The 144179-nt window shown below is 34.9% G+C and overlaps 3 pseudogenes; all 3 read right to left on the bottom strand.

Annotated features, from left to right (window-relative positions):
• Nucleotides 1–36024: 36024 nt before the first annotated feature.
• On the bottom strand, nucleotides 36025–36580 carry LOC103550442 (casein kinase II subunit beta pseudogene; annotated as a pseudogene).
• An 11546-nt stretch (nucleotides 36581–48126) lies between these two features.
• Nucleotides 48127–129750, bottom strand: LOC103550443 (T-box transcription factor T pseudogene; annotated as a pseudogene).
• Nucleotides 129751–129807: 57 nt separating this feature from the next.
• LOC103550444 (FUN14 domain-containing protein 1 pseudogene) lies at nucleotides 129808–130258 on the bottom strand (annotated as a pseudogene).
• Nucleotides 130259–144179: the final 13921 nt, after the last annotated feature.

The raw sequence follows: 144179 nt of genomic DNA, 5'->3' as shown, positions 1-144179 counted from the left end.
CGTTATTTACTCAGTGAACAAATGTCACAAGATCACTGCTTTTACAACATACATATTTCAGTGGCTATAAGGCTGAGGGGCATTTTACTTGTAGAATGGAATAGAAACAGTGTTTCTTGAAAGAAATATTCAAACCTTATTTTGTGCCTCCATTTCCACTTTAGCAATAATTTAAGATCTATTGGAACTGAACTTTCAAGAGACTTCTAATTGTCACTGTCTAGTAAGGTTATCAAAGAAGATAAGATTCACCATCTTTTTTTTTCTTGTTGAGGATATTTGAGGTTATAATAATGCACTTATCTGCACAACATCAAAGGAGAGGTGTTCCCAATATTAACGTTTCTTATTAAGCTTTTCAGCTGTCTGGTAACTCAAGTGGTCTATAGTTGAATACACTCTAATGCCAGATGGAATATCAGAAAATGTGTCTGAGGCTTTAATTATCTGAAAACCTGAAATGAACTGCTACTCATGATACCTGGGGATTTTAATGAAGAGCATACATATGTTCTTCTTGCTAATTGAAGATGAACTTCATTTTAACGGATTTAGTCTCCTGAGAATTTCAAACAAAAAAGGGAAGGATTGAAAAGAATTTTAAAAACTCAAAGTAAACTTAGCTAATACTCTGCCCGTATGATAGAAAATTACTGGAGGTTTACATTTTTATATAGTAAATGATTGTGTCAAATAGGTAGAAGATATATGCTGTAGAAGTTCAGGAAAGTATAAGTATTAATTTTTTCACAATTATCAAACAAGTGGTATTCAACTCGAACATTAGTGATACATCTGAATAAAGCATTAGATCTGCAGATTTAAAGCTGAGAATTAAAATACATTTTAAAAAATTGGGCTGCAAGTAGTTCATTAATAATAGCTAGTATTTAGAGTTAGAAGATTCTTAGATGTAGTTTACAAGATTGAAGTTTTATTTCTTAAGTAGAACATGAGAGAACAACAACTTTAAAAGGAAAAGGGAAAACTCCAGTGCTATTTGAAAGTGAAAACAATGCATCATAGCTGAGAAGGCAAAATGAATAAAAATGCACTTTAAATGTAACTAAATACAAATATTATTTTCAAAAGTTGGCATGTTTACTGGGAGATACTAGAAGTTAGCTGGAAACCGTGGAATTTGTTCAATGTTGGGCCTGTGTACGAGTCGTCACAAGAGCATACCAGTGGCTAGTCCAAACATGGCTTTGGGAGTACAAATGGAAAGAATTCCCCAGGAATAGCTGGAAATGTAAATATGAATAATTCTGGAGAAGAAGGTGCAGCAAGGCTTTTGTTGGAGGAAAAAAACAACAGTTAAAATCACTAGAAAGGAATTCAGGGTTCAAACATGAGGGATAGTGGTGAATAGCCAGAGAGAGACTCAAATGTTTGGGTGGAGGATTGGCAGGGTCCACCCTAATACAACCCAAGTAGCGCAGTGCTGGTCTACCTGGCAGGTGGTAGTAACAAAAGCCAGGACAACTTGGTACCATTGTGTCTTTGCTTGAAGTAACTCTCAATATTCTGATTGTCCATTCACCAACCACTGACTATGACAGTCATCAGTAAATGGACAGTGGTGGACACATCTTTTTATTGTCAACTGATTTGTTCTTTCAAAACTTTATAAATTGCTCTCTCTAAATATCATGAGCACACACCCTGAATCTGCTCAGCTCTGGACCCCTGAGGAGGAAAATTTTCTAGGCTGAAGGCTTAGACTAAGGAAACAGTCTTCAGCAGAGGTGATTTTACCAAGAAAATGGCACCTCATTGGTAGCTATGTAAGTGCCTGTATGGCCTTAACCAGATAAGAGACCGAATTACAGACAAATTATCATCTCTGTTTTGAAAGAAGGCCATTGTCGTCAAGCCATTTTGTTTTGAACCTACTTCTTCCAAAGTTTATTTCACTTTTAATATGCAAAGCATAACATTTGTTCAAATTTCCATGTTACTGATGACAGTATGAGAAATCTCTTAGGGTTTGGGACTATATGCATCTTAGAACTAAATTAATGCTTTTCTGGAAAGAAAAAAAATGATTTACTAATTTCAATGTAACTCTAGGATGCAGAGCATATTATTGAAGGATGACACATCTCTCCCGGGCAAAAATTTAGATGACCTATATGTTGAAGTTATTGAAAGCTGCATTGCATCTCTAAGGCTTGCCATCTGCTCACAGTGACATTCAGGAATCAGGCGGAAGGGGCTCTGAACCTGGCATGAGCCACCCACCACGGAAGAAAATGAAGTTTTACCTGTCAAGTGAGACATTGTATTTATATGGCACAATAAATGATGAGCAGTGGGACCTCAAAACAGGAGAGGATTATCTCAGCAGATATGTAGAAGCAGGTAACTAAACAAAGCAGGTAAATAAAGAAGCAGGTAACTAAACATTGTCATGTTTGAGGGTCCAGTAAGTGGGAAAGTAACTTGGGAAACTGCATGAGGGTTTCTTGGTCTCTAGACTCCAAATGGAGATTAAAAGAAACGATCTCATTCTTGGAATGGGATATCAAGCACAACATATGTAAGCCAACAATGCAACTCAATTATTGCATTAAGAAGTGGTACAAAGCAGGGTTTAATTACTAGGACTGTTTATTTCCAAAGTTAGAAATGATCCTGACAGAGTACTAATCTAAGGTAAATACTGCTTAGCTTGAGTTTAGATTAGTTTGTAAAGTGTAATAATTCATGGCTTCTGAGAGGCCCAAGTAAAAGAAATTGGGAAATCAGATGACAAGATAATGAATTAAGGTTGATAAAATGTTGAAATAAATTCTCCAGCTCTTTTAGAGGGCTTATTCCAACTTAGTTTCTAACCATCTGAGAAAATAAACTGGTTTCTCATTCCAATAATATCATATGTCTGGTGCAAATGATAGAAAATTAAAAGTTTTGATTTTTAAGCCTCTTCCTGTTAAGATATGAATCCATGCTCTGTCTTTTTATAATTTTGGTTAATGCACATTTGTTCCCTGATAAAACTGCTTATTTTTCCATCTTATCTGGAAAATATATGGGTTGTTTTTGTTTTTACATAACCAGAATGTCATAATCTCCCATGTCAATATGCTGTCTGTAAGCCTGATGTATGAGCGTATGTTCACATAATTAGTAAATCATTTTAACTTCCAATAAACGATATGTTACAGATCACCTAAACTCCACATAATTTCCTTAAGCATGTGTATGGAATCATTTACTCCTATAAGTTTTTCTGTCAGTTTTATTGGACGCTTTCTACAATCCTAGATTTTCATTAAATTATAATTCCTACCGAATCAACATGAGAACTTTTCAAGCATAGACTATGCCTCCTCGAGTCTCCTTTTGTGGCCCTAGCTCCTCAGTATTCACAATGGTGATATGATTGATTCTGTCTTCTCTCCATGATCTCTAGTGCAATGGTTTTACGTATCATTTATGTGTTAATGATACTCCTGTTCATATCTTAGAGCCAGATATTTCCCCTGTCCTCCAAACTCATATATGCAACTGCTCATCCAACATATCAAGCAACTCTCATATCAATCATTTCCTCTCCTCCAGTTACTCTCTTCTTCCTCTATTTTACCGTGTTCATAGTACATATAACTGTGAAAAATCATCTCAGTTATTTATTTCCACCTGAAATAATTATTTCCATCTCCATGAAAACAGAGACGTTTCTGCTTTATCACTACTACATTACCAGCTTCTAGAAGTGTTGCATATCAACAGCTCTGAAAACTTTGTTAAACAAATAAAAGCATGGATAACCCCTGAGAAGTCCTTTGTTGCCTGGAAAAGCACTTACTTATAGAATACAGCCTTTGAACTCTTAAATACAGGGATACATTCTGAGGAATGCGTCGTTAGATGATTTTGTCATTGTGTGATCATAAAGTGTACCTACACAAACCCAGATAGTATAGCCTACTACACACCTGGGCTATGTGGTGCTAATCTTATGGGACTGCCATAGTATATGTGATCTCTCCTTGACCAAAACGCCATTATGTGTCTCATGATTGTATGTGTATCTTAGCTAACTGAACGAGAATACATGTATGGCTATTTGAGCAAAAATCTGGCCCTTAGAATGGATTGGGGTTGTTGCTCCGTGGGTATAAAGCTTCAGTTATGCAAGATGAACAAGTTCTAGAGATCTATTGTACAACACAGTTCCTATAGTTGAAATATGATATTGTTCACTTAAAATTTTGTTGAGGGTAGATCTCATGTTGTGTTCTTACCACAAATATAAAAAAAATTAATTAAATAAAATAACTATAAAAGGACACAAGGAAACTCTGGGAGGTGTTAGATATGTCTATCACCTTGATTGTGATAATGATATTCCAAGTGTATAGACATGTCCAAACTCATCAAATTGTATACATTAAACGTGCATTTTTTATTAGCGTTCAATTATATCCCAAACAAGCTGTTAAAAAAATAGGAAAAATCCTTTACAGGATTATTTCTTTTCAGGGTGGCTTATTTCTGCATGCTTGGGTACATTTTATAAAATATCAAAAAATATCAAGCATTATAATTGCTAAAGTATGTTTATAAATTTTATTAAAAATACACATTGGAAAATGTCTCCTAAATCTGGCCATTTCCTTTCCTGGAAAGTATGTGCACGAAATTGATAATAGTTGTTAATGTTTATCAAGGATTTATTATTAATGATATAATATTAACTACATTTCATAAGTTATTTCATTGAATATTCACAAAAATATTTTGAGATTTAACTAACATGTAAATGGAGATTGAAGCTTAAAGAGATAAAATCTTCAGACTAAATCATCCAGCCAATAAGTGCTGTGAATTATAGCCTAAGTAAAAGCAGACAACACTTTCCTGAAGATTAGGAATTATTGGAGAATTTCTTTGTTCCATTGGATTATTTATTTAATCCACTATGGAATCCTTTCTCTATAAGAAGTTTTCCAATAACACATGGATCTCTTGTACTATGCTTTGAAGTCATATTGTTTTGCCTTCTTTACATTAAATGCTAAATGCAGTTTGCAAAACTGCTACACATTTTCATTTATTTTATTTTTTTTCTAGAGAAAGAGTGTCCTTAAGCATAAATAATTCTATCTTTAATGTGGCTATTTAAATTCTTCATATATTTAGGTTCCTTCTTGAATCTTTAGCACGTATTTTAGGAAAACATTATGACTAAGCTTCACACTGCATTTTATATCTGGATATAGATGAGTTTTTATTAAAACTTGGAGTTTGATTGTGTTATTTTATTATAGCAATAAAACTTCATTAGCTTTGATCAGATGACTACACAAATAACCTATTTGAAACTCCCAAAGTCTGCAAGAGAAACAAGCTTATAAAGCCAAGATAATAAAACACTTTCAAACAAGAAGAAGTTCAAGCTTGGTAGAAAGGAAAACCATGTGTGAAACAATTTAAATAGTACCAATATTCTTTTTTATTAAAACATCACAGAACTGACAAATTAAAACAAAGAAACAAATAAAAGCTTAATATGTAAACATATGTTGGGGCAAGAAAAGACCCCAGCAACCTGTGATATGAAGATCTTGTTTAATAGAGTTTTGGTTGCTGGTCTAGACAACTTGGATGGATTCTTCAGGACCTTGAAGACGTGACTCCTGGCTTCAAGTCCTGGGGTATTTTCCTAACTCAAAAGTGCCTTCTTTTAAGAAACAAAAGACGCACATTTACATAACAACCACATTAAAAAAACATGTGATGCACACACAAATTGTTTCATTGGTTGGTTTCCATACTTTTATTAAATTTGCAGAGAATGCCAATTTTATGCTTTGTGGACCATGTAGTCTCTGTCACCACCATTGAATTCTACTGCAGCAGTGGGAAGACAGCCATAGACAGTGCCTACATAAATGGGTGTGGCTGTGTGCCAATAATACATTTATGAACACTCAATTTTGAATTTCATATAATTTTAATGCATCAGGAAAATTTAACTGTTTTCAACTATTAAAAAATGTAAAGACCAGGGCTGGCCCAGTGGGGCAACTGTTAAGTTTGCACGTTCCTCTGGCTGCCTGGGGTTTGCCTGTTAGGATCCAGGGCACGGACCTAAGGCATCACTTAGGGAGTCATGCTGTGGCAGACATTCCACATATAAAACAGGAAGATGGGCACGGATGTTAGCTCCGGCCTGATCTTCCTCAGCAAAAAGAAGAGGATTGGTGGTACATGTTAGCTCAGGGCTAATCTTCCTCAAAAAAAAAAAAAAAAGGTAAAAACCATTCGTAGCTTGGAGTCCTTGCAAAATCTGTGGTTGTCCGAATTTGGCCTGTAGGCCATAGATTGTAGGTCATATGAATGAAGCACTACCACTCCCAATCACCTCCCATAACATGGATGGGTTTTTGTTGTTGTTTTCATTAGATGTTTAAACAAATCTCTTATTTAAACAGATCCAGACAGATTATTTAAATGATATTTTAAGACTTGAAAAAGCACACCATGTTCTTAAGCTGGGAAGAAATTTAATTAATTCCAGTAGCTTTTGCATTGCCTTTCTCATCATTGAGATTGTTTTGTATTTAATATATTGGTGACTCTTTTGTTTCAGAGAAATTAGCATGACTAATTATATCTAATTTCCTTCCAGTTTATGAATTTTCAGAAGGTAGACAACAGGTTTTTTAAAATCCAGCAGCATCTCAGTATATTGTATAGTGCTTTACATCTTGCCACTTAAAGTCTGGTCGTCAGAACAGCCTCAGCATCATCCGGTATCTTATTAAAAGTGCAGAATCTCAGCTTCCAACCCAGACATGCTTAATCAGAAACTGCATTTTAACAAGGCGTTCCTGTGCACACCACAACTGAGAAGCTCTATTCTAGCATATGGTGAACACTTCGATATTAATAACAAATTACTAAAAATATATCTTACTAAGGTAATTTCTTTAGATTCTGAGCAGATAAGTTTACCTAAAACATATTGGAACCTTATGCATTATTAAATATGTGCAAATGTCAAGGCCTCTACTCCAGAATCACCTGGGTGATAACACTGGAACTGGAATCCATTCCTTGTGGCCATTTTGTGGGTGAAAGGAAATGTTTAGTCTATATAAATATTGTCATGGGACTTCATGGAAATAATGCTAACATGGGTTTTAAATAATTTAGATGATTAAAAAATTTGAGAGAAATTTTCCTGGATTGCTATGTAGTTGATTTCTTGCAATGCCATATGGATACATATTGCTAAAAGTAACCTTGAGAATTGTGAGAGCTGTAGTTAACAACCCTGGATATTGATAGTTTAATATGTTTTCTCATAAAATATCTTATAGATAATCAAAATTAGGCAAACTTTAATGCAAAATATAAAGTCTTTATGGTCTGCATTTAGATTATCACTTGTATAAATATAAAATATATCTTGCCATTCCATTCATTAAATATTTAAGCAAAATTGAGCATTTTATCACCCAATAGGACACATTTCCTCAGACATAGAGGAAATAATGGCCTTTTTCATGGAATTCTCTAGTGTCCTCTACATCTACCCCCTGAGTACTCTAGCCCCAATATTTCTGCAGAACTTCCAGATCTCTCAACATCTTCAAGTTATTTACAGAAGATTGTAAAATGAAAATATTGCATAATAGGTAATATACAATAAGATATTCTAATGAGAACGTGAGAATAATAGGTAGATGATTAAAGAGTTTGGCTTGGGTGTAGATCGATAAAATGTGCCTGATGTTCCAGGTGGAAAGTGCTGTCTCAGTACTCACAAGGGTACTCAGCTCAAAGATCGTAATAAAGCATGCTAAAGGGTAGCAACAAATACATTTTCTTTACAGTCATTTGGTTTTTTCCCAGGAAGTCTGCCTGTTGGCGAAATCACATGTACATTAATTTTTTTAATGCTTTAGTTGCTAGTTCCATGAAAATAAATATTTGAGAACAAAAAAAGATATTGTACAGCTAAAATAAAATTTTGTTATTTTCCTCTATATTTTACTTGCTTATACAATCAATGAGTACTGATTTAGTATCTATTGTATGCTAGTCATATTCTAGGCATTGGAGTTACATCAGTGAAGAAAAAGGATAAAATTCCAGCCATCATGGAACTTACGTTTTACTGTCTAAACTTAGCTAATATGTACAATATGCCAAGATCCGTTCCCTACAGCCCCACTCTCCTAGAGGGTAACCTATAATTTCCATATTACAGAGGAGATAAATGGGGCAGAGAGCAGTTAAGTAATTGGCCAAGATGATGCGGTAAATCATGGAGAGAACAAGGTTCCAAACTCACCCAATCAGAAATGAAATGTCATTGGTAAATTACTGAAGTATTATCTTTAGAGGACACAACCTAAGAGAGAGAGGTCAATAGTGAGATTAAGCAGCCATGAACAATAGTTGGAAGAACTGATGCAATGTGCTTGGAAGACTTGATGTAACGTGCTCTAGAAAAAACAAATTAGCTGTAGATTTTAATATCTTGGTATTTACAAATTCTGTTCTTGAGGTGACTATTACTCACTTGATAGTTAATATACAATAACAAAAACATTAGTAAAGGACTGTGAACAATGTCTGGGATTCAATGTTTGGGAATAGTCCAGTACACGTATTTGATTGTATTTCATATTGGTTACATATCATATAATCATTAACACCTAGGACCAATGTGTGTATTATTTAATATAATTGACATTTATGAGTATATTCAGATGTTGCTTACAGAAGGAAAATTCCTTCCAAAGCATATTTTTAATCAGTACAAAAAGCTTACAAATTACATACTTTTGCCCATTTTAGGCATAAATTATTTTGGAAAAAATTTATAGTATTAAAATTATTTTATTTTCAGTGTGTTACAGAATTCTCTTTCAGAGTATTACAAGCATGATTTGACAATTAGTCTAATAAGTGACTCTCTAATGGATTATTTTCCACTCGTAATAGCTTTCTGGTTTGTGAATGATCTAGCTTCTTTTCTGAGTGTTCATTTACTAATCATCGCTTATGAAGGTCTAATATTTCTTATTTTCATATTGTCTAGAACAGCCTCCAAGCCCTGGTTTCACAGGTATATACTTGGAGTTACTTTTACATAGTGTCATGAGATCTTTAGGCAAAATAGTAGATAGACCAAACTTCGGAAGGCCGGCCATTTCCAGACTCCTTCTGAGACACTTCTTCCAAGTCAAAGGGGGTCAGAGCTGACTAGCTTCGGGGAAGAGAATCTGACCCCAAGAGAGCCCACCTATAAGGGATAGTGGTCACTTGAAGGAATCACTTGAAGATTTGAGAGCTGGACTATGATTCAGAGAATCAGTGAGGTGATCACACAAGTGGACCCACAGAGCAAAACGGAGGGAGAGAGAGTAGCAGAGTCACACAAGCAGGTGCATGCTAAAGTAAAAGATACAGGGACCCACTTTTGGAGCCTCCCTGAGGCCTAAATAACCTCCAGGGCCCCAATCCATGAGTCTCCATCGCCATGTCACCACAAGGCTCAGCTGTGCGGATTCCCCTGGGTGAGACGGGCCATAGGGTTGACATTCTTGTTTTGCTACTTTCTTCATGTATTTTCACAGTGAACTCTCCTTGAGCAATAATGAGTAGGACTGTTCTTCTCAATGAGAAGAGCCCAGATCACACAGCTGAAAAACACAGGCTAGAGAAGTGGTGACTGCTCTTCCTTCCTACTGCTGCCTTGGTAAAACGCTTCTCCCAGTTGCCCAGGAGGGAAAGCGGATGCCTCCTGATGTCCATATCTCATTTACTGGAAGTACCTCAGGCATTGTTCTAGAGCTTCAGATCTTTGGCCTAAGGATTGCAATAGGTGGATGGGCTGCTTGTCTGTGAATGTCTATGTACATTTTAGGCCAAAGATCAAAAGGAAAGTCTAGGCCTGGTTGATTTTGATCCATGAGATTTTTCTATAGATCAAATATCTTGACTCTCTATATTAAGTTATTAAGATTTCTTGTAATTTCTCTGATTTCATTCTGTGAAACAATTTTATTTTCCTTGATCTCTCCCAGCGTAACATTACTACTTTCATTTTAAAAGAAACAGAAAAGTGTCTCTGTGTGATGCATAAATACGTAGTGCTGAAAAAAATGTAAAAAACCAACAAACCAAAACAAAAGGCAATAGTCTAAAATTCCTATTGTACCTACACTGTTCCTTAGAAGATTCTGTATAATCTTATCAGAGTTAGTCTTGTCTACTTAGGATGACGCTAGGAATGCAGTATAGGTGTGAAGTGTTGCGGGACTCATCAACAAAAAGGGGATATGTTCCATCCTTTCAATAAATGTGCATTTTTCAGACTAGTGAGACATATTTTTGCTTGAGAAAATATATTTGCCTTCTGTAGCTATGAGTTCATTCACGCTACAACTTAGATGTCTAAAAGAATATATAAGTTCTTTATTTTTGTAAGCGGTGTAATAATCAAATTTTTTCAAGGCCCCAATCCTGCCAAAAGCAGAGAAAATAAGTAAACATTCATGTGGGCATACAAAAATAACTTTAAATTACTAGTTAAAAATAACACAATCATCTCAGGTTTAAATTCTTTCCATTTTTAAGCATGCATGGTACAGTAATTAGTCACTGCAAAGTCACTCAGAGGGTGGTAGTCATATCTGTCTTTTTTTGCACCATGGACTGCAATGGCAGTGTGATGAATCTTACGGATCCCTTCTCAGAATAAATTAGTAAATAAATAGGTAAATAAATAAATGAAACAAAAATATAAAAGATTATGGAATAAAATTATTACACTGAAATATGGTTCTCAAAATATTAAAAGGTCGTAAAGTAAAAGCTGTGTTTAATGAAGTAAAAAACAGGAGCTAGCAGAAGGTGTAATAATTAATCTACCTTTGAAAGTAGTCTTGACTGTGAAAGATAATTTGAGATATGTGCAATAATGGTAACGTGATATAAAAATATCTATGGTTTCTATTGTAGAAAGAGTCACAAGTATAACTATAATACTGTGTTTTATTGCTTATGTTACAAATTGATGGAAATGCTACATTTTGGTTAAAAGTGATTGAAAATACTTAATTTTGGGGGGCTGGCCCCGTGGCCGAGTGGTTAAGTTCGCGTGCTCCGCTGCAGGCGGCCCAGTGTTTCGTTGGTTCGAATCCTGGGCGCAGACATGGCACTGCTCGTCAGACCACGCTGAGGCAGCGTCCCACATGCCACAACTAGAAGAACCCACAACGAAGAATACACAACTATGTACCAGGGGGCTTTGGGGAGAAAAAGGAAAAAATAAAATGTTTAAAAAAAAAAAAAAACTTAATTTTTTCCCTATCCAAGTTAGTCCATCTTAACATTCTCAGATTACAATCTCCTGTGTATGTTTTATTTGCCATGTTTTTATTCTCATTCCAATGATGGTCTTTTAGAAGGCAGTATTTCATAGCCTAGGAACGTGGCAGATGAAGGTGTTAGGCTGGTCTCCTTGGCCATCTTTGCTCCAGAGTAGCAATTTTGGAGCTAGTTGGGAGCTGCTGTTAATTTCTGCCATGGAGTTGGTTTGGCTTTCTCCTGTCATCTGCAAGTGAATACAATGACAGGGGAAGTCATGGTCTCCCCACTTTTGACAATTCCAGGACTCTCTATACTGCTCTTAGTGACCTGACCCCTCTTTGGATCTCTAGAGTTACATGTTTTGTTTATGACTCTCATTTGGTTCCCATCCAGACAAAATCCCCAGAATTTCTTATCTAACAGAGTCACTTAACCTCACTGTATGATCACATTTAGCATACTCCAAACCAGACATTTAGCTTGTTTGTCCACACCCTGGTCTCAGGGCACGTGAAAACTGGGTTTCTTCCACACTGAGAACAGTTCGCGGAACGGCAGAAGTGCTGCTCAGAAGCTCCATCTCATTGTTGCATCCTTTGCTACTACATGATGCCTCAGGACCATCCGACGTGGTGTGGCAGTATTCTAGGGTTCCAAATGGAACATGGCAAAGCCCCTCTGCCTTTGGAGCCACATCTACCTAGCACCTTACCTTACCTCTTACAAAATTTTGGTCTGGAATGGGGCATCCATGTCACACAGAACTCAAACATCGGCAAAAAGTCATTAGCAATTTCTTCCTCCCTATGATTCTCTGAACTGGAAGGGACAAGTTTTCCATTTCTTCCTCTTCTTTGACAAAATATGATGACAGCTACATCCCACCCTAAGTTTTTCCTGGCTTATAAAATATTATCTAATATTTTAAAAAATATTATCTAATAAAATATTATCTAATAAAATATTATCATATGATCAATTCTCCAAGGCCTGTCTTCCAAAACCTAAGAGCTACAATTATTCAAAAATCTCTCTTTTTCCCTTTTTTACCAAATCAAATTCTCAAAAGGATGGTTTCACTACGGAATTAACAGGATATTGACTATTTGATTTTAAACAGTACATATTTTCTCTATAAAGTGATAGATGTCACTGATTAAATATCAGGAAGCCAAGGCAACAGGATGTTGAAGAAATGAAAAATACAACAGAAAATGTCAGTGCCTATGTCACGGCATGTTAGATGATTCAAAAAGTTAAACTAAAATGAAGATTTAAATAAGACAATTAAGTTTTCAGAACTTTGATTTTCAGTTGCTTAGTTTATAATAAAAGTTGAACTTTTGAAATCGAAGCAGATGGAAGTGTGTTTGATAGACTCTTCTTATCCCACCATTTCACAGTCATTTGTGCAGATTTTGATGGGTTTGCAGAGCTGTATGAAGCAACATATATTATGATGTAAATGCCATCATTATGACATATGCTTAAACTTCTGCTGAGAAATAAATAAAATATCCTGAAATGCCTGCTGTTTATCCCAGCTGTTTATTTCTCACAGCCCATAAATGGAAAAGTCACACAGTTTAGCATTTATATGCTAGAGAGGCATTTGGAAATAATTAAAACTCTTCCAGAGTTTGCTTTCTTTTTGTTCTGAATTAGAATTAACTCATAATTTTAAGAAAAGAGGGCAAGGGCATTAACTGAGAGTAAATAATGAAAGTGAAGAAACTATCAAGAATTGCTTTTTTCTCCCAGATTTCCAATAGTGGAGTAAATAACTGAGAAAACATATCTGGAAACAAGTATAGGCCACCCAATCTGTATGCCTGGCTGCAGTTTCAGTGGAGAAACAGTTACCAGTGGGAACCTGCTACTGTGGGTAAATTGGGTTGATTGCAATGATTCTGGCTTATGCTGACACTAACACACACAAATAAGGGAGAACCAAGAGTTACATTTCCCTTATAAAAACATGGTCCAATATCTTATGAAATTAAAAAACAAGTTGAAATGTTCTATAATTATAAGCTAATAAATATATTTTTACATAAATATTTTAATAATTACTGTTTATTTTTTATAAATGTGCTACAGCCACAAGTCCATTATATAAATATCCCATTTTGTTTAACATAAAATTTAAGTTGCCTATTTTTTCAGGGACAATGTGGCAGTATATTTTGAATTTGTTGTTATGACAATGGTTAAATGGGCCAATAGATTTTCTCCATTTTCTCATTCTAATTAAGTATTTATCACTAGATTAGATAAAATTCTATCATAATGACAGTACATGCCATTTTAGAGAAGATTCACATTTTAAAACATGGTATGATATCAGATTTTTTAACATTGCTTGAAACAAAAATGATATGAAGAACATCTCAAACTTTTCATTCATAATTGATTAATATAACCTAGCAATCAAAACATATCCTTATTTTACAAAACAATTGGAGAGAAAATAATGTTTGAATTATTTTTGCTGTCAAATTAATCCCTTAATTGTATCCCAAGGTTTTTATTTAACACACGTTTGATCAACCAAATTTTATGCATATGATCTTTTAAGACACAATATGTTTAATAACTTGCATGACTCAATTCATAAGTACATATTTCATCATGAGTAAGCAGGTTAAATTAAAGTCTGATTTTTTAATGTGAAAAGCAAATCTTTTACCTAAAAGTAAGCTTATTTTGTGCATGTGCGTATGTGTTGAAGTAGTTGTGTCTATGTGAAAAAGTAAAATGGTTAGTTTTTAGTATAAACAGGTACAATTTTTTTTTTTTAAAGATTTTATTTTTTCCTTTTTCTCCCCAAAGCCCCCCAGTACATAGTTGTATATTCTTCGTTGTGGGTCCTTCTAGCTGTGGCATGTGGGACGCTGCCTCAGCGTGGCCTGACGAGCAGTGCCGTGTCCGTGCCCAGGATTCGAACCAACGAAACACTGGGCCGCTTGCAGCGGAGCGCGTGAACTTAACCCCTCGGCCACGGGGCCAGCCCCAAAACAGGTACAATTTTTTAATATGGAGACAGCAGAAACTGAACCTTGCCTAAATCTTGGCCTCATTCCTCATGTGATAAATTTTGGCACTATTTGTTCATTCACATGAGATTCACACAAAGTGTGCTGGGAAAATAAGTTGAGGGGAAACTGTACTTAAAGTTGAATAATTATGTGGGCTTGGAGATTAAAACTTTAAAAAAGAGCCTGGACTACTAGGTTTTGTAAAGCTTCTCAATTTTTAACAATAAAATGTTCAGTCACACATTTTCGCCGGTAATTTGTTCCATTCTCTTCCATGTAGATGGTCTAAAATAACAATATGAAGGCAGAACTTAACCTCTAGGGACATATATTTTACGTGACAATTCTATGTGGGCATCACTCCACTCAGTCATTTTGAAAAATTTAAAAATTTTTGAAATGTGTGGCATTTAAGCTTGACATTCTAGCAACTGGATAAAAGGGTAATTTATACACAAAATTTATAAAGGTTTAAATTTGTAAACATTGTCATATATAGTGTCTCTGTGTTTTTAATAATTTTGTCCTTAGAAGACCTAGGAGACTAAATTTACATCCTCTCTAAAGTAAGAGAAAATTGAGACTGAATCACTTGTTATCATAAATATGCTTAAAATATCACCAGAATTTATAGTGTAATCATGAATGTATTCATTTTTCACTCATGTTAAGATAGGCAGTAAATTTTCCAAAATTTTAGTTATTTAAAATTTGTTCTGATCACTGGTGGAATAACATTATATTGGTCAAATTCAAGAATATTTTCAGTTTAATAAATCATATATTTCTATTTACCTCTGATCTAAATATTTAATTTTAATGCATATTTTTAAATCATATTATTTCTGTTTTTATGAATTTAAATTTTAGTTGAGATTGAAATCACCTCTCCACAAGGGAAATTTTAAAATACAAATTAATCGTTATAATATGGAAGCCATTTTAAGAAATCTATGAAAAGTTGCACTTTATGGTTGAAAATATGTCTGTGAGTTTATTAGGGCTAGAATAATCAAAAAGAAAGAAGAAGGTAGGTGACTTCTCAAAGAAACAATTTTACTTGTAATTCAAATTTTCAAAATTCATGTGTGTATCCTTCTAAGTCAGTAAAATAAACAAGCTGAATTCTCCTGTTTCAACTGGTGAATCTCTTCCGCAGACTGTTGACATAATGAATGGATGAATTAAATTCATTTTCAAGGCAATTTGAAGGTTTTCATTGTAAATTCCTTTAAGTAGAACTCAATGTATGCCTTTAAGAGCTGACTAAGTTAAAAGAAGAATTCAAATCATAAGTTGTGGCAACATATTCTATTTTAGTAAAGAGGGATTAATTTTGTCAGGATACTAAGTGTACCAACTGAAAGAAATATTCTTATGATTTTAATCTTCCTCAAACTCTAGTGAAATGATATGGATAAGAGTGTTCTCTCTTAAGATTTAAATATTTCTAGAATCTGGACTTCTCTGTATCCAACACCTTAGTCTAAACTGCCATCAGCTTTCACCTAATCTAATAAAAAGAACTTTTTTAAACCCTTTGACTTTGGTTTGTTTTAAACATTATTTTCACCAAAATAAAAAACATCATTCCATAAAACAAATCTTATTCTGTGCTTCACCTTTAATTTAAAACCCTTGCACAGTTTCCATTACTCTTAGACTTAAAAAAACTTCTTAACATGTCCTCCAACTGTCACTGTGTCGGGGCCCTACATATTTCTGTCTCATTCTGTACCGTGTTATCCCTTGTTTTCTTACTTCTAGCTGCAGGAGTCCTCTTTGAGATTTTTGGATCCATTTACTCTCTGGCCTTTCTCCATAATGCATCCTTTTTAGATAATCCTTTTCTCTCATCTCTACCAAGACAAATTTGCATCATTAACCTAAGGGTCACATTCTCAACAACAACAAAAACTTCCTGATCCCCATAACCAGGTTCAATCTCTTCACTGTATCATTTTGTAACATCAGGCGCCTTCTTTCACTTACTACATTTGTCATTTCACAGTGTGTGCATGTGTGTGTGTGATCATTCACTTACATCTCCCTAACTCAACTGAAAATTCAACACTTTTATTTTCCTTAATTTGGTTTTCCCAATAAAGAAGTTGAATAGGAAAGACAGTAACAATTCTTAAACATCACAAAATTGGGTAACAAAGAATAGAACCATTTTAGAGGAGATCAGCATTATTTTATTTATTTACTTTTTTTGGTAAGGAAGATTGGTCCTAAGCTAACATCTATGCCCATCTTCCTCTATTTTTTTACATGTGGGACTCCTGCCACAGCATGGCTTGATAGGCAGTGTGTAGGTCCTTGCCCAGGAACGGAACCTCTGAATACTGGGCCACCAAAGTGGAGCACAGGAACCCAACCACTATGCCACCGGGCCAGCCCCAAGACCAGCAATTCTAATGACAATGTTACAGTTCAAGAGAAAATGTACCTCAGTTCTAGAGTGGATGAGTGGCAAAGAATTTGAGGCCATCTTTATTTCAGAATGTCCTCTGGCTATATTTACCTAATTTCCATATGCAAATTATAACCTAGACCTGAAAACTCTCATCCAATCGCACCACAGGTTCAGGCTCTAGGCACAAAATCAATCATCTAAATCAAGGCTTTGTGGGTGAGTCTTTTGATACAGATCTTCAATGGCAGAGATCTGTAACCTAAAAGACTAGTTATCTGAACCCAACGCCACCCACACAATATATAATGGAAGATAGTAAGTTAGTTTCCCGTGACTGCTGCAACAAATTCCACAAACTTGGTGGCTTAAAACAACAGAAATTTATTCTTTCACGGTTGTGGAGCCTGGAAGTCTCGATTATGGCAGGGCCGTGCTCCCTCCAAGGTCTCTTGGGGAGAATTTGTTTCTTGTCTCTTCCAGCTTTTGGTGGCTGCTGACATTCCCTGATTTGGTCTACATCACTTTCTGCCTGACTTTTCATCACTTTCCCCTCCATGGGTCTCCCTCGCATCTCTCTCTGAATACATGTGGTAGCATTTACAGCATAGCCAGAGAACTCAGGATAAGTTCCTCCTCCCAAGACTCTTAACTTAATAAAAATCTTTGGCCGTAAAAGGCAAACGTTACCTTTTGCCGTATAAGATAAAATTCACAGTCTGGGGATTAGGACGTGGAGCTATCTTTTGCGGGGCCACCATTCAGACCACTGCAGATAGGGAAGGCAAATGTGCAGTAGACACTCTTATTTGGAAAAACGCAACTCAAAAGGCACTTTGTATCATAGTAATTTTGAAACTGAGCCAGGCCCTGTTACCATTTTCCCCTGCTCTGGAGGAAGATAATGAACACTGATCAAGGCGCTGTTCTGATCCTTGGGAATAGCTGTTTTAGGTACTTTGCTCCAACCTCTCAGGTCTTAGTTCTATCTTATTGTCCCTTCTTTTCTGGGTTTTGTTTTATTTTGTTTTGTTTTCCACAAAGAAAAGTCGTAGGCTGCGTAGTTTTCTCATCTTTTGGAGGCCCTGAGGCTCCTTTTCATTTTAAAGTGTTTCTGTCTCATTTCGTACAAACTGTTGGTACTTCTGTCTATAGGATTCTCCCAAAAACTCTGTGGACTTATAAATCTTATTGGCATTCTGTCCATTAAACAAAACCCATACCAACAAATCTTTTTGAGAGGGGCCGCTGTCCAGTTTGGGCTGTGGGCCAAGGTGCTGTGTTACATGACTTTTATAATATTTGAAGTCCTTTTTGAATAGCTAAGTGAGTCTATAATGCAATATTCCAATTTTATTTTTTAATAAAATGCTTAATAAAAGCATTCTATTACTCAATCTACTCCATTGAGTTTACCCTGCTGTTTGGCTGGCAACGCCCCGGTTTTAGTCTTTTTTTCCCGGAAACATTCCTTTACTTTGAAAATTTTGTTCCTGCTCCTGCTAAGAGAGCTGAGTGTGAAAAATTGCTTTATTTTCCTATATCGCAAGTACTGGGTTAGATATATTTTTGATCATCCACACAAGGTTTCAAATATTTCTCCATACATAACATATCCACCTTATTTTCAACCTTCAAAAAAAAATTCTTATTATCTTTCCAATAACCTTTAGTTGTTTCTTCAGAGCCCATGTAATGTAAAATATCTTAGATTTTTTTACAGCAATGGCACACCTCTAGTAATAGCACCTGTATCCGATAGGATTCATTCAGGAAAGCAGAACCAGTATGAGTATTATAGAATAAGGAATTTACTATATAAACCCTTATATAACTGTGTCAGAAGCTGGAAAGTTTGAAGAGTCAGGGGAAAAAATCAGTAACAAGACTCTTGAAACACCAGTATAGGTAGACAAGTCAGAAATTAATCAGAAATTAAAGAGAAATCTTGGAGCCCATGTACATCCTGCTGTTGGAGTGGGGGCGTGAAAGGGAAGTTATGGAAAAGCCTATAGACATATGTTGCATCTGTATAGATATCACATTTCTAGGACCACAGTAAAGTGTCCAGTAGTGAGCCTTGGGCTACTACGGTCAGTATATTTGGTTTTCATCAGGCTAAATGTGTGATTTCTGGTAGACATCAAGCTAGTGAGATCCATCAGGCAGTTGGCAATAAGAGATGGAACAAAACTGGGATTAATGGTATTGATGAGGGAGTCAATATCACAAAATACGTAATTGAGAGCACTGTCTGTTTCAAATAAAAACAGTGGAAGATTAAAGTCAGAAGCGGGAGAGAGCACTATTTAAGAAGAGGAAAGAAGGGAAGGAAGCTAAGGGGATCAATGAATTAAAAGAATTAGAGGATGACACCCAAATTGGAGAGGAAGGCATAAAATTATCTCTGTTCACAGATGACTTAATCTTATTTGTAGAAAATATTAAAGATTCCACAAAAATCTGTTAGAACTAATAAATTAATTCTCCAAATTTTCAAGATACAAAGTCAGTTGTGTTTCTATAAATTAACAATGAACAATCTAAAAAAGAAAATAATTCCATTTATAATAGCATTAGAAGGAGTAATATACTTAGGAATAGGCTTATCCAAGGACGCGAAAGAATTATACAAAGAAAATTATAGAATCTTCCTGAGAGAAGTTAAAGAAGATACAGGTGAATAGAAAGATGCTCCATGTTGACAGATTGAAAGACTTACTGTTGTTAAGATGTTGGTATTACCCAAAGTGATCAATCTACAGATTCAATACAATCTATTTCAAAATCCAAATGGCATTTTTTTGCAGAAACAAGAAAAAAAATTCTAAAATTCATATAAAATCTCAAGGGACTCCAACTGTATGTCCACATGCAAAAAAAAAAAAAAATGAAGTTGAAACTTTACTTTAAACCATATACAAAAAATCAGTTCAAAATGAATCAAATGCCTAAACATGAGAGCTAAAACTACAAAACTCTTAGAAGAAAACATAGAGAAAAACTTCTAGACGTTGGAGTTGGCAATGATTTCTGCATCTGACACCAAAAACACAGGCAACAAAAGTAAGAATGGACAAATTCAACTACATCAAAATTCAAAACTTGTGTGTATAAAAGGACATAATCAATAGAGTAAAAACGTTACCTACAGAATGAGAGAAAATATTTGCAAATCGTATATCTAACAAGAGGTTAATATATATAAACTCAACACAAAAACACAGACAAAAAGAACAATCTAACTAAAAAATGAGCAAAGGACTTGAATAGATATTTCTCCCAAGAAGACGTACAAATGGCCAACAAGCACACGAAAAGATGTTGCATAGCATTAATCATTACAAAAATGCAAACTAAAAACAATAAGTTGTCACCTCACACTCATTAGGATCGCTACTATCATAAAAACAGAAAATAGCAAGTGTTGCTGAGGATGTATAGAAATTGGAACCCTTTTGCGCTGTTGACAGGAATGTAAAATGGAGTAGCTGCTATGGAAAATAATACAGTGGTTCCTCAAAAAGTTGAAAATAGCATTACCATGTAATCTGGCAATCCCACTCTGATATATATCCAAAATAATTCAAAGCAGGAACTCAAATAGATATTTGTATACCCATGTTCATAACAGCATTTTTCACAAGAGCTAAAAGATGGAAACAACCCAATTCTCCCTCAGTGGATGAATGGATTAAAAAAATGTTGTATATACATGCAATGGAATATTATTCAGCTTTTAAAAGGAAGGAAATTCTGACCCATGCTACAGCATTGATGATCGTGGAGGACATTATGCTAACTGAAATAAGCCAGTCAGAAAAATACAAACACTGTATGATTCCACTTATATGAGATACCTGGACCAGTCAAGTTCATATAGACAGGAAGTAAAATGGTAGATGCCAGGGGCTGGGGAGAGTAGAGTAAGGGGAGTTGATATTTAATTGTTACACAGTTTCAGTTTTGTAAATTGAAGAGTTCTGGAGACTGGTTGTACAACAATGTGAATATACATATTACTACTGAATTGGACACTTAAACATGGTAAAGAAGGTAAATTTTATTGTGTGTATTTTACCACAATTAAAAACAAGGAAAACATCAATAAAAATAGAAGAATTAGGAAAGTAATATTGTGGAAATCAATATTAAATATGTTTTCAAGAAGTCAAGAATGATTACACTTCAAAAGTAGTAGGATTCTGGGGTTAATTTTAAATTCTTTTTATTAAAAGATTATATATTTATCTCTAGATTAACAATCTGTGAAAGAATGCATACCTAAAAATACTTCTAAAAACTAACATAGTCAGAGGATTGAAAACATATTATTATGTTTGTCAAAATAGTTTCAGTGGTACACTGGAAAGGGGAAGCAAGCCTGTAATTATTTGGGAAGTGAATGAGGGTTAAAAATGGATGTAGTCTATTATGGATACTCTCAGAATGGAAATATGGAATCAGGAAACCATAGATATAAGAGCAAAGGCAAATGTTTCTCAGGGCTTAGCTAACTGACTAGGGCTGTGTTTTACAACTTGATTTTACAGGCTGCCAATGAATGTTGCTTAGATAGCACTTTCTCTGGGAAGTAGTCATCGACCTTTCCATTGTCCTTGACTTGGCTGGCTCATCCTGATATGCTCTCTCTATTAACCCTTCATAGAACTTATTACAAGACTCTGTAATTTCTTCCTTATTTTTCCCCCAAATGACTTCTGTGGAACGCAGAGTTTATGTCCATCATGTTTAGCATTGTGTCTTCAGTGCCTAGCACAATTCTCAAAACAAAGCACATAAATAATTATGCTTTCTAGTTTAGAGAACAATAGTTTTAAATCAAGAAGACAGAAGGAGATTTCTGGAAATATACTCTCAGTTGTAGATTTTTATGTTGGGGCAAAGGATGAAGGAGAGAGAGAATTGAGAATTCCAATAAAAAGGTCAACAAAATTATGCACCATATACATAAAGTAATTATGGGAAACAAAATTTGCTGTGAGCTGCTCAAAGACTGAGTTCTAACCAGCTCAAAAATAAGTGAGAAGGGCCAACCCCATGGCCAAGTGGTTAAGTTCATGCACTCCACTTCTGCGGCCCAGGGTTTTGCGCAGGTTCAGTTCCTGGATGCGGACGTGGTACCTCTCATCAAGACACGCTGAGGTGGTGTCCCACATAACCTAACCAGAAAGACCTACATGTACTGGAGGGCTTTGGGGAGAAGAAGAAGAAAAGAAAAAGAGAAGATTGGCAACAGATGTTAAATCAGGTGCAAATCTAAAAGAAAATCACAGGAAATATTTGTTACATGGAATATACCACTTATTTTTATGCACATAATTCTTTGTCCAATTTTTCATGGGCCATTTTCTGTTAATAGATTTGTTTCTTTCTTTGTCAAGGCCCAGAAAAGAACATTTTATACATTTTTTAACCACTGCAGTCTATAGTTTTGTGAGAATTTAGGCCAACTACAAAGTTAGAGGAAACACAGTCCTCAACAAAACAAGACAACCCTTCCTTCTGACACCAATTGCAAATCCAGGGGACTTGCCAGAAGGATTCACACAATTTATTATAGGCTGGCGATGGTTTATTACGGGAGATGGACACAGATTAAAAGCAACCAAGGGAAGAAGCACACAGGGTGGAGTCTGGAGAAGTACTAAATGAGGAGCTTCTATTGTCCTCTCCCAGTGGAGTTAGGCAGGGTTACTTTGCTGGTAACAGTGAGCAACAACATCCAGTGTGAAACAAGAGCCTAAGTTTCAGTATTGGCAGCTTGAGCAGCTCAACCCAGTATTCAGCTTCAGGATTCAGTTGTTACTGGGGTTCCACTCACCCCATTGTCCATATCAGTCTCCATTTCAGATGATGCTGTGTGACTCAAAGCCCTACCCTATGTCCTATTTGTTGGTCTTTCTGTCCTGGTCAGCCCTCTCCTTAATCTGCTGTGTTCGAGCCCTTACACAAAGACACCCTTGTCAGGCATGGCATTCCAAAGGAGACCATCTTCCAGAAGCCCAGGGTAAAAGCCAGACCTCTTTCAGGGTAAATTTAAATTCCTTACAGCACAAGTACATTTTCAAAGGTCACATTTATGTTATCGCTTTAAAGATTTCCAATAGTGATTCCTAGGGTTTCAGACAATGTTGTTTGCAAATTCTCTTGTTTTTCTATTTTCCTGAAATATTAACAAGTGCTTACTAGGAATATGGAAAAAGATCCATAAATTCCACTTATATGCCAGCTCTAACATGTGGCTTGCCTGTTCACTCTTCTTGGTTTATCAGAGTTAATTAAATTTTGTGTTTTTCTTATATAATCATTTGTGCACCTTCTATGATTAACCTTCTACAATTACTTTTTCCAGAATAATTAGAAAAGAATTTTGGTATATTTAGCTCATTTTAATTGTATGTGTTCTTTGATTAGAAAAATTTCACTTAATTTGTAGAAATTAAATTGAAATATTTTTATTATCTATAAATCTCAGCTTTATTTAGTAGAGGCCTTGCCATCATGAGATGTTTTTCTATTAGAAACTTTGACAAATGTGTTGTAACCATAGAAATGATTTGTGAGACAGCAGGAGTAGCCAAAATAGATTAAATTAATGTCTTAGGTTCAGTGTTCACACAGCATGCTTTACTTTAATTGATTACTCTATGGCCAAACTTAAATTACTAATATCAGTGCTGATAGAAGAAAATGAATATTTAATAAAACATCCTTTGTATCATAGTAGCAGATTAATCTAAGTGAAAAAGGTATCATTTGTAATAAGCTTTTAAGGCTACTTTGATATCTTGAATAAACGCAAGGTTAGAGAGCTTATAAATAAAAAGAACAGGATACGTTGAAATAATTTAACAAAAAGTCTCTACAATTAACTTTGAATTATGATCCATTTAGATTTTAAAATTAAGTAATATGCTCAAATTGAGAAGAAGTGGCAATAAATTGTTTCTGGCCTCGAAATTGCAAAAGACTCATTTATCAATGGGTTATTTAAAATAAAACTATATCAACAAAAATAACAGAATGAGTAAATGGAATCAGGATTAATTTAGGAACTTTATAACTGAGATTTAGAGCCCATTGATTCTTACATGTAGATAATCTGGATACAAATAATTCATGGATAATGTACATTTAATCCACCATTCATCAATCATCATCATCAACACAGCAGTTTTTGGAACAAAACTCAAATCAATGACATTAAGGAATATCACAACATAATGAAGAATTTAAAAAGTAATAATTATATAACTAAGAAAAAACCTTATATGATAAAATTGAGAGTAAAAGTAGGATAATATTACAGATAAAAAGGGCAAGGCAAATTTTATGCATTCTTAAATAGTTTCTTTAACTCCCAAACACGATTTTGTAATTGTTAACTTCTATAAATTTCTTAATCTGGAGATGTGTTACAAAAAGGAACCTTATATACACTATAAAATCAAAAGCATGTAATACCCTAGTGGCTTATTCTGAATGTTGTACTTCACCTGGGTCTTTGGTTCCGTGGGTTTTATTCCATCATATGCTAAAACTGAAAATCAATGATTGGAAAAAAATAAATTCACATTTTTTTCTTCCTCCATGTTCTTCCCTAAGTAACTCTATTAGGAGATGAAAACACTACCACTGAAAAGGAGAAGGTGCACACAGAGCCAGCTTCATGGGTCAGCACCCAGTGCAGCCACCCAAGATCCCAGAGTTAGAAGGATTACACACTTGGTTTAATGCTCTGGGTCGCCATTTTGAAATTCTGAAGAACTTTTGAACGAGTCGCACTGCATTTTTATTTTGCTCTATGCCTTGCAAATTCTAAATCCAGTCCTGAGTACACATAGCTATAAACAGTGTCAAAGGTGTAGGTGACATCAATGTGGAAATCTGTCCTGTCTGAGTCAAGGAGAGACTGACTGAGCATGCTGCTGGCCATGTGGCTTACATGAGCCATTCATTTCAGGAATACTTGGAGAGAACATGACTGTTCTCTGAAAGTCAGAATAAGCCCATAACCTTGCATTTCATTACTTTGCAATGTAGCCTGGGATCTGCTGAAGATATTCTCAGCAGGAGGTGAAGAGACCCTTCCGGAATTGACAAAAGCAATCAAATAAATAACAACAACAAAAAAAACCAGAAGGAAGCATAATATCAATATTAAATTGGGAAAATTTAAGGAGAAGTTACATTGAGTACAAAGAGGATTATTTTATAATGGTAAATGCACTACCCACAGAGAACATAGAATAGTATGAATAGCAAATACTTTCAGAATCATAAGAACATGATTAACACAGGTCTTACAATGTAAGTGGAAATCTTAACTCCTCTCTCAAAATGATATCAAGCAAGTCCATAGAAAAATCAGAAATGATATAGATTTTGAAGAACATAATTAACAAGTCTGAGTTAATAAGTTTATGCAGAAATTGAAAATTAGACCAAGCAGACATTTAAAGAGTTCCCAGATGTCTGGCAAATGTTCACAATTTATGTTCTCAAAGTAATAAATAAACATTAATCAATTGTTAAGTAGAAAAAGATCACAGTTTCTGGCCTCAGTGCAATAACTTGAAAAATTAATAGGCTTAATACCACAAAAACCAGTAGGAAATTATAATATAGAACTCATCTAAATAGCTCTAATTGCTCTAAGAGGAAATCAAAATTACAGTGACTATTTAGAAATTAAGAACTTGTATTTGTATATTTATATATTTTATATACTTAAAGCTTTACTCAAAATATGAAAAGCTATAAATTCTTTGTCATTATAGAAATAGACACCATTCAATGAAAGTTTATTATATGTCAATTCTGTTCTACAAATATTGCACGAATGATGTATTTTAGTCTTGAATGATATTATTGTTAGCCTCATTTCACCTATGAAGAAGCTCAGGCACAGAGATGTTAAGCAACTTGCTCAAGGTCACACAGCTGTGTCAATGGAAAAGCTGTTCATGAGTTAAATCCGTGTAGATCCATCATCTGGGCTCTTAACCTCTATGCTCTACCCCTGGTACATAATAAAATAGCTCATACTGATCACATGTTTACCACTCACCAAGCCCTGTTCTGAGTGGTTCACATGTTTTAGTGAATGAGGATTGGGAAAAAAAAAACCATGAAATTAAAGCACAGAAGGGACTTTTGTTCTTTTAATTGTAATTTCACTCTTTTAGGGCATACACTATTGTCCAATAAGTTTTAAGCTGTGAAGATCATTTTTGCTGATCTCTCTGACCCTAGCTATGTTTTCTTTTGAGGTGGGTGAGGGAGCAAGGTGCATTGGAAGTAGATGTCAATGAAAGCCTCATAGAATCAAGGGGAGACAGCAATCCTAGAACTGTAATAAGGCACATGTCAATGCATGCTGGAGAGCAGAGGTCACCAGTAAAGGCACACAACAGCTTTCATCTATTCAGGATGTCACCAACATTATCTCTGCCAGGACCATGGTCACAGCTGCCACTGCTAGAGATACCAAGGCAATTACTGCTGTCACCAATGGGATGACTCAACAACCCCAAACTCTCCCAAATCTTTAGCCAAATGTCACCAGTTTGAAAGATCCCATTTCAGAGGGTGAATGTGCTATTCGTTAAGCTTGAGTCATACGTCTGGCCATAGCCACCAATGAAGTAGCTGCCCTCTCCACTTCTATAAAAGGTGTTAAGATGAGAAATATGTAATGGGCATGAGAATTCTCCTGTCAGTACCACATACATGGCAACAGAAGAGTGTTTGGCAAGTAGAATGTCCAGGTAGCCCAAAAGACATGCACAAACAACAAAAGCTCACATTTGAAAATACATGGCTGCTTGTTTGTTTCTTTTCCTGTTCCATGAGATTCACAAGAACAGAAACTATTCTATAGTTTTCATCCTTTGTTATTTAAATGATTTTTTCTTGAATTCATTAGACATTCGATAAAATCTTGCTGACGTAGTTGGTGAATATTTAAATGAATGGATGAATAAATGAATAATGAAAAGAATATTCCTTTCTAGAAGTTTAGAGAACAGCTCCACCAAAGAAGCAAGACACATCAATTAGAGACATCCCAGAGTAACAGCATCTTATATGGCTTAATACATATCTTCTTTTTATACAGCCCATAATTGACCACAACATTTTATAGTTTGCCTTGACTGTCATCAAAATTTTAAAAAGTCTATTCATACTGAAATACAGCAAAAATGTTAATATATTGCTTATGTGTTGTTGACATCATGTACCATTTCCTGAAAAATGAAGAATGACAAATTGCAAATTACATGACCTGTGAAATACACTATCATTTACCACAAGCCTGCCTTCGAGGATTTTATATAGTAGGATGAATAGGCTGTCAAAAAAGGAAAGAAGTGACTTATAAAACTGTCATCTAGTTGAGTGGCATGTTTTTGTATGAACACTTTTTTTGAATAAGAACAGTTGAGTTATATATATATTTTAGTGATCATGGATACTAGCTCCAAATTGTTACAGACAAAAAGGGATGGAGAAAAGAATATCTGTTTTGAAATGTGAAGTTAGTTCCTATCTTGGTTCATGTCGTAAATATAAATGGGCTTGAATTTGTACAGGGAGTGGATTTGAAAGGAAATGTTTAAAATTATTACTCTGTTTCTTAGAATCAAATGAAGAAAGAAAATTTTTTCTTTGTGTAATTAAGAGTGGAGATGCATGAATCGATTCTTTCTAAATTACTTTTTAAATAAATTTTCAATGAAATTTACGTAACATTCAGAATTCCACATTGAGGAAAAAAAAGTAAAACTCTATGGAAAGATAAAATAGCACAAGGGGAGTATAGAAGCCACAATTTCAAATTTCTTTTGTGACCTTGTGTAGAAAGTGCATACAAACAAATAACATGTAACACACTGTACTAGTATATAGCTATAGGCGGGTTTTGACTCGAAAAACTTCCCTGTTTCATAGAGATCCACGGAATTTTTACATTCGAGTTCTGCTTTAAGGAATTTACAATGAAAACCTTCAAGTTGCCTTGAGGGTGAATTAAGCTAATTAATTTATTATGTTAACATTCTGAGGAAGAGATTTCACAAGTTGAAGCAGGAGAGTTCAATTTATTTATTTATTGACTCAGAAGGGCGCTCCCACCAAGTTTGAAAATTTGAATTACAAGTAAAATTGTTTCTTTGAGAACTCACTTGCCCTCCTCTTTGTTTTCAATTGCTCTGAGACCTAATAAACTCATAGACATTATTTCAACCATAAATTCTAGAATGTGATAGAATTCTTAAAATAGCCTCCAGCTTATAATGATTAATTTGTATTTTAAAATTTTACATGTGGACAGGCAATTTGGGTCCCAAACAGGACAGTGGGATTGGTGCTTGGTAGGGATGAGTGCTGGGGAGGAGGGGGCACTGTCTGGTGAGGGCCATGGGGAGCGACGTTCTGGGAACACGTTGGAAGCTGTTGGTTCTCAAGAAAATGCACACGTGGTCTCATCACCAGAGCATCAAGCACACTGGTGATCCGTGACGCATGGCCCTGAAGCTGGCATTGCAAACATTTGATTTATTGATTTATATTGGTTTATTTCTGCTTCTGTTAGTTCCATTCTTATGAAGTTCTGATTTTTTTTTTTATGTAGAACCGATCTATCAATTATGGGACATCGTTTTCAAGACTGCCTTTATGCTTACATTTGCAAATAATTTGTATAATTAGTTTGACAAGAAGATTTTTTACCTTCTTCAGAAGATTACTCGTTAGATCCATAGTCACATTTTTTTTCTCTCTTTTTTCCTCAAATGAGGAAGGTTCTAACTACAAAGAGTATTTCGAAGTTGCTGTGTGTCTCACATTTGACCTAAATATTGCCCTTACATTTTGTTAGTCATATTCTTTCAATCTGTCTTCTCTAAATAATGCTGATTTTTCTGACAGGGTCCAGGCAGGAGATAAACCATGCTATAACTGGGGTTGGAGGGGCAGTTTACCGCAAGAATTAATAGCTGATAACAGGTGAATGGAGTAAAGAATGCAATAATACCAAAGATAGAGACCAGCCACTGCTCCTAGGGCTGATGTACAGTATCAAATTCCTCCCTCATCCTCACCCCTGCTACACATCCCTAAGCTGAGGTTCAGACCTACCTGGATAGGGTGTGGCTGTAGCTCACCAGATGGTGGAGAAGTTCATTTAGCTTTCAAAGGAGGATGCTAGCAAGCAGGAAACTGCCTCCTTGCGCATAGAGGAAACTCATGGGATGCTACATTTCGGGTGGGTAGGGTGGGTGTTGAACTTTCAGGGAAACTGGCTGGAGCTCCCATTGGGATGCTGCTCAACTGAGGTCTCACAGAACTGGCTGAGAAAATGCCTGCAGGATGCACTGAGGGTTACTCCAGCTTCGGTGTCCTGAATGTGGGCTGAGCACCTTGGTTGCAAGAAGAAAAGAAGGCAGAAGGGAACCGAGAAGCCCCTTCCTCTTGCAACAACCTTGTGGTGCCCTTTACTGGCAAACCTTACTATCTTATCAGCTGGCAAAGGAGGAATGCTAACAAAAAGTAACCATTCAGGATTAGTACAAAAAGATCATTCAGGACTGAGTACTTCATCCTACGTAGTTTGAAAGTTTAATTTCAGGTTTTCCCATTGTGGAATTGTGATAAACAGCTGTATGCATAAAGGTAATGTGAACTGGTTTTAGGATTTTTCAGTGTATTGTCTACAAAGTCAACTGTCAGGTCAAAGGGCATGCACTATTAAAGCTCTTGGAAGATTGCTGTCTTGTGTATCATTTAAAAATAGTTTCCATTTTAATCATCAGCATACATGAGTACACCACAGTCTATTAGTAAGTATGTCATATGACTAACTATTTTGTTCCAAACTTCATTTAAGTATTATCTCTCACACTTCAAGGAGGAAACATCTTGCAGTTCTGTGTGTGTGTGTGTGTTTGTGGAGCAAGAGAGACAGAAAGAGAGAGCTACAGAGAGATGCTAAGGATTGTAAAGAGAGCACGACTATATCTCATTTTTGTTTTTTAGTACATAGAATCAAAATACTAATTATTTTCTGAAAAATCTGAGTGATGCTCTAAATGATACATATAAATTTATATACATATAAATATGTATATAAAATGATACATATATAATTTATTATTTTTATTGTTTTAATTAGCTTAGATAATTATAGAGCTAACATGCAAGGTTCTTTTCAGAACTGCATGGACTAGGTTATTCTATAGCACTTAATTATAATACAATAACTCAAGAAGTTTTTCTGAAAGCACAAATTTGAGTAAATTAAAATAATTTCAAATTTTCTTTTCCTTGGATGAAAGCTTCTTTTATAGTGCAAATGTCTTTTAATTAGAAATCTACATTTGAAAATCCTATTAAAGGGAAACTCTTTTTACTGATATATGCCGGGGGGTAAATAATATTAATGCTAAATCCATATTCTTTAAGAAGAGAATAAAATAAAATGACAAGTCTTTGTTTAAGCACAAAGCTCCAATACTCTGCAATGGTCCTTTGAATGAAAATTGAGTCACATTTTCTTTATTCTAGCATCAAATCTGAGCATTTCAAGAGGTAAACAGTGATTCTTTGATGCTTTACTTCAAAGCAGCCAGAGGAAATTAATCAAATTAATCCATCCTTCTTTCTAACTGGCAACAAAAATTATTCACTGCTTTGGACTCAGGGAGTTTCACAAGACCCTAATGAGGACTGGGAAGAAAAAAAGTATTAAATGGGGTCATTAAGGAGGACATTGCAAACCATTCAACTTCTTTTTTTATGCCAGATTGGAAATGTAAATGAGTGAAGTAGGCCTCCGATGGCTTGGAAGCACTGAGAGGCGCACAGCCTGCCTGATGTGGCAGCTGCACCACAGCACCCATGGACCATCGCCACACTGGAATTCGCAGCCAGGTTTGGCAGATATTTTGATGTTTGTGGGAAAGAGTGAATTTCATATTTTAATGTGAACTCTCTCAATTTTTGAATATTGGTGTTAACAAAAAACATCCTTGTGAGCCAGAAAAAATAAAGACGCTCCTCCTTATTAAGTGAACAGAAAAAGTATTTGCTTGACCTTGGAGCTGTCTCCTCCCCAGCTATTGTAATCAAAGTCTGTAAAAGCTTTTTAAAAATATTGAAGAGACAGTTGTTTCTCATGCCAATTTTTCCTTGGGGAGCATCAAAAGAAAAATTTATTTTCTGCCAAAAGGCATTGGTTGAAGGCAAAGAAAACTTTAATCATATAGTTAATGTAAGATTTCTTTATGTTTCCCAATAATCAAATAATCATTTCCTATTTGGTAAGGATGAAGGCTATTTAAAAGATTATTTTAAAAAGTCACCGTAGTAAAGGTATTTTCTGAAACAAAGAGAGATTGCTTTCAATACATGTTTTGCATAAACTATATGGTCTCTTTCCATGTCTCTTCAAGAACTCTAAAGGAAGTCTCCTATTTTTTCAAAACTGTAGCTGTAGGCATGACTAAATTACATCACCTCTGTAGCCAGACTCTTGGATTCTGAATCCAGTTCTGACATTTACTAGCTATTCCACCTCGTGTGTCTTACCCCAGCTCCCTAAGTGCCAGTTTCCTCATTTAGAAAATAATGATCATTATGGAATCTGCCTCGCAGGCTTGTTATGAAAATTTTGTAAGGAAATCTTTAAAGCAGTGAACATAACAACCGGAAAATAGAAAGTGTTCCATACATCTATTATTACGTCCTTTGAAGTCATTCTATTTTTTACTCGTTTACACGGAAATGCTGCTGTAGGTGTCAGAAGATACATTTTCCCCCCAGTTGAAACGTCACACATTTATAGCAATCAACTTCTTGGGGAAAAAAATAGTATTTTTATTCACCGCTGCATGTTTGAGATTACTCTCCCCTTTCTCTGATCTTTTTAAAATTACCGTAAAATTATAAGTGGCTTTGACAATTATCTAGTTATTAGGCACAAATGGATACACAGAAAATCAGAGAGACTAACTGGTTTGCCTAGGACAGAGAAAAAAGAAGAAATGGCATAGCCAGGACTACAGCAAGATTTTTGTTTGTTTTGCCTTCATTATACCTTTCAATCTGAAAGCATTTCAGTTAAAAATATAGATATGAGAAATAAAGTTTGAAGGTCTTAATTCATAAAAATTTTTCCATGAAATTGGATAGAAAGAATACATCAACAAGCAAAAATGATTGTTTTTATAGAGAACCAAATTTGTTGGTTAAGCTATAGGATGCAAAATAGCTGGGTATCTGACAACCAATTCTACATGATTGACAGTTTGCATTCAGATCCAGATGTTTCTGTATTTTGAAATCTAGTTTTATACATTGACAGTTAGTATAAATGATCAATAGAAAATCATATTTCATGGGCATTATGAATAAAGGTCAACAAATTTATTTTGGTTTCCTCTAAATAGATATTTCTTAAATGTCACAGTTGCACAGCATTAAAAGTTTTAAGCAGACACTTGTGAAGAATGCCCCTGTGACATTGATGATTGAATATATTATCTTGCCTCTTTCTAATGAGGAAAGCAGTGTAGTTGTCAGCTTTATTTGAACTAAGGGAAGCTCTGACCACTTGAGATGTCCACAATAGAGTTCATTTTGAAGGATGACATTATGCTGAAATAATCTGAGATTTATCTTTATTGCCCACTAAAGAAATAAGGAAAATACAATGCCATGGAAATTGTTATTTTGATGTGGTATTCAAAAGAATAAAAGTATAGAACTTTGAATTGCCTCTCTTTTCTCCTCAGCTAGAAGTATATGTTAGTATTCTGAAGATTGGGAAATTCAACCTCGCACAATACATCCAGCTAATGAGATTGCAGACACTGTGCTCTCCATCATTTCCTTATCAGTGACAGTCAGTCCATTAAAAGCTCTAACCCCAAGCAGTGAATTTCGGTTTTAAAGTTTTGCATTCTGAAAATGGTCTTCTCAAGACTGTTAATAGATAAGATGGATGCCACATCTGGTGACAGTTCAAGACATTTACCCTCCTAGAACTGTTTTGAAACCAATAACAGACCTATCTTCTTTTACAAAGACATTTTATAGCGGTATTTAGTGAATTGTGAAATTCTGAAGAAAGTTTTACTTTTGTTTACCCGCGTTTTTGTTTCCTTACACAATGCAGTATCATGCTTGTGATATATGTTTGTGGTCTACATTTTAATTGCATCTTTTCAGAAAAATTGAATAGATCTACTAAAAACAATTTTTCTTTCAACAGTGGCACTATTTGTCCTTCTGAGAACAGAAAGGTGATGATTTATTCCTGGATGCTGAATAGTTTTGGTTACAGTAGACATGCTTGCAATTGAACATCAGAATGTAGAATAATCAAAACAGCCTTTCCAAACATAGTGTGGGTGAATTTAAGAGGAGGAATTTAACAAACTCAAGCACAAAGATATGACTTCACCTCCTGCCAAGAAAGGAGGAGGAGATCCCCACCCAGACAAATTCAAAGGAAGCAATCATGATTATAGGACATGGTGTACGGGGGAGTTAGTCTTAACTACTTGAGGTAATTTTACAAATCTGCAGGTTTGTAAGTTTCCTTCTCTGGATGTAGTCAGGACAAGTCAAAAGCAGAATCAAATTCAACTCCAAGATTCAGTCTCAGAGGTTTCAGAAAATAGGAGGGAAAATCGTCTGAAGCAATTGGACTTTTGAGAAGAAAGGCATATAGGCCACTGCTCTAGATGTTCCTCAATGCAGACGGGAGATAAGGGCACAAATCTGGGTTTCTGGAGCTGTTCAATCGATAGCGAGTGTCTTTGAGATACAAAATATCCAAGGAACTAATCGATCTATGCTTGGGATCATTTGGTGACACAGAAAGTACAGAAATAAATATCCCTAGCAATGGTGATGCGGGAACTGATTTATAGTACACAGAAAATAGGATACACTGAGTGATGTTGTGAGTAGAGTGACAAACGCAAGGTGTGCTGAAGAGATGAGCTCTGTTGTCCTGTCAGATAGTAAGATTAAAATCTGTTTACAAAATGCAACAAAAGAGGATGGGCTGCCTTTGGCAAATTCCGTGTACCTCAGAGGATGCTAAATGGAAACAGGATCGAAGATATACTTGAATGAGGTGTGCTCTATGTGAAGCGGAATCATCCCCTACATTTAGCTACAGTAACTCACATAATACCTCAGGAGCCAGGAGCACTGGAGAGAGATTGTAAGAGTGGGATTATCAAATACATTTACTTATGTTAAAATTAGTATCAATGATAGTCAACACATATTGATCATTTATTCTATGTGTAGTAGTGTGCTTTATGTGGTTCATTTTATTTAATCCCTGCAATTAATCTATGAACAGATAATGTATGTATGCCCGCTTCACAGATTAACAAATTGAGTATAACACAGGTTCAGTATGTTTTCCCAGGATCATGAAACTAGAAAGTGTCAGAATGAGGGTTTGAAGCAAGACAATATGATTCGTAACCCAAGAGATTAAGAAATAAATTATTCCTGATTTTAGGTATGTGTTATTTAACAGTAAGAGACTCAATTAATCCCTCTAAGAGTGGAAGCAACAGTAAATACATTTTTTTCAAACAAAATCTTGAGAAAAAAATCTTTTTTTTATAGATTTTATTTTTTCTTCTTCTCCCAAAGCTCCCCAGTACACAGTTGTATATTTTTGTTGTGGTTGCTTCTAGTTGCGGCATGTGGGATGCCACCTTAGCATGGCTTGATGAGTGATACTGTGTCCATGCCCAGGATCCAAACTGGCGAAACCCTGGGCCACCAAAGCAGAGCATGCGAACTCAGCCACTCGGCCACAGGGCCAGCCCTGAGAAAAAATATTTTTAAATGAATCTACTCTAAATATAATTTTAGTTTTACCTTTATAAAATACTAAAAAGATAGTAACACTTATACTATGAGAAAAACTAGAGCAACATGGAGCTTAGCAAACAGTGTCTCTTAACATGCTGTGAAGAATCTGGGCATTACAGCGTCTATGTTTGTTGCCTCTCACATAGAAGTGGTGAATTCACTGGTCATCCAATTGGCCTAGCCAGGTTTTGGTGGCTAAGGACACTCTCCAGATAGGCACCTTGCTTGTTTCCACTGGGGTGGGATTGGGATTTTGGTTCTCCACCTAAGAGATTTCTGGCTTATCAACCCAAGTTGACATAATTAGCCAATTCTCAATTCAAGGTATTATCTAATCTCTCCCCACTGATATTTGCAAATTTCACATACATTCTTATTTAATTAGATTATTCATTATCTTTGAACTTGACTCTCTATTTCAAGGCCAAAACATGTAGTTTTATAGTACCTTATAGTAACTGCTAGGCCAGATACTTCAATTTTAGCTTCTTTTCACATTTACAATATTAAATCTGTTAAATTAATTTCCAGAATATTTTGGAATATATATATATATATTGAGATATGTATTATTAGTCATGTTTATTTATGTCTATTGTTATTTATACTTCCTTTTCAATTTTATTAAACATTTAATTAAATTTTACCAGGTATAAAAATATTTTTTCTTAAGATTTAATTGCTATTTACTAGTGAAATTTGAAATTTGGTTTTTAAAAACGTGCTATTCAATTTGTGGTTTAACATGTGCAGCGCCCATTTCAACCTATATCCCATAACTGGTTAAATACCTTAAGAATTACTTGACTTTAGATAAAAAAAATATTTCTCTATAAAGCCTTATGATTCCTGTACCTTTTCAATATGGTAATTAAAAAAAATTGTCATTATTATTATGCTATTCATATTGTCATTCATTAATCAACTTTGCTAATGTATTTTAATAAAAATAACTTCAATAATTAAGCATATTGGCATGGAATTATCAGTAGTACTCTATCATTTTTCAATATCTCTATCAGGAGACATAAAGCCCTTCCCTTTAAATATATTTCCTAAAGAGATCTAAGATTTTATATAAATTTTGAATAAATAGTTTTATTTTTCCTTTTCCACTTTATTTCATGTCCCCACCACAACAATGATTCCTTTAGTTTAAACTAGAAACCATACAGGATTCCTGAAAAGGTGACAGCAAAGGAGTGGGGGTTTCAAAGACTGAGGGACAGTTGGGGTGAGGAACCAGCGAATCATTTTGACTGGGTTCCTGAAGCTGCAGTCGACTTGGAACTACTGCTAGTAGGCCACTGGATGGATTTCGAAACTGTAAAGCCTGCACACAAACTGGCTGGTGGAACGGTCGGGCCAGGACTCTGGAGGCACCATGAAGAGCACATGAAGGAAATCGGTGCCGACGTAGGCATGGTCTGTGTGTTGGTGCCTCAGGTGTGTACCCATATGTGCACTTGAGCCAGTAGAACTTCACCATGGCCTCACGTGGGATGTCTGGTTCTCAGGGCACACATGGGGTGACAGTAGCCAAAGTCTCCCTGCTGGTACTTTTCCAACATCTGGGCAATGCCATGTTTGGTGAGGATATAACAGGCTTGGGTCAATCCATAGAGCATCTCGGCTGCCTGCTTAATCAGGTCACTTTGGTTGGGGCTGTCTTTCAGCTTTTCCTCAGGCTCCATGTCGAAGACCATTCTAGAGCTTGTCAATAGTGAGGCACCTGCTCACTGAGCCCAGTGAGATTGAATTTGTCCTGGGTGTGGTCTTCATATGCTTCACAGAAGAGTTTATTGCCATGAAGCCCACAGAACCAGTATAAATAACACTATTTTCCTGATGTTCAAATCGTTTATTTTTAACTTATCAATTATTTATTTTTTCATAATGATTCTTTTTTTTTTGGATGAGGAAGATTGGCCCTGAGCTAACATCTGTTGCCAATCTTCCTCTATTTTGTATGTGGGATGACTCCACAGTATGGCCCGATGAGCGGTCTATAAGATTGTGCTCAGGATTCAAACCCGCAAACCCCAGACTGCCAAAGCAGAAGCACAAACTTGACCACTACACCATCAGGCTGGCCCCCTCATACTGATTCTTGATGCTTCTTTGTCTCTACGATTTTGTTTACTTAAGTGATCTTAAAAGTCTTTGAAAGTTATTTTTTTCTTTTCTTTTGTTTTTCAAAGCATGTAATGTTTAAAAATTTTTCCTACTTATTTTTAATGAATTATTTATAAAAAGCAACACATGATAATGACATTTTTAATTTCTAGGTATTTTTAAGTTTTTATTGAGTATAGTATCTGTGGAGAATAGCACCCATATCAAAAGGGTTCAGATGAGTGGATTGACTTCATAATCAAGGCACCTGTTTAGTCAGACTCAGATCAAAAACAGAATGCCATCAACCTAGAACATTCTCTTCCCAATTACTACTCTAGTTAACCACTCTCCTGACTTCTAAAACCAAACATTCGTGTTGCTTCTCTTTTTTTGTGCTTAATATTAAAGAAATTATACATTGTATACATTGTAGATCATTAATTCTCATGAAGTGAATATCTGTCACTTTTTTATGGCTTCTCCAATGACTGGACATTTCAGTAGTTTCCAGTTTGGGCTCACAAATAATGCTGTTATAATTATTCTAGAGCACACCTTTCAGTGAATCTGTGGATGCGCTGGTGTTGGATTCAGGTATGTACAGAAGTGGAATTGATGATTTTTAGAAAAGTGTGTGTTCAGCTTTTGTAGATACTGTAAACAGTTTTCTGAACTAGCCTTATGCTTAAGTTTTGAGGTACATAATTGTGTTGGACATTTTTAAGAAATGTACAAACTCAGCTTTTATTTTCTTATTTAAACAAATATTCAAAAATGTGTACGTTTTAACTTTATAATATTGCATTTATTTTATCAAATTTTGTTGTCTATTACTAGTTTTATAATACTGTGGTAAGAAAATGTGACTTAAATCTTTATTATTTATACAATTTTCAAAATGTATTGTGATTTATTTTAAAATTTCCAAAGTATGCTAGAGAAATAGGACACAGAAAGGTAGCCAGAGAACATAGATACATAGAAAGATTAGTCTACAGCTTGATAATTCATTACGTCTATTTCCTTTTGCTATCACCATCTTATGTTGAAGTTTTTTTTCTTTTTCTCGTATCACTATATTTTCACTAATTTCTCTTTGTACTTCTGATAATATTTTTCTGCTAATCAATGGTTTCAGACTAATTATATCCCTATTTTAGACTAGAATATTTGTCAATATCAATTGGCATTTCCTTTATTATCACTTTTTAAATATACTTCCTTATATATAACCATTCATATTTAGTATTTTTTGGTTAAATATTTGTTTTTTTTGTTTTAACTGTTTCTATATTTGCAGATGGTTTGTCTTTTAAACTCAGACTTTATACTTTGCCTTGTGATTCAGGAATTTAACCAAAAAAGGGGTTATTGCTATAACATTTATAATTATATTAATGTTTCTTTTTGTCTGATGGCCTCTATTTGTGGCTGCAGTTTTTAGGCTGGGTTCTTACTTCCTCAGTAGTGTTTTTTTTAATCTCATTCAAATCTGTTTTTTCATCTTATTATTACCTTTTCATTTAAGCTTGTTCTTCCCATCTGATTAGTTATTGCTGTTTCATAGAGGTTACATATTTTTATGTGATTATGACAGCAAGTTTTCTGAAATTTCTCCTAGATCATTGATTTTTTTATTTGACACATGGGTACTGAGCTCCAACCATGCTCCAAAAAATGATTCTAGGTCCTGAGGATAGACCAATTAACAAGACAAGCAAATATTTCTGCCCTTGAGGAAATTAAATTCTGGCAGTGCAGGGGAGGCAACCAATAAACAATACTGAAAATAAAAGAGTAAATAACAGTAGATTAAAAACTGATAAGTTTTGAAAAAGAGCTAACAGATCAAGGAGTTTTCAGAGTGGATTGGGGTGGTTGATGTGGAATGGTCAGGTATGGCCTCCACGAGAAGTGAAAGTGAAGAAGTAACCCAGAAAATTAGGTGGGAACAGTCATTTCCAGACAAAAGAAGTATCCTGTACAAAAGCCCTAAATCAGAACTAGCACAAAAATACATTTTATCATCTTTGGCAAAATGTTACTTTCACATACATCTGCACCTTAATACTGTCTAAGTAATTTTTTCAGTCTAAGACAGTCATTGTTCGAGTTATCACAAATGAGTGTAGAATGCATTATCTCTTCTTGGGATGAACTTAATCTGGATAAATCATCAGAAATTTTAAGGTATGCCGTGAACTGAGCTTTATTAATATAAAACGTAAAGAGCCAGTTAAAATAATTTGAAGTTGATTTTTTTATCATTAATTTAGAACCACTTTGTATGCTTCCAATTAATTTAGAAATTACCACTCAAAAGAAGGGCATTTAAGAAGCATTTGATCTTCAGAAAACCTTTGCTAAGTCTTCTTAAGCTTTTAAAGTCACTCTCCTTTGAAAAGAAAAGCCTTTGTGTAATCCATGTTAAACTTTAAAGTTTTTCATTCTGTGCAAAAGAAGTTTGCTCAATTTTTCCAAATTAAATATTTCTAGATGCATAGTAAGTTATCAAAAGACTAGAATCTGACAGTATTGAATAGAAAACTAAAAACTTGCTATGGCATTTAATTTCTAGAAGAATGATTAGAGCATTGACGTTCAAAGTATAGGTCTAATGCAATAAAACAAGCTCGAGATGCACATAACGTTACTTAAGTTAAAGAAATGAATGTTTTATTAGCAATATGAAATAGATGTTCACACCTAACAATTCCATGAATGTGTGTCTTTCATTTTTGACATATTTTATCAGTATAAAAAAGTTTGGTTGGAACTTTTAATGCTGAATTTCTGCTGAAATGTCAACCTTAGAATGGTTAAGTAGAGATGTCCACATATGTCCTTCACAAAAGAACAAGAAGTAAAATTGGTTCTAAATATTTCAGATATTGTGTCAGAAAAACATTTTCCTAACTAAGCTACCCTAAATAAGAAACTCTGTGATTCTGCAGGCTGGATACTTTTTGAATACTGTACACTTTCGAGGCTTCACTGGGTAAAAATCAGTGATGATTTTAATGCCTTACAAACAGTAGCTTTGGTTGTAACTCTCTTTATAAACTTTCTAACAAAAAAGTTTTTGCAAAAGACTGGCACTAATAAACAAATGAATATTATTTCCTACCAAGGTTATCATTTCAGAATCCAACCACATATCTTATTCCACATGCTCTTTTCTTTTCTCTGTCCCAAAATAGTTTTCTATTATTCTCTTATGTGTTTCAAACACAACTGTTCTGGAATTTTACTTATCTCTCTATAACATATTCACAATAATAACTTTTGGATTTATTTCCCAAATTCATGCTGATGTGTCAATAGGAATGAACTATGGTTGCCACCCAAAAAATACCTGAATGCCTTGGTGTAATGTGCCTTCTCAGTGTTCCACGAACAAGATTTTCATTTTTACGTTTTTTTTCACTAGAGAAATGGTGAGAATTTTAGCAAAATTCAGAGAAGAAGTTGACCCCATTGAAACATTGTTTAAGCTTTAAAAATTTTCACTGACTGATTCTAAAATGTGATCTAATTTTCTTTAGAAACAAAAGCACTTATTCCTTTAGGTAATCCAACTTCAAGTATGAAAAATCTACCATAAGTTTTAGGATGCTAGGAAAACTTGTTTGCCAAAAATAAAATAAATTAGTTTTAATCACTTACTATAATTTCCCAAGTGAATCATATATAAATGGTGATATAAGATTGCTGTCAAAAGGGATATCACATAATTTCAAGGCAAGACAAATCTTTATCATCCTTCAATTTATATACATGATTAGGCTCATATTGTGCTAATAATCAGTAACTTTGAAGGAAATTGCTAGAGGGCATTTGAAAACACTGTTTTAGACCTCTGCAAGAACAAAACATAAACAAGATAAAAAGTTCACGTTAAGTTTTGCATATATTTTGACTACCCTTAACAGAAGTGGCAGCTATATGCAAAAGTAGACGATTGTTCATTTCAAGCACTACAGAAAATATGGTGCGAGCATTGCAAAGTCTATTTCAAAATTTAAAAAAAGAAGACTCATGTTGACACTAAATGTAAACAGTGCTGACATAAACAACCTAGCTTATTGGTAGCCAATAGCTGAGAAATACTTGTTTTAAAGTGGAGTGATTTGTATCAATAACTTTCTGTTAGTAGAAGTAACGGCACATACGCACACACGAAAAAATGCTCTCATTCTTTACATGCACTTTAAAACATAGTTTAGCTTTCTACAGAAGTGTCAAACTGTCTAAACTGTCTATACTATGAGAAACATGTTTTAAAGACAAAAAAAGTCACTTGGGTGTTTCTAAATACCAAAGTGCTTAATTCAGGACATCTAATGCCCTCCTGATTTTATCCACTCTCAGTGATGGCTACTGGCCTGCTAGGCAAGCCTGGATTCTAGTGGTCCAATAGCTACATCATTCCTCGCTGCATCTGCTCTCCTATCTTTATCAAGACAAGATGCTTGTTGAGATTTTTCCTTCCATATTCAATGATACTCTGGAACATTTTATAGGATTACAGACATACCTCATTTTATTGTGCTTTGCTTTATTGCATTTCATAGATACTACATTTTTAAAAAGACCCTCCACCAGCAAAAGATTAGGACTTGCAGAAGGCTCAGGTAATGGTTAGCATTTTTTAGTAATAAAATATATTTTAATTAAGGTACGTACATTGTTTGTTTAGACATAACTATTGTAGACTTAACAGATATAGTATAGTATAAACATAATTTTATAGGCACTAGGAAGCCAGAAACTTGTGTGGCTCCCTTAATTGCAATATTTGCTTTATTGCGGTGGTCTGGAACAGAAACCGCAATATCTTCAACATATGCCTGTGTAGAGGCAAAAACAATGAATTTATAATAATAGAACCAAGTACATATGTCCCTTATAGTTCCAATCTTTAACATTCTTCAACATTTCTTGCTTAAAAAGTAATGATCCATTTTGATCTACTTTCATTATTTGCAAGGGGTTGTCCAGATTTCCCAACACCGTTTACTGAAGAGAATATCTTTCCTCCATTGTATGTTCTTGGTACCTTTGTCGAAGATTAGCTGTCAGTAGATGTGAGGTTTTATTTCTGGGCTTTCAATTCTGTTCCGTTGATCTGTGTGGCTGTTTTTGTACCAGTACCATGCTGTTTTGATTACTATGGCTTTGTAGTACATTTTGAAGTCAGGGATTGTGATGCCTCCAGCTTTGTTCATTTTTCTCAGTATTGCTTTAGCTATTTGGGGTCTTGGGTTGCCCCATATGAATTTTAGGATTCTTTGTTCTATTTCCATGAAGAATGTCATTGGGATTCTGATAGGGATTGCGTTGAATCTGTAGATTACTTTTGGTAGTATGACATTTTAACTACGTTTATTCTTCCCATCCACGTGCTTGGAATATTTTGCCATTTCTTTATGTCATCATCTATTTCGTTCAATAAAGGACTGAAACCATAAGCCTTCTGGAAGAACATATGGGTAGTGCACTCTTTGACACTGAACTTAAAAGGATCTTTTCGAACATCATGTCTTCTCAGACAAGGGAAACAAAAGAAAGAATAAACAAGTGGGAGCTTATCAGACTAAAGAGCTTCTTCAAGGCAAAGGAAAGTAAACAAAAATCAAAACAAAAAGGATCAAAACAAAAAGAGAAGCTAACAATTAGGAGAAGATATTTGCAAATCATATATCCAACAAGGGGTTGATCTCCATAATGTATAAAGAACTCGCACAACTGAACAACAAAAAAACAAACAGCCAGATGAAAAAATGGGCAGATGGGGGCTGACCCCATGGCCAAATGGTTAAATTTGCTCTGTCCACTTCAGCGGCCCAGGGTTTTACAGGTTCAGATCCTTGACATGGAAATGGCCCTGCTCATCAAGCCATGCTGAGGCAATGCCCCACATAATACAGCCAGAAGAAACTACAGCTAGAATATGTAACTATATCCTGGGGTGCTTTGGGAAGAAGAAGAAGAAAAGGGAAAAAAAAAAAAGATCAGTAACAGATGTTAGCTCCGGTGCCAATCTTTAAAGAAAAAAAAATGAGCAGAGGATATGAGCAGACATTTTTCTAAAGAAGATATACAGATGGCCAATGGGCACATGAAAAGATGTTCAACATCACTAATCATCAGGGAGTTGCAAATCAAAACTACACTAAGATACCACCTTACACCTGTTAAAATGGCTGCAATCACTAAGACCAAAAATAACAAATGTTGGAGAGGGTGGGGAGAAAAGGGAACTCTCATACACTGCTGGTGGGAATGCAAACTGGTGCAGCCACTATGGAAAACAGTATAGAGATTTCTCAAAAAAACTAAAAACAGAAATACCATATGACTCAGCTATCCCACTACTGGATATCTACCCAGACAACTTGAAATCAACAATGCAAAGAGACGTATGAAACCCTATGTTCATTGCAGCATTATTCACAACAGCCAAGACATGGAAGCAATCCATTTGCCCATCAACTGATGATTGCACAAAGAAGATATGATGTATGGTGTACATATACATATGTACATATATATATACATATATGATGTATGGTGTATGTATACACACACACACACACACACACACAATGGAATACTACTAAGCCATAAAAAAGATAAAATTATCCCATTTGCAACAACATGGATGGATCTGGAGGGTATTATGTTAAGTGAAATAAGCCAGACTGACAAAGGCAAACACCATATGATTTCACTCATATGAAGAAGATAAACAAACACAGCGACAAAGAGAACAGTTCAGTGGTTACCAGGGGAAGGGGGCTGGAGGATGGGCTCAGGGGGTGAAGGGGGGCACTTTATGGTGATGGACAAGAAATAATGTAAAACTGAAATTCACAATGATGTAAACTATTATGAACTCAATAAAAAAAGGATCATATATGTCTTCTATGTTATGACTATTCAAAATGTTGGTGTTATAGATGAATTAATACAGTAATATTGTTACAAGAAGCATCAGGTGGACTATTAATTAGTCAAGCTAAATGTTATGCATTTAATGAAAAATTTTATTGACCAAGACAAAGATAATGTGTTTATTGTATTGCTACCTTTCATGTAACAGCTTTGGGACAAAGTTCTCATTATTACATAGCATGTGTTAAGAAATAGGCTTTATTGAGGAAACGAAAACTTGCATAGAAAAGGGAACTGCAAGAGCAAAGGAGGTTGAAGCAAAACCACAATGAGGGGGCTGGCCCTGTGGCCGAGTGGTTAAGTTCATGTACTCTGCTATGCTGGCCAAGGGTTTTGCCAGTTCAGATCCTGGGAATGGACCTAGCACCACTCATCAAACCATGCTGAGGTGCCTGCACACATAGCAGAGCCAGAAGGACCTACAACTAGAATATACAACTATGTACTCGGGGGGCCTCGGGGAGAAGAAAAAAAAAAAGATTGGCCACAAATGTCAGCTCAGGTGCCAATCTTTAAAAAAAAACAAACACAATGAGAATATTTCATACCTATTAGGATGGCTATAATCGAAAACAAAATGGAATAACAAGTGTTGATGAAGATGTGTAGAAATTGGAACACTTATATGTTGCTGGTGGGAATGTAAAATACTGCAATTCCTATGGAAATTGGTATAATTATTCTTCAAAAATTAAAACATATTATTATTGTATGATCCAGCAATTTCATGTTTTGAGCATATGCCCCAAACAATTGAAAGCAGAAATTAAAACACATATCAGTTCATCCGTATTCATTGCAGCATCATTCACAATAGTCAAAAGATGGAATTAACCCAAATGCCCATTGAAAGATAAATGAACAAACAAAATGTGGTATACACATACAATGGAATATGATGCAGCCTTAAAAAACAAGAAAATTGTGACACATGCTACATAGATGAACCTTGAAGACATTATACTAAGTGAAATAAGCCAGTTAAAAAAGGATAAATACTGTACGATTCCACTTATATTAGGTACCTAGAATAGTCAAATTTATAGAGACAGAAAGTAGAACGGTACTTATTAGAGGCTGGGGAGAGTGGGAATGGGGAGTTATTGTCTAATGGTGCCAAGTTTCAGTTTGGGAAGACGAAAAAGTTCTGTCAATGGATGATGGTGATAGTTGCACAAGAATGAGAATGTACTTAATGTCACTGAAGTGTATACTCAAAGGTGGTTAAAATCACAAATTATGTTATGTATATTTTATGATAATAATTTTGAAGAGATGCACAGGTCTTCCTTCCCCCACTACCACACTGAGAGATGTATGGCAACGCCAGTGTGCAGCTGGGCCGATATGGTCAGTCTTGACTTTTACGGGAAAGACTCACCCTTCGTTACTCTTTCTTTTTATAGTTCAAACTTGAAAGCTGCTGGCTTTGGGATGAACAGACTGTGCTTGGTGTCAAGAAGTCTGTATTTGAGGTACCAGCTGCTTATAGGAGTTATGTGGACAAACGAGTTCCTCAGCATCCAGAGATATCTTGGGGCCCAAGGGAAATTTATTTGGCTTTAGCCACACCTCCCATGGGAAGAGCTGAGCAAGCTCCTCTTTCTTGAAGAAGGGTAGACCATGTCCCCAGTGACTCATTGCCTAGTTCTCCCAGAGCGAGTTCCTTGAATTTCTCCAGATAATTCTAATCCTTGTATGGCGTGAGGAGAGGAAAATATTTCCTAAGGGAACATGCTGTGTAGCCTAACCAAATTTTATTTTAAAATTATAACTTTTTGCTGAAATTGTGCATGAAGACACTAACCAACTCAACACTATTTTCCCATTCTTATCTTATTTTACTCTTGCTTCTTTCTCTTGGTTTCTGTGACAGTGCAAATGCCAAATTTTCTGATTGCTCCCTGTTGGTTAATTTTCTCTTAAAACTTGTGCCTAAATATGGAGCTTCCTCACTGATCTATGCTTATATTTTTCTCTTTTTTTATGCTACCATATATAGTTTAGGTATTTAAAAAATTATGTAGATGTGTTTACTCAAAATGATTTTAACAAGCTTATTTTTTCCTTTTCCAGAGATCTCAACAAACTAATATTTAACAATAAAATGATGCAAACCTACAAAAGAAAGGGAACAGAGGAATAAGAAGAATGGAGAAGATAATAAAAGGTATCATAGACATAAAGAGTATAGAAATATACTGACTGAGGAAGCAGAAAAGAAAGTCTCCTTTTAGAAGAGACATAGAAAAAATCAGATTTGGGAGCTAAGTAAATCGTAATTTTATGGTCATTAAATACCAGGACTTTTTTAAAGCAGCAATAGAAAACTAGAATGCTTACAAAAGAAAGAACAGCAGACTTATCATCAGAAGTGCGAAAGTTGTGAGGCAATAGTGCTCACAGTTTTGCTCTGGGACCAGGAGTACCAACCTCACCTGAGAACTTGTCAGCAGTGTACACTCTCAAGACCTCCCAGACCTGCTGTTCAGACCCTGAATCAGCAACCCAGGTGTTGGACAGCTCTCCAGGTGATTCCCGCAGCACGCGAAGGATTGAGAACCATGGCCGCAATGACGTCTTTACCTACCTGGTAGAGTCAGGGATGTTTACTAATGGGTTGATGTATTTCTCAATATTTCAACTCCAGTTTACAACACAGATATGACAGTTGGTGAGATTTTCATTTTTAAGATTGCTTTAATAGTGTTAGCTGTGGATGGATTAAAATGGGAAGTATACTGAGTCAAGGATCTTCAAACTCCAGACAAAAAATGCTAAAAACCTAATACAGGGAGTTTTTGGGAACTCTGTACTTTCTGCTTAATTTTTTCTGATAATCTAAACTACTGTAAACTGCTCTAGAAAGCAACCTGTTAATTTTTAAAATGTACTGCATTTTAATCTGCTAGTGCAATGCATTTGGCAACTTGAACAGATACCTAATAAAGAAAAGTCATTTTGGGGCCAGCCCAGTGGTGTAGTGGTTAAGTTTTCTTTGGTGACCCAAGGTTCGCAGGTTCGGATCCTGGGTGTGGACTTACACACCACTCATCAAGCCATGCTGTGGTGGTGTCGCATATACAAAGTAGAGGAAGACTGGCATGAATGTTACCTCAAGGACTATCTTCATCAAGCAAAAAGAGGAAGACTGGGATCACATGTTAGCTCAGGGCCAATTTTCCTCAAAAAGAAAAGACAAGTCATTTTAATTTTTTATTAATTTAAAAAATATATATACGTAATAGAGTTTTACATCCCTAAAATATATCTTTTTGTTCCAGAATGAGGGCTGAGCTATATAACTTTGGCAAATTTTAGCAGTTATGTTTGAGTTACTAATTTCTAATACTGAATTCTCTCACTAAACTTTTTAGCAATGTATTTGCTGTTTTCGTTATTGTTGATTCATTTTGTTTTTTGCAAATTACCTTTATTTTGCAGAATATATTTTGTTGATTTTTTGGCTATTTTTTCCAAAGACAAATATAACAGTTGTAAGTTTAATAATAAAAGAGACAATAGCATATGCTCAAAATAAACACATTCTAGTGAGCAGAACAGTGAAATTTCCATTTCAGTTAAAATCTGTTGTCCTCATCTATGAATTTGTTCTGTCCTTAACACTCCAACTATAAGTATGATAACTGTCACAAAAGAGACCTGAAAACTACTCCAAAGCAAAAGGAAATAGAATTAAAAATGTGCTTTTTATTTCACTAAATAAGACCTGTTGAATTTATTAATTCTTTCATGTCAAAGTCATCTATATGCTATATGAAACACAAGAAATAAGTTTCTGGACCTTAGCAAAGGAATTTTTATTCTAAACAAGTAACAATTAACTAGGCCAACTGAATTTTTTTCCATATTGAAATTAATTTGTTGCATATAAACACAACTCAGGACTAAATAGGTACTACAGATGATGGGTGGGGTTATCTTTTGATAAATAGCAGAGCATGTATTCCTTTTCATATTTTAAAGTGAAGTTAATGAGGTTTTATGTTTTTTCGCTTGACCCATGAGACTGTCATTCGGTACTTAGTAGATCAAATCAGCACTAGTTGACATAACAGAAAAATTCAGTGCATATTTTAAGCAAAAGCTTTGATTTACATGGAAGGTAGTGGCAGGGGTGCCCATGAGGTTATGAGGCCAATATTGATTGCCAGGAATGTCTGTGACCATGACAAAGTCTTTATACAGTGAAGGTTCTGAGGAGGAGGGACCTGAGATTATCTGAGTAAGATAGTGTTCAGGAGGAAGAACTGGACTCCCATTAGACAGTCCTGTTGTCTGAGACCCTGGTGTGATGGCACCCTACCAGCTAGCCACAGGTTGGGGTACCAATGGAGTCCTGTTGGGAGTCAGGAGTAACATGATGGTATGTACAGACATCCTAAGGCTGGGCCAATTCTCATAGGATTGGAGCATGGCTAACATGCAAATGAATTGTCAAAATAGGTTGGAGAATTATTCCAAAGAGTGTACTGGCTGAGGAAGGGGTTAAACTGTGGTTCCTCAGGACAGGGCATCTTTCACAGTCATGGCTGAAGGAAAATGAAAGAACACCTCCAAACTGAAGATGGAGGTTGGCAGCAGACAGAAAGTACTGGTTCCAGGGATAAGCCACTTCCATTAAGAATACCCGGGTTGCTGTTCCGCTCTGGGTTCTTCCATCTTATCTTTGTGATTCCTGTTTCTCTTTGCATCAAGGCAAGCCTTTACAAATGGATTGTATTTGGTTTTAAGAGCTATAATCTTCTCATTCTGATAAGCTGTCACAGATATATATTAAGTCTTGGGAATGCAATGGCTGGTAAGCATCCTCTGTAGACCCTCAACTATTACTATGTGGACTTGAAGTTTATATTTATGTAAGGAGTTCAATATGATCTGACACCCTCTATTGTGCTTGCTGGTGAGTTTAACTTTGCTGAAGGATACAGGTGCATTCATCCACTGGGCTCCAAGTTCAGAGACTTAGAGTGGATATAGACTCAGCTGGGCACCTGCAGCTCAGACTGACTCCCAGGCACCCACTCTGTGTTCACATATTTCCAACTATGTCTGTCCGCCACTACAGAGTCCAGGAGGAAAGAATACATGGCATTGGAGTCCAGGTCAGACACACTCACCTTCAACATGGGAACATCCTCCTGCCCTTCTGGGTGACTCACCTGGTTGGTGAGCTCTTTGAAGTGTGCCCACATCTAGCTTTTCTAGGCTGATGCTCGGGTTGCCCTTCTCCCTGCCAGCCGGCAGCTCTCATTCGAAGGAGCTCAGCTGGTGGTCCACTTGGTGGTCCACTGCGAGCTCTTCCACAAGCTCTTTGATACTAAAGGAGCTTGTCCTCCTACCTACCCCTCCTCATGCATCCCAGCCCTAACTCGACACCCGAGAGCCCTCTTCAACTCCTTTCAACTGCCCCTCTTCCAAAAAGAGGGACTGCTAAGGCCAGCATTTCCTAGGCATAGACTTAGAGGGTGAAGACTGGGTTTGAAAGGAAGAGGGGGGCAGGGCAGAGTCGTGAAGGTAGAGGTTATTCCCCTTGACCTCCTACAAGGCGTGACTAAAGCAAGTCTTTGTGGTATTGGATTTGCTTTAAACAACTAAAAGTTAGACTATTGACCCACACATAAATCCTAGTAAAATGTACAAATAAAACTATCAATATCTTTGAAGCTCTTTTTTAATTGAAAGGAGCATTTTAAATGTGTCAGGTTATAAATTATACATACATCAGGATTATTACATCATGTAATTTTATACAATATTTTATTAGATTTCTATGCTGTTTGTAAATATGTTAGCCACTGATATTTCAAGTTTGATATGGATCTATAAACTTTCCTTAAAGGATTCTTATGAGAGCTGCAACTTTTGACAAGTTAGAAGTTATAGACGCTTTGGGATGGCAACTTGGGAAAGTGCTACATGCTGTCGGCATTACTTTTTCTGCTTTCCCGTCAACATTGGGATGCCTGTGAACCTGACCTGCACAGAGCAGTTATTTTGGTTTTTAAGCTGCCTGCCAAACTGTTGCAGTAGCTTTTTGATGTGGGCAGATGGCCACTTCAAAACAAATCAAAATACAATATTTGGTTTCTGAACTTACCTGGATTCCTATCTTTGAATATCAATGCTAGCTCAGATGGAATTTCAGGTCTGACTAATTGTTTTGATGTTCCTAGGCAGGTTGCACGAAACACATTTGATCAAACAGCTGACTCAGGCTTCACCTCTTATTAGTTGTTGTGGAGTGTCCCATCTGGTGCTGTGTTAAATGCAATATAAAATTAGAGGATAAAATATTAATCTCTAACTCCTACCCAGCATAAGATGGGCAACATATGCATTAACAAGAGCCATCAATCTATTTCTGAGGCTATATATGTATGGTTTACTGCTGAAATCTAGTAGAATTTTTAAATGTGCAATTTCCAGGCAGTCTAAGACATGTGAGTACAAGCAAAATAGGTAGATTTAGTGGGATGGCACAGACTTCAAACTGTGACGCAGATTTCAAACAAACAAAGGTAGTTTAAGTAGATCTTTCCCATTTATTCATACACTTTATTGTCTTAATTTAGAGCTAGCTCAATGAAACCCCCTCCTTTTTCCTTCCTTCCTTCCTTCTTTCCTTCCTTCCTCCCTCCCTTCCTTCTTTTCTCCTAGCTATCTTTTTAAACTGCAGTAGTTGGTAAAATAGATGGATGGTTTAAGATTAACCTAATCGATTATAATTAACAGCTACGTCATTAATACCAGATACTTCCCTGGGTCACTCATATGCAAAGAATGTAGATTTCATATTTTAGATGAAACAGGGTTGTAAAATATTGTATTTTCCATTGTATTAAAAGCATCTTCATGAGAAAAATGCAAACTAAAACTACAACCATTATTCATCTGTAAGATTGGAAAAATATAAAAAGTTTGATAATACCCTCTGTTGATGAGGCTAAGGAGGAAGGAAAAAGTCTTATGCTTTGTTTCTCAGAATGTAAAATGGGATAAAATCTTTTGAGAGGATTTTGGCAACATCTAACAAAATCACGAATGCATTTAGCCTTTGACCTAGCAATACCTCTTTGGGACAGAAATCTGTTCCAAAGACCCAAAAGTACATTCACATTAATTCGAAATGACATGTGCCAAATGTTCTTCAGTGTAACATTATTGGACCTAGTACAAAATTGGAATCAACCCCAAAATCCAAAAATCCAACTCCAAAATTCAACAGTTGAATAAATTGCAGTGTATCTACACAATGGGGTTCTATGTTCCTGTGAAGATCTCTGTGTAATGGATTATATTTTGTATATTTTGGAGTCTAAAGTGATAAAAGCAAGTTGCAGGAAAATGGGTATAGTATGTTACCTTTGTGTGTAGGAATGGGAGGAGAAAACCTTCCTTTCTTCCCTTCCTCCCTCCCTCATTTCCTCCCTCCCTCCCTCTGGAATCTTATAGATTCTTAATATAACTAAAAAGACAATAAAAAGCAAATTTTAAATATTGTAGGAAATTGAAACAACTGTTTATTGTGCAGGTGACAACCACACAGAGAAGATAATTAATTGAAGTAGAACACAGGATTTTGACAGCACTCACTCAGTGGTTTATAATCTCAAGAACCCAAAAACTGCAAATAATCTTAAACTGTACTCATACTTTGATAGTAATAATATTGTTATTATGAGTTTGAAGCTATTTTAAATATATTATAATTGAAACAATTCATTGTATCACTGTTCTTAATATCCAAGTTTTTTCAACAATAGTTAAAATAAATACAAATAAGAAATTTAAAAATTAGCAAAACTGTAATTTTCAATTTAATGTAAATATATCAAGGTGGATTTATTATTTTTCCCTTTTTAAAATTATATATTTCCTGGCTTTCTCCACTGAAAAACTCTAGAAGTTGTACCAATCCAATAACAATGAACATCCCTTGTAACAAGATATTGCTATCTAAATACCATTCTTTTTAAAAATTTTTAATTTGTTTTATTTTATTGTGCACAAAACACGTAACATGAGATCTCTCCTCTTAATTTTTTAGCTATGTAATACATCATTGTTGACTATAGACACAATGTTGTACAGCAGAACTCTAGAATTTTTCATCTTGCTTAAGTGAAACTTCACGCCTTTTCGTTAGTATCTCCCCATTTTCTCCTCCCCTCAACCCCTGGCAACTGCCGTTCTGCTCTGATTCCATGAATTTGACTATTTTAGATACTTCATATAAGTAGAATCATGCAATATTTGTCTTTCTGTGACTGGCTTATTTTTCTTATAATAATATCCTCAAGATTCATCTATGTTGTCACAAATAGCAAAATTTCTTTCTTTTTTTCAGGCAGAATAAAAACCCATTGTATGTATACGCCAAATTTTCTTTATCAGTTCTTCTGCCAATGGATATTTAGGTTTTTTCATGTCTTGACAATGTGAATAGCAGTGCAATGAACACGGGAGACGTAACATCTCTTCAAGACCCTGATTTCAATTATCTTGTATTAACACCCAGAGTGGGAATACTGGATTATGTAGGAGTTCTATTTTGAAGTTTTTGAGGAAACTCCGTACTATTTTCCATAGTGGGTATACCATTTTGTATTCCCACCAACTGTGTTCAAGGCTTCCAGTTTCTCATTGTGGTTTTCATTTGCATTTCCCTGATGATTAGTGACACTGAGCATTTTTAATGTACTTATTGGTCATTTGGATGTCTTCTTTGGAAAAATATCTATTCAAATCCTTAGGCCATTTTTTACTTGGCTTAGTAGGTTTTTTGTTGTTATTGAAATATAGGAATTCCTTGTTTATTTTTGAGATTATCCCTTTATCAGATATGTGGTTTGCAAATATTTTCTCCCAATCCACAGGTTGCCTTTCACTCCATTGATTATTCCCTTGGCTATGCAGAAAGTTTTTAGTTTGACGTAGTCCCAATTGTTTATTTTTCCTTTTGTTGCCTGTGCTTTTGGCATCATATCAAAAAAAAAAAAAAATCATTGCCAAGACCAATATCATCAAGCTCTCCTCATGATTTCTTCTAAAAGTTTTAGTTTTAAGTCTTATGTTTAAGTCTTTAATCCATTTTGCGTCTACTTTTGTGTGTGGTGTGATAGGAGGTTTCATTTCATTTTTTTGCATGTTTTCCCAACACCATTTGCTGAAGAGACTATCCTTTCCCCATTGTGTATTATTAGCACCCTTATCAAGGTCAGTTGACTGTATATGTGAGTTTATTACTGGGGTTTCTATTCAGCTCCTTGGTCTCTGTCTATTTTTATGCCAGTATGATACTGTTGTGATTACTGTAACTTTGTGATATATTTTGAAATCAGGAAGTAGGATGCATTCAACTTTGTTCTTCTTTCTCAAGATTAATTTCCACATATTTGTGAATTTTCCAGTTTTCTTTTTGCTATTGATTTTTAGTTTCATTCCATTGTGTTTGGAGAAGATACTTGGTATGATTCCAGCCTTCTCGAATTTGTTAAGTCTTGTTTTGTAAACTACCATGTGATCTATCCTGTACAGACGTGCAGTTGAAAAGAATGTATATTCTGCTGCTGTTGGGTAGAATGTTCTGTATATGTCTGTTAGGTACATTTGGTGTGTAGTTTCATTCAAGTGATCTTTTGCTTAGTAATCTTCTGTCTGGATATTCTCTTCATAATTAAAAGTGGGATACCGAAGTCACTTTGTTGTCTATTTTTCTCATCAAGTTTGTCAAAATTTCCATAATATGTTTAGATGCCCTGATGTTGAGTGTATATATATTTATAATTGTTATATTTTCCTGGTGGATTGACCCTTTTATCATTGTATAATGTCCTTCTTTGTCTTGTGATAGTTTTTACTTGAAATTGACAATAAAAGTTAAGTATAATTATCGTTAGCACAAATTTGTGAAATCTATCTTTTACTCTCTCATTTTCTCATTTTTTGAAATCTTATATTTGTAATCATAGCTATTTACATTTGATAAATAGTTTAAGTTATTTATTAAAAATTTTTAAATAAATGGAAATATATCACTCAATTTTTATTTTCTTGCTAATGGAAGAATTTAAGCAAAAGTAACAATATTTTCTTTTTTAAAGATTTTATTTTTTCCTTTTTCTCCCCAAAGCCCCTCTGGTACATAGATGTATATTCTTTGTTGTGGGTCCTTCTAGTTGTGGTATGTGGGACGCTGCTTCAGAGTGGCTTGATGAGCAGTTCCATGTCCGCGCCCAGGATTCGAACCAATGAAACACTGGGCTGCCTGCAGCGGAGCACGTGAACTTAACCACTCGGCCACGGGGCCAGCCCCAAAAGTAACAATATTTTTAATTCTTAATTAGGGTAATGAAATTGAACTTAACCTTAAAGTATTGGATAAATATAATTAAAGAATAAAAGAAACATTATAATAAATGCTTGACTATTATTAATGTTAAATTCTCTTGATTCCTGATTGTAATTGAAAATTTAAAACATACATTATACATCTATTTGCATTATAAATCTATAACTAAGACTTGTGAATATTGAGAGAACTAATTATACGATTGGATGATGGAATATAGTCTTTCATCCAATGATTTAATTTTCATCATCTTTGTGGGATAACAAAGTTAATTAACTATTTAAAAACTTGCTATTCTTTTTGTATGTATTTTATAAAAAGAAAACATTATATTCTGTAATAGCTTAAATTTCTAAATTAAGAAAGGAAAATATTTCAAGACCTTTATTAACTTGATCATTTTGGTCCTTTTTAAGAAAAGAAATTATGTATTATTAACAAAGATGTACTTATCAGGAAATGATGATCTCCTCTGAAAAATTGAAACAAATATCAATGATTGTTTTAACTTATAGTCATTACTGGGAGAAAGAAATAGTAGAAAACTAGTCAGAGAAAAAAATTATATCCTTTAATTTGTAATAAATTTATTTGTAAAGGTGTGTGATGTGATACCTAGCTGTGAAAATAAGTAACACATCATAGGTAAACATTAAACCTGTGGAAATGAAATAAAAAATATCTGGGTAGGTATTTCACACAATACAATTGTGAGTTTCTGGGGTAGGATAGGAGGTACCAGTCATTTTCTATATGGAACAAAGATATAATGACTTACACTCTATTGCCAGAAGAACTGAGGGGTTTAAACATAGAAATAGAATAATCAAATGATTTATTTCACAAGCATACATTTTTAAATATTGATGAAGACTTTTCTTGAAAGTAGAGCCAGGAAGATTTTAAGATTCTTAACTTTAAATATTAGAAATGAGCAGTGTTATACTTTGCATGCTAAAATTATTTAAATCTTACTCTTAAGTGTATGTTCCCAGTGAAAAGTAATTCTTTGTTGTTTTTTTTGTTTTTTCTTTGCTGATGAAGATGCACCCTGAGCTGGCATCTGTGCCAATCTTCCTCTATTTTGTGTGTGGGTCACCACCACAGCATGGCCTCCAGGTCTGTGCCTGGGAACCAGACCTGGGCCACCAAAGCAGAGTGTGCTAAACTTACCCACTAGGCCACAGGGCCAACTCCAAGTAATTCTTATTTTTTATTGTTGCTATCTTCAAGAAATCATATTTTTTATACAAAACAAAATTTTCCTAACTAAAAGGTATAATTAATTAAATTAAGAGCACATTTGAGTTGTGAGTGTGGCTATTTAGACCATGAAGTCATAATCAGGGCACAACAATACACTTGGTAGAAATTTAGTCTAATTGAAGGCCAATTATTTTATTTACTTGCAATTTACATGCTATATGCTTGCAAATAGAAGCAGCTGCTAGCCAAGTAACTAGGAAGAAACAAAACGCCTTGGGTGGTTAATATTTCAAACTCAGCATTATAAAGCAGGGAAAAACAACATTTTCACATAAAAAATGCTAGATAAATATTTATATGCACAATTCCAATTTGGTAACTTGTTTCTGTTCTAAATTTTTTCATATTAATTCAACTATAAGCATCCTTATATCATAAATCACTATCTCTTATAAGTAAATAAGGTTAAAATTTTAAAATATTTGTTTTTATTAAGTAATATATGCACATTAAAAAAATCACTTAAAAGAATGTCTTATAATGAAAATTAACAGTCTCATACCCCTTCTAGATCTACTCTCTAGAAGACTTTTAAAAATTGTTTATATTTTTATTTTCCTTCCAAAATATGATGTTATTTTCTGAATTTATTAATATCAGAAAACATGTATTATTCCCCCAAATCAAATATAAATATTTCACTTGCTGGAGTCCTGTCCTCCTTCTCTATGTTTGACAGTTGTTTTACTGTTTTGGTTTTGTATCAGTTATCTTTAATATAAAAAATGTGATTAAGTCTCAATTCATTTTTCTGTCATATTTTTATTGTTTCCATACTTTATATGACAATATTAATGCCCTTCCTTCTCTACCAAATTTTCCCCACAATCTGCTGTGTATTAATAACACTTTTTACATTTTTAAATCTCTTAGATTTTCATTTCATCCTCTAAGCATAACATCTTCTTTCCTTGTCCTGATGATTGACTCTCAAAATTGGAAGCCAATAAACAATATTTGCATTATCATGATTGTGAACACATTGAGTAATGAAATACAAATTATCTTTCCATCTCCAGGAGTTCAAAGTCACAACCTAAATACCACTTTAAGGAGAATGTTAGGCTAAAAGGATTTCCACAGTTGGTAAAAAATCATTTTAAATCATGCTTAAAAACTAATTTTCATCTTCAGTTTCTGTCATTATTGGAACTTATATTAACCATTTTAAAAACTTCATGTACTGCTTTTATACTCAACATTTTTCAGTTTTAAATCATGCTTCTCGTTGTCAAAAGTACCTGTAACAGTCTACACTGGAATTTCGTTACCCGCTCTGTTGGGTTTTCTCTCTTTCTCTTTTATCTTTTATGATAACATACTTTTGCTTAATTTACATATTATGGTTTTTTTCTTCCCTTAAGCTCACAATGAAGGATCTTTCTAAGCTATGAAATTAACATGTAACATTTCTGAGTCCTAAACTATATACATATATATATTTATATATGTGTAGTTATATATGTACAAATATGTATATTTATAATAAGTATAAAATTAGATAGTATGTTTCCCCTCAGCTGGTTGGTAAGTAGGTCTTTCTCCTGATTAGGTCTGAACTCATGCTGAGTATTGCAGGATGAGAGGACACACAGAGCAATCTTTTCCTTTGACGTGATCCTAGCAGTCTGCCTAGCTGTTGACAACACAAGCACCAAACTGACAAAGCCTTTGTTTTTTGATAACATTCAAACTACTATTCTTATTTAGGATTTAACTGTTATTCCTTTATTTTTTTTAAGAAAATTGTCCTTTTGAGGTAAGTGTAGATGCACTAGCAGTTGTAAGAAATACTCCAGAAGGCTCTCATGTCCTCATCACCCAGTTTCTCTCAGGGATGACTTCTCACAGACCAGAGCTACAGCCAGGATATTGGCGCTGTTATTGTCAAGACAGAGAACAAGTCCGTCACTCCAAGGATCCCTCATGTTTTCCTTTTATAGACACATGTACCTCTTTATTAACCCTTGGGAAACAGTAATCTGTTCTCCTTTTCTGTGATTTCATAGTTTCTATATATAAATGGAATCTGATAGCATGTAGATTTTTTCACTCAGTTTTGTCACTTTGGTTTTATCTCTCAGCATAACTCTCTGGAGACTCATCCAAGTTGTTGTGTTTGTCAATAGTCTCTCGCTACTTATTGCTGTGTAGTATTCCATGAGTTAAGCTTTCACCCACTGAAGAACATCTAGGTCATTTTTTTTTTTTTTTGAGGAAGATTAGCCCTGAGCTAACATCTGCTGCCAATTCTCCTCTTTTTGCTGAGGAAGATTGGCCTTGAGCTAACATCCATGCCCATCTTCCTCTACTTTATGTGTGGGATGCCTACCACAGCATGGCTTGACAAGCGGTGCGTAGGTCCACACCCGGGATCCGAACCAGCGAACCCCGGGCCGCTGAAGTGGAACTTACGATCTTAATAGCTGAGCCACTGGGCTGGCCCCCATCTGGGTCATTTTGAGCCTTGCGTTACAAATAAAACTGCTATAAACATTCATAGATGTGTTTTTGTGTGAACATAAATTTTAATTTCTCTGGGATAAGTGTTCAATAGAGCAATTGCTGGATCATATCATAATTGCATGCTTTTTTCCTAAGAGACTGCCAAATTGATTTCCATAATGGCTGGCCCACTTTGAATTTCCCTCAGTAATATTTGAGAGATTCAGTTTCCCTACATCTTTGCCAGCATCTGATGGTGTCATTATAGTGGCATTATTTGGCCCATTATCATAGGTATATAATCACATCTCATTGTAGTTTTAATTAGCATTTTCTTTACAGCTCATGCTGTTCAATATCCTTTCATATGCTTATTTACCATCTGTATATCCTCTTAGGAGAAATGTCTCCATGTCTTTTGTCAACTTCTATGTGTGCTGCTTGTTATTTATTTATTTATTACCATTGAGTTTTGAGAGTTCTTTATATATTGTACATACTAGTCCCTTGTTGGATATGTGGTTTACAAATATTTCTCCCTCTCTACAGCTTGTCTTATGCTATTAACAGGTCTTTCACAGACCAAAAGCTTTTAATTCCTATGGAGGCCAATTTATCAATTTTTCTTTTTATAAACGGTGTCGTTGGTGTCAAAATCTAAGAACACTCAGCATTCCAAAGACCTTCTCCTAAGTTTTTACTAAAAGTTTTATATTTTATATTTTACATTTAACTTCATAATCCATTTTCAGTTAATTATCAGATAAGGCTCGTGACTTAGGTCAAGGCTTGCTTTCTTTGCCTATCAAACTGTTCTGGTACCATTGGTTGAAAAAGCAACCTTTCTCTATTGAATTGTTTTCCTTTCAGTTTTGTAAAAAATCATTTGGTCATATTTGTGGGTCTCTTTCTGAATTTTGTATTCACTTCCATTGACCTGTGTGTCTATTCCTCCACCAATGCCACACTGTCTTGACTACTATAGATAGTATAAGGCCTAAAATTGGGTAGATTTATTCCTTCTGCTATGTTCTTCATTTTCAAAATTATTTTAGCTCTTCCAGTTTCGTTGCTGTTTTCTATTTATATTTCAAAATAATCTAGTCTATACAAAAATTCTTGCTGGTGTTTTGGTGGGAATTGGTTAAAACTTACATATCAATTTTTGTAGAATTGATGTCCTTACTGTTATGAACTGAATCCTGTCTCCTCAAAATTTGGGTGTTGAAGTCTTACTCCCAGATTTAACAATCTGTGACTATGACTATATATAAAAGCAATTAAATTAAAGTGAGTAATTAGAGTGGTCCCTAATCCAACACAACTGGCAGTTAGGACAGAGACACACACATGGGAAGACCGTGTGACAGCACAGAGAGTAGATGGCCATCTACAAGTCAAGAAAACAGGTCTTAGGCTAAATATAAGCCGGTTGACTCCTTGATCTCAGACTTTTAGTCTCCAGGATGGTGAGAAAATATGTTTCTGTTATTTAAGCTAACCAGTCTATGATACTTTGTTATGATAACCCTTGTAAACTGATACAATTATCAAGTTGAATCTTCCAATCTACAAACACTGCGTCTTTACATTTACAATCATGCACCACATAATGATGTTTTGGATAATGACAGACTGCCTACAGGATGGTAATCCCATATGATTAGTTCCATATAGCCTATGTGTATAGTAGGCTATACCATCTAGGTTTGCATGAGTACTATAGGAGAGGAAAAAATTTTCTTCTACCCTTCTATGTTCTTCTGGCTAGTCTAAGAATTAAATTGGTATGAGACAGAATAAGAGGAGAAAAACAAACAAAAGTTTACTAGCATGTATACATGAGAGAAACCCAGGAAAACTGAGTAGCTCATCAAAATGGCCAAAGCCTACCTAAATACCATTCTCAGCTAAAGATAAAAGAATATGTTGGGGGTGAGGAGAGTCAGGGACTTCAAAGGGAAGGAAGATAACTCACAGGTGAGTGAAAGCAGCAAATGTTTGGAAAACAAGTGTCTGTTTAGTCACAGAGAAATAGAAGCCCAACAAACAGGCTTTTCTAGGTTCCTCCCTGTTTACCACCTAGTTCATGTTATGCTAAGGTGATAGCTCACTTCCTAAGATAGGTCTTTTAAAGATTTTATTTTTCCTTTTTCTCCCCAAAGCCCCCTGGTACATAGTTGTATATTCCTCATTGTGGGTCCTTCTAGTTGTGGCATGTGGGACGCTGCCTCAGCGTGGTTTGATCAGCAGCGCCATGTCTGCATCCAGGATTGGAACCAACGAAACACTGGGCTGCCTGCAGCGGAGCACGTGAACTTAACCACTTGGCCACGGGGCCAGCCCCTAAGATAGGTCTTTTAATCTGAATTATTTTAGCCAGTTAAGGGGGAGGTAACAAGCAAGACTTAAGTCTTTTGTTTCTTAAAAATCATCAGCCTAAAATAACCCTCATGTTAAAGAGACACATTTTGGGGTGGCAAGTTTTGTTCACCCTCAGTATACTCTATAATGTTCGCACAACAATGAAATCATCTTATGACACATTTCTCAGAACATATTCTTGTTGTTGAGTGATGCATGACTGTATTTAGAACTTCTTTGATTTTTTTCCTCAACATTTTATAGTTTTCCGATGACAGGTCTTGTAAATATTTGGTTATTTTAGGTGTATTTCATTTTTCAAAGTGGTTATAAGCGACATTGGATTTTTAATTTCAGTGTCCATTTAATTCCTAGCATATAAAAATACAATATTTTATATTTATCTTCTCTTCTGTAACCTTGTTGGACTTATTAATTCTAGAAGGGTGTTTTTGAGTGTATGTGTGTTACTAGATTTTTCTTTATATGTAATTGTCATCTTGATTATATACAAAAAAAGAAATTTTATTTCTTCCTTTCCCATACATCTTTTAATTACTTTTCTTGTCTTATTGCACTTGCTACAACTTCCCATACTATGTTAAATGAGAGAGGTGAGACTCAGTAGCCTAGCCTTGGTCCTGATCTTAATGTTAAGGGGGGAAATAGTTTAGTCTTTCACCATTAAGTATGAAGTTAACTGTAGGACTTTTGTTTTTGTTTTTGTTTTTGATAGATGCTGTTTATCAAGTGGAATAAGTCCCTTTCTATTTCTACTTTGTTCAGAGTTTTCTGTTTGTTTTTGCTCTTTTACATCATGAGTGGGTTGTGAAATTTGTCAAATCCTTTTTCTGCATTGAATTATATGATCAAGCAATTTTTCTTAAGATGTTAGTTGGGTGCATTACATTGATGTTTTCTGAATATTGAACTGGCCTTGTGTGCTGAAAATAAATATCAATTGAAAATAGTGTATAATTCTTTTTGTATATTGCTATATTCTATTTATTAATAATTTGCTAGGATTTCTGCATTGATTTCATGATGGATATTGGTTGGTAGTTTTCTTTTTGTGTATTGTCTTTTTCTTATTTTGATATTACTGTAATAGAACCTTCATAAAATGAATTGAAAGTGTTTCTTCCTCTTCTATCTTCTGAAAGAGATTCTGAAGGATTCATCTTAATTTTTCTCTAAATATTTGGTAGAAGTCTCCAATGAAACCACATAACAACTGGAGATTTTCTTTTCAGAAGTTTTTTTTTTTTAATTAGAAATTCAATTCCTTTATCGGTTATTGAGCTATGCACATGATCCATTTCATAGTGGGTAAATGTGTTAGATTGCGTTTTTTTAGGAATTGGTCCATTTCATTTAATATATCATATTTATGCATGTAGAGTTATTCATAGTATGCACTTATTATCCTTTTGAAGTCTGCAAAGTCCATATTGATATCCCTTCATCCTACTTTGATATTCACAAATCATCTTTTTACTTTGTCAGACTTGTTAAAAGTTTGCCAATTTTATTAAACTTTTCAAAGAACCAGCTCTTTGTTTCATTGATTTTCTTGATCATTTTTTTGTCTTCAATTTCATTGATTGCTGTTCTTATCTTTATGATTTCCTTTATTCTGCTTACTTCTGGTTTACTTTGCTCTCTGTTTCTTCTTTTCTTAAGTATACCCTTATTGCTATTCATTTCTCTCGATATAGTTTTAACAGTGTTCCATAAGATTTGATATGTTGTATTTCATTTCTATGCAATTCAATTAATTTTTTAGGTTTCCTTCAAACTTTCTCTTTAACCCATGGATCACTTAGAAGTGTGCTGTTTAGTTTCCAAGTATTTAAAGATTTTCCTATTATCTTTCTGTTATTGATTTCCAGTTTGATTCTCCTGCAGCTGGAGAACTTGCTGTGTATGATTTCAGCTCAAATTTTTTGAGCTATATTTCATGGCCCAGGATATGGTCTATCTTGATATATGTTCCATGGGTGATGAAAAGAACATGTATTCTGTTGTTATTGGATGGAATAATCTATAAATGTCAACATTACCCTCTTGGCTTTTGATGATTTCAACTTCTTCGTTATCCTTGAAGATTTCCTGTCTACTTGTTCTATCAATTGTTGAGAGAGGAGTGTTGGCATTACAGCTCTATCTGTGGATCTGTTTATTTCTCCTCTCAGTTTCATCAGTTTTTGCCTCATGTATTTTGTAGTTCTTTTATTTGCATTATGTTATATGCATGCATACACACTTAGGATTATGTCATATTGGTGGTTTGGTCCATTTATTATAATAAAGTTCTCTCTGTCTCTGATACTTTTGTGTTTGCTCTGAAGTCTGCTTTTTCTGATACCAATATAGTGACTCCTGCATTCTTCACATGAAGACGTTTTTCCATCCTATTCATTTCAATATGCTTATGCAGTTATATTTGAAGTGTGCTTCTTGCAGACAGTGTATAGTTGAGTGATTTTTTTAATCCACTCTGGCAATCTCTACTTCTTAAGTAGTGCATTATATTGTTTACATTTTATGTCATTATTGATATATTTAGGCTTAAATCTATCACTTTATTTTTCTTGTTTTCTGTGTGTTCTCTCCATTTTTCCATTTTCTATCCTCCTGTGGGTTATTTGAACACCTTCTATTAGAATTCCATTTTGATTTAATGAGTATTTTTGAATGTATCTCTTAGTATACTTTTGTAGTGGTCCTAGGTGTTGTATTATATATGCATAACTTAGCACAGTCCACTAGTATCATCCGGTTACCAGTTTGAATAAAGCCTAGAAATCTTAAGTCACTTTATACAGCCCAATTTATAATATAATCGTCTTAAATGTTTAGAATCACTTTAAATAATGATTATTATTATAATTACTGCTTCAACCATTAATCATAATTTAGAAGACTCAAGAGAAAAAGGAAAGTTGTACATAGAATTATTTGGTTTTGCTTCCTCTATTCTTTCTTCTTCCGAATTTTCAAGTTTTCTTCTTTTATCATTTCCTTACTATTCAGTAAATTTAAAAAATGTTTTTAGAGTATATCTACTGGCAACAAATCTTTTCATTTTCTTTCATTTGAGAAGACTTTCCTTTCATTCCTGAAGGATATTTTCATTAGATATAGGACTGTGGATTGATAATTCTTTTATTTCAGCCCTTAAAAATTGTGTCACTTTATTCTTGCCTTGACTGTTTATGAGAAAATGGTTACCATTTCTATAGTTTCTCCCTTTTTAGGTACACTGTCATTTTTTTTCCACTACTGTCAAGATTTTTGTTTTTAGTTTTCAGAAGTTTCAATAGGATGTGTCTCAGTGTGAATTTCTATCCTGTTTGGGATTTGCTTAGTTTCTTGAATTTGTATGTTCACGTCTTTTGCCAAGTTTGAGATGCTTTCAGCCATAATTTCTTCAAGTACTTTTTCAGCATGTCCTCTTTCTCTTCTTCTTCAATGTAAGGAGTGTAGCCACCATTGTTTTATAATGTTTTCCTGGAGTGCAACATTTATTGTCTAAAAATTTACTATCTTGCCAGGCTGCTCTCTCCTGGTCTTTTGGCTCAAGAGGGCAGTCTTTTTGCAGAGCTTGTATTTTCTGGGCCTGTTGGCTCTTCCGTGTTTTCAGCTTCTTCAGCTCCATGTCTGAGATATATGAAGCAAAAATCAAACCTCAGAAACTCACCACTGTATCATTCCTCGACACAGAATTCCTTATCAGATCTTATCTTTGTCTCTTTATCTTATCTTAACGAATCTTAAGAATTTCTTATATTTTCTTCATCTTTCAGAATCTTTTGTGTTTGTTTTATATATAATACCTAGAGTTTTTAGTTGTACTTAGTGAGAGGACTAGGGAAAAGTATAATTTCTCCACCTTCCTAGAAGCTAAAATTTAAATGTAAATTAATTTAAATTGATTAAAATGAAATGATATTAAAATTTACATTTAAGTAAAATTAACAATTTAAATCAATACCATATTAGCTATAAAGTAACCACATGTGACCAGTAGTTACCATATTGGACAGAGCAGGTAATAGAACATTTATACCATCTCTAAAACATCAATGTGACAGTGCTGCTTTAAGGGTAAACGTTCTAATGTTTTGCTTTGGGGAAAATGCCTGATGCTTCCATTCTTAGTGCATCAATAGGTTGGTGGGAAGTATACTAGTTACATGATTAGAACAGTTATCTCATAAAAAAGTCATTAATAAATTCTTCTATTTTCATCCATATTTCTTCACTTTCCTCCTGAGTCTGAGCACCGAGTCTCCCTGGATAACAACAGGAAAATGGTCTCCCCTTGCTCTCTGCTTGAAAATTAGGCTGTCATTTTTCCTCTTTGTCTATTAATCACTATTACAAAATTTTCAACCTCTTGATGACTTACTCTTTTTTTAATAATTTTATGTTGTCATCTAAAAGTGCTTTTTAGAAGCACATGAGAAAAACAAAATGCCAATATGGTTTCTTTAATGAGAAGCACCAAGATTTTACTTCTGTTCTAGAAGCTAGGCAGGAGATTCACCTTTATTTTTTAATGCTCACCAATATAAATATACATTGTACATACTGTTTTGCTTATTTTATAAAAATTTAAGGTTTTGTATTCCATTAAAAAGGGAAGCAAAAAAACCTAAAAATCTACAAAATGGGAATTCATTATTTAATAAATGTATGGCGTGCATCATTTCTATACATTTTTTCTTTTATTTGTTGTAATGTATACTAGTTTAATAGAGTTAAAATGAGATGGATGATTTGAAGCAATTTACCCCGCAAATGTGTAATTTTAATAATCTGATATTTAGGTTTTTAGAATAATTATCTGCCTTAGATTAATAACTCCAATTATGAGAGCAAATATAGGATAAAAAAGTGAAAACTGTTCAGTACTAGAATGAAAAATAGGATTATAATGAAACTAAATTATGGTAGATGTAAAGTCTAAATTGAATGTGGAAAAAGTTTGTTTACCATAACAACAATTTCCATGGATGTAATACGTTAAATGCCACATTTAGATTCTTAAATAAAAATTACACTTACTAACCAACTCATGAATATATTTTACAGTTTCCTTCACATTGTTCTTAATTTGTTTTTATTTGTCACACCTTTTGTCTTTCCTACCAATGGAATTATACTGCCTGGAAAACAGTAGTAAAGAGAGATAACATTTGAGCAGTTTCATTGGAATATCACAAACTAAAGCCATATATACAAGCGTAAATTAAAGAAATTATTATCTTGGAGTTTAAATAACATAGCAGTGTATATGTTAGGAATTTTAGACTATTTTTGAAAGTTATTAGTTATCTATCTAAATAGCTACAATTGTGTATCCCTAGTATGAGACATTCAGAACATAATCATGAATAGTCTTATATATGGAGCATTCATTTCTTCATTTAATAAACGTGTATTGAGTGTTTACTATGTTTGGATTCTGTGTGTAGGATAGTGCATATCTATCATGTAGGCATTCTCTAAGAAGTGATTTGTGTGGGAAATGTGACTAGCTAACTCACCCCAATAATCCAACAACAAAGGAAAATATTTTGTCCTTTCATTTCTCTATTTAAGGGGCGATCTGGCTCTCTCTTGTGCTGTTGGATGGAATATCATCATTATCTGGGCCAGGGAGTCTTAAAGTGTGCTTGTAGGTATATTGAAGGCTTATGTCAATTGGACTGTGAGCTTTTGAAGAAATAAATGTCTTTTTTATAGTGTTTTATAGTGAAATCAAGTGCAAACTGATAGACCCTCATTTTTATAAACATCAGGATTTTGTTTCTAAGAACCTAATAATTGAGTTCATTTCAATACTAGAAGCTTTGAGAATATTGACATAAATTTTGGCTACTTCAGCAATTATCTTCTACTGTATATATATATATATATATATATATATATATACATATACATACATATATATATACACATATACATATGTATATATATATGTGGCCTTTTGTGTATATATATATACTATATATATATATACCTTCTACTGTGTATATATATATATACACACACACATATATATATGTATATATATATATATGTGGCCTTTTCAGAAGGGAAATTTTTATTTTTATGTCATTGACAGTGATATCTTAAATTGATTATATTAATTAATTAATGATGCTATTTTTGTTGTTAATTTATAAATTACTCTTGCTTATTGTACTTATTATAATTATTTGATTAGTCTATAGTATGTAGTTATGAAATATGGTTGTTGAACTATAATTTTCCTGTAAGCCCATAAAAATATGTCTGATATATTCAAAATCCATTCAATGAATATATATCCAAATAAATATTGAAGCTAATACTTAAATTTAAATAATTAATATCTTTATAGTAAGTACAGAAGAATAAATCACACCTCCCAAAACACAGTTACCTATCTTTCAACACTTTGTTATTACCGTGACTCTATTTTTCCCCTGACCATTAAGAATGGGTAAGATAGGTGAGTTCGACATATGCTTACCTTGGTGAACACCATCAAAGTTTGTGAGTCCCTGGGCTGGGTAATTTAGTAAGGTCTATTGAAATAGTACTTTACTATTCTCTTTACCATTGAGACATCTTAATTTCTGAAAAGTAGTTTTGCCAAGGTATCTTATTTTATATGATAGTTGGCCAGGGAACATTGATATTTGTATGGGTTATTTTATGTAGGGCACCATATAACTACAACAATAGAAATAAAAATCTCAAAAAGCCTAATATTTTACTTTAAAATTTATGATCCTCATAAACTTGATCTGTGATTTCTATCATTGGAGATGCCGGTGCAGAGAATAAATGCCCATTAAAGGTAGAAAAGTTAGATGTTCATAAGTAATTATGAAAGTGATTATCAGAGAGAGGAGGAGGGAAAGGGAGAAAGAACAAGGACTGTAATATGATCATAGAAGGAATTATAGACAAAAAAGAGTATATCTAATATGTATTATTGATATTTTTAAGAAATACTAAGCAAATGAAACATTTAAAACATAGAAAGGGTCAAAAGTATAATTTTTAAAAACTTTTCTAAAATAAAGACAAATTAAATGTGCAGACTGAAGGAGCTCAAAGATTCCCAAGAAATAATGATATCTAACATTCATACCTAACATTCCAAATCAAAGCGTATTCTGGTAAAGATGTTAAAATTCAAGTACAAAGAAAGAATCCTAGGAATAGGCAGGGGAAAAAGTCATGCTTCCCACTAGTGTGAAATATCAAATGGATTCAAATTCTTCACAGTAATATTCAATACCAGAAGACAGTTTGATCAGTATCTAAAATACACTGAGAGGAAGAAAATGTGATGCAAAAATTTTATAATCAGCCACGTTATCCTTTGATCATAAAGAAAACTTTTGAGTATAAAGGTAAAGTAAGCACAAAGTTACACCATTTATGAGTAACAAGGTCTGAATCTCCTGGAGAAGAAGGCTAGATGGTGATAAAGTAAGAAAAGGGGAGAATGGAGCTCAAATCAGCTGATTAGATAGTGAGAGCTACAATATGTCTTTTGAATTGACAGAAGTAGCCACCCATTTCCACCCACCCTCACTTCTGCCGAAATATGCTAAGGTTAATTTTTATTTAATGAAAGTCATAGAAGGGCAAGTGAGGTAGCCACAATGATCAGAGCAAAAGTAGGAGTTTTCAGTCAGCTTCCTATGGTTTCCAGACTCCCTAACTTTGACTGTGTCTCCATACAGGAGTCTTGTCAATATGCAAAGCTCAATTATTTCTATGCTTACAGCTTTTTCAGACTCAAGTTACTCAGTACCACTCAGAATGAAATTTAAACTGTATCTATGTCCTTCCTGTGAACTACTTATAGACAACTTGGATTCTGCTTTTCTAGTCAAACTCACCAGAATCTACTGCAAATTCTTTTCTAAGGACAAGATGAAGAAAATGGAAATCCTATTTATCCCTAGCCCAGTTCCACCTCTCCCTCTTCTCTATCTAGATACAGTCACACATTACTTAAAACAGATACATTCTAAGAAGTGTGTCCTTAGGTAATTTTGTCGTTGTGCGAACATCATAGAGTGTACTTACACAAACCTAGATGGTATGGCCTACTACACACCTAGGCTATATGGTACTAATTTTACTTTTTTGTCATGTTGTGAAATTTTCCAACTCACTTTCATATTCTTTGGGCATCATATAAAGTCTTCTTTGAACACTTGTTTTTCATTGTTCACGTTTCACTTATTATTTATAAAGTTGATATTATCTATAAATTCTTTGAGAATTTGGAGAATGATTTTCTTCATTTTTACTTTATTTTTCTGTGACCATCTTTTCATCAGAAATGTCCTTTTATTGATTTAAAGAAAAAAGTTTTGTGCATGTAATAAGAGTTCTAGACTCAATTCTGATGTCTGGAGGGAAGAGATTTCCCACATATCCAAAGACAATTCTCTGACACCAGCTAGGTGTTCCACAACTTAACTCAATTCTGACACTGTCCATCCAGCGTTAACATCCGATTTCACAGATTAAGGGTTCAGTCCTACAAGGCTGCCCCTCTCAACTTCAGATGTCAGTTGCAAACCCGAGTTATCACCTGTGCTTCTGACTGACCAGCTAGAGGTTAGAGGTTCCAATGACCTCCTCCAACTCAGGATGCCAGTCCCAGTTCCAGGCTGTTCCTGTACATCTGATGGAGTGGCTGTAAATCAGAGGTTCTCACAACCTCCTCCTTGGGTTGAAATAAGTTGCTAGAGTAGCTCACAGAAGTCAGAGAAACATTTTACTTACTAAATCACCAGTTTATTTTAAAAGGGTATAACTCAGGAACAGTCAGATGGAACGGATGAATAGGGCTAGGTATGAGGAAAGAGCATGAAGCTTCCATGCCCTCTCCAGGTGCACCACTCTCCCCACATCTCCATGTGTTCACCAACCCGGAAGCTATTCAAACTCCATCCTTTTGCTTTTTATGGAGGCTTCATTACATAGGCATGATTGATTAAATCATTAACCGTTGGTGACTGAGCTCAATCTTCAGCCCCTCAGCCCTTTGTGCAGATCAGGTGTGGGACTGAAAATTCCACCCTCTGATCATATAGTTGGCTCCACTGGCAACCAGCCCCCATCCTTAGGTGCTTTCTAAAGGCAATCTCATTAAGATAACAAAAGACTCATTTTCTACTCTCAACACTTAGGAAATTCCAAGATTTTGGGGAGCTGTGAGCTAGGAATGGTGGACAGAGAGCAAATATATATTGTTTTTCCTAAATCACAATATCATAGCATAGAACTTATATCATTTTCTTTGTAATTATGACCCATCTTTGAATTATTTTTGATGCTTATCAGAGAATTTGGCAACTCGTAATAGGGGCTATCTGGGGATTGGATTCAAAGATGCTGTTTCCAAATTCTTCCTCAACAAATTGTTTGGTCAACAGAAAATCTTCTTTAGTATTCAGCATGCATTTGGTAGATATGATTTATCATGCAGCAAAGGCGCTTGCTTGATTTAGCCAATGTCCATTCCAATAAAGGGAAACTGTTCAGTATTTAAGTACAGAGAAATTTATAGCCAACCATTGGTTACAAGAGTGATGGAATGGCTAAACGTGTTAAGGGAAGAGGAAGGTTGTTCTTCATAGATCAAGGAACTGTCACTACCTTTAAGCCGCAACTCATTTTGCCCCAAAGCTGCTGACAGTGTGAGGTGCAAGCTGTCTCTCTGTGCCTGCTACTGCTGGAAATGTATTTCACTCTTAAGCAAAAACCAGGAGCCTACACTCCTACTGCTTCCAAACTATTTTCAAAGCTGCTGACACCCATTGCTGCCTGAAATCACCTTTTCTTTTCTAAACAGCTTTATGAAATATAGGTTACATATTATAAAATTCACCCACTTTAAACACAAACAAATCAGTGAATATTAGTATATTTGCAGAGCTAGTCTGCCTGCCTCTGCCTCCCACCCCTGCATACATACCTGTCTCTTAGGGTGGAGGTGTTATCACACAAAGGGCACGATCTGCCCACCATGAGACAAAAACCAACGTCAAGAGGCAAGATGGCGGCAGAGAAAGGGCATTTTATTACAGCTTGCTAGAAAGAGGGAAGATGGTTGTTGATTAATTTCCAAAAGAACCATCTTAAGGGGGCACAGAATCTTGAAACAGTTATATAGGCCGCAGGTTATAGGGGAGGGGGTTAGGAATGTTGTCTCTCTGGTGTTACAGACTGGGAGTCGGCACACCAGATCTTTCAGTTGTCATTGACGATGGCTATCAGCATAGATGCTCTATTTGGGGGTCATCACATTCCTAAGGAACTCAAAAGAACAAAGTTAGCGTCTTATCGCAGCTGGGAGGTATATGCACAAGCAGGGGCCATAAAATCTACAGAACAGGTGGATCTCCTGGAGGGTGCATATCCAGCTGGGTTAGTTAGTCAGAGGTCATTCAAAGTTACAACATGGTTTCTTTTCTACAATATGGCTTCCCTTAGGTCAACCTTGTATTGAGTCAATAACAGGAGTTCTATGACACGAAGACCAGGGGCAAGATACCTTCTTTTGACCTTATAGTACTGTTACAGTGACAGACCAAGGTGCTGACAGACGCCAAGAAAGGTAGCAAGATAATATCCTTTTCCTTCTTTCTTCCTTCCAAATTCGGTCCAGTACCTTCCACTGACAGAAACCAAGAGAAATCTACCTAGCAAATGTGTCTGAAAAATGTGATTTCTAGGTTTATGACTCAGAGGTATGAAAAGAAGCACTGAAAAAGGAAAGTGTAGTATTGAGAGCCCATAGACAGTATCCATCGCATTCCTCAACTTATAGTCATAGATTGGCTCTCTCTGTTCCTGTCTTAGTCTATTCAAGATGCCATAACAAAATACCATCGATGGGGTGGCATAGAAACAACAGATCCTTATTTATCACAGTTCTGGAGGCTGGGAAGTTCAGGATCAAGGTGCCCACAGATTTGGTGTCTAGGGAAACCTCCCTTTGTAGTTCATAGACACATATATTTTTGCGGTGTCCTCACATGGCAGAGGGAGGAGGGATTTCTCTGGATCTCTTTTATAGGGGCACTAATCCCATTAAGTGCTCCACCCTGTGACTTAATCACCTCCGAAAGACTCCACCACCAGATGTCATCACACTGATTAGGTTTTAACATATGAATTTGGGGGGACACAAACCTTCCACCTATGGCAATACCCCTCCGCTTCTTTAACTTATTTAGCTTCCATTGGAACAACTATCAGATTATAATGGAAAAAGAAGAAATGGTTTATTTTTATTTTCCAGTTATTTGCTTTTCTGCTCCAAATATCTGGGTCCCAACAGGATATATCCCACTGTATCCAAAGCCTTCCTATAATGCTGGATATCTGAGCTCTAATTTGTAGAGATTATGGAGGATGACACAATTTCATGGAAAAAAATATATATCTTGGGGACTGAGGAAGTTTGTGAAAATACACATTGTGTACTCTCGTTTAGCTTAATATTTCACATTTTTGGCTGTATAATTCAGTCTGTATTTTGAAATTGTGAATTTTTCCTATTTCTCAAATTTTCTACTATGCTTTTTTTTGAGGAGGAGTACTTGCTATGGGTTGAAAAAGATGAGATTGAAGTAACAAGCTTATAGTCCACTATTTATTTTACAGAAATCCTGCATTTTCCACTTCTAGCCCTGTCTGAGACCAATTTCTAATTGTCTCTCATGGGAAACATCACTGTTCCATCTTCTAATACTTTTTGTTCTTGCTGTTGTAAAGCTCATATCATGTATCTGGTCACAGAAGCAAACCATAAATCACAAATCATACAATGCTCATCCTTGTAAGAACATGTCAAAGAAACATTTGTCTAATTGAAATATCACTTGCAAATGTGCTACACGTAGTATCTGTATTAGTATCCTAGGGCTACTATAACAAAGTACCACAAATATGTGGCTTAAAGAAACAGAAACTTATTTTCTCACAGTCTGGCGGCAAGCAGTCTGAAGTCAAGGTGTTAGCAAGGTCATGCTCCCCCTGGAGACCGGAGGGAAGAATCCTTCCTGTCTCTTCCTAGCTTCTGATGGTTGCTGGCAAATTCTTGACATTTCTTGACTTGCAGTTGAATCACTCCAATCTCTGTCTCCATCATCACATGGCCCTTTTCTCTGTGTCTCTATCTCTTTGTGTCTCTCTCTCCTAATAGGGACACTAGTCATCGGATTTAGGGCTTACCCTAATCAATAAAACCTCACCTTAACTTGATTAAATCTGCAGAGACCCCATTTCCAAATAAAGTCACATTCATAGATATCAAGGTTTAGGACTTGAATATATCTTGAGGCACACAACTCAGCTCACAAGAGCACCTTATATTACTATTAATACAAAGCTGGTAGATATGGTAGATTTTTAGGCCAATGCTAACCAACATATGGTATATAGATTTTCATGTTGAACTGACTAAAATTACCTCAAACAAAATTTCAAAAAAAATGAATAAATCTTCAATTTCGAAACTACTCACCTGCTTATTCCATTTTCTATTTAAAATAGATGTACAAAGGATGGTGATTTGTGTGTGTGTGTGCACATGTGTATGTGCTGTATGTATCTACATGGATTTTATGTGCAGGACTTTCCCAAACACTGCTTCTTAATTTACTACAGTACAACTGAATTCTGGAGCTTAAACCAGAAGGAAACCAGGTCTAGATATTGAGCTAGTAAGATGACACATGCAACAATTCTGATAACAAACTTAATTCAACCACCTATTTTTTTCTTTTTTTAATTGAGATGTATTTGACATATTACTCTTCGTTTGAATAACTGCCTCTCACACGCCGTTGGGTTCTAATTAAGCATGACTCTGGGACACCAAGTGATCATGAGACCAGAACTTCCCATAATCAACCAGACATTATCAGATCATTAAGCCATAAAGTCAAGTGAGCACAGCTGAAGTTGACTGTGTAATGAAAATGATACAATCAGGATTGTACCAGATAGTTATGGGGGGCACAGGCAAATTGCATGCATAAGTCATTCAGATTCCCCAGTCACCTGCAACAGAGTGAACTGTTGCTATTTCACCAACTCTCCTGATTTGAGTCCATTCAAGGACTGTGGCTGGATACTACCTTTAAGGGTTTTCTATAACAGATGGTACTCATACCTCCCCTCTCTAAGAGAAGTTATGGAAAATTTTTCTCCCAATAATGGAGGACCCATTTTGTAACATGATACCTAGAAATCTCGGAGAGATACAATATCTTATAGTTACAAATTGTAGTCTATTTCTACACACCATTTCAGAAGTCCTGTTTTACTCTCCCTTAGTCCACCACCACTCAAGGGACCTGTTCCTCAGCATAGAAGAATCTTACCGCAAGTCCATATCATATTCCTCTTGCCTCCACCATGTTGCTTCCCTATTGACAGTAAGGCATTGGGCTAGCGTATAACTAAGGTGACCAGACTAACTCATTCCAGTATTCCCAGGCCTTTCCTGTTTTTAGCACCAAAAGTCTCTCAGGAAGCCCCTCAGTCCCAGGAAAACAAAGACAGTTAATCACGTTAAGTACAACCTGGCTGCCTTACATACACAACCCCAAAGTGAAGGGGAATGGGTGTATTATGTAGTAAATCTTTGAAAAATATGGAATGGGAGCTGATGGATCAATACATTCTTCTTTAGCATCCCGGTCCTGAGATACACTTCACATCACTTCTCAGGCAATCTCTTGGCATCATGCAACCGATAGCCCATAGAGGTGGAGATAGTAATAATATCTCTTTGTTTTGGCCCTCCCTCTAGTTCTGATTCCCTCTCACTATTCTTTGCCATTTTTCCCTGAGATCACCTCCCCCATAATGTACTCACATATACCTTTAATTGTGCTTTCTCAGGGAGTTGTTACAAAATGCATGCTATTTTAGTAAAACACACTTACTTGAATTTGAAGTACTTAAAAAAGCTAAAGTACTACTGAAAGTCATGGTGAATTTCAGATACAAATTTATATTATTCACATACAAGATTCTTCTTAAACATCCTTCTAAAGTTAAAAGAAAGTAGATTGTGAAAAAAAATTAAAGTTTGGAGCATTGTCTTTTCTCAAAATTTAAAAAGCTGCATAATTTGAATTGGGATTGAATCCTTCTTTGAAAGATCAGAGAATTAGCTCACTTAAATTTCCTCCCACATCTCCACCTATTATCTCCCAATTTTCATTATTTCTGTTACTTAAATTTTTCTGCTCTAGCTTTAAATTCCATAGTTGTTCAATACAAATTATATCTTAAAATAGATTTAAGTCCTTTCCCCATATAAAGCCAGATTGAGATTGCTTCAGGATCTACATTACTGCGTCCATACCTGGTTTAAAGATTATTCCAACGTTTATAATGAGTGTGAAAAACATGCCAGAATGTTCCAGATATTTCCCATTACTACATCAATAGCAATCGAAATGTATCAAAGTCTTCGCATTTCTTAGTTTTCCTTGGTAGTCTTTACAACAGCTCAGCATAGCCACTAGTCTCTTTGTTAAAGTTTGTCCAGTCTCAAGTTACTTTGTTACAATTATCTCTTAGTTCATTGAATTTAATTGTCTAATTTGTTTGTTGCCTTGCTTTGCTTGTTTTGAATATTGGGGAAAGCAGTTTGCAGATGTCTGTGTTTCCGCATGTTTGTGAATGCTTGAGTGTTGTCTTTCGTCCATTAATAAAAAAAAGGCTGGGTACAAAATTTTTGTTTCACACTTTCCCTTGGGACTTTCAGACATGACCCCTCTGTCTGCTCTGAAGAAATCTCACGTTAGTCCTTTGCTTGCTTCTCTATGAGCCTTTCGTTTCACTGGATTTCGTCTTCAAGAAAGACCAGTAGGTGTTAGTTGTTTTTTTTATTTTAACTTTTTAGGTTCAACAATGTGGATGTTCTGTTTTCATCGTTGAACAACACCTTAGTTAGGCATATTATGGATGGTATTTTATTTACCTGGGAAATGTGTGGATGGCTCCTTTATCTTCTCGCATTGATTGACAGTTGCAAGAGACCTGGGCCCAGCTTGAATTTCACCCCAGGAAAGTGAATGTCCTTTTTCTGTCTGCTTGCTTAAATTCCTTTTTAATTCTTGAAGGTCTGCAACTTCAGATGGATATGTTTCAGTGTCAATTATCTGTATCATTTCTCAGTGTGCTCTTGTACGCTTCAGATTCAGTTATTCCTCCTTTTATCAATTTTCTTTCAGAAAAATACGTTATTTTAAAATCTTTTTTTTCTTACTGTTCAGGTGTCTAGAAATACCAAATATCTTTTCTTTAAATTGGATGAATTTTTTCTGTCCTCATTATCGGTTATCTTCTAATTTCTTCAAGCTATATCATTTTAGAAGTTTTTACTTTTCTTTTTGTCAATGATTCCATTTTTAGCTATGTCTATGCTCTTCCTTGCCATGTCTAATCATTTATTAGTTCTGTGTGAGGTTTGCCTTATTCTCCATGGACATCTATAATTTTCCTTTTCAATTTTGAGTTTCTGTTTATTGGATTTATTTTATTGCTAAATCTCTATGGGAAAATTTCTTCTGTACTTTGAATTAACTTTTCTCTAAAATTTGGTTCTTTTCTGGCTTTTTCAGGCTAGTTTTCTCAAAAAGAAAAATGAATAAGTCTTTGTCTATGGTTGTCAGGCAATTTCTTTTTTCCTGACGATACTTGTGGAGAGGTCTGTCTGCATGTCTATTTATTGTCATATTTCCATTAATTTTCTTTGAGCCCCCCCACTTCTGTCTTAGCTGAGACCTGTTCTTTGCTCTGTTTCTGATTCATTCTCGGGCTTCCTTAGAGAAGCTGAGCATTGCATCTTTTGCGATATTGTTAGTTATTCTACAATTGTGAGTGAATCCATTTTGTGTTTTGTTAAATCTTCTGTTTTGTGGATGCATGCAGCCCCAAAGCTCATGGCTCTGTGAGACAGTTCCTAAGCTCTTGCCTCTGTGAGAGAATTCTCTCTAGTGGCACAGTCAACCTTACCTGCTTCCGGTCACTACAGCCACTTCCATTTGTACTCCCTCTCACCGAGACCTGGGTGACTGAATGGTAAGGAGAACCACGGGTATAGCAAACCTCGTTAATCAAACTCAGAGGAAGGGAGGAATTTTAGTACTCTCATCATGCCTCTATCCCCACACAATTTCCTTTCTGCTCTGATGAGCTCTTACAAATGGTCTGCCCGCCCCCCTTCTTTACTCCCAGGCCAGAAAAATCATGATAGTGTATATTTTGTCAAATTACTATTTTCATTTTCTTTGGATAAATACCCAGACGTGGGATAGCTGGGTCATATGATAGTCCTATTTTGAATTTTTTGAGGAACCTCCATACTGTTTTTCATAGTGTCTGCACCAATTTACATTCCCAACCACAGTGCATGAGGGTTCCCTTTTCTCCATGTCCTCACCAGCAGTTGTTATTGATTGTCTTTTTGATAATAGCCATTCTGAAAGATGTGAAGTGATATTTCACTGTGTTTTGATTTGCATTTCCCTGATGATTTGTGATGTTGAGCACCTTTTCATCTACCTGTTGTCCATCTCTATGTATTCTTTGGAAAAATATCTATTCAGGTTCTCTGTCTATTTGTAAAAATCAGATTATTTGTTATACATATACACTCCTATATTCACTGCAACATTATCTACAATAGTAAAGATAAGAAAGTAACATAAATGTCCATTGGTAAATGAATGGATAAAGAAGATGTGGTGTAGAGTCCACACTGATGGCCTAGTGGTTAAAGTTCGGGGCTCTCACTGCTTCAATGGCCCAGGTTTGTTTCTTGGTTGTGGAACCACATCACCTGTCTGTCAGTTGCCATGCTGTGGTGAGAGCTCACATAGAAGAACCAGAAGGACTTACAACCAGGACACACAACCAAGCATTGGGGCTTTGGGGAGGAAAAAGAAAAAGAGAAGAAGATTGGCAACAGATGTTAGCTCAGGGTGAATCTTTCCTTGCAAAAAATTAGAAAATAATAAAAAAAAGATGTGGTATATAAATACACACACATAAAGAGACACATAGACAATGGAATATTACTCAGCCATGAAAAAGAATGAAATATTCCCATTTGCAACAACATGAATGAATCTATAGGGTATTATGCTAAGTGAAATAAGCCAGACAGAGAAACAATAATACTTTATGATTTCACTTATATGTGAAATCTAAAGAAAACAAATGAACAAACAAAACAATAGAAATGGAGTCTTAAATACAGAGAACAAATTGATGGTTGTCAGAGGGGAGAGAGGTGGGCAGAATGGCAAAACAGATGAAGAAGATAAAAGTTGAATTCATAAAATAAATAAGCCATGAGGATGTAATGTACAGCATAGGGAATATAGTCAACAATATTGGAATAACTTTGTCTGATGACAGATGATAACTAGTCTTATCAGGGTGATCATTTTGCAATGTAAATAAATGTCAAATCACTATGTTATGCACTTGAAACTAATACAATTGTATGTCAACAATACTTCAATTAAAAGAAAATCATGACAGTGTACCCTGGAGAATTTTTTATGCTGATGGCTAAAATTTGTTAATATCCTCTAATTGTCTGTACTTCTCTAAACCTTGAGAAATAGCAAATGTTAAACCTAGCTTCTTAATGAGTTTTATATTGGAATATTTGAGTAACACTGAACACCAAGTGACTAAAAAATAATAAATTGGAAATATTACAATGTAGCAAGTTTCTAACTGTTAAAACAAAGTTTCATTAGACCCAAATATTCTGAGTTGGGAACTCACAAGAGGATGTCTAATTTATCATGATATAGAGAGGTAAACACTAATAATGACAAGGGGCAAAAAAAGGTCACTTGAGTTCCAGCCAAAAAGTACTTCAATATTAATGGAAGCACAGCATGAACAAGCAAACATTAGTTGACTAGCAAAAATATCTTTGAATGATTGGTTTGGGGAACAATAGCACATTATTTTTTTGGTCCAGAGAGGACCAATGCTGACATAGCTCATCTCAGTGAAGCCTGTACCACAGCTCAGGCACATTTTACAGATGAAGAAACTTAGGTAGAGAGAAGTAAGCAATTTGGCTAAGGGCACCCAGGTAATTAAGTGACGTCAAGTTTCCAACTAGGCTGGTTATCTCCAGACTCTGCACCCAGTCTTGCAGCCCCTGGCCCTTCAGGAATGGACGGATTTATCCCCTAGCCTGTAGCTCCATGTCTTACCCAATACATTAACACAACTCTATAGAATCATCACCATATACGCCTTGCCTTGCATACCTGTGGCCTAATTCTTCATATTTTGTTTCAGATATTTATTTATATTAATTTTTACTCATATTCCCTGCACAGTTTCAGTGTACTCTCCTTAAAACTCAAATGGAAGACAAGCACACTCATTTTAAACTCCCAAAGCACAGCTTAGTGCAAATTTATATTGCTACATTTATCTTTTCTTACACAAAACCACTTTTTTCTGTGTAAATATCCATCACTTAACTCTAATTTCTTTGAAGATATAGAAGATTTCTTAATCCTTGTTGTCTTCCTAACCCAGCCCTTTGCTTATCACTTAGGAAGAACCCAGTTAATCTTCACTGAATTTAATTGAATGACCATGAGAAGGTTCTAAGTAACAAATAAATAACATTATGTGACAAATGAACACTTCAGTATAAAAGACGCTAGCATGAAATGAACGTAACCATTGCAGTTAAAGAGGAAAAGAAATGTATTTCCTTAGCGGCACTTTAAAAATTTATTTTCTTTCCACACACTTATTGCCTCCCTTCCTAGTCACCATAAGTCAGGGAGTTTAAATTACTCTCCCTAAAGTTACTTGGTTCTGATTGTGACTCAAGAATACAGATTTGTGCTTCCTCAGCAAAATTTTAAACCAGCTTCACAAGTAGTACAAATATTCCTAGTTGTTGAATGAAGTAGATAAATTAAGAAATGAAGAAGCAAACTCTACTAGAATCGCTATAAAGTTGAGGGATTGGTCCCACATTTGCCTTGAATTTCAGTCACTCTGGAGGACATGGTGAAATAAATCATCATTTTCCAAAAATAGCAGTATGCGTGGAAATAGCATGTGTCCTAAATCCATATTCATCCTAAAACATAGTCAAAAAAGGGGGATAAGCTATCATGTATGTTGATCTTACAAGAGTGCTTCGAATTTGACATCCTATCTTCTAATTCCGTTTTTTTCTATGACCACCTAAGACAGTTTTCTTTCTCATGAGCCCTCCTCAATTGTTTCCTTATAATTCTATTATAGCAGTTTTAATACTAGTTTGGAGGATGGAAATAGCAATAATAATAAACTTATGTAGGGCATTCCAGTGACTCCTGGAGTAGCATGATCTGAAATGTTTTCGTGTGTTCTGGTAAACGCACAGCTACCATAGAGATTCAATGCAGAGTCATTTTAAGGGGTTCAAATTTATAAGCAGCCCACCCTTAACAGACTACATAAGGAAAAACATGAATTTTCTTATGATATCTACTATAGCATATTTAAACTAGCATTAATATCACACTCTTAATATTTGACATTGTAAATCTCTTAGAAGCAAAATTCTCATAAACTTATTAAACCAAAGAAGTTTTTCACAACTTAGAAACAAACAACAAACAAAGACATTCTCACACAGATTTTCTCATTCTGTTTCCACATCTGTAAAACGGGTACATCTATCATATGATGAGAAAAGCAATTAGAATTTACCTGGTGCCTAGAACATGCTTTATAAATATTTATTGTTATTAATAATTATTGGACAGGACATATTCATTTTTCCAACAGACTAATTTTATCCTTCACCAAATAAATTTCATATTTTCCATGAGTATTATTTTTTCTTCAAGCGATTTTTTTCACAAAGTGTCAGTTCTTCTAAGAACATGAGACCTTTGAACACTAATTTTTAGTTCAATTAGTTTACAATGTATTTGTGCAATCACAAAACTTCAAGACATCACTGATTTTTTTTTCCAGAAATCACAAGACTTTTCAGGAAATTGGAAGATCCAACCACATATGAAAATAAAGTAACATAGTTAAAATAATACAATTCAACTGGTATAGATATTGAAATATTTTAAAAGATAGAATTCCTCATTTTTATAATTTAGTGAATTCTAAGCTCTGATTTACTATCTCCACATATAAAATCTCAATGTTAACCCAATTCCTCATGCCAAGTTCAGTAATTTATTATGCATTTTCACTATAAAATTTGTTACTTACCCACTTGTACCTGTGAATGGCTGAATGCAGCAACCTCTGCCAGAAAAAAGGGTGATTACCAAGGTCTCAGCCCATTTGGAAATTTAGTTTGGGCCACATCAGGGCCAGCATTATGGGCATTTGACCTGTGCAATCATGAAAGGCCCCATGTCTAGAAGGACCTCATGCTTGGTTCATTGCTCTGCTGTCACTGTCTTGAAATTCCCTTGCGTTTCATTTTGCACTGGACACTGCAAATTACATAGCTAGTTCTGGGTCACAAAGTCAGGTTAGCTACCAAGTCCTATGGTTATAGTTAAGAGTGTAGAGGAAATTAGTATGGACAGTTTAGGAGGGAGATGATGAGTATAAAAGGTACTCACAACTCAGCTGCCCACTAACCTTCCTTAATTTCCCCTCAGAATCATGGACCCATAAGAACTATGGAGGAGTTGCTTTCCAAACATGCACGGAGAAGACAATCTACATGAAGCGAGGAATGGAGGAAAGGTGTCCTACCTGTATCTCCATTTAAGGGAAATTTCTGCAGGAAAGATAGCTGGTTGACAGTCTCCAGCTGCCCCAAGATTGGTCAATGTGTTCATGCCAGACTGTGCTTCCCCAGAGACTAAGCACTTTGAGGTACTAGAATAGGAAATTCCTCTCCACTGCTGGATTCCCGTAATCCTCGTAATGGTAGACTTTGCTCAGGAGTCTCATCAGCTAGTCAGCTTCCTCTCTCTCTCTCTCAAATATATATATAATTGCTATTGATATCATGGGTAATTTGTTGTTTCTTTCACCCTGCTTTGCTAATGTGTACACTACTTTTTCTATAAATATATGTGCTATTCCAATGACATAATATTATTGGAAATCATCAAGAATAACATATTTTGTGACCTTGTAATAGGAATAAATGATCTGATTCACCCACATTTACTGACTACTCATAAAAATGCAATGCTCTTACCCTTACTTGTACACTATCATCAGGAAAATGATTCCAATTTTGGTGCAAAATGTATACTTTCAGGATCCTTTCTTCAGGATTGTACAAAAGCAATCTCATGTGCATTTCCTGATAACTTTTACATGAATTACTATGTGTGTGTACTGGGTGTACTGCTGCAAATCCGTGGGCAATGTATGTGGAAGACAAATACCCGATTATTTTTTGTTTTCTTAATCTAGTTAGAACGTATTGTTTGCACGTCTACATTTCTTAGATAGTGCCTTTTAGAATTAATTATATCTTTTTAATTTCTTATTTAATATCACAAACTATGCTTTGAAATATTCAAACATATGAGAGAAAGGCTTATTAAAGGAAATATTCTGCAATTAATATTTCTCATGCTCCTTACACCATGATTACAGGAACAGTAAAATTCTTGCTTTTGAGTGCTAGGAAAGAACAGAGAAGGAAGAATAATTTATAGGCAAACTTTATTAGGAAATGTTAAGGCTCATTCTGAAAATCTAAGTGTAAATAAGATCTCTTTCATCCCAGTTCATAGTTTTATACATATGTGATGAGCTAAGTTTTGATAGCCAGGAAGTTGAGATGGTTCTTGAATCTTCCTTTGGCTGTTCCTCCCCTTCATTTCAAATGGATCAGAAACTCTTGCCGACATCACGTCCTCAGTCTTTCTTGAAGCCCCCTCCTCCACCCTATTTCCACTGGCATTGGGCTAATGCTAGTGCTCATTATCTTTTCATTTGCGTGTTCAAATCCTGGCCTCCCCTGTGACCATCCTCCACATAGCTGCAGTGTGATTTTTCTGCTATGGAGATATGATCATGCCTCTGTAATTTGCATCTGTCATTGACTTCCCATAGCCTAGTTTGAAGCAAAATACTTTGGCAATATATTTGAGACCTTTCATGATCTTGCCCCTGCTCGCTTCTCAGACTCATCCCTTGTCATGACTCTCCACACAACCTCTCTGCTCCAGCTCAACTGAACGACTCATCATTGTTCAAAGGGTCCATGAGTTTTCATAGCCCTGTAAGCTGCATCTTCTGTTGCATTGCCTGGAATATATCCCCTCAAAGTCAATGCCAAAAATACAACTCATTACTCTTCTTCCACTTATATTTTTTCTAAAGTTCATAATTAATATGGAGACATTGTCATTTTTAAAAACCTCAACGAAAAAAATATTTAATTTGTTCACCATATAATAATTTAATGTATCTGTACTAAATGTTCTTTCACTTCCCATTTCAGAATAATTAAACAGTCACATGATATCTGTTCTCAGATGACTTCACTGATATTCCCTCATTAAGCAAGCAGATAAAAAACAAATGGCCTAGCTTGAGTTAAGTACTTCCTCCTCTGTCTTTTGCCAGATACTGAATAAATTTCTCAAAAGCATCTTGTATTTGGTAAACGTTCTAATGGGTCCAGGAGATTCTTAAAGTCTGAGACTCTCTTTGTTCATTTCCATATCCTAAATGTCTTGAACAATACTCGCTACATGGCAAGTGCTTGTTTAAAGAATGAAATGTGTCAAATAATTAAGAATAAAACTAAATTTTGATTTTTCAGTGTTATTTTGAAAAATCTCATCAAAATGACAGAACACAATTATTCAGTTATACAATTATCCTTGGTCAGGTTCTTGCTTAAATTTTATAAGTATTAATGTAAAGTTCATTACCACAGCATTTCTATGTGTCTATGTATTAGATACTTTATTAGTTGCTTAGGGAACTTGGATAAATAAAACGTTGACTTTTTATTCAATATATTTTCATACTATGAGTGGGTGATGAAATGATAGTTGGTACTATTAACTATACTCTGTGTGACTTACTATTTAATCACCTAATAAGATATTTGGAGGTAAAATTTTATAATCATGTCTTAGTCTTATTTTGTGTGTGTGTGTGTAAAATACTTTGAATAGATTTAAAATATGCATTGTGTTGTGGCAATGTAGGTAAATTTATGTATAAAAATCATTGGGCATAATGCTTACTCAGTTAATACTTTTGATTGAACATATCACTAATATGAATGAATAATTCATAATACTATAATCCTTTCATTTTCAATTGCATACTACATCTTCCTTTTCTAAAGGGAATGACATTTGAATACAACAACAAAAAGAGTGAATAGATGGGATTACATAGTCTTGATCAACCTTGTTTTTACATGCAAAAAACATAAAAGTACATAATTATAAATTCCCTATATTTCCCAGTAAATCATATTATTATAGCTTAAATCTGACAATTACGACAATAGAAAATGTTAGTAAAATCAATGTTCTGCCAAAATTATATTAATTCACATTTCTCTTGAAAAATTGATGCTAGTGAAAACTATGAAGTAGTCTGATTTTTTGGCATTTATTTTTCATACTTCAGATAGGAAGCCCACTCACCAAGAACCATCCATGGTGCCACACACTGTGTACTCTGAATGCATCTTATGATACTTTCTCTCTCTTCTTCCCCTAAAACACTTAGTTCATAGTAGTAATTTTTCAGGGTTCTGATCTCTGACCTCTGCGTTATAATTTGATGAGAATAATTTTTGAAAGGTTTGGTATGTTAGGGCATTTTTTGTAAATTTCTGAACAGGCTTTCCTATATTACCATGGTTGCTTCATATTGTTGCTATAACAAATTACCACAAATTTAGAGGCTTAAAACAACACAGACATTATCTCACAGTTCAGCAGGTCTGAAGTCTAGCTCATGTGGGACTCAGAAGGCTAAAATCAAGGTGTCAGCAGGGCTGTGTTCCTTTCTGAAGACTTTAGGGGAGAACCCACTTCTAGGCTTATGCAAATTGCTGGTAGGATTCCCTTCCTTGTGATTGTAGGGCAAAAGTCTCTGTTTTCTTGCTGGCTGTTGACCAGGGATCAGGGATCCTTCTCAACTTCTAGAGGCTGTTACCCTTCTTTAGTTCCTGGTTTAGTTCCTCCATCTTCAAACCAGCAAGAGTGGGTCGAGTCCCTTTATTCCCCAAATCTCTCCGGCCTCATATCTCTGACTGACTATTCTGTCTTTCCTTTTGGTTTTTAAGGGCTGGTGTGATTACATTAGGCCCACTCAGATAATGCAGGATAATCTCCCTAATATAAATTACTGGATTAGTAACCTTAATTCCATGTGCAAAATTCCTTCTCAGCAGTACCTACATTAGTGCTTCGTTAGGCTATCATTGGATAACCAGGGAACAGAAAATCTTGGGGAGACATTTTTCTATTTGGTCAACCACACCACATAATGATTTTTTTTTTTCTTATGGAAAGCATATTGAATAACTATAATACTGAGTATTTTTTGGGTACATTATTCTATAATGGTGCTCTATCTCAAAGAAAGTACAAACAAGGGAGGGAAACAAAAGAATATTCTTCATTACAAGTCTCTCTCTGTTCTCCTCCCCCTCTCTTAGGTGTTTTGTTGCTGTTGCTGTTAGTTGCTATTAAAAATGCAGCTCCTGACCAATGCCATCAAAGACCCAGGTGCATTCTGTCTTCCCGCTCTGTCATCTTTGGTGTGGAGATTCCATTCTCCTATTCATAAAATAGTCGATGGACTTCTGACAACCTGCCATTGTTCCAAGCATAAAGAAGGGGAAGTATCTAAGTGCAAAAGCAAAGTACATGCACTCTGAGCCTGGCCATTCTCTAAAATATTCCCCACAGCTTGACTCAGTGACTTGTTTTCATCTCATTGTGGGAACCATGCTACGTTGCTTTCCCTAGATGAAAAGTAACTAGGAAAAGAGTGGGGCTGAATAGATTGGGTTGGTGAACAGCATTGAGCCTGACACATTGTCTTCAGGCAGAAGACAGTACAGTGTATATTTGAATACTTCTTGTCTTACATTTAACAGAAGAAATAAGAGAATTTAACTCATTTATCTTACATTTAATAGAAAAACTAAGGGAAATTGAAAATGTGCTTTTTCATTTCATGGATTGAAGAAATCAATAAGGATGTCTTGGATATCAGATAGCCAGATAGGGAATTCAGTTTTAATTTAGTAAATCTTAGATCATATACAAATATTTTATGTTGGTTTACATTGTTAATCCTTCTAAAAAATTGCTCAAAGTTTTAGTGTTAACTTTATGTGATTAAGCCAAAGATATCGAGAGTGTTAGAAGTTCTAGGCTGTCCATATTATGAAGTGTAGAACAGCGTGATCTGCTTTATCCTTGTTTGTTTGAAATGACAGCTTTCACTTGACTGTCTGTTATGTCTCTGTTATGTTCTGTTCTTTTCTTCACATTAAAATTAAGCCAAATTTGAGCTAATATATTCTAATCCACATAACATTTACACATCTGACTTTTGTGGTATTTTGTGACTCTCATTCAAAAACAATAATTCTATAGCAGAGGCTGTCTAACAAGACCAATACAAATTAAAGCTCGTTATTTTAAACTTTCAGTGATCTCAGTCCTTGAACTTAAAAAAAACCACAACCGCATATTAGCACACGTTAATGGGAGGACTTTGTAATATAACCAGAAAATCAACAATGCTTTTTTACTTCACTATTCTTTTGTCTGGATGGAATAGTAGAGATGATGAGTAATAAAAAAAATGAGATTCAAAGCAATTATTTCCCAAAGTGCTTGGCACTGGAACAATTGTAGTCATTTGGAAATGTTTAGGACCCTGAACCAACTGAACTTACTATTAGATAAAATATGAGAGTCAAAATACATAACAGCAATCCCTGAATTTCAAGGGTAAATCACTTAACTATAATAATTTAAAGTCCTTGAGCATTTATTATAAAGTATGCTTCACAATGTGAATATACAACTGCTATATATCTCCCAATAACACACTGATTTTCAGCTATTTCAGTAATGGAATAGATCTCAGCATAAGACTGTTCTATGATAGAAGCAATCATTCTCAGTGAAGTATGTATTTAAGGCTTTATCAAGTTGTGAGAAACTTACTAAGTACTTCTGTTTAAGAACATCCCTGTTTAATATGTTAAAACTTTGTTTACAGTATTCCAAGGGCATTTTATTCCAAAGGCTTTTCATCATAAAATATTTCCAGTGTAACATTTGCTATCATGTAAAAATTCTAGCAGTTAACACACACTTAAGAATTTAAAATTTGTCAAAGTCAGATGTGAGGTTGTTTTTCTTAGACAGTGACATAAGGGACACAGACTAATGTTCCAAACAATGTACTAGCACTGTTATATACAGATAAAACACATTCTTAAAACAACACAAAACAAAACAAAACTGGTAGACACAGCAGGACACTGGTGAGAAGAGTTTAGCTACTATAGCTAACAAATTGGAGAAAGATGATTGCAGGCTGGCAATACTAGGTGAAATATCTGGGCACTGAAGAAATCTTGGGAATCTGCATGCTCTGGAATGTTCTTTCTTTATGAACCCCTGAGGCCTCTCACAGCAGGTGTTCTGAAAGATCACTCTGTCCCCTGTGATGCAGATTGAGGAAAGGAACACAGCCACATGAGAGGGGCAGGAATCTCCACCAGGATCCTTCCTGTTATCCCCACCACAAAACAAAAGCCTTCATCTGAAAGAACAACAACGCTGTTGCCCTTAGGGCATCTTAAGGCTGGTTTTAAGGTCCTTATATGACAGAAGAATAGTATATCTTTTGAACGTAGAACTTGACTAATCAAAGATATAAACATGTATATTTTAAATCCTGAGGAAATCACTAAAAAAATTACAAAAAAATGTATAAGTAATATCAGTAGAGGAGATAATATTAGGTCAATAGAGGGGTAAAATATTATAATAGATAATATTCATTTTATTTAACACAAAAGACAACAGTGCAAGAATACACAGACAATAGGTGAAATGAGGAGAAAACAGCTAGCAATTTGGTAAAATTTTAATCTAACTACATCCATAATCACATTAAATATGAATGGCTCAAATATAACTTTCTGAAGACTTCAGCTGTCAAATTGGATCAAACAGCAAGATCCAATTCTCTATTGTCTATAAGAAATGCAGTTACTATATAATGATAAAGATAGGTTAAAGGTAAGAAGATAGATAAAGACAGACCATGAAAACAACCCCAAAAAGAGCTGAAAAGCTTTATTAGTGTCAGAAAAAGAAATATAATCAGGAATAAAATGGGATATTACATCATGATTAAGGGTCAATTCCCCAAGAAGACATAATGACCCTAAATGTACATGTTTCTAATAACAAAGCATCAAAATAAATGAGACAAAAATGAATGTTAGTAAAACCAGTAGGCGAATTTAAAATTATAATTGGAAATTTCAACAATCCACTCACAGTAATTGATAGAACAAGTAGACAGAAAATCAGAAAGGAAATAGAAGACTTGGTTACTATCAACCAAATAGTCCTAGTTGACATTTATAGAACAATTCACCCAACCACAGAAGAATACACATTCTTTTCAAAGCCACTGAATATTCATCAAGATAGGCCATTAAAAAAAAAAAAACTCAAGCAATTTAAAAGAGTAGAAATTATAACAACTATATTCTAATAGCATAATGGAATTTATAAATCAATTAACAGAAATAAATCTGAAAAATGATCAAATATTTGAAAATTAAACATTCCACTTCTCAATAACCCAGTGTCAAAGAGGAAGTCTCAAAAGCAGTTGAAAAAAATAGTTTGAGCTTCAGATAAAAATACAGTATCTCAAAATACCTGGGATTGAGCTAAAACAGTGCTTTCAGGGTAATTTATAGTATTAAATGCTTATATTAGAAAATAAGAAATGTCTCAGGTCAATAATCTAATATTCCATCTTAATCAATTTAAAGAAAAGCGAGGCAAAGTAAACCTGAAGCAAGTAGAAAGAGTTAATAAAGACTAGAGAAGAAAGTAATGAAATTGAAAACAGAAAAACTATAGACAAATCAATGCAAGTAAAAGCTTATTCTTTGAAAAGCTCAGTAAAATTGATAAATGTCTAGTTGCAGTCATGAAGAAAAAAAATTTCCCATACACAGAATAAAATATCACCAATATCAAAAATGAAAAATAAAGGGACATTTGACAATACGAGCTCTAAGAGGAATCCCATGTCTTCCGAGAATCTGCTTTAGGGACAGCCTGTGACCTCAGCATCATCACAGAGATGGCTTTCAGAGTGGTGGACTTGGAGCCCTTAGTCAAGTTCGTGTCTGGGATTTAGAGGTAGGTAAAGAAAATTCTCATGGCCACCACAACTTCAAAATCCTCCACGTTATACAAATACAAGGAAGATGGACAGTTCTAGATTAGAGGAGACAAGAGACATGACCAACAGATCCAATATGAGATCTTCTATTAGATCTTGGATCAAAAACCAAACAAATACACACAACTATGAACGATATTCAATGCAATATTTGTATAAAATTGGTATGTTGACTACATGGTATACACATTAAAGAACATTTTTGTATTTCAGTGTTAAATTTCCTGGGTGTGATAATTATATTGCAATTAGGTAGAATGTCGTTTTTGAAAAAGGAAATACATGCTAAAATATTTAAGTGTGAAGTATTCAAAACTCAGTTTCAAATATTTAATAAGCGTGTAATTCAAAATGTGTATTGCTGTGTGTGCATATGTTTAGGTACATAGAGAGTGAGAGAGGATAAACAGCAAATAATAAAATCTGGAGGCTCTAGGTAAAGGACATATGAATGCAAACTTTTAATATCTGAAGGTCACATATTTTTATACTAAAGTTTGGTTAAAAATAATAACTGTATACAGTACATTCTTATAGTCAGCAGCTTTTAGTTTGATTTAGTTTTTACATTTTTTCTGGAGGAAGATGTGCCCTGAGCTAACATCTGTGCCACTCTTCCTCTTTTTTTTTTTTTGTATGTGAGCTGCTGCCACAGCATGGCCGCTGACAGACCCATGGTGTAGGTCTGAGACTGGAGACCAAACCTGGGTGGCCAAGGCAGAGCGCACCAAATTAACCACTAGGCCACTGGGGCTGGCTCAGCAGCATTTTAAAAAAGCTAACCCACTTCACGATCTTTATAATCACATATTTTTTGTTGTTATATTGCTCAAGTGCCTTAGCCATCATATATCTTAGCTTTTCACCTTCCACCTGCTCCTCATCCAAATTATAAGTAAACACTGGGTAACTGTGCCACTGCATGGTGCTCTTATTGCTTTCAGACAGGGTAAAGTGCAGTTCCAAAATTCCGCCCTGAAGATTAGCATTCTAAGTATCAACTGGTAGCTTAAACTTTCCAGAAAGCTGAGCCTTGGGCAGAGGAGTTATGTTTGATCTAGGAAATGGAAGTGAGAGGCAAAGTGGAGGAAGGTGTGGAAGAAGGCAGGGCAATACAAACGTGGACTATTGAATTGCCTGCTAGTGAGTAAGACAAATTTCAGGATACCGTGATTACTCTCAGGAATCCATAGGAACTTTATTTGGGCTTCTTCTTTTGGAAGAGAGAAATAGGAATGAATTTACCCACAAATTACTACATCCTCTTCTTCAAAAGTTACTGCGTGGGGCATTAACTCCCATACACTTTCAAGTTGTGCGAGTGAATCAGCCACATGGGGCCCCCTACCAGCTTCAGACAGGAGAAGTCCTCAGACAGGAGAAAGGAGGGGCATAGCATGGGTGTTTTGCAAGGCACCCTCAGGTTGTGCATATGTGAGGATTTTTGTGGTTCAGTCAGAGCTTGCAGTCACCCTGGAAACAGAAGAGAGAGCAATGCGGGGAATATCCGAATAACTGAGTGTGTTGGGGAGGGCTTGCGGATGGTAGGGGCTGGACTTATGAAGTTGCTTCTAATATATAGAATATAGCAGTGAGAGGGGTTGTCATTACTAAGATTACACTGTAAAGACAGCCTTCCATCTTGAATCCTCTCTGTCACATTTTCTTGGATTTGTTCACTGTGTTATGCCATGTTATGGAGCAGCCAAGCAAGAGGCTCATGTGTCAAGAGACTGAGGCCTGCTAATAACCATATGAATGGACTTTTAAGTAGATTTCTCCCCTCTCCACACCTTGAGTCTTTTTTCTTTTGGTGAGGAAGATTAGCCCTGAGCTAACATCTGTTGCCAATCTTATGCTTTTTTTTGTCTCTCCAAAGCCCTAGTACATAGTTGTGTATCCTAGTTGCAGGTTATTCTAGTTCCTCTGTGTGGGATGCCACCACAGCCTGCCTTGAGGAGCAGTGTGCAGGTTTGTGCCCAGGATCTGAACCGGCGAACCCCAGGTTGCCAAAGCAGAGCACACAAACTTAACCACTTGGCCATGGGCCCACCCACAGCCTTGCATCTTTAGGTGTAACCATAGCCCAAGCTGGTCAATGGCTTGGCTATAATTTCATAATCAACCTTGAGACAGAGGCACTTGACTAAGTCACTCTCTGATTCCAAATTCCCAGAAACTGTTCGAAAATACATTTTTTTGTTTGAAACCATTAAATTTGGAAGTAATTCCTGACACAACAATAGAAAAACACTGTCCTATCTCATCCCCTTTGTGGACTGTGCCCCAGGCACAGGATCTTAGGTTCTCCAAAGTGCTGTGGTTTCCCTCATATCTGGAGCTTCCCTAAAACTTAATTTGTTGATCACATGTCCTTGCACTATCTTGTCATAACTTCCTATGTATTTTCTTAAGGAAATCTATCAGTTTGGAATTACATTTTTGTAATTTGACAGATGCCTGAGACTCCTATTAAATTTTAAGCTTCCTGAGAACAAATTTTATTTTATTCACTCCAGCCTTAGACATAGTGGCTTGGTTCGTATGTGTTTATTCAACAAAGACATGATTATATGAGAGGCATAACAATTAGATCTAAGTGGTGCAAAATCTTTACAATTTACAGGTGATTTACCTGAAAAATTCTATTAATGTAACAAAAAAATTAAAAATAAAAATTTGTTGAATTGTCTGGAGATCTAATTACATATTAGAAATAATACTTTTCCTAATGAAAGTTAATAATCTGATGGGAAATATAATGGAAGAAAAAAATCTCTGTTGCAATAGAATATCAAATACTTAGAAATAATCTGATCAAGAAATTTGTACAAATTCAATGGATGAAACAGTAAACATCATTGAAAGCCTTAAAAGAAGACTTGAATAAATGAAAATGAATACCTTGTTCTCCAATGGGAAGATTCAATATTATAGCGATATCTCCATTAGTGACGTGAAACACTAACATGATACATCAAAATTATATGAAACATTTGTTTTTAATTTTCATTATTGAAATTAATTATGATTTTGAAAAGAACTGTCTAGCATGGAAGATTATGAGAAAGGTCTCCGGTGTCACAAAACACTGCCACTTGCTACTTACAGGATATCAGACAAAGAGCTTCCTATTTTATAGACTAAATTCTTTGTCAGAAGGGTGAATTTAATGAGCAGAAGCTCTTTAAGGTTTTTAAATAAGGATTAGGAGAAATCATTAATGTTAAGTTCATAGCAGATCACCTGACAACCATAAAGCAATTAATTTGTGTTTGCTCTTGTGATTGTTATTATTACTATTGCTCCTCTTGTTATAGTTAGTACTGCTTCAGCATTATCAAATCTTCTTATCTATTTCTGTGGAGCCCTTAATTTGAGCGGTAAAATGAGTACACACTGTCTCTGAGCAGTGTCTCTCATGAGAATGGCCTGGGAAATCTTATGAGAAATTTAGTTTTTGGTGCATCACGTTAGCATATTGGGGAATGCAGATCTGGAATGCACATTAGAAAAAGAAACCCAAGTGCTTTCTGCATTCAGATCCAAGTTATAAATTGTAAAAATCACCATATTAGCTGGTGAACTAAAGCTATATTCTTGATGGGATTTCTATTCTACACTCAATTTAAATTCTAGAAATATCTAGTTCTAATTTTTTTGAAACCAAGTGACTTTCCTTATTTACTAATAAAATTGATATTTGCTTTACTAGCGTATTTTTTCTCACTTAATTTTTTAAAAACACTTTTAATGTGGATGCATTAATCATACCTTTGATTTTAATAAATGGAAAATCAGATTCCAGAAAACCAGTATGTAATTTTATTAAAATTAATCATAATAAAGTTAAAATAATCACATTTAAGAATGTGCAATTCCTTCTAGTAGGGATTAAATTTCAACTGCTATTTACATAAATTCACATTACTACATTCAGAGAACAGTAGTAATGTATTAAGACTGGACTCCTTGGCTGCTGTTAACTGTTTCTTCTGTTCCCTCACTGAGATACTACGTAAAAGAATGCAAGATTTGTGGGTTCAAAATGTCTGACTAAGAAGACGTGTTAACTCTTCCTTCTAAAATCACGTTGAAATTACAAAATAACCACAAAATAATGTAAACCAACAGTAAAGTAAATTCAAGACTGGGAGGTCCTGAAAAACCAAGAGGATTCCCTTGGAAGAATAAATTATTGAGGATTGCTGGAAGATATAAAGCCAACAAAATCAGATTGCCTTTGAGTACAAACCTAATCTGAAATTTCCACAACCCAATGCTGACAAAATTAATAAATTTCAAAATTGTAAGATTTCAAATCTCCCCAAGTGCATCAGATCAGGAAACGTGATCCGGGAAAGTAAAGGAGGATGTCTCATAGTCAAGTGTGAATTCATTAATATTGTGTCAGTTACCTCTTATCGTTTTCCATATCTATAGTATTTGCCCAGAATAAATTAGCGAGATACAAAGAGATCGATCGAGTAAGTAGGTTCTCAGAGAGGACATTGTTGCTGGAGAGAGAAGGTGGGAGGTGCTCCAGATAATTGAATGTCTCTTCTTTCCTATTCAACAGAAAAGCTGGACCAGACTCAAATGCATAATTACAGCCACAGCTAGAAATCAGTAAACTAAAATTGCATCCACTGTTTGAAAGGGAAAAACATTTAATGTTTTGCTGAGGCATTAAAAAGATTCCAGTTAAACCATTAGTATTGATCGATGTTACCTACTATCATACATTTACACAGAAAATTCATAATCACCACATACTTGAAGGGAACACAGAAGAAAAGCATCAGCTGGAACAAAGAGAAAGAACTATCCATTAGAGAAAGAAAATATATGCAGATATAAATAGCCATTAGCTTAACAAATATCTTGAGTAAAGTTTGGGAACATAGCATTCCTACAAAATATGAATATAAAACTTAATTATCAGGGAGTTTTGGATTTAAAATAAATGCAAGCAACATAGACCCTAGAGAGGAATATAGAAAGAATAAAAGTGAAAAAAGATTCAGATAAATAGTAGAACATTTCTCTGAATTGAAAAGAAAACGCTTTAGATTGATGATGGCTTCATTTGAAACATTCAGATGAAATTAATGAACACTCAAAACAATAATAAAATCCTACAAACTGCTAGAAAGAAGGAATATTTACACTTTAAAAAAATCACATATTTCTTAATATCTGATGAGATGATAAAAAATATATTGATGGATGACTCCAACCTCCAAAAAAATACAGCAATTTGTGTAAGTGTTGCAAGAACAAGGTATTGGAAAAATATTCTACATCTAATTTTAATTATAGAAACCCAAAATACTAATATTGAAGAAATAAAACAATTAAAAAATGAACTACATACCCATTTTTTTCTGGAAAAGAAAATTAATCATATAAATACTCCCAGTAAAACTGAAAATGAATTCATATGAGAAAAAGAAGACATATAGAATGAATTTTTTAAAATGATAACAAGACACAACTAATGCTAAATTGTGACAGTTAACTTTATGTGTCAACTTGACTGGACTAAGGAGTGCCCAGATAGTTGGTAAAACATTATTTCTGGGGGACCCTGTGGCCTAGTGGTTAAGTTCAGCACACTGCTTTGGTGGCCTGGGTTCAGTTCCCAGGCATGGACCTATGCCACTTGTTGGCAGCCATGCTGTGGTAGTGTCCCACATACAAAATAGAGCAAGATTGTTACAGATGTTAGCTCAGGGACAATCTTCCTCAAGCAAAAGGAAGAAGATTGAAAGTGGATGTTAGCTCAGGGCAAATCTACCTTAGCAAAAAAAAAAAAAGAAAAAGAAGAAGAAGAAAGAAAAAATAATTATTTCTGGGTGTGTCCATGAGGGTGTTAAAGAGATTAGCATTTGAATAAGTAGACTGAGTAAAGAAGATTGCCCTCATCAATTTGGGTGGACATTATCCAATCCACTGAGGGCTTAAATAGAACAAAATGAGAGAGGAAGGGTGAATTTACTCTCTGTTTTAGCTGAGATGTCTGTCTTCTCCTGCCCTTGGAGGTCAGTGCTCCTAGTTCTCAGACTTTCAGATAAACCCTGAGACTTACACAATTGGCTCCCCTGATTTCAGGCCTTCCAGTGTGGAGTGGATCTACAACACTGGCTTTCCTGGGCCTCTAGCATGCAGATGGCAGATCATGAGACTTCTCAATCTCCATAATCGCTTGAGCTGATCCTTCACAAAAATTCTCTGTCTGCATATCTATGTATATCCTATTGGCTCTGTTTCTCTGGAGAACCCTGACTAAAACATAAATACTTTGTGACAACACTGCTTAAGAATGTAATGCAATTTAAATACTCAATATTTGTATCACAAAATAATACATGCTTAATTCAATGGCAGAAATAAAATATTTTCCTGCTTCTTTAAGCAATGAATATTGTCTATTATATGACTTTTATAACTATGCCTTTACTCCTGAATTTAAAAGGATACTATGCACCCATACAAAAACATACACACACATATGTAGATGTGTTTGTCGTTTATTTCTCTAAAAGTTGGAATGAAACTACACACAGTTCTCTGCAACTTGCTTTTATCCCTGAAACAACAAGCATGGGTAGCAGGCCAAGAAGAACATATAAATAATATCTAAAACCTGTGTAATAGGTATTTATTTATATCTATTATAATTTAGTCAACATTTTTACCATTTAAGAACTTACAGGCTGTTTGCAGGTTTTGTTTGTATGTATATGAGTTTACAAACAAGAAGACATATTTTATTTTATTTATTTATTTTTACTTATTTGTTTATTTTTTTTGGAGGAAGATGAGCCCTGACCTAACATCTGTTGCCAATCTCCCTCTTTTTTTGCAGAGGAAGACTGGCCCTGAGCTAACATCCGTGACCATCTTCCTCTACTTTATATGTGGGACGCCTGCCACAGCATGGCTTCATAAGCAGTGTGTACGTCCGCACCCGGGATCCAAACCATCAAACCCCGGGCTGGTGAAGCAGAATGTGCAAACTTAATTGCTCTGCCACTGGGCCAGACTCAAGAAGATATATTTTAGATGATGTGACCAATCCTTGGGTTTAGAGATATGGAAGAGAGAAGGATCAAGAAAGTCTGTGCAAATGTGCTGCCATGTTGTAGGAGAAGTTTTGCGTATCATTGTTTTTGTTGCTGTCTGCTTGTTTTACCACGGATATCTAGATAAACATATGTTTATGTTGCTGTCAAAGTTGTTTTTAATTTAAATATGGTTACTTAAGTTAGATGTATAATTTGTAAAGAGAAGATAGATATTTTTAAGAACTAGGGAAAACAGAAACCACAAATATTATACACAACTGTTTCTAGGAAAGCTTTTAAATGGAATATAAGAAAATGCAGAAACAGGAAAAAAGAAAAAGAGAACAATTTAAATTAAAATCAGATATGAGACTAAGTATGTTATGGATCACAATAATTGTAAATTGATTCAATACTTGTATTAAATGACAAATTTTCTTAGATTGGCCATTTTAAAAGTATGCTCCTAAAATATTTATAGTAGACACATCAAAAGCAAAATTTAAAACATTTAAAACTAATGTAATCTCTAGATATAGACCTGGAAATTTTAAGCAAGATTAAAGTAGTATTTTCAATATAAATTTCAGTCAAAATAGTATTTATGGTAGAAATGATAAAAAAAGTTAAGGGGTTTGTATCAAATGGATAAAAATCATTGTAAACAAGAATAGAGGAGCATCAGAGATGTGGAAGCCTTGGATAATATAACATATATGTGCCTGAGGGAAGTATTCTAAAAAATGGAAGAAGAAATAGAAAAATAATCCATTTCAAATTTGGAAACAATTTTGTTGAAACATTGCAAAGCAAGCAACCAATAGGAAAAAATAAGGAGGAATTACGTCGTAGTAAAGCTTGGTTTACTAGGTATTAAAAATGATCTACTGATATCTGTTCTATATTTTAATCTATAACATATGTGTCCAATATATTAATGATGTTCAACCTATTCAAAAGTCTATAATGTTTTACACACATTGAATAAGGGCACTAAGAAAAATCTCACTAAACTTGGATAAATAGAAACCACACAGATAATGATCCAATGAATTCATGATATGATGAAAACAGTTCCCAGAAAGACATCAATGTCTAAAGAATTAGCTAAAATCTAATTAGTAAATAAGCTAATCATTCAAGCAAGAAGATAACATGAGAATAATTTTTTCCCAGTTCTGGATGGTCATAGTTCATTATTTATTTATTATTAATTGTTATAATGCATTGTCTATCAAGATTTAAATATTGATGCCTTTTATCAAATACAAATCTGTGCAGAACTACATCATAGTAATACGCACAAGTATGTTTACTATGCTTTATTTATGACAAAAAAATTTATTAGGGCGTTAATATTCAAAACAAAGTATATAGCTAAATCATTTTGAAAACATGATGAATCATTAAAAATTATAAAGAATGTTATATAAATATATTTTGCAAAAAAATATTCTTATAGAATATTATAGAACAATATGGCTTAGAAGATATGTTTTCAAAGTAAATAAAAAGTTATAACTGGTTCATTGGTAAATATGGATAGATACGAAGGAATTTGCCAAATATAAATTTCAACTTAGGAGATTGGTCACATGGGGTTCTTATTTACCATTTCATTTCTCTTTGCCTTACTTACTATTTAACTTAAACACAATGCATTTTTTAATAAAAATAGTCTACGTAAGAAGAAAAAAAAAAGAAAGGGGTTAACACAATAAAATGGGAGGGGGCGTAAAAGGAAGACTCAATCACTTAGCTAAAAGGCATATTCACTGAAAAGATTATTAAATTATACAAATTATTGGCAAATTCCATCAATTGAAAAAAGATGTAACATAAATATATGACATTATAAAAAAGGGGCTACAATACCAATCCAAAAGAAATTAGAATACATGGGAAAACCATTAAAATTTATACCAAATTATTTTGAAAATAAAAACGTTAGATCATTTTAAACAGCAACATAAAATCTTGAAATCGATTCTAGACAAAGAAACCTTAAATATACGAATATCCATTAAAATTGAATATATAATCAACAATATACCTTCATAAAGGGCAGATACAAATGGCCCTGCTGATGAATTATAACAAATCTCCAAAGCTTATAGGTTTCAAGCATTTCAGAACCTGAAAAACAGATCAGACAGTTGCTTTGTTTTTTAACGTTGTAGACAATAGAAGTAGCTAAAAATGGCAATATTCATTTTTTGGCTCTAGCATAAGCCTTATAACAAAACCAAAAAATGATTGCAGAAAAAGATGCATATTATCGGTAAAATTCACTTATACATCAGCAAGTTGAAGACAGAAGTAGATCTAAAAACACCACCACCATGTATCTTCTAAATCAGAACAATGGAAAAAAATACTTTTATAGACTGAATTGTGTTCTCCCAAAGTTCATACATTGAAGTAGGAACCTCAGTACCTCAGAATGTGTCTGCAGTTGAAGATAGGGCCTTTAAAGAGGTGATTAACCTAAAATGAGGTCTGTAGGTTGGGCCCTAATCCAGTTTGACTGGTATCCTTATAAGAATTGGTTAGGACATAGAGAAAGAAATAGCAGGGGTACACACACAGAGAAAAGGACATGTGGGGACACTTGAAGAAGGTATCCATCTGCAAGGCCAAGAGGGAGGCCTCTGAAGAAACCAAACCTGCACCACCTTGAGCTTGACCTTCCAGCCTGCTCAACTGTGAAGGAATAAACTTCTATTGTTTAAACCATCCAGTCTCTGGTATTTTGTTATGGCAACCCCAGCAAACTAAGACACATTTATATATTAAACCTGTGATAGCTTTAGGTGTTAACTTGGCTAGGCTATAGTCTTCGGTTATTCAAACACTAGCCTGTGAACGTATTTTGTTGATGCAATTCTTCGTTAACCTTAAAAATAATATTCTTAATCATTTACTTGAAGGCTATCATCCTAGACAATCTGCGTGGGTCGGATTCAATTAGCAGAAAGGCCTTAAGAAGGAATTCTGCCTGAGCTGCAGCACTAATGGTCATGCCCCAGAGTCCCAGCTTGCCCTTTCTGACAGCCTGCCCTGAGGATTTTAGACTTGCTCAGCCGGCTTCCTCTATCGCAGAAGCCAATTTCTTGCCATAAATCTCTCTCTTTTCCTGTCTCTCTCATTCTCTCTCTCTCTCTCTCTTTTTCTATCTCTAACTCTATCTCTATCTATATACTTGAGAGTGAAATTGCTGGATCATTGGATAGGCATATATGTACTATATATTAGTAGACCATGCCAGTTTTCCAAAGCATAGTTATATCAGGTTATGTGTATATATATATATATCTCCTACTCGTTCTCTTTCTTTGGGAACCCTGACTGAATCAGATTTTAAATAAGTATTAGTTTCCTTAGTTTCCTAGAGCTGCTGCAACAGTTTATCAGAATCTTGGCTTAAAACAACCAAAATGTATTCCATTTATTCTCTCAGGGTTCTGGAGGCCACAAGTTCAAAGTCAGTATCGCTTCACCAGAATCACGGGGAGGGCAGGGCCATACGCCCTCCAGAGCCTCTAGAGAAGGATTTGTTCCTTGACTTTTCCATCCTGCAGGCGTCTCTTTGCTTGTGGCCCCATCGCTCCAATCTTCAAGGCCCTCATCTTTAAATCTCTCTCTGCTTCGTCTTCACATTGCCTTCTCCACTCTGTATGTACACTCTCCCTCTGTGTCCCTCTTACAGGGATAATGTGATGGAAGGTAGGGCACACCAGGATAGTCTCCCATCTCAGGATACTTAATTCATCACATCTGCAAGGACCCCTGTTTTTTTGCTACACACAGTAACAGTTAACATCCACAAATTCCAGGCTTTATGATGTGAATATATTTCGAAGAGTCATGTTTCAGCCTACAGCAATGCAATTACAATATTAATACGTACATGGAAAAGTAACACTTTTATTTTAACTGGTATTGAAAAGTAATTTGATGTAGATATCTAATATTTACTTTCAAAACATTTCTACTCAAGCTAGGAAGGGATTAGAGAGAAGTTATCTTCAACTGAGCATGTGTATTTATAGAAACGGTAGCCATCATTCTTCACTAATGCACTGTGAGAAATAGATAATGCAAATGAATGAACTCTTTATAAATTGCCACATAAATAATAGAGGTTGCTAAAAATCTACTGATTCCAGTAGAGCTTCAAGAATGTAAAAATGTTTTGTTATTATGAAATTATCATAAATTGACAAAATAGGAAGATAAACTTTGAGTCTATTATTAGTAAATAAAGAATAATAATCTTTTATTTTTCAGAATTAGTTATTAAGATGGACAAAACCCAGTGTTATTTGAGCTAAATACTAAGAAAAGTAGAAAAAATATTTTATTGGTCATATTTTGAAGTCTGCAAGTTATCCTGAATTGGGCCGGCGGGACTAGAATTCACAGGCTATGGAATAGAACCCCATGGACATCAGTAAATAAATATATAAATACACACATGCATAAATGGATTGTTATCATTTTTTCAAATATCAAACTAAGCTTTCACACTGTTCCTTAGTCTTACTGGCCTGGCACCTGATCCTCAGGGAAATGGTCTCAATCTCATTAAGTTGAGGCAGCTGCCATTCCAAAGAAAATAAGCAGAGAGGAAAAAATATTCTATTTATAGGAACTTTTTAAAAGAATGTCCATCAGGAGCTCTGTGGCTTGAACATGGACAAAAATGCATCTATTACATTTAAGTGGAATGGGCAGAGCGAATCAGTTCCCCTGTTCTGAAATGTTAAAGGGCAGGCATTTCATTTTACTTCTTCCAGGCTTTTCTACTTCAAAAAATGATTCCGTTGTTGATAGACTGCTGCCGTAGATGGCCTTGTGACAGTGCATGGTCATTCTGGCGAACGACTTTGATTATTCTAGGTCCTGGTGCTGTGAAAATCAGGTAAAAATATATGAGGATAGTTTCTTTTTAATAAAAAAGGAAAATGCCAGAACTTCTCTCTTAACAGAATAAAAACTGCTTCCTAGGGAAGTGAGAGAAAAAGTCCAACCATCCTTATTTTACATGTGGTAAAGGCTGGAACACATAACCAATAATGTTGTTTTTGAAATTTAAAGGCTAATCTCTTTTTTTTTTTGCTTAAATTAACTGAAATTTTATATAAAGTATATAATTTACTTTTAACTCTTTGGCACTGAGAGTCAGTTTTAGAAACAGCGAAAGTTCTTTACAAAATACATTTTAATATGACTAAGATTTATAGGACTCTGAGCCCCATGAGTTTAGGACTGATGTCTTTTGTAAATTTATAGAAATTCCAGAACCTAGAAGAGAAGTTGCCCTTAAGTCAGTGCTCAATAAATATTTTTGAGTGAATGAATGGTAATTCATATTTAGTTTGGACTGAACATATGATCTTTTCGTGAAAAAAAATTAATAAAATGTCTTGTTTAGTTATTAGCTCAGGTCTGTCTCAGAGTGGACGCAGTGAGTTTAAATAACACATATCCTGCAACTCTGTCAATGTATTTCGAGGTAGTATCCTATTTCTCAATAAAGGATGTTCTTGTGTTTAAGTGGCTCTCATTGGTTAAAACAACTAAACCCTAGAACAGGCCACTCTGTGAAAATGATTCGTGCCGAATGACTCAGTTCATAGCACACCATTGTAAGAAATGTTTAAAAACATGTTGAAGTTCATAGACAAAAAACTTAACATGCAAAAAAACGGATTAGATTATTTTAGGAAATATACCATGGCTAACATTTATTTCATGAAGAGAAATTCTTCTTCCAAGCCTGCAATACTGGCAACACTTTGAGTTACCAGCTATTCATTTAGTAAAACAGACCATGTGTTGTATTTTGTTTCTTAGTAAACTGCATGTTAAAATACTTCCCAAAGAAATTAATCACTTATTAGTAATATTTTATTATGATCATATCTAAAATAGTAATTTCGTTGATTGTGATATTTGAGCATGTCCGTTGCTCAGTGGAGTAATTTTCAAGTCACTGATAGTGTAAAAATGGGCTCAATCTCATAGTTATCCAAAAACTAGCTAAAAAATCCTTTAAAAAATAACACCGATGACCTTAATTCTTGCATTTAGATTGAAGTTTACAAGAATTGGTGATAATTCCTCCAAAGAATGAGGCCCCAAGTTGGACTAGTAGAGAGACAAATCTCACCATGAAAGTTTCTTCGAGAAAAATCCAAAACTTTTCAAGTACACACATATTCACAAATAGGGATGAGGATAACGTGGGACAGGAGGACCTCTATAAAGGGATGGATTAAGAGAGTGAAAATATTTCATTAAAAATTCCCTATAAATAGACAAGGAAGCTTTTATTTTGTGATAGGGAAAAGCAATGAATTGTAAACTAGAGTCCTAGAAAAAGGGAGAAAAAGACCTAGATTATGTTTTCACTCTCTTTAATTATACATTTTGCATTCAGCGAGTAACTTTACCCCATGGACAATCTTTACATTAAAAATAATTCTATGATTATACGATAAGATAAGTCACTTATGACGGAGTTAGAAAACATTTGTGTATCAAAATTTCTTCTATAGAATATCAGAATATGTGAAAAACTCATTGTGGTACATTTATTTGGAAAAACAGAAAGAAAGTAACTTCTTAAAAATAAAACAAGAAAAAAAGGCATAAAAGACAACATTTTTCATCTCCAAAGTAACACATTTATTAACAAAATTATTGAACAAGACAAAAAAGTACAAGGAAAAATCGTTTTTAGCAGTAGAAATAGTGCTAAATTTTGTCTGTCTTTCAAAAATGTATTAATAAAGTTCTTTTAACAGTGTGTGACAAATAGTAAGAGCTATATAAATGTTTGTTCTTACTGATGTTTTTAGTATACATTTCATTTAAATTATAAGAAATTTTAGCTTTATCTCACATCTCGATGACCAAAGATGATGACTATAGCTATGTGCTTATATAAATAAAGAGAGAGAACATTTACTAATTTATATGACATTTTCTTATTCATTGTTATCCATTTTTAGAAGGTTTAAAAGAAACATTTTTGTAAATTATTCAAATGAAAAACTAATTGAATGGTATACTTTTGAAATGTATTCTTGTTAATAAACAAAATAAGTTACAGCAACTTAGTAATATTGATATAATATACAATGCTTGTAATATTCTGGGTGAACACTATATAAAAAAATAAATTTTAAAATGTTATAAAACCATTTGTAAATACAGAGGAAAAGTAATACCTTTTCTTTTCTCTTTTTTGAGGAAGATTAGCCCTGAACTAACATCTGCCACCAATCCTCCTCTTTTTCTGCTGAGGAAGATTGGCCCTGAGCTAACATCCATGCCCATTTTCCTCTACTTTATATGTGGGAAGCCTACCACATCATGGCTTGATCAGCAGCCCATAGGTTCACACCTGGGATCCAAAGTGGGAAACCTCAGGCCACAGAAGCAGAGAGTGCAAACTTAACCTCTGTGCTACTGGGCCGGCCCCAGTAATACCTTTTCTTAAAGTTAAAATTAGAAGATAGAGCAAGGGCATATGTTTATTTCAATATCTGCAAATAAAAATATTTGGAAAATAATTGAATCTGTCTAAAATACATTATGTAGGTAATTAAATCTGCATATAAAGTATTAAGATCTGCCAAATATGCTAAAACTGCTAGTGTTATAATTTAAAAATTATCTGTGGGGCCAGCCCCGTGGCCCAGTGGATAAAGTTCTGTGCATTCCACTTCTGCAGGCTGGGTTGGCGGGTTTGGATCCTGGGTGTGGACCCGCTCCACTCATCAGCCATGCTGTGGAGGCATCCCACTTACCAAGTAGAGGAAGCCTGGCACGGATGTTAGCTCAGGGCTAATCTGCCACAAGCAAAAAGAACAAAAAAAAGGGGGGAATTGGCAACGGATGTTAGCTCAGGGTGAATCTTCCTCACCAAAAAAAATAATTATTATCTGTGAAGCAACACAGAAAAAGCTCACAGCATACATGTGGTGAAGAATGAGTTGACTTAAAGCTCAGGCATGCAAAGATGAGTTATTTAAGACCTGGATGAGGATCAAAAGAGTCAAGCAGAATGCAGTCTTTGCTAGACAGAGGTGATCATTACAATGGGACTTAAGACAAGATAATAATTCATACCGGAGGAAATAGGAAGGCTTTAGAAGGGAGGAGGGAGCATCTCAAATGAAATTTATGAGGATAATATCAGCAGGCAGATAGTTGGGTAAAGTAGGTTAACCAGTTGTAGAATACAGATTAGTCAAAGGGAGAAATATGTACGTGCAGAGAGCATGTTGGGGAAATGAAAATAACTGTGTTGAGAACTTTTTGGTGCATTTTATTGTGGATTTTAATTATTATAAAATGCCCCTAGGAAATTGAATGTGAAATAAAAATTTTTCTTACTGGACAGGAGCACAGACTGCTTATAAGCACTAACATACCCTGCTTTAATGTGGGTCAGACCTCATTCTAAAGTTTTCCTTATGCATTACTTTATTTAATCCTGACAGCAGATCTGGAGGTATTATCTCCATTTTATAAATGAGGAATGAAGACCCAGAGAGGTTAAACAACTTTCTCAAGGAAACACAGCAAATAACACACAGATCTATTAATTTAACCAGAATAGTGTGGTCCCTAATGTGTGTTCTTAACCATCACACTATATACTGCTTCTCCAATTTTTAAATGTGATGTCCTAGAACAAATATAACACTCCAAATTCTCATCATTTTTCCACAGAAGAGTAAGTATTCAAGCTATGTCATTTAGTATAAAAATGTATTTATCCAGGAATATCAAGCTTACTAGAAATCTCATAAATATTATTAAATATATAGTCTCAATATTCTTTCTCTGTTATGTTCTTAAAGTTGAATATCTAATGTAAGTGAAAAATAAACTCCTCTTTTGAAGAGTAGGGAACATGTATATAAGTTAGACTGTTTTAAAAAATTCATCATTCTTTCTCCAATTAAATGGAAAATATGTGTTGATAAAGAGCAGAGTAGTTGCTGCCAGGATTCAGTGAAATAAAATAAAACAAAATCTACGAATAAGAATAAGCAATCTGAAATATATGTATTATGCACGGCACATACAGAAGAATGTATGAATTTGATTCAAATCACGCTTTATTCTTTCTTTTTTAATCTTGGATTGAATATTTTTGTTCATTTATATTCAAATCTATTTTAGAAAAATATATTATTCCACAGAAAAGTGCTTGAGTCTACTAGGCAGTCAGATTCAGAAAACTCAGCAAAATCTGCAAGCATTGATTTAAAAAAAAAAAAAAATCACCCAAGAGTTCTTTGAAGAGAGTCACAACAAATGTTCGGAGTCTGAGTCAATCTCGGTAATTGTTTTCCCTGGCCTTCTGAGATCACTGGTTTTAACTATCTTCTGAGATCTGGAGACCGAATATTTGTCAGCTGCCCAATTTGTTCTGAAAATGTTAGCTCTCAGAGGAAATCCTCGTCTTTCAGGTCTCTTTCTCACAGTAGACTCTAGCTGTCAGTGCCACGGTCTGTATATTCCTAAGAGATGACCCAAAGATTCTAAGATGTCTCCTAATTAGATGGGAGGAAATATCATAGATGCTTGCTCTCACTCGCTCGCTCTCTCTCACACACACTCCCACAAACACAGAACTTGTAGTCAGTAAACAGTGGATTGGTGTCATATTTGCAACACTGCTGATTTGATTCATTCCTAAATTTTTTAACCTTTACATAGCTTCATTCCGAGGTAAAGTTGTGAAGTAATCCAACCATGCCTTTCGTGTCTTTGGTCTGACGCTAGAATATTCTCCCCTTTTTGAAATGCAGCTTGCCCTGTCCTTCATGTCCTTCTCTTCCTTCACTTCCCTCTCTCCTGCTGCACTGACACCTACATAGGGTCTGTAAAGATTACTCAGCAAATAGATGCTACTTCCTTAGCAATTTCAAGTAGTTCCTATTTTATGTGTGCTTTGAATTTTAGTAGAGAGAAAAATTTCAAACCTGGATTAGGTTTTCATTTTAAGAATGAAATCATACCATATACCTTCATACTCCTCAGGTCTATAAGGATTTAATTACCTATAAATAATTTTACGCTAACGTTATATCTTCCAAAGTGCTTTGATATAGAATAATACATGGTAGTCTGGTAGTCTTTAACAGACGTTTTAAAACATTAGGCAAAGGCAAATGATTTGGCAAATCACTTTTCAAAGGTGAATCATTCAAGTTATTTCAAATATTAGGGACATATTTTCTGTTAAATATTTTTTTTATTTTTCATAGCAGTAACTTAAAAATAACATCATGGGGGCCCTGCCTTGTGGACAAGTGGTTAAATTTCTGTGCGCTCTGCTTCTGCGGCCCAGGTTCGTGAGTTCACATCCTCTGCGTGCACTTGCTCCACTCACCAGCCATGCTGTGGAAGTGTCCCACATGCAAAAACATGGAGGAGGACTGAGACGGATGTTAGCTCACGGATAATTTTCCTCAGCAAAGAATAAAAGAATAAAAATAACTTCATGGTAGGGCATCTGGAAGTATCTTTGTCACTTTTTGGGATGAATTTTTTTTTCTTGAAAATATGCTGTTTTAAATATACAGGAGAATGATATTTGAAGTGTATGCGTTTTTTACATCAATCAGTTGGTATTTTGTAACAGTTAAAAGGGTTTTTCCTCTTGTACAAAGTTATTAAATTTTTAAACTAATTTTCTATGTTTCAGGGAACTAATTTTTAAAGTAGGATTTGATTTTTATCATTACTCCCTTGGAAAATGTAAATTAATATTTACTTGCTGAATTTTCAAGCAAATTGTATTTATATTCTTTGTTTTATCCAATTCACTAAGTGCCTCATTTAAAGTATCAAAATGCACATTCGTAATCTTTTTTGAATTTTCATCTTAAATAATTATTATAGCATCTAAAGCGTTGTTCTAAATGATAACATTTAGTAAATTAAAGCAAGACTTTCTTTGAAAAAGTTTCAGTTTTTGTTTTGTTTTTAATGTAAGTGCATAATTTATTGTGAAGATTCTCAATAGTCCATTATTTCTCATGAACCATATGAAGTTAATATTCACCATAACGCTCTGCCACAGCAATAGGAGAAATGGCGAGCCCTCAATTAGAATCCGTTTCTGTAACGCGTAAGTCTCATCTGTCAAGAAGAACACTAGTAACTTAGAATTGTTGTTGGACTGGAAAGGCAACCAGTATGGTATAATCATTTAATTAACTCATTTTTGTCATATCCAAGATTAAGCTCTGATCAACCTTTCCCCTCAGATCTGTGTTAGAAATCTCTCCATATGGTTTACTTGATTTTGTTTTTCATTTGTGATTTTAATAGAAAAGATACAATTCTTCACATGCTATTTTCTCTTTTACTTAACTTTTGGAATCCTAAAAGAGAAGTTTAGAGTTTTTTTTTGACGATTGTATTATATTAAGTAAATAATAACATCAAAACCAAAATAAATTGGTGGCTTGATCCTTTTTCAAATATTCTATTTATCAAATAAATTTTTCAGAAGTCAGTATAATCAGTACACCTGAGTAAAGTTAATGTGGACTCAAAAAATGCAGACTCCACATCTACCTTACCTACTGTATATACAATATCATTTGAACATTTGGCTTTTATATCTCTAGCACTTTGACAAGCCAGGAAGAGACGCTATAGTTTAATGATCAAAGGCAGTGATTCTGGAGCAAACCCTGACTGCTGCTTCCTGTGTGGCCTCGTACAATTTACTTGAATACTCAGGGCCTCGACTTCCTCATCTATCATATGGAAATAAGGCTGGGACTGCATGTGCTAATTCATGTGAAATGCTTAGTCTCTCAGTGTCAGGTACGGTCAGTGACGTACCTCAGTGACGAAGCTCAGTCTCAGCGACAGGCTAGGGGACAAATGATTAGTGGTAAGCCTGAAATCAAATTCCTCCCTTTACCAGGAGATATCCCAAGAGACAAAAGAGGTGACTTGGTCGACCCTGTTCCTAAAATGATAAAGCAGACTCCTGGCACAAAATAGAACTTGATAGCTGGAGAATCGTTAGCTATAGAGTGAGTCTAGAAGGATATTTCTGTCTACCTAGCACTGCTTATAGTAAATAAACCCAGAATTTATAGGGTATGATTTCCTGGAAAATATCATGTAAAATGTGTGCCTCTCTGATATAAACTGGAATGTTTCACAATGTAAATGGCTCCCTTCTGCATAAGTAATATATAAACTCACAGACTGAGATAGTCTGCATCCTGATGGAGCAAGAAAAAACTAGGGAGCAGCATTGTCAGTGCCAGACCCCTCTTTGCTTCATTCCATGTACATATGAAATTATTAATAAAGCTTGGTACCAGTTAAGATTTTGGTTTATATGAGTCTGATTTTACAATTAGATTTTCTCTGTCATCTCATTGGCCCATAATTTGTGCTAAGTAAATTTCTTTTTCTTTTCTTTGTTGCTGGGAAAGATTCACCCTAACGTCTATTGACAATCTTCCTCTCTTTTGTCTTTGCCCCCCAAAGCCTCAGTACATAGTCGTAAAGTCTAGTGGTAACTCCATTTAGTTCTTCTCTGTGAGCCGTTGCCATGGCATGGCTACTGACAGAGGAGTGGCATGGCTCCTTGCCTAGGAACTGAAACTGGGCCGCTGAAGTGGAACATGCTGAAATTTAACCATGAGGCTATCAGGGCTGGCTCCTAAGTAAATTTTTATTGCAGACATGAATGAGTGAAGGGAAATTATATTTTGTTTATCAAAAAAATTAACATGAAAAGAAACAAAATCGACTATAGTCAATTGGCAGAAAGAATTAACAGTTCATACAAATATTTTAATAGCTTGTCTTTTGCACAAGATTTTGCTTCAACTTAATTTATTAAATAAAGGGAAATCATATCTTCTGTCATCACATATGGTAAAGCACCATCTTTGCTTCACTGAATGATCTTGGAACCTTTGACCATATGTGCGAGTTTATCTCTAGAATCCCCATTCTGTTTCATTGATCTATTTGTTTATCCATATGCCAATACTACACTGTCTTAATTATTGTAGCTTTCTAATAAATCTTGAAATTATGTAGGGTATGTTCTCTACCTTTATTCTTCTCTTCCAAAGGAATTTTAACTTTTCTAGATCTTTTGTATTTACATATAAATTTTATAATCAGCTTATTGATTTCTCCAAAAAAAGATGGCACTGTCTATAGAGCAATTTGGGGATAACTTGATAATGTTGTGTCTCTCCAACTATAGTTGCATATTTCTCCACTTATTTTAGTTTTCTCCAATTTATCTCAACAATGTTTTACAATTTCTACTTCTCACACTTACATATGCTTTATCCCGTTTGTTACAAAGTATTCATGTTTCTAGATGCTGCTGTAAATGGTATTTAAAATTTTTCAATCTCCAATTTTTCTTTGCTAGTATATAGAAACACAATTGACTCTTGAATACTGATATTGTATCCTGTTTCCTGGCTAAACACTTTTGGAAGTTCTAGCAGCTTTTTTATATATTCCTTAAGATACTCTATGTTCACAAACATGTCAATGTGAATGAAGCCAGTTTTATTTCTTCCTATCCAATCTATATAATCTTTATTTCTTTCCCTTGCCTAATTGCAACACCTAGTACTTCTAGTTCATTTTGTAACAGAATTAGAGAAAGTAGAAAACCCTTCTTGTGTCCAATCATGAAATAAAATTTTAGAATTTCACCATTAAGTAAAATATTGGCAGTAACTTATCCTGTTCAGACATTTGTTTTCATTCCTAATTTTTACTGTTTAGGTCTATGATCCATTCTGAGGTAATTTTCTGTTGGGTTAATGTAAGAGTTGAGGTTATTCACTTATTTTTTCCATATAGGTAACCACTTGTTCCAACAGTCTTTGTTCTAAAAACATCCCTTTCTCCACTGTGTTACTTTGGCACTTTTGTTGAAAATGAATTACTTGTGTATGAGTATGTCTATTTCTTGATCTTCTATTACACTGTTATATATTTCTGTATGTCCACCAATGTCATACCAATGTGATTAAAGTAGGTTTATAGCAAGTCTTGAAATCAGATAGTGTATGTGTTCCAACTTTGTTTTTCTGTTTCAAAATCATTTGGGAACTTCTAGGTTCCTTGCATTTCCAAAAAATATTTAGAATCACTTGTCAATTTATACAAAAATAATCTTCTGCAGTATTAATTCAGATCACATTAAATCTATAGATTGATTTATGAATGATGACAATTTAAAAGTCCGTTTAATAAAAACATTTTCATGCTTCTTATAATCATCATCATAACTCAAACATTTATATATAGTAAATGAAATAGATACAATAAAACAACCAACCTACAGTCATTGGTATAAAAATGTTGTGAAGTATTTCTGGAAGTTGGGTCAGATGACTCAAGAGTTTGTTTGTTATTCTTAGAAACTATGGGGATAATAGAGGATACACAAGCTCACTTTTGAAAACTTGTTTTGAAAACACTTTTGAAACTATCTTTTTTTTAAAGCAATAAAATAAGGAAAGATACACTCATACCAAATTAAACAAAATAAAAAGTTAGGCCAGCAGAAGAAGTCATTGCTTTCCTGGGGGTGGTAGGGGGATATAGATGAAAAGGAATAATTAAGAGGAATATTGCAATTGCAATTTTCACTGTAACATGGTAGAGGTAGGCGCCATTGGCTTGTGTAAGAATCAGGTTCAACTTGAATTTGTAACTTGAAACTGGGAAATGTGTATGACCAAGAGAAGAGACAGGAGCAGCAAAGGTGTTGTCTTTGGTGGTGTATGCTGTCTAGGTGAGAGTTGGCCTAAATTACAGTTTGTCATCTCTATAAGGAATAAAGAAGTTAAGCGGTATAACAGGAGATTATTCTATTTGTATTATACGGCTCCTTATTAGTGGGTAACCCCCAAAAGTTGTCTAGCTCATCTATGTCCTTATCACACTCTAACATTGCCTAGAGTTCAAATTGACTGGCCCTATCTAGCTTTTCATTCAGAAAGGACTGAGAACCACATATCACATTGACTCCATGTCTTTTACCCCCAAATATCGAAGACTATTTCTTAAAAATTCCCTGAGTCATTGGTTAAAAGATCTATGAATTAATTCTACTTTGCTAAAGGCAGTACTTGTGGATTGGAACATAGCTTTCATTCTGAAGTTTAACCCTAAGGGACTGGAAGTGAGAGAATATAAGCACCCTCCACAGTGCCACATAATTCCTTTACTTTCTAGAAGTAACTGGCTTCTTGATCAAGAGCCCTGGACCTGGAACTACATAAAGAATTTCAAAAGCTCAAAGAGATAGCTTTGGAGCCTCTGTCTTTGTTGTCATAGAAGTTTAGGGAAACAAGTCTGGAGCCTTATCATAGATACATGGGTGTCAGATTGGAGTTGCTGATTAGACATAACACAAGTATTTTCTTGAAGGAAAGCTCATTGAGGGAGATGCTTTCCTAAAGCATTAACAAGAAAGAGTGTCTAATATCCATCTCTTCTTTAATTTAACATAAAAGAGCCTCTTTTATTGCCCCTTTTCATTAGTATTGGTGCGTAAACTTCAATGTGATATAAGATTGCCTTCAAATAGGCGTAAACCTTTCACTGTTTCATATATTTTTCATTAGACACTGTCCTTCTCTTCAAACTCATTCTAACATTAGGATAAATTGAATTTGATGTTGCTGAACATGGTGTAAACAGTTATGTACACAACCTAGAGTGGCAAGATTCTCACACACACACACATGTTTCTTTTCTGGATGTGAAAAATAATTAATTGTCCCATAAACACTCTTACACTTCCTGTATGTGACCGTACTGAACAATCTCGTATTTTTCTGCTTCTTATTTTATCCAGTCTTTTGTGGGGGCTTTTGAAATACAATTTATGTGCAGCCACACTTTATTGCGTTTTCACCATTATGAGATTAAAAGGCTAATATCATTTTAAAGGTCAGAACTGACAGGTTATTTGCAATATTTTTATAGCTCTGCAAGGAGAAAAATTAATTTGTTGTATCGTTCACAGTGGAAAAAAACTATCTTTGGAAAACAATTGTAAAAGACTTTCCTTTAGTATGAACTCTTAGTTCTGCTCTTTTGAATACTGCCTATAGTCTCAATAATATTGTGAGAGTTAGAACATAAGCATAAGTAACTAAAGGCATAAATTTTGTGCCTCATAAGGTCATTGGATTGTAAAATGCTTAAACTGTCTTCTACTCTGCCCTCAATTTTATCTTACATACCTGTTCCATAAACATTGTGTTTTGGTCTTGGTTTCAAGCAGAACATGAGGCAAATCTTACATGCTCCATCTTTATTGGATGGGTGGAAGTCAAACGAAAGCAAGATAGCAGGAAAGAGAGATAGGAAATTAAATGTGATGTTTTGTCAAACTGAACATAGCTTCAAAGAAAACAAATATGATTTCTCAATTATGGGGCATCTCCATGAGCTCACATAGCACCACTGATATTAGATCAGTTCTTTGAAGGAGAAACGAAAGACATTTCTATGCTAATTCCTTTCCATAGCCTGTGTCTTACTAATCAAAATCTTTGTGAAGCATTAGTTCATCTGAACTGGGCCACTAGGGAGGCAGAAATTTCCACTTTGACCTGAGTCCAGCTCAGTTGGACTGGATGCTGGAGCTGCTGCAACTTGTGCCTTGGAGGGCACAATAGTGGCCATGCCTAATATTCATCCCTGGTCCCATGCTACTCTGAGACAACTTGTGGTATTCAGAGATGAGACACAGTCCATGTAGCCAGGGTTTTACATGATTTACGTGATTTCCTCAACTTTGGAAGCAAAGGAAGTGAATGAGACCCAAGTAGCTATGAGCGTTATATTAACTCAACCTGTAACAGTTTACCCTTCATGCCAATTAAATAGCACTTACGTACCCTAATGATATACAAATCTGTTATGATAAAAAGAGGCTCTTACTTCTTCCTCAAGAAAGAAGGAAGAAGTACAACCCTTCAAAGTAGAGGCCATCCTCAGATACTGTCCCTGGGGTTATAGAAGATCTCAGAATCAAAATTGTTAGTTATCTTCTACTTCCTTCATTTTTCATTCTAGGTTTCATTCCCTTTGGCCAGCACTGGACTGGTTCTCACTTGTTTGCCCAATGGAGTGATGAGAAATTCTCCTCTTGAAGAGTAAAACCATTGAGGCTGGTTGATCCAGTAGTTGTATCTCTTTGTTCTGCTTTACACAAAACTGAATCTGATTAGAGTCATAGGATGTTTGTTAGAAACAGTCAGGGCCACAGCTGATAAGAGCTATCTTATTTCCACCAGTAGATTTTCACCTTTAATTATCTTGTCACAGGACTATGTTAACTCTCTTGCTCTCTGTTATAGTTCATGAAGAACTCAGCCATCTTGATATTCCACAAAACAACTTGTTGATTCACCATAGTAATGCTATTGTGCTGATCAGACCAGGGAAGCAGTAAATGGCATGTACTCTTATCTCATAAGACACAGGCAAACCACAGGGCGAGAGAGAAATCTTTCAAAGATTCATTGATCTGTTGTACTTGTGATGTTTATGTGGGTCTAGTGGTCTGTGACATCCCAGGAAATTTTCCTAATTTACAAGATACTTTGAGCTGCCAGCCACTAAAAAGTGAACTGTGGCCTTAAGTAGGATACTCGGATTTTAGAGGCCTTGTAGATACTGCTCTGGTGTTTTATATGGTGTTTTAGAGGGTTGCTTGTTTTGACTGACACATAGAGGAAAAGAGAGTTCTGCATCATACTGCATCTCACCACTTAGGCATGTATGTAATCCAGCAGATCTGATGAAGAGGGATGTATCTGAAACAAATAATGATATCAGGTAGAGTTATAAAGGATTCCCTCAACCAGAGGTTGTAGAGATAAAGTGGAAAAGACAGGCCTGGTTAAAAATTTGGTATGGTCTGTTGTCACTATGGGAAAGTGAACTGCTATCTGATTATAATGTCCCCCTCTCCCTTGGGCTGACCTTGAAGGGCATTGGTGATGGGAAACACTCCTATTAGGCAGAGACACGAGCAATACACTTGGTCATTCAATGCGTTTAGAAAGAAAGGTGGCCTGATGTGTGGAAATACTTTAACTTCTGTGCTGTGGTAGAAGACTCCACCAGAAGGTCAAGGGCCTGAGAAAAATAATGCTACAAAGTGAAAGGCTAAGGAGTTCGAGGAAAACCACATATGGCTTATTTAGAATTCTTTAGTAAGGGCTGGATTGGAGACCACGGGAAGAGTAGATCATGCTTATTCTACCTACCATGGGAAAGAGGAAGCCATGGAGATGGGTGGCTATTCTTACTGGTTCAAGCAACCAGAGCCATAGTAGAAAAAGACAGACCCTTCCATTCTAGGCAGTTCTAAACATTGCATTTACTCAGAATACAGATTTGAACTTTCCTGTTTTCTATCCACACTTTTTTCCCAGAGCTGAGTAAACTACATCCACAACTTACACACCATCTATATACTGAAGATACCCAAATTCAGTACTTAGAATGACTGGAGAGGAAGCAGTACTTGATTAGAAGATGGTGATGGAGTAGCCAAGAATGTAGGAGGAACATGAGAAAAGAGTACAAACTTGGAGGCCAGTCAAGAGATATGAGTATTTTAGAAAGGAGGGAGAGTTCAATTGTATTGAATGTTGTTGCTAGATGAAATAAAATTAGATATCAGATCTTAGCAAAGCAATGTCATTGGAGCATTGAGAGCAAAATACAAGTGGAGATTGGTTGAAGGACAAGTAAGCGTGAAGATGAAGACATCCTGAATCTACTAAGAATCTTCACAGACAATTTTCCATTTTCTAGTAAATTTTTATTACATTTTAGACCTTGACATCAGGTGTAGTCTTGCCAAATCTTAAACAATGAATGCTAATCTACTTTATTATTTTTTTTTTACTAAAACTTTATCCTTTCAGTTCCTTCACCTCGCTTCACTTATTTTTTATCTAAAAAAGTGAAAATGAATATATCATTTGTCTTGAACCATTGCTGTTTTCCTACTCTATCAACGTCTCAACGTTTTTATCTTGTCATTATAGGTCTCCTGACTTATCAAAAAAAAAAAGAGCAACTAATATTTATTGAGATAGTGTGTCTATCATTTTACCTATATTATTTTATTGTATCTTCATAGCAATCTTATAGGCACATAAATTATTCTTCTCTCATTTTAGAGATGAATAATCTGAAACTTAAAGTCACAAAATACATAAGTGGTAGAAGTGGGTTTCAAACCCATTCATTCTGATTCAATACTTGTTTTTTGGTCACAGTTCTCTATTAAATCTTCATCAATCATTTCAACTACTTTGTCATTCGAATTCCTCATACCTTAAAGCTTCCCATGAATTAGCTATTACAAGATGGTACAGGGTGAAGTAACCTCTATGTCACTGCTATCCTCCTTTCTCAGCTCGTTACCTTGCCTTACACTTCACTAGAATTATGGAGATTGGAAGACACAAGATTCATAGCTATTCTCTTTGTCAATCAACTTGTATTTTTAATTTAAAAACTCAACTATATGTTTCATTTTCCTCAGCTGCAAAGGATAGGTGCTCATTTCTTTTGCAAACTGACATCAACTGTCTCTGCATTGAATTCTTTCCTCTTCTGCCTGTTTCAGTACTGAAATGAATATTTTCTTCCTTCTACAATTTTAGTCCTCTTACCAGTCACTCTTTTCTGTGTATATATGAAAATATTCAAGTATTTCTCACCATAAGTAAAAAATAAATAACAACAACAATAAGAGTATTCTAAAACCTATGTACTCCTGTGACTACTGCAGTATATATTGATTTATTAATATTGTGAGTTATTGTGAAATATTATTTATTAACATTTGTGAACCAGCCCCAATGGTCTTGTGGTTAAAGTTTGCTCTTACCACTTCAGCAGCCTGGGTTCATTTCCCAGTCGTGGAACCACACCACTCGTCTATCAGTTGCCAAGCTGTGGTGGTGGCTCACACAGAAGAACTAGAAGGACTTGCAACTAGGATATACAACCATGCGTGGGGGCTTTGGAGAGGAAAAAAAAAAATTGCATAAAACAACAATCTCTATATTCTTCCTCCTTTTATTCAAACGTTACTCATCCAGACTCTTCAACTCTGTCCATCTTTCTCTATTGGACAGCTTTAAACAAGTTGCCAATAATTGCCAAATGTAATGGAAAGTTTACATTTCTTGTTTTATCTGATGTTCATTGTATCAGATATTATTAAAAAAATTCATGTTCTCTATACCTTTTCCTCTACTGAATTTTTGTCATGGTTCACCATGTATCACCAGGAAATGTCCCTTTCTATGTGTTTTATGACTTCAATAATCCTGTCAAACCTTAAAAATATTGATGTCCTCATCCTGTGACACCAGAATTGGTTAACTATAGAACATTTACACAATAGAATACTGCATAGAATGAGAATGAATTACCTAAAAATTATATGCACTATAGATGACTCCCTCAAACATACTGTTGACTCAATGAATAGAGACTCAAAAGAGTACATAGTGTATGATTTTCTTTCTTGATCTGGGTGTAAAGTACATGGGCATGTTCATTTGTGAATTAGCTCTCTGTGTGTATGTGTGTGTATCTATATTTATACACATACATATACCTCAATTTGAGCAATCTCTTACACACCCCTGGGTTTTTCTATTAGCCAAGAAGTTTTTCCTGATTTCTGTACCTGTTATGAAACTGATGCCCATATCCATGTGCCTTACTAAGTGTCCACTCCATGTTGCTACCAGTATATTATATGATGTCTTCAAACTCCTCATTTGTAAAACTGATATTTCCTTTCAAACCAGCTTTACTCCCAAATTTTCATTAACAGATCAAACTGGTCTTCACCATTCCTGAACATCAAAAATAAATAAAACACTTTCCTTAACCATTACAATTATTAGTGCTTTAATGCAGAACCTCAGCTCTCTCATTGAATATGACACATAGCTCATAAGAATAGTCATGTGCAACATAATGATCTTTTCATCAATGACAGACTGCATATATGATGGTGGTCCCATAGTACCTTTTGGCCTAGATGTGTAGTAGGCTATACTATTTAGGCTTGTGTGAGTACACTCTGTGTTGTTTGCACAATGATGAATTGCCCAATGATGCATTTCTCAGAATATATCCCTGTTTGTAAGTGAGGCGTGACTGTAGTGTCCTTGGCTTTTATTTCCAATTCAATGTTCTAGATTGAATTCAAGTGATATTTCTAAAGTCAATATGTTATGTCTTCCCATTATTAAAACATTTTCAAGTATCTTTAGTGAAAAGGCCACATTTCTTACCAAAATTCAAAAATAACTCTCTGAGTTAGTTTTATTTCTCAATATAATCCTCACCCATATCGTGTTCCTTGCTCTGACCCTTATAGTCCTCATCTTCATATACTTGTTTATGCTACCCTTCTGCCTAAAATTGTCTTTCTATCATAAGTACACATCTATTCATCATTCTAGCTCTTATGTTTTCTCTTATATAAAATTTCCTACCTATATGCTTCAGAGATAAGTTATACTTTCTTTCTCATCCTCACTATCTCTATGAATATTCACAGAGGCAAACAATTTGTTACACATTGAATTAAATGGAAAGGTCTTAACTGTTAGTAATTATGTTATTCTTAACACATAGCAAGTGCTTCTATGTCATCATTCTTTCCTTATTTTATCTTTCTTATTGTGTATATTTTCAACCTCAATTACACACTCTCCTTTATACGTTCTCCCATTCATTTTTTGTAGGCTTCTTCTTACTCTACATATACTAGAATATACGAGGACTGGAACATTTTCTGTTTCGTTCCTTGCTGTGTACCTAGCTCTTAGGCTGACACACAGTAGGCACTACAAATATTTGTTAAGGAACGAGTAATAAAGGTGAAATCACATTAACCAAGTGACTTTAGCTGCCTCAAGAAACTAATATGCTCCACAGGAATCTCCAGGTCATTTTCTTCATTCTAAAACATTTTTTTCCTTTGTATGTGAGATTTTGGGTCTAGACATATTCATACATCCATTTGTTAGTCACTTTAGGTATTTTCTTTTATATCTCACTAGCACCAACATATCAATATTGAGCATTCTCTCTCGACTACTAGAAATTCCTTCACTCTGGTACGATCCAGATCCTCTTAAAATGTAAATCTTACGTTACTGTCTTACATCAAGCTTTTTGTAATACCCTCTTGCCTGAAATAAAGTTCACTGGATTAGTGACAATAAGGTTTCCTAATATTTATCTCGACTAACTTAATTGTATCACCAATCACGAATACTCCTCCAATATACAAACAATTGAAGAAAAATAAAGAAAACGTTACCAATGAACTAACAAGAAAATAAGCAGATGAAAACAAACACTCTAAAATATACCACTTTAGTGCAAAACTAAAAGGAAGGGAAAAGAAATACAGGGCAGAGACGTACTTTCAGTGCTGAGGTGGCAGGAAAGTACTGTGAAAACATTTCTAAGTCCAAGAGGCTTGTTTCCCAAGCTGACTCTCTTAAACCTCCAATATAAAATGTTAAGTAAACAGCCATCCTAGAAAAATGAGCACTTTGACAATTATTGGAAGACATATTTATAGACAATTGTAAAACGTAATTTAGAAAAATACTAAAAATAATGAAAAGATCGTACCAAAAAGATACAGGAAAAAAATGCACACCGCAACTGTTGAATCAGAAATTAGAACAATCCAATTCTTATCTACCTTTTCTATGTTATAAAAGAGATTAAAGAAAATGGTTTTCTTTGGAAAAGGTGATCTAATAGGAGATATGACTCACATAAGAAATGATGAGACAACAGAAGCCAATAAAAAGTGTCTTGATTGAACTCAGGGTTGAAAAGAACAAGAAAGGAAAAGAAAAATAAATATATTGTACTCTGGAAGCTGCAAAAAGAATAGGCTGAAAAAGTTACATAGAGGGATGATTTGAGAGAATAAACACTAATTAGCTGGGGAAAATGAAGATTTATGTATCAATAGGGAGGAAATGATAGATATATACGGCACAAAAAGAGATCTAACTTATGCATAATGTTTGTTGTTGAAGAAGAGAGAATAACAAATTAAGTCAAAAATAGAAACACTTCAAAAAATATATAGAACTATGTATTGAAATAATTATCTAAAGCTGCAGAGTAAATGTAGTCATAATAATCAGTGCCAAGACACAGCCAACGTGACAATTTTAGACTTCTTGGATAAAAAAAAGTCTTAGAGCCCCAAGGCAAAAAATAATAATACAAAGATTAATTTACCAGTAAGGAGGGAAAAATCATCTTCAGACCTTGAACTATTGTGTGTAGACCCAGTTTATTCCTTATCATTCCATTGTGTGACTATCACACAATTTGTGTTTTCACTCTATTGTTGATGGATTTCCATTTTTTGGTTATTATTTGTAGAGTTGATGCCAACTGTTTTTTGTGCACGTTTTTAGTTAAGTATGCATAGGCATTTATACATATAGGCTACATATCTAAGAGTGGAATTGTTGGGTCATATGGAATAATATTGTTCAGCTTTAGTACAATACTGACAGTTTCAAAATAGTTGAGTCAATTAACACTAGATGTTCAGTTGCTCCATATAGTTGTCAACACTTGGTACTGTTTGTCTTTTTATTTTAGCAATTCTGGTGAATGTGAAAGATCTCTTAAACTCAGAAACCACTAACCATAGAGGAAAAAACTCAAGTGTATGTAAAAGAAAGGCTTTCTACTCACCAAAAGACATGCTTAAGAGTCTAAAAAGGCCAACTTCAGTATAGGAAAATATATTTGTAATACACATATTTATAAGATACGCATTAAAACTTGTTAAGAAATTCAAAAAATTTATTAGCAACAGACCGACATTCAGGAGAAAATGAACAAAAGACTTGGACCAGCCTTTTACAAAGAAAGACACCCAAATAACCAATACATATAGGAAAAAGTGTTTAACTTCATTAGACATCAGGGAAAAGGCAAATCAATACTTTATAACCACCAGAACGGTTAACCTGAAAAATATTTTCTTTTGTTTCTGCTGAGATTCTGGAGTTGTACCAGTTAGTCATGTCTTTAACTTTTTGACTGTTTGTTTTCTTGACTCTATGGGTAGTGTAAATTTAAAACCCAAATCCAAGCCAGCCCCACTGGTCTAGTGGTTAAGTTTGGCATGCTCTGCTTCAATAGCCCCAGTTTGGCTCCCAGGCACAGACCTACACTACTTGTTGACAGCCATGCTGTGGTGGTGACTCACATACACAATAGAGAAAGATAGGTACAGATATTAACTCAGGGCAAATCTTCTTCAAGCAAAAAGAGGAAGATAGGCAACAAGTGTTAGCTCAGGGTGAATCTTCCTCAGCAATAAATAAATAAATTAAGTTAAATTAAACCCCAATCCTACAACATAGCAGAATTATAGTTATGATTTCTCATGAGACATTCTCTCCCTTCTCCATCTAGCACTCAGGCCATTTCAGAAGATTTCTGTTATGCTAATCTCATGCACTGTTTTTTTGTTAATTTTTCCAAAAGGGTATAGTCCTTTCAGAGTCCCAGATTAATCCAATATATCAATTCCAGCTGACCGTCTTGTGTTGGTCCAATATATTTATCTCCTCTTCCCTCTAGGACCATTCCAATCTTGGGATCTGGAATAAATTTACCATCACATGTCCTCGGCTCAGCCATGGTTTCAGCAGTAGTTTACCTATCTGACTTTCTGCTCAATTTCATTCCTAGTCCCTTACCTCCTAGTGTGGAACTAAAAATGTCAGCAGTTAGAATTGAGTCTGAGCTGAAAGTGTCTGCATATCATCCAGAATGAGCACACGTCTGAAAATCAAATTGCTGCATGAGAATATGGAGAATGAGGAGAGATTAGAAGGTAGAAAAAATTTTTTATAGAAATGCCCACATTTAAGACGCAGAAAAACTCCTAAAGGTGAAAAAGAAAGTAATAGAGATTAAGAGTAGGAAATTTTCTCAAGATGTTTATTGATGAAGAAAAGGAGAGAAATAATATGATAATTGATGTGAGATTTGCAATTAATTTGATGGGGCTTGAAAATGAACAAGTGCTGATGAGAATTAGTCTCTTTTCAAGGAGAGATGGTCTCTGAAATACTAGAAAATTCATGGATGCTGTAGATGGCTTTATTTTATGAGAATTATCTGTGTATGGAAGGAGAAATATTATAGGATTGAGACATTGTAAAATGTCTCTGCTTTAAGGAATGACCCTGGATCTATATGATTGATATTATGCAACATTTCCATGTATAAGACAATATGGACCACTGACCAAACAAGTTGTAACAACTTTCAACACAAACTTTTCTTGCTCCCACCACTTCCTTGAGATCATGTTACTGATGATCACTACTCCATTGAAGCAAGCCATTGGCAATACTTGCATATTTAGAGGATTATTTGACCATATGCTTCTCTTCTAGAACACAGCTCAATTCTCTCATACCCCAAAAGCATTCTCTCCTCCAAAAAAATAGCAAGATTAATTCCATCATATATGGCCCAGGTTTTCCTCAATCATTTGACAAAATGGTCAGCTTCCTTTCTTTTCCTTCTCCTTTTACTCTCTTCAATCTCCCAAACCATGCCATCTGTTATGGGTAAATGTTTCAGTAACACTAGCCTTCAGCTACTCATGCATAGTTACCTTCTGAAAACTTCATGCCCACACCATGCCAGTTTCACCTTTATGTTTTATTTAATTTTCTTTGCAATTGTATTCAATATATCCTTATTGTTAAATATGGACATTTTTTCACCCTTCGTCTTCCTTTGACCCAGGTTTTTTGACAAAGTTGTGCCCTCCCTGTTGAAATACCCTCCCCTCTTCCTATCTATGGCGTAACACTTTCAGAATTATTCTTCCACTTCCACTGCTGCCTGCATTCCTCAGTCTTGTGTTCTGGATTCTCTTCTTCTACCTTGCTTCTTAATGCTGAGGTTGCTCATTTATTCTTGAGACATTTACCCTTCCTTCTAAGAGACTGCATACATCCTCAGAGGTTTAAATGGTGATGATGGTGATCATGATAATAGTTAACACTTGTGAATATATATAAAACTCTAGACTCATGCCAAGTGACTTACATATAATATCTCATTGAATTTCCACAATAATCCTCTGAGATAAGTGCCAAGAGATGCAGGTGAGGAAACTGAGGTAAAATCATTTGATTAGGAAAATTGTAAATGGACAAGGTAAGTTTTAAATCTAATCTGATACCTCTGATTGTCTGTTAGCCCATTTTACCCACATGCTTGCTCTTTCACCTAGAATTCTTTTATTTTCCCTACTTGATATATCTTACAGACAGTTGGACAACTCCACTCAAACTTTATACATCCTAGACTTAACTCATGATATCACTCCATCAAAATGTCTCCTATTCCAAAATCCTTTTCTTGGTAAATAAGATTTACATTCTATTCATACAGCTATGACATAAGACATCTTCACACCTTTGCCCACCTCTCACAAGTCACCAAGAGTTCTTGATTTTACTTCCTTCTTCATTTTTCTTTATTTTTACTGTCACCTTCCAACTACCACCATTTCTCTGTTTAATCACTGAAATGATCCCTAACCGGTTAATCTGAGTTCTATTTTTTTCCCTTCCAACCCAGTATTCACACTGCAAAGGAAACAATTTATGCAAACAGAAAATCATCCCACTGTTATCCCATGTAAAGTATTTCCATAGTTTCTCTTTTCTATTTAATAAAATCCAAAGCTAAGAATAATCTTAGATTTTTTCTTGATATGATTTTTTTCTACTCCCTTAAGCTCATTCTATAGCGTTCTCTTCCTCTCTCATTATGTTTCATTCATGTTGAACTTTTACTTTCAGGGACCTCGAAACATCTCAGGCCTTAACTAGCTTTGGTAGTTCTTTCCTCTATTAGGAAAGTCTTCTTTGCTTGCTTCCAAAAATGTACATCACCCTATGCTGTGTTTTACCTCCCTGTGGTATCGTTTCACGGCACATTTCGGCTCTGCTTAGATGATAGTAGGGAACTCGTTGTGTGTTCAAGACATGAACTTACTCCAGTCAGATCTTAGAAAATGTGGGGAGTTTGAGTGTGTTTCCATGCATTTGGAAAGTAACGGGAAAATACATGGCTATGCCTAAGGTAAATTGGACCAAATGATAGGAAAGCAGATTTCCAGAAAGGCCAGATGCTGACCTCCCCAGTTCTTTGTATGTAGAGTACATTTTTCTCTTGATCATTTGTTTTTGTTGGTACTAAGGATGCATTTCCTTTGTCCTTCTCCTCTGCTTCTACCACCTCCTCTTTCATCTCTTCCTCCTCCATTTCTTCTTATTTTTCATATGAGTTAATTACTTTAAAAAATCATGACATTTCTCGTCTATATATACATACATACATACATATATATATATATGTATATGAAATTTGAAATTCATTTATGAAAGATTTAGGGATGTTGAAATAGCTACCACCACTCACATTGGAGGCCTAAATACAAAGAACTTATTTGATATCAACGGGTTTTTAATATTTTGTATGAAAGTTTAAAAAATAATTCTCTCCATGTCCTTTCTTTATCTTAGGCTCCAATTTCTACAGATGAATAAATCTATGAAGATTTCTCTTTAGTCTCTGATTTTATTTGTCATTTAATTTAGCATGCTTTGCTATGCTTAGCACTCTATAGATTATTAATTAATTAAATTTTATTTCATGTAAAATAATATAAGAAAATGATACGTTTTGTGTCTTTTACTTTACTTTGCTTTAACTTTCCCACTTCCCCTCCCAGTACACTGTAAGACACTCTTCCATTCTAGCCCTTATGCTCAAAATATATTTTTCAAACGTCTTGGTGAAGAAATTAATCCTTAAAATGATACTTTATTACTGTTATGCTGAAAATGTTGTGGGAGCTTATAGAACAAGCTATTGTAGTCATAATACTGAATGAAGCTATGTTTTGAAAGAAAAAAAAGAAAAAGAACTTCCTCGAGATCATGAGAGGTGTCGTCATTCCCTTCAAACCTGCTCTACAGCTATCAGTGGGGGAGTATTCTAGAACTACTCTTCAACATAGACTGTGAAGCTCTTTCTACACCATCTTTTCAGTTGAAAGTGTCTTAATAGAGGTTTGAGGAAGTAAGTTTACTGAAGAGAAATACGTTTATGTGCAAACCCATCTCTTTTTCTCCCGTCCTATTATATTAAAGAAAATGCTAACAAAAGTGGTTTTTTGGCATGGGTAAGCAAAAATCTGTTATTTGAGCATTAGACTTGATATATTAATCTCTGTTTGAAAGATAGTTTAATTGATTCAAAATTTGCATCTTTTTACACACGATACCTACCCTCACCACACCTATGGCACTCAAAGTGACAGTTAAGAATAGTGGCAGAGAGTAAGGACTTGTAATGCAGTTAAATGCAGCATAAATGAATCCTTTCAAAGGATAACTGTTTTAATGGTTACTTAACCTACATATGACTCCATTTCTCCTACGGAGAAGTAGGAATAATATTTATCATTCATAAAACTTTTTAATATGTCACCTCATTAATCTCCTATCCTTTTGTGTGACCCTGAGAGAGAAAAACTCTAGATAAAATACAAGAGCTATAGGGCTAGCCCTCAATTTTAGATATAGAAACTCATGTCCCCAAAGGAGGACGTTAAGAGCTATTGCTATTTAAAGCTGTTACAAGAGTTGCAATCTTTCACAACAAGTTGGAACTAAATAACCTGGACTTTTGCCTCACTAAGTTGCTTAAAACCATAATAAGATAGTATATAAGGACACACCAAAGCAATCAATATTTTATGAAATGGCTAGACTGTAATATGGATTTTGAATGGTATTAGTGTTAAATGCATTAACTTTAATGAAGAACTTAGAAATGGTCTCTTAATAACCTTACTGGGATAAGACTACTTTTAAACGGCTTTTACTTTGTCCTTGGAATTCATATGATGCATGTGACAGAGGCCCATTCATTGTTAACAGAGGGATTAGATGAAGGAAATTAATTAAAGCTTCCTTGCAATATTTTCCCCTTGAGCTATTCAGTATGCTGAAGTGGTATGACGGGGAACCATCCTTTCTCTAAATCTACTCATTAAATAACTCAATTGGGTTTAAACACAAATCCTTTTTCTTCTTTTAAATTAGACCATAATTTTTCTCCTTGTCTTTCTAACCTGACCCCTTTGAGCCACTGCCACCTCTGTGATTTGTAATTACCTTTTAGCCTCCAATAATAGGACAGCCACAAAGTGTGTCCATGTGTTTCAGAGTCTACCAATTCACTTTCTTGAGACCTGTCTTCAATTGAGATGACAAATTTAAATAGGTTAGGGACATTTGTTTAACTAATCTCCTGGACAAATAAGTATGTAGAATGATTTCCTAGAATTGAAAACACAGTTATCAGTTATATTCAGTGATATTAGATGGAACACAGGTTTATGAATCTTTTTAAGCGTTGCTCACACCAAACTTTAATAATTGTAATAATCATGACTTCTCAATTTTTTTTATTTTTTATTTTTGGTGGGGAAGATTGTCCCCTGAGCTAATATCTGTGCCAATTTTCCTCTATTTTGTATGTGGGATGCCGCCACAGCATGGCCTGATGAGCAATGTGTAGGTCTGTGCCCAGGATCTGAACCTGTGAACCCAGCCCCTGGACGTGGAGAGCATAAACCTAACCACTACACCACCAGGCTGGCCCCCACTTCTCAATTTTTTATTTCATAAATGAGGACTTTTTTTGGTCTTTAAATTCTCACAAATTGTAACTTGCTCAGTTTTTAAAATATTGTTGTAAAAGTATTAATTCTTAGATATTAAAAACAATTACTTACAGTATAACATAAATCAAAATAATATTCATTAAGGGAAACTTATTTTCATTTCTCAAAACAAAAGAGCATTTGACTATGGCAATGGCATGTGTAAAGTAAATTAGGATATAATATTGTAAAAGTTATATCAAATTTGATGTTTTCAGGTAAACAAATTTAAAGCTCATAGTACCTTACTAATTTCAATCAAATAAAAGCTCAAGCTTTAAAGCGTTATGATGTCTGTCCTTTTGATGTCAGGGATGAAGATGTGAAGCCATCCCTCTGAATCTGGGGTCAGACTGTGCAGTCTTTCTCCTTTTCTCCATCAAGATGCTATTTTTATACAAATGAGTTTCATGAGAAAAACCAACCTGGAGAAAGAGAAGTATGATTTCTGTTTAAAATAATTATTTAGGAAATCAGAAATAAATGATCAGTGGCATGATCGAATTAATACTGTTCTCTGATCAAAATAGAAATCAAAACTTGTCCATACTGACAAATTAAATTGTATTTAAAACACATATTCTAATTAAAGCACATATGTGTGTGTGTGGACGGAGGCATACATGTGCATTCACACACACACACACACACACAAGCACTATTTACCCAAATTGTTGATATGCTTTGCTGATTGCATTGTAGTAATATCTCCATGAGAAAGCCAGTGTTATTATTCTTCATTAAATTGGACTATATCTTCTGGAATAAAAAACATGAAACTGAACACATTGACAAATCTTACTGAATTTATAATACTGATACACCAATATAAAATAAACTGTTCATATGGTTAATATATTTGTTTATCCATTATTTTAATCACTATAGGATTGATGGTTTCATTCTTCTTCAAATCAGACACCTTCAAATTTTGAATCAACTCTTGCTATTAAATCTGATGTTCAAGATTAAACATTTAAAAGAAGTCAGAATGGAAATTTGACCAAGTGAAATGTATTCACTGTTTTTCAGGATTACGACAATTAAGATACATGATAGCTGTGGTTCTAAAATAAAATCCTGCAAATGCAATATTTAACGAGGTTCAGAAATATTATAACAATTCATGCAAAATTTACTCAAATCATTAGTGAGAAGCACAGTAATTCAACTGTCTTAAAACGTGTGCATACCATTTTATTGCAAAAAGGATCAGAAACATTTAAATTCTGACATAAATCTAAAATCTCTATCTTGTTGTGCATAGTAATGAAAGTTGTATTTTACCTACTAAAAATGTGAATTGCAAAATTTTAAGATTTCCTGCAGGGAAACAATCTCAGTTTCTTTGTGGAGTTTCTGATACATAGGTAAAGAGTATAATTAGAATTGCAAACTTTGTCTTTTTTGCTTGGATGTTAAAAAAAAAGTTCACCTAAGTCACAAAAAATATAAGTTTTGTTTTAATTAAATCACCTCGAAGTTCTGACCTTGAGCTCTTTTTTTAACAGAATGCATCTCAAAATAATTACAATTAATAAAGATAGTGCCCTATGAGTCAAGTACATCGTTTATTGTAAAATTCAGTTAATAAGTTGGCAGCTGATAAGAACACCCAAATACAGAGGTATTTCCTAGATTTGGGTGTTTGCCTAGATTTAGGTGAATATCGAGTCTGAGGCGGTTCCCAGCAGTTACTGTGATTTTAATTTATTAGTCATCTACAGTGGGGTTTCTCAATATGTAACCCTCACAGCACTTTCATCAGAATCAGCAGAAGTGCTTACTTCAAATGTGAATTCCTAGGTCCCACGAGAGACCAAATGAATCAGATTCTATGTGGCAGAGCATGAATTTGCATTTTAATGACTTGTCCAAGAGATTGTTATGCACATTAAGTTTGAGAATGCATGTGCATTCTTCAGGCCAAGTAAAGAATATATGAAACATATATCAAATAGTTCATACAGCTGTCGGTCACAAGTAGGAACAGGTGAGCAAGTGCTGATAAAATACTTTATATAATGTAATACTTATAACCTGCTTCACAAACTTTGAGTACAAATAGGAAGATTAGAAGACTCAGAGTGCGCCAAGGTCATGGATTTTCTCTAGTCTTGGTGATTTTCAAGCTTGCCGGAAGAGTCCCATGAGATGCTTAGTAAACTATAGATGACGCCGTCTCAACACGACCTGCTGAATGAGGACCTCTTAGGGCAGAGGGCTGGTAATCAACATATTTAACGATCTAGTCTGGTAACACTTACCATCCAGGAAGTTTGGAAAATACTTCCTAGAATATTCCCAGACTGGCACTACAAAATAATCACAATAGCTTTGACCTTAATTGTTAAGATTTCTGAATTGCTAGCCTGGTAGTATATCCTTAGCACAATCACTTACGTCTTTTAAATTATGTCCCTGATATCTTTAACACCCTATAGGCTCTGAATTTTGACTTACAAAGGAGTGACTTAAAACTGACTTCCCTTTACTGTTCTTGTACTTACCTAGAATTGGTTTTGATGAATAACTATTAATATACTCAATATTTGTACAATCTAATCAGTGAACTATCTGATATGATTTTTTTCTACATGAATTTTCAAAAGTGTTTTTGCATATAAATATTTGTATACACTATGGCATGAGATAGACAGCCCTAGAAATGATTGGTCTTATTAACACACACACAAGTATGATTGATTCCAGGCTTATAATTTAGAAAACGTTGTAACGAACACAAATGAAAACAGAAAAACTAAAATTAGTTATCTCTCACTTGAGGAAACGATTATGCAGCTGATTAAAAATAGCTTTTAATTTAGTTGTATACATTCAGAACTCATTACAATCCATGTAAAACGCCCAACAGCAATTCCTTAGAAGATTCTCCTTTAAGAAGAAGTTGTGGTTTAGTGTGGATTAAAAGTCCAGCCACCTTGCCTGTTCTTTGTCGTTGTTTTCTGTTCTGAGAAGCAGAGAACACAAAAGGCAGTGCCATGTTCTGGTCTTGCAAGAGAAACAGAATGGTAAGATTTGGGAGACACATGCTGCACTAATCTGACCAAATATGTCACCAGGTATGCCATAAATTTTAAAAAACAACTTTTAAATCAGGGCCCATCCACTTGCAGAACTTGCAAAGGCAGTGATTGTTGGTCTATTATCATTATTTTACATGAGTAGAATTTACTTAATATCTTTAATGGATTTTTTTTTTTAGGTATGCTTTTTTTTCATTGCTGAAAATTGACCCTGAGCTAACATCTGTTGCCAGTCTCTCTCTTTTTCTTCTCCCCAAAACCCCAGTACATAGTTGTATATCCTAGTTGTAAGTCCTTCTAGTTCTTCTATGTGGGATGCCACCACAGCATGGCTTGATGAGCGGTGTGTAGGTCTGCACCCAGGATCCAAACTGGTGAACCCCAGGCTGCTGAAGCAGACCGTGTGAACTTAACCACTACACCACCAGGCCAGCCCTGATATCTTTAATACTTCTATTATTTCTAAGACCTTCCACAGAAGGGCACTACAGTTCTTCAGTTTATTGCAAACATACCCAAAAAAGTCAGCTCTAATGTTGAAGTTATGATACAAATTTTAAATTATTGGCACTATCTTATAAAGCACAATGAAGAATATCTTCTTTAAATAAAAAGAGGGTAATATTTCACTGGAAAACAAACTCAGATTTGCTATTTCTCCATATCTACATCCAAAGGTGATATTTTATAGGCTATTTTTCAAACAGATGCAAATTTTTAAAATAATGAAAGCCATGTTTTGCTCAGGAGTGCTATTGTACACATACATATAGGTTGTTTGTCACCAGATACTGGTTTGCCAAGCTTCAGAAGGCAAGTGTTAAGTTGTGTGTTCAGCTTTGTCCAGTTTGTTGATTCTTGTCGCTCTGGAGAATCTGGTGGCTTGTATTGCTGAGACACTACCATGTCACCACCACTTTTTTTTCTCACAGTTGAGTCTATTGCGACAGAACATTCCTGTCCTTAGGATGCAAGCCCTACCAAATAGTCTCCCACAAATCCACCGGACATCATCATATCCTGTTTGATAAATACTGCTGCTTCTTCAATTATGTTGATTTCAGGTGCTGCTTTATTTGCTCATTTCTTGATCATGTCTTCTTGCTTTGTTTCTTTTTCAACTCTCCCAGTTGATCTGTCCATAGCCACTGTGACTGAAAGTCTGAACAAGAAGAAAGCCATTACCTACTGCAGTTGCTCCAAGTTTTCCAACTTTCTGGAACAAAAATCCTGCACACGGACCAGTCATTCCACCCATTACAATCTGGGTGGCTACTGAGTATTTTTCTACCATAAATCCTGAACTGTGGCCAAACACTCAACTCTACCAAACATATCTTCTTATAGATTCAGTTAAATCCAACACTTCATAAGAATCATCATCACTTTCATATTTAAGTGAGAGAATTCCCATCTAGACTGACCCAGCCTTGGAATCTAGACCCAAGTGGAGAGGACTCAGCTGTCAACAAGGGACTGTGGCTGGAGGGGAGGGTCATAGGCACAGAAGCAAGAGCTTCAGGGCCTAGGATGGCCATGAAAGTGAAAAAAGTGGTATTGCTAGGAAAAGCAGTCTTCCTGTGCTGGACAAAATTAAAAGAACTTCACAGCCATCTCTTCCCAAGCTTTCTCAAACTCTGGAATTGAAGGTCTTTACTACTTTCTCCCATTATTTTTTTTAATTAATAAGTTACAAAACTAATAGCATTTATTTATCAGAAAATTCTGGCCTCAGCAGGATAATTTGAAGACAGTTCTAATAGTTTCCCAAAGGTACATGTTAACAGGTCTTTAGAGTCTACGCAACCTAGAATACCTGATAGGGTTTATCAGTGCAACAACTCAAATTCAGTGCAAAGGTTGGAAAGAGAAAAAATAATATTGACAGAAACGATGTCAGGGGTAAAAATATTCACACACAAGGATTCACAGAATTTTGTCTAATATTTGATTTAAAAGATGGATTCTCTGAGTCTACTCAATGGTAGTCTGTTGGGAGGCACTAAAATGAAATTCAGAAAAAGATGAATAACTCAACTTATTCTGAAATTACAGACAACTAAACTAGAAAGCCTCTAAAACATTGTGAGAAAGGAAAAAGAAAAAGGAAATGTATAAATGCATCTACCAGGCTGGGTTGTAGAGCTCATGATTTTAGGAGTCAAAAATAGGAGTTGGGAGAAGAGAAACTTCGGGGCAGGTGTCTCTTGTGATTGAGCTAATAGATACTGTAAATGAGGAAAGCTGTTAAGTCTGTTTGCTTTGTATTATAAACAGAATTTCTTTGCTGCCTCTGAGAGACTGCTGTCAAGATTTAATTTAATATTTAATTAATTTCCTCTCTGCTGATCTGTTGTTTCCCTTGGTACTATTTCCTTTTCTAGACACGTCAATAGACAACAGTAAATTATTTGTTTTCAGGGATGGTGGACATAATGGTAGTGAGAGTCATACCAATAATATTGACTGGCCATTTCTATGTACCATGAATTCTGTTAGAAATACCTATAAATATCTTACAAGCTGTATTACTTGGCTTCATAAGACCTGTGTTGTTTATTATAAATAAAATAAACAAAAATATACTACTCAATAATTGTTATTAGTTACTATTTTTTTTAATTCCTTCTTCTTTCCCAGCTCTAAATGTTTTATTTCTTAGGAGTCTGATATTGCCTTAATTAGTTTTATATGTAGTAGAGTTACCAGCTTGTGGCTGAATGATGCTCATGTTAGTATTCAGACATTTTTATTTTTTTTTGAGGAAGATTAGCCCTAAGCTAACATCTGCTGCCAATCCTCCTCTTTCCTGTTGAAGAAGACTGGCCCTGAGCTAACATCCATACCCATCTTCCTCCGCTTTATATGTGGGGTGCCTACCACAGCATGGCTTGACAAGTGGTGCGTAGGTCCACCCCTGGGATCTGAACCGGTGAATCCCGGGCTGGGGAGGTGGAACATGCACTTAACTGCTGCACCACTGGGCCGGTCTCCGTATTCAGACATGTTTTGCCACATCTAAATTAGGGTAAAGAAGATTCTTCCAGGACATGGAGGTCCTCCTTTGGTAGGAATTGAGGGCTGGGGACTTGCTCTCACTAAAGAGGAAGTGGAGACTTGAAAGTTTACTTGCTCAATAGAGAGAAAAGATTAGGCCCAAAACAGAAACCGTCATTCCAAATATCCTAGAGTTCACACTGCAAGAACCTATGAATGCTTGACATTAAGTAAACGGTATGAAGGAAGACATCTAATTTCTAATCTGTAATCTACAAGTGACATTGAAAAATAAGATACCACCATTGGTGATGATGAAAGTGTTGTTTGTGAGGAGGGCTGCTGCATAGCTGGTGATAGCAGCTTTGGTAATAGCAGCTTTGTGGTGGTATGGTGGTTTAAATCTTCTTAGATGGGAAATAAAGCTTCTCTGCATATATGTATATACAAGGAAAGCCTACTATTTTTTAAAACTCCTGCATTATATCACTTTAGTGGTAAAGATGGTTTTCCCCCTTATTAGGTCTTTTACTGATAATGTATATTTCCATTGTAGGATATTTTAAGTGGTCCCTCTTTATAAGTGGAAACATCCCAGGCACCATAACAGGGAATCTTCAAAAACCTAAGGAAAATATTTTAGTCAGAATCATTTGTTACATGAGAAGGGATTGGAAGCACATCAAGTCCCTGGTTAATTTGTAGAATGAATAAATGCCATAGGAATAGAAAAATAAGAGCTGATGAGCAAGAAAGGCAAGTTTCATCAAGGTTTTGTCTTGGAAAATGTACACCCAGAGTCTGTATGACACTTTTCACTCTATTTTAATTGATAACACAATTTTTCTATACTTACAAACTTACATAGTTCGTATTAAAAACATTTATTGGAAATGTCCTCCTTAGCATCCTTACACGTCCTGAAATAGCTGCTGTACTACTCTCCTCCCCTCTGTCAGTAAAGCACACAAATTGCCCACAGTACATCCTTACTAGTTTAAAATTTTTGAAAGCTCTAAGATTACTGCTTAAAGAATTATTTAACCCATAAAAATAAATTTATTATTTTATGAGACTCATTTTAGGAGGTATGAACTATAGCCTTATAATTCTACATTTTTTCTCACTCTTTCTCTCCATTTTATTTCCTCTCCTCTTTCAACATACCTTTATAATTCTGTCACCCTTTTGCTCACAAGAAAAAAATGTGGCATTCTTAAATATCAAGTAATATGTATTATAGCTTTGCTAAACATCTCATCACGAGTTTGTTGCAAGAGATTTATAAATCAGATTTTCATTAAAAAAGAGAAAGAATCAACACCATATGTTGTGCTAAATTCTATGCAGCTGCTGTTACAGCAGCTTAATAACATGTAAACAGGAAGGCATTCAGTACTTTATGTGATGTACAGGACTGTAACTTCTTTCAAATGCTGTGTTTTTTTAATATTAAGATTAAAATCTAAGACAGCATGGTATAATGAAATAGTTTAGAAGTGTTAACATTTATTTTATGGAAAAGAGAGCTCTCTTTGAATCAGGAGCTAAATGAGTATCTATAACTGAAATTAAACTATCCAAGTACTCTTGAAATTGAAATAGAACAGCAGACTCAAAGAGGAATGTTGTGTATTAATGCATCTTCTCTAGTAATCTTAACTTTATTGCAATGTACTGTTTGCCTAAATATCAATCTAGTTGGCATTTTTATTACAATTCTGCAAATGGAAAGAGAGCAAATGAACCATTTACTGCCTTTATTTTCTGAGCATAATCATGCTTCTGTTTTCCATTCAATGATAGTCAACTTTTCTGTTTTTCCTCCAACATAAAACATTCTTGAGTGTTAATGATCAGTTTTGTTAAGAGCTCGATATTGTACCCTATGCTCATTTATATTACAATGTACAGAATGCCAGAATCAGCTCTTTATAAACTTTCGTTGAGAGGTTAGGAAACAATACCTTAATGTAAAATCTTGCACATTTAAAATGATGTTTATAGAACAACCACATATGAGACATAAACACTACCTTACATATACGTCTTAAATTCATTGGATTTGAAATGACAACAATGATGGAGAAAAACCTTTCGTAAAAGCACCATAAAGCAAAACGTGATAATTTTCTTTTTAAATGTGCATTTGCAGGTAGAAATTATATGCTTTTCTTCCACTCAAAAGAAACACCTCATGATGATGACTACAAATTTTCCTGTCAATATAAATTTGCTTTATTTCTGTGTATCATGATAAAAACAGAATGAGTTCATGAATTAGCGTAAAAAAGTTTTCTTGCCGTAGAAATAAGAATGGTGTCCCCTTCTAGTACAAGGACATTATGAGAACAATTTACAGACCAATATTGAATATAGACAAAGAATCTTCAAAAATACTAACAAAATGAATCTAATGACATATGAAAATAGTTATATATGGCCACCTGGGCTTCATCCAAAGAATGCATTGTCAATTTAATAAGTGAAAACTATCAATGTAACACACTATATTAGTAGATTAAATGACACACAGAACATAATCATCTCAATAGACGCAGAAAAAGCGTTTTCCAAAATTCAACACATTTTCATGATAAAAGCACTCAAAAAGCTAGGAACTTATTAAAGGATACCTTGAAAAATTCACAGCTAATAGCAAAGTTATTGGTGAAAGACCAAGTGTTTTATGTCCTGGATTAGGAACAAATATATGTACTGGAAAATGAAAAGCAAAAAACTTCTTCAGAAGAAATGCAAGACTTACGGATAGAAAATTGCAAAATATTGTTAAACTAAATTAAAAAAGATATACATAAAGGAAAAGGCCATCCCACAGGCATGCACATCCTATGTTTATTGTTACATGGCAATACTCAAATAGAACTATAGATTCATTGCAATCCCTATCAAAATTCAAGCTGGATTTGTTTTTCAGAAATCGAAAAGGTGATCCTAAGATTCATATGAAGTATAAGGGGGATACAGAATAGAATAATGATCTTAAAAAAAGAGTATCAATGCTGGAGGATTCACATTTTCTGATTTCAAAACTTAAACCGAAGCTGCAGTAATCTCGACTATTTGGTACTGGCATAAGGATATACATTTAGATTAATGGAATAGAATTGAGAGTCCAGAAATAAACTTTTACATTTATGGCCAATTTGTGTTTGACAAGATTGCCAAAACAATTCAATAGGGAAAGAACAGTCTTTTCAATAAAAAGTACTGATACAACAAGATATTCACATGCCAAACATGTAGTTCAATCACTTTCTCACACCATAGCTAAAATTAACTCAAAACTGGTCACTGAATGAAATGTAAGAGCTAAAATACAAAACTTTTACAAAAATTATAGGAATGTCTTTATGAACTTGAATTAGACAATGGTTTCTTAGACATGTTACCAAAAGCACAAGCAACCACAGAAAATAATATATAAATTTAACTTCATAAAACTTAAAAACTTTTGCTCTAAAGAACAACATCAAGAAAATGACAATATTTGCAAATGACATATCTGATAAGGGATGTATAGTAGACTACATAAAGAAGTATTACAACTCAACAACAGAAGACCACCAAATTTAAAAATAGGCAAAAGATCTTAACTGATATTGCAAAGTAGATACGCAGTAGACAAAAAACATGCAAAGATATTCACCATGATCAGCCATCATGGAAATGCAAATAAAACTCACAATGTGATACTACTTAATATCCACTAGGAGAACTAAAGTCAAAAGAACAGATCATAACACCTGTTTTTGAGGATCTTGAGAAAGTGATGGTGGCAACAAAAAATACTGTAGACTCTACGGGAAATACTTTGGCTGTTTCTCAAAATGTTAAACATAGCGTTCCCATATAAACCCAGAAATTCCCCTCCTACGTATTTTTCATAGGTATACACCTATGAATAACAAAAACATATGTCCACCAAAACTTATATTCACATTTTCATAGCAGCATGGTTTATAATAGCCAAAAAGTGGAAACAATCCAAATGTCCACCAACTGGTTTGCAGGCAAATAAAATGTGGTATATCCATACAATAGAATATTATTTATTAATGAGAAGGAATTATGTTCTGATATATGCCACAAATAGAAGAACCTTGGAAAATTTATTCTAGGTTTAATAAGACATTCAGAAAATGCTACATATTGTAAGACTCCATTTATATAACGTAATTAAATAAGCAGTCCACAAAAAAGGTTTGGAAACTAAACAATTCACTTCTAGATAACACTTGGGACAAAAAAATTCATGAGGAAAATAGAAAATATTTTAATTGAGTGAACATTAAAGCATAGTAGATCAAAACTTTTCAATACAACTGAAGCAGTCTTGAGAAGTGTGACTTTAATGGCTTATACTGGGAAAGAAAAGAGATATGAAAACAATGACTTAAACTTTTCCCTTAAGATGCTCAAAAAAGAAGTCCAAATTAAGCCCAAAGAAAGTAGAAGGACGCAAGTAGTAAAGGTAGGAGTTGAAATTAATAAAATTAGATAATTTTATCTATAATATTAAATAAAAATGAAAAATAGAAAAGGCAATGAAAACAGAAAAAAATCCATGACCTTAAGGTAGGTTTCATTAAATTGATTTCTATAATAGACTATTCATGGAATTGACAATATCTTCATTTGTCTTCTTCCATCTGTAATGCTTCACTTTCTCTTAAAGACTGACTTCATTAGGTCAGGATAACCCCCTTTTGACTAACACATAGTCAGCTTATTAGTAAACTAACCATAGCAGTGATATCCCATCATATTCACAGATTGCATCCACACTCAGGGGAAGCAGATTATACGTCAGTTACACCAGGGGGCAGGAATCTTGGGGGCATATCTTAGAATCTTCCTACCACAAGATTCAAATACAGATATTAATTACCATGATTAGCTTTTGTATCTGTTTGTGTGCTATTTCTATAATATACATTAATGAATTAAAAAGTTATTTCAAGTCTGCTTGAAGCATTAAAAAATTTGACACTGTTTTAGGGGTATACTCAATTTTGTTAAACATTTTAGTCTAGAAAACTCCTTCATCCTCGCTTCTTGTAGCTATTCCCAAAGGAAATCACTATTCTGATTTTTGACAATATAAATTATTCCCCTCAGGCAATTTTGAAAATCAGTTCTGGAATTAGCCTTTCTCAATTTTATTTTTACATCTTTCTTTCATTTCAATTGTTCCAAAATTAACATCTCATTCTCCTCCTCCTACAAAGCATAACATCAACAACGACAACAACAAAAATACATCTTTCCTTAGAGAAGCTGAATAATTCTTAGATTTAGGAGGAGACTAATTTCATTTACCAGAGGGATATTATAATTATCTCCTCCAACACCATTCCTTACCCCAGTGACCATTTCATTAACTCTTTGCTATGTCAAATATATTCACAAATATTGAGAGTCCAGATACCATGTGGAATGTCATTGTTTGTTTGTCTTCCTCCATTGATTGACAATCACTTTTCCGCTGATAGAGAAGTACTGACAGATAAATCTAATTTCTAATATTACTTCCATATTCACAAATTCGATGATAAGCTTATCTTGTAATAAATATTATTTGTTTTTGAGTTTCCACCTATCACTCAACAATATTTTGACCTTTAATTCATATTTTCAGAGGAGTCAGTATTACTAAAGGTAGTGATTTTTAACACAGTTATCCACCCCATAATGACAGTTTGGTCATCGACCAACTGCATGTAGAATGGTGGTCCCATAAGATTAGCACCATATAGCCTAGGTGTGTAGTGGACTATACCATCTAGGTTTTTGTAAATACACTCTATGTTGTTTGTACAGCCACAAAATCGCCTAACAACGAATTTCTCAGAACATATCCCAGTCATTAAGCGATGCATAACTGTATGCTCATTTGACTCCCATAAATCTAACTTCAACAATATACATGAGAAAGAGGCAGATGAAAGGAAGTAAGAGGATAAATATGAAAACCTGAAGAAGAGTGAGAAGCTGCAAAATAGGGAAAATAAGAAAGGACAAAGTCTATACTGCCTGAAAACTTTAGTTGTTATTGAGAGTTATTAATGGCATAGTAAATATTTTATGTATTGATTAATTCTTAACTACAATGAATATTGGGTTTTTTTGATGTTGAAGTATCTTTTTTTTTTTTAAGGTTGGCACCTGGGCTAACAACTGTTGCCAACCTTTTTTTTTTTTTTTTTTTTTTCTGCTTTATCTCCCCAAACCTCCCCTGTACACAGTTGTATATCTTAGTTGCAGGTGATTCTAGTTGTGGGATGTGGGACGCCGCCTCAACGTGACCTGACGAGCGGCGCCATGTCCGCTCCCAGGATCTGAACCCTGGGCGGCCGCAGCGGAGCACATGGACTTAACCACTTGGCCACGGGCCGACCCCAAATATATTATTTTGTCTTCTTAAATATCCTGGTGATCCACTGAGTTTATCAGACCCCAACATTGACTTCACTATTCTTAAATCCAGGCTTCAAAAATTATAAATTAATCTATTAAAAATGCATCCTTTTGGCTTGTTGATGGTTATTTAGAAGGCTTTACAACATGAAATTGTATGTAAGCCTGAAAATAAATTTTTAATATATGAAGATGTCCAAATTTATTGCAGTACACAAAATTATATCACATATTTCCTCTTGTGCTCTGCCAAGATTTATAGTTTATGATTTTTAATTTGTTTTTCGTATTTATGATTTTTCATTCATTTCATTTTTTCTTTTTATTTGATTAGTTTTGTAGTCTTTCACTATTTTCTCCTTGATCTTTCTTTTTTTCAATATTCTCTATGTCATTATCACAAATTTTTATTTAGGTCTTGTAGTCTATTCGGCCATCCAAACACTAGAGCTTCTAATAGGATTGAATGAAGCCTCTATTTCAGCTACATCAGAGTTCAAACTCTCACTGTTTCCTTCACTCCTTTATGGAAGTTGTTACTAAGAGCACTGTCTGATAAATCTCCTCCAAATGTATCTCTGTCTCAAACTTGATTTCCAGAGGACCTCAATCTAACATAGTTTCTAATCCATCAGCTCCTTTTCTTTCCTATCCAACCTGTATTCCACAGATCGATGCTATTTCTGACAACCAACCGTGCACTCTCTACTTTGCACTTCACTGGCCCTCACTGACAACCATTAAGAAATATAAAATGGGTACAAAGAGATCTTGTCTTTGTGGCAAGAATGTACCTGCCTTCAACAGATGGGCCACTTGCAGCAGATAGAGGGCAGAGAAGTCATCCTGAGACCACTCTCTCGGCTTCATATACATGATTGTGTAAGAAACTTCTAATGGCTAAATTATTAAATCTAATGGCATGGAGGCAAAATGATGCAGAAGTAATGCCTGCATCCTGCCACGTCTCAAAAGTAACATGGTTAAGCACCAATTAGAGGGGTAATGCATTCACAAATTTAAAACATCAAAAATTTCTTCCTTTTTTTTTTAGGAAGATTAGCCCTGAGCTAACATCTGCTGTGGGACACCTGCCACAGCATGGCTTGCCAAGTGGTGCCATGTCTTCAGCCGGGATCAGAACCAGCGAATCCCAGGCTGCCAAAGCGGAACTGCAAACTTAACGCTGCGCCACTGGGCTGGCCCCAAAACATCAAAAATTTAAAGACGTTTAGTTTAAACCGTGCTTGTGTCATTTTGAAACAGATTAAAAGTTTACTAAGTATTATATTTAAACTCAGAGAATTTCTAAAGAATTCGCCTTCATATTTCCTCTTCTGAGTTACGTTTTGCACCTGGTCCCCATAGAGATCCTGAAATTTACACCGTTATATCACGATTGGTTTTTATTACCTCTACTATTATATCTAACTGATATATAAATAAGGAAAGGCATTTCTAAACAAGGCATTGTGGTAAAGTAACGTCAATGTATTTAATTAGGACGGGAGGGAAAGAGACCATCCACCCTCCAATGGAAATTCCTTCTGGAAATTTCCCCTAAATTCCAGGTCGCCATGCATCATACAATGGTCAAGATTATAAAAAGTAGGTATCGAAGTGTTGGAATATTTAAGCATAAGAAACTTGGAATTTTTAAGAAAATTCTGAGGCAGCTTTAGGGTAAATTACATGATTTGACTTAGTTGAGCATATCAGAAAGGGTTGCCCATGAGACGCATAAAATGAAGAAAGGAAAAGTTGCCAATATGAGTAAAGACTGTGTGTGCTTGTGTGAGTGTGTGTGTGTAGGGGGAGATACAATGGAGAGAAATAGTAAGATGACTTAATTGGAGGTTTGCATAGTTAAGAAATAAGCATGATTCTGAAAAGACTCATTCTTCCAGTTACAGAAAAGTCTTAGATGCCAAAGGGATTTAGTTTGAAAACGAAAGACACTACAAAATAATGGTATTTTTTGAAATGAATTAAAGCAGGCACACAAGCTCAGAGTAAAGCCAACTGAAGGTACTGGGAGTAAGTGGACCTTATAGAAGGAATGGAAGCCTTCAAGCCTGGGGAGAGGGCAGCCTGGACATAATGTACTGACGCAAGAGAAAAGTAGGGAAAGAAGAAGCACAAGAACAATATAGCTTTTTTTTTAATGACTATTAAATTTGTGCGGTTGGGAGAAAATTAAAGCATAAACATTTTGAAAGTAGCTTTGAATACATAACTAGAGAAGCAAAAAAGTTAGAGCACTGGTTGTAAATATGAGGGTTGTCATTACGAAGGTGATGGTTGAAGGCATAAAAGTAGACGAGCAATTTGGGAGAAGTATTCAATGAGAAGAATGGTGCCTTGAGATCAGACTAGTCTTTGGACAATACTCTCAGGAAAAGAGTCACACATTACTCAACAGAAACTTGCTTACCTGTGAGAAACCTCTGCCATAGCAAAATGCCCCAAGAGTCTGCACTAAAGAAAATAAATGGTTTGAACACTTTTACTGCTTGCCTGCCATCTGTTATTAATTGCACTGACTGAGTGAGTGACGATTTGCACAGCAGCTATAAAGTGAACTAAATTTCGGGAATAAAAAATATATGGCGTTCACTGAGTCAAAAATAAAGTTGACAATTAAATGAAATACATAGAATGGCATTCATTTTAAATTGCACTTTAACTGTTGGGGTTGAAAATATTTTTCATACTTGCACCAAAATTCATTCACTATATTTATAAAACAAGAGAACGTAACTAGAGAGACATAATTCGAACATTGCAGAGTCTGGAAACTTTCTATTTGATAATTTCTAGAACTTCTTGATTGAGGATATGTATCAGAATATAGATATGAAAATATTTTTATTTTATTTTTATTCTTATTCAATAAATAGTATTGGTGCCTTTTTAATTGAAAAATTTAGAAGATTTACTAATTATTAAAAAAATATTTAATGATCACCAACTATTAAAACTGTAATCACTATAATCATGACTAAATCAGTTTATGTAATAAATCTATTAGCAGAATTTGCAGGTTCAGTTATATACAAGGTAAATAAGGAAAATAAAAAGAAATTTGATCAATTTGTTATCTCTGAAAAACACCAATAACTTATCTTACTATTAATGAAAAAATGAGTGTTATTGCATCATTGTATAAAGATTTTGAAAACATTCTCATAAGTGCACATGGAAATTCACTCTGCCACTATTTCAAATAGGCAAGTAGGAAAATGGTGAAGAATCATTTACATAATGGACAAATGTAAATTCATTCTAGTTGTAGAGAGAAGCTCCCTGCTGTTTTGATTATCTTATGCTTTCCTGCTGCTACATGAGCGCACACAAAACTGAAAAAAAAAATTAACATTGTGCAGTTATGACTTTGGAGCAAAGAAACGGCAGTGCAGTGTTCCATTGATCTCTTCACCCCTAAAATCTCAGCTCATGAATTACCCCTGCTACAGATATTTGACACAAAATCATCTGCTTGAAAGATAAACTATATGGAATGGCATATATGAGAATCCAGCTTTAACTGCTAACTTTACAGAATTTAAGATAAAGGAAATTACATTTTATTGTGGTTGCTCATGACTGTTTGTTCAATGAGTTGTCACAGAATTCAATTTCCACACTACCCATTTTCTGTGTAACGGATTGATTCCTTTGTTTCACTTATGGTGAAGTGATATTTCTACAGTCTTCTTAACTTATTATGAAAAGCATTTCCTAAATCACCACTCCTATGGAGGATGAAACTTAGCTGTTTACATAATGGTACTTGTTCAGTTTTAATCAGTCATAAGTGAGTGACTTTGCAATGTGTTGACAGTATGAGAAATATATTTCTAGTGATATTTATTTCATGTCACAATTATGTCTCATATAAATAAAATGGGAACTAATCTTAATAAAAGTTAGGAAATAAATACAGATATAACATTGATAACCGAAAGAAACTTGGTGTTCTAGAATTACTCAGTCAACTAATATGTAAATCAAATGCTAAATCTCCTCCTCCTCCTATTCTGTGACCGGAGAGCAGACTAGCATAAGGGTTAGGAGCCAAGTCTACCTACTCTGACATCCTGTCACTTTCATTTATAAGTTTGATCTTTGGCAAGTTTCCTAATTTTTTGGTGACTCAAAGTCCTTACAGAAAACAGAGGGAACAATAGCTCTTATCTCATATATTGCAGTGATAATTCTATGATAATCCAGATAAAGCACTTTGACAATACCTGGATCAGAAAAAGTGTCCATTAATGTTGGCAATCATTTTCATTGTTTATGTTATTACAACTACCACTATTGCTGTGAATAGATAAATATGTAAAATATATTATAGATATATTTTTTTTAATTTCCAAGGAAGTTCTATTCTTGCTCAGAAATTGTTTCCAACTCAATCTGAAATCACCAAAATTGAGACCTATTGTTTGCAACTGCTGACATCCTACCCCTATTGTAGAAAAGCGTCTTTTGCTTTACTCTCCAAATTGTCAATGACAACTTCGATTGTGTGAGCGAACAATTATTTAAGATTTGGGCATGAGGAGGAAAATCATAACCAAATACAAAACTGCAAATGACTGCACTGTGGAATCTCCGGCATCATTATTTTCCTCAGTCTCCCCATGGAACCCAATTATCACCCTGTGGCTCATCACAGCCCTTTTGCTTCCACATCTTTTTTTTTTCTTGTTCCAAGATTTTACTCCCATGATAAATTCTATAAGTTGCCTAAGACTTACTCATATGCATTTCAATATAAAGATGATCTTACTTTAATTAAATGAATTTAAAGTATTCTTTGCATAGTTCAGCCTCCATACTGTACAGAACTGAGTAAATTTGAATTTTTGTATTCGTGTCCTTTATTAGTAGCAACTGGTTTCCTTGAGATAAACCCAATTCATGATGGGCATCTCAGGGTTCATGATAAGTGGCTGCCCCATGTTAAAGCACTTCATTTCTAATAAGGCTCGGTAGCAAGAAGAAGTGATTTCTCATAAGGAAAATTATAGTAGAAAATTATAGTAGAAACTGTCATAGCTTTGTCCCCAAATTCCAAAGCTCTGTTCTGTGAATCATTTATACCAGCCTGCAAAATGTTCCCTACAGCATTCCTGTCTGCCACAAACACTTAAAGCAAAATTGGATCTGTTGGGTCCTACGGCACGAGTGGCAGAGCAGCTTTCTTAGCAGATGGACTTTTTGCAGAGACTTATTCTTGGTCCCAGTCAAAACCAGCAGTTTTTCAGAATACTTAGTAAATGGGCAAGAGTAACACAGGCAAAAGAGATATGCGCGGCATCCAAAATCTAAAGAGGTCCATAGAATGTTATAACTTCTTTTAACAGCAGGAGGGGCCAGAGGCAGCAACTTGTCCTTCAACTTGGAAGGGATATTTCAACAATCCCCCTCAGGTGGACCTCCTAGAAATTTCACCAAGGTGGCAGGCCTCTAAATTTTGTAGGACGTGTTTGTCAAGCTCTGGCATGCATGTGTCTTACAGCAGTGTCTAGAGTTGCTGCTATTTCCTGTTCACCAGATTCAAAATCATTACATCATAAATATAATGGATAAACATGACATCTTTTTGAATTAAGAGGTGTTTCAGGTCATTACAGATTAGACTATGATAGAAAGCTTAACAGCTGATATAACACTGTGCTAGAACAGTACAGATGTATTTCTGGCCCTGCCAGATGAAAGCAAACTACTTCTTATACTCTTTGCTAACAAGTATAGAGAAAAAGAGTATTTTCCATATCTATTGCTGCCTGTAAGTTACCAGCTTATATAACGATTTGCTCCAGCATTGAAACTACATCTGGATCAGGAGATGCAATTGGAGTCTGTGCATGACTATATTTTCCATA

Source organism: Equus przewalskii, chromosome 20 (assembly GCF_037783145.1).
Source record: "Equus przewalskii isolate Varuska chromosome 20, EquPr2, whole genome shotgun sequence".
Classification (NCBI taxonomy): domain Eukaryota; kingdom Metazoa; phylum Chordata; class Mammalia; order Perissodactyla; family Equidae; genus Equus; species Equus przewalskii.
The sequence above is the reverse complement of the archived record's forward strand: the minus strand, read 5'-3'. Positions and strand labels throughout refer to the sequence as shown.